The 144179-nt window shown below is 43.1% G+C and overlaps 1 protein-coding gene across 1 annotated transcript; it reads right to left on the bottom strand.

Annotated features, from left to right (window-relative positions):
* Nucleotides 1-25480: 25480 nt before the first annotated feature.
* LOC136953879 (glutamate receptor 3) lies at nucleotides 25481-81741 on the bottom strand. The gene is made up of 14 exons (XM_067247336.1): nucleotides 81553-81741; nucleotides 68735-68922; nucleotides 59285-59338; nucleotides 58489-58650; nucleotides 57232-57399; nucleotides 56705-56809; nucleotides 54216-54323; nucleotides 51867-52073; nucleotides 42271-42644; nucleotides 41400-41598; nucleotides 33965-34212; nucleotides 29350-29464; nucleotides 27657-27904; nucleotides 25481-27241 (listed from the first exon to the last, which is right to left on the bottom strand). The coding sequence occupies exons 1-13, from the start codon at nucleotides 81731-81733 to the stop codon at nucleotides 27659-27661; spliced, it is 2355 nt and encodes a 784-aa protein (XP_067103437.1). The 5' UTR covers nucleotides 81734-81741; the 3' UTR covers nucleotides 25481-27241; nucleotides 27657-27658.
* Nucleotides 81742-144179: the final 62438 nt, after the last annotated feature.

Here is a 144179-nt window from a genome sequence, read left to right as displayed (position 1 = left end):
TGTTCCTTAAGGCCTCCGAATAGGGTATGTAACATTGGTTGGGCTGAAAATGGCCCGGGTGCTGTTCTATGCCCCTGATAAATCCAGTGATATTTTCCTGGGAAAAAACGCTAGGTTTTGTCCTCTTATGGTATGCTCATGAATATATAGATAATCTGTGCGCTGATTGGTTGGTTTACAACGAGTGAAGCTGCGGAGCAAAGACGCAACATGGCCACAGCACTCACTGAAACAACGAAGGTGGAGACTTGAAAAAAAAACGTACAAATAACTCTATTGTGTCTACATAACACTGTTTTCAACAGATTGACTAGATATCATTTGAAATGATTACGTTAGTTGTTTCCACTTCTGTTGTCGAAGCAAACAGGATCGCCTTAGGTGGGTAACGTTAGCACTACCGCTTAGCAAACAAACTATCTTCATTCAACTCAGCTTCAGTTAGCTCTAGCTATATTGGTGAAAAATAGATCTGGACAAACATGCATCTTGAATTGTAGATTTACATGACAACACGGGTTATTTATTTGAAAGAAACACAGTCAGGAACATGAAATAACGTTAGCCCCATTGCCAATAAACTAGGCTAAATCATCACACATTCTACCTATGCTCTTGCGTTAGCAAGCTAAACTAGTTTGCATGCCTACAGTCTAAGGCTGTGTCTACTACCGAGCACTTGTGCACTTCGAGCACTGACTTTCAGTGCTTAGGGCGCTTACACTGACAGAACCAGCAGAATTCAGGGCACTGAAAGTACCCGGATGGCGCACTGCCAGCGGTCAAAAAATGCAGTGTACAACGATGGACACTACTCGCCCTAAACGGGCGCCATCTTGGCTACGTAGCGAAAGAGGAGGAGCCCTTTCGGCAGCTTTTCATTTCATTTCTAAAATAATGGCGAACGAACTGACTCGTGAGCATATTTGAGTCTGTCACTTCCGCCTTAAGGCCGAATTAAACTTCTCCGACTCCGTTACGGACAGACGGATGGACGGAGTCGGACGGATTGGTTGAATTTATAGTACTCCGAAGGCTGTGGGTGCTGAAAACAATTCACCGCCAGAAGAGTAGGTGGCGCAACGGTTTTTTGTAAGTCGTCGTCGAGTGTTTATTTACCTAGGTTATCGAGAAGTCGGAGCAAATGTACAAATTAGCCGTTTCATCAATAAAATATGCACATTTTCAGCAACTACACTACACATTTCTCGTCACATTTTAATTCTGATGCTGATTTACATGTACTGTTTAGCTGAAATATGAATTCTAAAAACTTACAGCAATGGCGGTCAAAGGATTCTGTTCGTCCTGTTTATCACGGCAACCCCGCCCCCGCCCCTGACGCAAGCGGTTCTTAATACTGACCAATCACAGCCAAGGGGGTATCCGTAACTATCGGAAAGTATGACGGATAGTTAGAAAATTCAGGAGGTGCACGTCGAGCTCTCCGGGGTTCTCCGAGGGCTCTCGGAGAGCTCGAAGAGGGCGTTCCCTGTAGAGGAGGGCGTTCCCATGTGTCCGTTTTTTGGAAAACGGAGAAGCATATATGGGCCTTTAGATTCGCGGGTGCCACGAGCAGATTTGCGTCCGTCAGTTCTGCCAAGTGGTTAACGTAAGTGTTCCATTTGAGACCACTAATCAGTAGTGAAGGGCAAATCGAGGCTTTTCGAAACATCGATACAATTGAAACATTAGAGTCGGGGCCTTTGAAATGCTCGAAACCTTTACCCAACAGCGACATCTGCTGGCAGCTACGAGTATACCATAACTAACAGTCTTATAGCTAATTGGGTGTGCTCAAGCCTTCGGCGAGAGCACAACCTTTGTTCTCTCACATATATATTATTATTATTATTCTTTTTGCCCCCCTAAAACTCAGTCAATATTTGGCCTACATAGACAACCTAGGTGCCAAAAGTTTCGTCTTGGTAGCGATTGAGTTGCTTCTATTGGGATTTACGTTCCGTTGCATGGTTCAGGCTCAAGTTACGTTTTTGTGGCGAAAAGTGAAGCTAACGGTGGCTAATTTGCTAGCCACAGTCACTGACGTTACTAACGTCACTACGTCACTAACGTCAAGAAAACACGCGTGACTACCTGTAGCAGAACATTCGTTTCGCATCTGTTAACTTGGGGGATAGCTAGGCTAACTATAGCTTTACTGCAAGGCAGCTGCAGAAACGCCACAAGCAAAGAGGCCAGGGTGATAACTATTTACTTATTTTACTTTGTGATGTGAAACACAATTGTAAAATGTAATGTACAATATTAGCTGATATTATTAAGGAAGTAGGCCCACATCTACTTTCGGAAACGGTAGTCTACTATTTCACTGAGGCATTAGAATGACATTAGCCTCTGTTACCCGGGCAACACATACTACAGTGGTCTATGATGCATCTGTTTTCAATCATTAAAATAAACATTCCTCACAAATACATTTTCGTTGTAGGATTTATTATGACATTACAAGTAAACAATTTGTTGGTGAAATTATCATTACCTGTGGTTTCAAACCAGTGTTGCTCACTGCAACGCTGTAGCCTACGCGAGACACACTACAAAAACATCTACACAGCTGTTTAGGAAGTCAAACAGCGACAGAACATGTTTGGCACTCCCCTTACTTAAATCAAAAGTCTTTCAATAGGTGAAACTATCTGACTACTAACCTGAACTTCATTGCCACAGCCTAAACTTTGTCAATCTGTTCATGAAAATAATTCATTTCAGCCTAAACCGTACAACGGAACGTTAAATCGAATTCAACCAACGCAATCGCTACCAAGACGAACACAGCAGTAGTCTACTGTACTGTAGTAGTAGAATTTACCGGGGCAGCTTCTCCACACAGGGCTATATCGCATTTTGTGTTGTTACTGACAATGATCGCTACCAGTGAGCTTTTTATGAATGAGCGATTTTGCACTAAATAAATGTCAAGCTTATTTACGTTTTTGGGGGCATATTTTCAGTTAGCAGATGGTACTGTTTGAATCGCGATTCTATCTTCTGCCGGTAACGTCGTAGAATAATCTTCAAAGGGGGTTCTTTATTAATTAATTAATGCAATATGAGTAGGCTAAATGCCTGAAAATATCACGAGAAGGGACAACTTAAAAGGACGTTTAAGTCATAGAGATTAGGTCCATTTGTACACCGGTCTGCCAAATGTATTCGTTTTGATTCAGCCTGTCAGCTGCCTCTTGCAGGGGAAATGAGAAGACATCATATTTCATTCTACACTTCACTCGTATTTTGAGTTGTAAATGAGCAGCAAAAAAAAGATGCTTTTAAATCTATGTAATCTTTATAAATAATAAGTAGGCCCTATGCATTTTTATATAAAATATACAGACCCCTGTGCAACCGACGCAAGCAAGCACACCCTACAATTTCCCCAGAAATTGTATCCTCTCTAGTTATTATTATTTTCCCACCCCTAAGGATCAGTCAATATTTGGACTACATAGAAAACGGCGGTGTCAAAATGTTCGTCTTGGTCTCGATTGCGTTGCTTCTATTGGGATTTACGTTCCGTTGCACGGTTTAGGCTGAACGTAAGTTTTTGTGGCGAAAAGTGAAGCTAACGGTGGCTAATTTGCTAGCCACAGTCACTGACGCTACTTACGTCACTAACGTCACGAAAACACGCGTGACTACCTGTAGCAGAACATTCGTTTCGCATCTGTTAACTTGGGGGATAGCTAGGCTAACTATAGCTTTACTGCAAGGCAGCTGCAGAAACGCCACAAGCAAAGAGGCCAGGGTGATAACTATTTACTCATTTTACTTTGTGATGTGAAACACAATTGTGAAATGTAATGTACAACATTAGCTGATATTATTAAGGAAGTAGGCCCACATCTACTTTCGGAAACGGTAGTCTACTATTTCACTGAAGCATTAGCATGACATTAGTCTCTGTTGCCCGGGCAACACATACTACAGTGGTCTATAATGCATCTGTTTTCAATCGTTAAAATAAACATTCCTCACAAATACATTTTCGTTGTAGGATTTATTATGACATTACATTACAAGTAAACGATTTGTTGGTGAAATTATCATTACCTGTGGTTTCAAACCAGTGTTGCTCACTGCAACGCTGTAGCCTACGCGAGACACACTACAAAAACATCTACTGCTGTACACAGCTGTTTAGGAAGTCAAACAGCGACAGAACATGTTCGGCACTCCCCTTACTTAAATCAAAAGTCTTTCAATAGGTGAAACTATCTGACTACTAACCTGAACTTCATTGCCACAGCCTAAACTTTGTCAATCTGTTCATGAAAATAATTAATTTCAGCCTAAACCGTACAACGGAACGTTAAATCGAATTCAACCAAAGCAATCGCTACCAAGACGAACACAGCAGTAGTCTAGTACTGTACTGTAGTAGTAGAATTTACCAGGGCAGCTTCTCCACACAGGGCTATATCGCACCTTGCGTTGTTACTGACAATGATCGCTAGCAGTGATCTTTTTATGAAAGCAATTTTCCATTAAATAAATGTCAAGCTTATTTACGTTTTTGGGGGCATATTTTCAGTTAGCAGATGGTACTGTTTGAATCGCGATTCCATCTTCTACTGCCAGGTAACCTCGTATAATAATCTTCAAAGGGGGTTCTTTATTCATGAATGAATGCAATATGAGTAGGCTAAATGCCTGAAAATATCACGAGAAGGGAAAAACTTAAAAGGACGTTTAAGTCATAGAGATTAGGTCAATTTTTACAACGGTCTGCCAAATGTATTCGTTTTGATTCAACTATGAGGCTGCCTCTTGCAGGGGAAATGAGAAGACATCTATTTCATTCTACACTTCATTCGTATTTTGAGTGGTAAATGAGCAGCAAAAAAAATGTGCTTTTAAATAAATAATAAGTATGCATTTTTATATAAAATATACAGAAATATTAGTTGTAAAAATGTCATTAAAAAAACGGACCCCCCTGTGCAACCGACGCAAGCAAGCACACCCTACAATTTCACCAGAAATTGTACCCTCTCTAGTTCCACATTGTCATCTTAAGGATCCTTGTGGTTGAACGGAATTTTTGCGGCACCCGGGGCACATTCGACTGGCTATCGCGACCAATCAGCTACCTCGGTTCTAGGTTCGAGGGCCAATCGGATTCTCACCCCGTCCAATTACGTCAGGCCGATTGAGCCAATCGGAACACGTACATCTCCAATTACGTCACACCGATAGCAACGGCGTCCACTACCCCAGAGACCCCCTGAGGAACAATCGCCTGTTTGAGGGGGGAAGAAGGGGGAGAAGGGAGGGGGAAGAAAAAGGGAGGAAAAAGGGAGGAAAAGAGGGAGAAAAAATAGGAAAAAGAGAGAAAAAAGAGGAAAAAGAGAGAAAAGGGGAAACTCAAAAGTCCCCATTCATAGTTTAAACATTTTTAACCCGTTACATTTTAAGATAATTCGAAAAAACACCCGAAATGACGAATTTTACATCGTTTGGGGAAGATGTAGAATGGAACCAAAGGTCCGCGGTTCGCGTCCCACCTACGGCACCTTTGACTATTTCTAATAAACAACCACTTGAGTTTCCAAGTGTGTATGTTATCAAAACATTATGTTATCCTAATTTAGTGTAATTTGAAAAACATTTGTATCCACTAGAGAGTGCATTGTTTATATTTTACGTAGTTATCTACACTATTTGCCTTTATTTTTATTCACTCCGCACAGGAGTACTGTTTTTAGTTCGTTTTAGTTAGATCTATCTCTCTATCCATCCATCTATCTATCGCTTGAACTGTGTGGCTTCTGAGCTTGTGTGCTCTTATCTGAAGCTCTGTCTTTTTGGTTTCTGCACTTACCATTTCAACACTTGCATGATCCGTGTATTAAATATTTTAAAACAATTTGCACAAGCAAGCGTAAAGTTAATCACTTTTTGCTGCTCTTACTTCTTGTAGACTTGCCGTATTTGGTTAGAAAGAGTAGTGATTGGGAAATAACGACAGACTGACCAACAAATAGTTGATAAATAGAAACATTTATCCACAAGTGTAAAAATAGAAATATGAACAACAACTTCAATTAAAACTATATATATACAGGCAAATGATATGATATGCTAAATTACAATATTTACACAATGAAAACTATATACACAGGGGAAATCTAAGCATTAACTATATCTAAACAATGAAAACTATATACAAAGGCCCAAATAATTATTTATTTTTTTGCTCCTCCAGCCACTGCTCTCTGGAAAGAGTCTCTGCAGAGGGGCAGTAAACAGTCCCCTTATCCTGGCTGTGGCCAGTCTCTGCCGTTTTGTTCTGGCCACACCTCCAGCATTTGTTGGCCTCCACTCTCCTCTGGTAGGCACGGGGAGCTGGACCATGAGCAGGACGTAGCTGGGGAAGGTGGGTGGTGCAGGAAGAGGGTGGGACAAAACGCAGGGCTTGGGGGACCATCAATGGAGAGGGAGCAGAGGGTGGCCTTATACCAGGGGCTCGGGAGACAAACAGCACAGTAGGGTGGGCAGCAGGGCGAGTGGCGATATGGGTAGGGCGAGGGGCAATGGGGGTAGGGCGGGGCATGATAGGGATGGGAGTGGGGCCTCCAAGGGCGGCTGAAGGACCAGGGAAGAGCTGCCTCTGGGCTGCCAGCCTGGGTCGGACCGCTGGAGGTGGTGCTGGGGCTGCACATGTTGCCCGCCTCTTGGTTTTTGCCTGCCCTGCTGTGCTCTGCGGCAGGTGGTAGGTGTGGGCTGCTCCCTGGGGTTGAGGTGGAGCAACAGCAGGGCGGACGTTGGCAGGCAGGAGAGGCTCGTCAGCCACAGACAGAGGACCTGGCAAGTTTATGCCCTGCTGCAACACAGCCAGATCCTGCTTCTTCACCCTGCGGTTGTACCACTGGGAGAGGGTTGACTGGTTCACCTCCACCAGCTGCAGGGTGGTGCCCTGCATGATGGCCCCATTGCCCAGGATGAGCTGCCGGACCTTGCGGTAGTCCTGCGGGATCAGAGTCCACCTGGACATGCAGTTCTTCCCCTGCTTCCTGGGACTCTTGTGGATGTCCGAGAGCCGGACGAAGATGGCCTCCACAAGGCGGCAGCAGTCTGGCCACTGAGCAGGCGAACCAGTGGACCCCAGGACACACCTCTCCACACTCTCCACACCTGGCGAGAACTGGGGGTGACAGGCAGAGTGGTGGGGGTGACAGGTAGGATAGAGGTGGTTACAGTCAAGGTGGTGGAAGGCAGGGTGGAGGAGGTGAGTGGTAGGGTGTTAGAAGGCAGGGTGGAGGAGGTGAGTGGCAGGGTGGGGACAACAGGCAGGGTGGTAGAAGGCAGGGCGGAAGAGGGGAAGTCTTCCGAAACACTACCGATAGTGAGGTCCTGTCCTTCATCCTCAAACCCTTCATCCGCCTGTTCCTCCTCTGTGGCGGGGTCCTCCAGCAGCTGGTCTGTCTCCTCAGAGTCGGGGTCCATGTCCTACAAGGGCTGCCCTGTCTGCCTAAGCAGGTAGTTCACCCCAAGCAACTCTCCTGAACATGAACAACAATGCAATGCTAATTAGTATTAAAAAACAGATATGGAACTTACCATAATGCATAAATACTGAGCTCTCAACAACATAATTATTTGTATTCATATTTTCCCTGAGACTTACCGGTGTACTTTCTCAGCGGGATGAAGGAGGGGACATACTTCCTTCCAAAAACCTTCAGGCTGTTGCTGTTGACGGACTCCAGCACGTCCCCCGCGTACGTCAACAGCGCCATGCGCTTGGTGGTGATGGAGGCCGCTGCCCGGTTTTGGTTCCACCTGTTCAGGCCTTCCAGGAGGTACAGCTGGAAGTTGAGCAGGTTTGCACTCATTCCTAAAAAAAGAGAGAACGTGAACAATGATGAACAAGGCTATTTGAATAAAATGTCATCGGTAAGAATATTGATATGATGATGACATCTACACCAACCTGGAATAAACCTGTTCAGGTGGCAGTGGAAGGACTCCAAGGAGGTGGAGCCTCTTGCACACCTGTACGTGGTCAGCTGGATCCCCTCCCTGGTGGAGCTGCCTGTCTCCGTGTACAGGAGTACACCTGGCACATCCTGGATGCACTTCACGTGCCTCTTCTGGGTGCGCCAGATATGCTCCATCTTTGCCTGGTCCAGCAGCGGAACTCCCAGCAGGTCTCTCCCCTTCTCCCCCATCAGCTCCTGCAACAGCTGCTCAATGCGGAGGACCATGGCGTCCACTCCACGTGTCCTCCGCCTGCAGAACTGGGACAGCTCAGCCTTGGTGATGGCCTTGTCCACCATGTCGTTGGTGATGAGGGGCACACCCTCCCTTCTGAGCTGATTACATTGTAAACCTGAAATGCTCTTCCATTTTGCCATCATCATATGTAATCAGTGGTTGTCCATATTTGAAAGCTTGTATGACAATAATAATATTGAAATAGTCACCATGGACAAAGTCAGTGTGGGCCGTGCTGGGACATGGGCTGAGGCAGAGGCAGAGGCTGAGGCCATTCCCAGTGGAGGAGGGGCAGAGGCTGAGGTAGAGGCCGTTCCCAGTGGGGGAGGGGCAGCACAGGTAGAGGTCTCTGCCACAGTTTGTCCAGTGGTTGGCTGGATTAGGGACAGAGAGATCCATGTCAGACATCACATTACTGAGCACATCACAAAGTGATTCTTTTAGTGTTTTGGTGTCAAGAAGTCTCATTCACATTACCTTTGGATTATGAAAGCCACAAGTACACTGCTGTGTCCCACCAAACAGCATTCTTTGGCCACGTAACTGCAACGGGCACTTCTCAATCTGTTCCAAATAAAACAAACACATTTTTTAAAGAAAACAACCCAATAGAAATGGAGCGTTTTGACATATCATCTTCTATTGGTGACTAAACATGACATTGACACTGAAGTTGCTGTTCATTATCCTTATCAAGGTCTCATACTGTGACTGGTATTTCTGGCAATTCAGTAATCTTTTATAGGCCATCAGAATACATCAAAAAAAATTTCAGTGATCTTTTGGTCATTTTACATACCTTTTGAAAGAGTTCATACCACCTCTTCTGTCTTGGGGCTGGCCTGTTGCCTGCACCAGCAGGTAGTATTCTACCTGAGGAAATCTACTGTAGCTACTGTACATGACAAACTCTGAAATGACAAACTCTAATATTCGTGATATGACTTGTCATTGACCCGATGAACGATAACATGTATTGAAATGTCAAACGGATGATTTTTTTGATTAGCTATGTATGTATTTACCTTTGCGGTGCGGTACTGCTAACAACTGGAAATAGCGTATCCTGCAATGAATGAACTGACGCGACTTACTGTCACTCATCTCACATCTTCGGCGGGGGTCTCTGGGGTCGTGGACGCCGTTGCTATCGGTGTGACGTAATTGGAGATGTATGTGTTCCGATTGGCTCAATCGGCCTGACGCAATTGGACAGGGTGAGAATCTGATTGGCCCTCGAACCTAGAACCGAGGTAGCTGATTGGTCGCGATAGCCAGTCGAATGTGCCCCGGGCGCCGCAATCCTGCAATGCAGATGGCGTGGTATCGAATACGGGAGCGATGGCTTTCATCTAACAATACAATTAGGCCCAAGTATGATTTTTGAACTGTATGAGACAATAAACTTGTTACATAAAGTTGTTACATATTCATATATATATATATATACATACACATACAACAGCACACAAACAGACAAATAAACAAACAAACAGGATTTCGCCAATGGCACACAAGTAACTAACGTTCTCTAACTGTCTCTGACGTTCTCTAACTGTCTCAAACTCTCACAAATCTCTCAACCAAGGTCTCAAGCATTCAAAACCTTGGCTTTGCCGCCTCATTTTATACCCCGACACGTCAGAGTCTTTTGGCAAGTACGAGACAGGTTTCGTTCAAGATCACGTCACAAAACGTTTTGAAACACTTTGACACGTGACCGGAAGTGTGTTTAAAACCCGTCTCGAAACGTTGGCTATGTCTACTACCGCGCACTTGGGCACTTCGAGCACTGACTTTCAGTGTTTAGGGCGCTTACACTGACAGAACCAGCAGAATTCAGTGCACTGAAAGTACCCGGATGACGCACTGCAAACGGTCAAAAAATGCAGTGTACAACGATGGACACTACTCGCCCTAAACGGGCGCCATATTGGCTATGTAGCGGAAGAGGAGGAGCCCTTTCGGCAGCTTTTCATTTCATTTCTAAAATAATGGGGACTAAATGACCAGATCTTTTTCTATGGCTCTGGAAATGACCAGCGAGCAGATTCGCCTTAGATTCGCGGGTGTCACAATCAGATTTGCGTCCGTCACTTCCCGCCAAGTGGTTAACTTAAGTGTTCCATTTGAGACAGCACTACTCAGCGACGGAGTGCACTACAGATGTATTGCAGTGTACTTAGTAAAGTGCGCGGTAGTAGACACAACCATTGTTCTGATGCAGTGAGTGTTGAATGTGTCGGGACAGTATCGACACCGCAGTACCGAGCGGACCATCACTACTAATCAGCGACGGAGTGCACTGTATTGCAGTGCACTTCGTAAAGTGTTCGGTAATAGACACACCCAATGTGTTTTCGCTATCTAGCTGTTCTTGCATTCCTTGCAAATCAGCGTTAATAAAAAGCAGATGAGCTAGAGTCTAGCTAACATTGACTAGACGGGCATGACTGATGTTTGTCTATACCGTAGCGTAGAAGATCCCTGTGCAGTTCGACCCTCTACACATTTGCGCAAACTAGGGATGGGCGAACGATGCCTTGTGAAGCTTTGGTGGTTTCTTCCGGATTGTGCCGGCCCAAAGAGCCGAACTATCGGCGCATTGAAAATGAACAGCGTCATATAGCTGCCGTTTAAATTGGCTGAATGAGGCGTAGTGGTTGTCTCCGACGGTAGACTACCCTACGTTATTTAACATTTTTATTAAGGCTACATGTGTTTTTTTATCTGATATTAGTGCTCACACATTAAAATGTTGTGATACATCTGTAAGCCGTTAGAATTATGTCATTTTCTCACAGTAAAAGTTAAAGAATATCTTCCGAGATTCGCGGCACTGAGGCGCCAACTCGGGTATACAGACTCTCATAATCAATACGTTGTTGTACAACACTTTAACCAGCTACACCACCGAAAAAGCCGTTACTTATCGATGCGGGTGGACGGACTTTATAGATACGGTTTTTATATAAATTAAACTAGATTATACTGATTTTTTCTTATTCTTAACATTTGTGAAATGTAGGCCGATTGTGAACTGGGGGGACTTTATTTTTACTAATTATTATTACTGTTGACAATGTTGACGAATCATCAACATTTGTTTTCTGTGCACTGTATAGACCTACCTAGTCCTATCATGTTACGTTTCATTTCAATAAAATAACACAACACTCAAGTGCACGGATTTATAATTATACAATACGGATTTGGCTAAATAATAATGACTGATGGAAGAAACTCGAGCGATGCCTGGTGCTGCTTCTCTGGCAATGTGAGATTTGTCTTTAACAAGAAGCAGTGGCTTCGTTCCTTCTATGGCTCTGGTTCAGAAGAGCGGCAAAACTTCGAACCAGTTTGTGACGTTTGAAGCATTGAACGTCATCTATCACGTGGTTTCGTAATTTGATACAAGCTCCAAAACACTTTTTCGAAACTGTGCTATTGGTTTTGCGACACAAGCATCGATGCGTCAGTGCCATACGTCCCATCCATAGCGCAAACCATTTCACACCAAGGACGGTTTTGAAAACCTGGGACAATGTAAAGCAGGATTTGCTATGAAGCTGTTGCTGAAAAGAGGTGCGTTCCGACCTTATGTTCACCACAACCGCAAACTGTAGTATGATTTTGTCGGTAACAGTTATTATCAATGCTAACGTTTTTAATCCTTATCCATCCAGGATTTACATTCGCATGCATTGAAGGGAGGAATCTCCCTTTTTTTAACAAAAAAGATTGAAATCTCTATCTGTCTGCAATACCGCTCTCGGCCTCTACGCAACTCGGCGCTCTCACGCTTGCCAGGCATAGACAGTAGAAGAAAGCACACGCAGCAATTGACTGGTTGGGCAACCCTGGATACAGGACTGTTAACGGTGTGTTTTTCGCCTGGAAGTCTCTAGAAATCTGGCATCTTATTGAACGAAATTAAAAAGAGTGAAAGAGTTCAAAGACACCAGAATGAACGCGTTCACAGTATCGTTCATCAGGCAGTAAAACAGTACGTTCAGTTCACGTTCACCAAAATTATCAAGGAGTTCATGAACTTTCGTTCAATGAACGCGTTCAGGCGCAACACTAGATTTAATCACTACTGGAGAGAGTTGTGGGAGACGACGATGATTGGTCAAAGTTGCGGGAAAATTGCGGTGATTGGTTAAAATAGCAACGTCGCGCTGAATTCGCGGGGAATCGTGAATTGGTGCGATCGCAACATCGCAAATTCCTGGAGGGTCTGTCTAGACAGGCGTTAGCAATAGGCTAGACTGCTATTCGTTTTATGGCTATTTTTTCGGAAGCTTCCCCTCTAATGCCTTAACCCTGCCGTCCTCCAGAACTACCGACCGGTATCACTGTTACCCTTCCTTTCAAAAACAATTGAACGTGCTGTATCTAAACAACTGTCTAACTTTCTCTCTCAGAACAACCTGCTTGACCCCAACCAATCGGGCTTCAAGACTGGCCACTCCACAGAGACTGCCCTCCTTTCAGTCACCACTGCCCTCCAGTCTGCCAGAGCGGCTTCCAGGTCATCCGTCATCATTCTGCTGGACCTTTCTGCAGCGTTTGATACGGTTAACCACCAGATCCTGCTCGCCAGACTTTCTGAGATGGGCATCACTGGCACTGCACTCCAGTGGATCTCATCCTACCTGTCGGGAAGATCCTACCAGGTTTCCTGGGGAGGCAAACTGTCAGGACCTCGCCAGCTCTCCACTGGTGTCCCACAGGGCTCCGTCCTTGGACCCCTCCTCTTCTCTCTGTACACCACCTCACTTGGACCAATCATCACCTCCCATGGCTTCTCCTACCACTGCTACGCTGACGACACGCAGCTGTACCTGTCGTTCCCCCCGACCGATCCGGGGATCTCAGCTAGGATTGAGGCCTGCCTCACAGACACCTCCGCCTGGATGACCGAGCACCACCTCCAGCTGAACCTCGCCAAAACAGAACTTCTCATCATCCCGGCTAAACCCTCCATCTCCCACGATCTCTCAATCACCCTGGGATCTGCGACGGTGACCCCTTCATCCTCTGCCAGGAACCTTGGGGTTACCATGGACGACAAGCTCTCCCTCACGGCCCACATTGCTGCGGTCTCCCGGTCGTGTAGATTCACCCTCTACAACATCCGGAAGATCAGGAGATACTTGTCTGAGCACTCTACCCAGCTGCTAGTCCAAGCACTTGTCCTCTCCAAGTTGGACTATTGCAACTAGCTGCTCGCTGGTCTCCCAGCATGTGCAACCCGCCCTCTTCAGAGGATTCAGAACGCAGCGGCCCGCCTGGTCTACAATCTACCCAGACGCTCCCATGTTACCCCGCTCCTCGTCTCTCTCCACTGGCTACCTATCATGGCCTGTATCATATTCAAGACCCTGGTATTGACCTTCCAAGCAGTGAACGGGACTGCACCCGTCTACATCAAGTCTCTCCTGCAGCCTTACACCCCCACCCGTCACCTACGGTCTTCTTCAGACAACCGCCTGGTGGTCCCACCGCTCAAGACCGCCCGGTCCCAACACAAGCTCTTCTCCTGTCTGGCCCCCCAGTGGTGGAATCAACTCCCCACCTCCATCAGAGATACTGACTGTCTCTCCACCTTCAAGAAAAGGCTCAAGACGCACTTGTTCCGGGAGTACAACGGTACTTAGGAATGGTTCGCATGACCCGATGTTAGTTTCCTCAAGGATCACAATGACTCTTGCTTAGAGACTTGTTGCTCTTGTGGTTAGTGGTAACTGTTTCAAATTTTTGTTCTCGCTGTGATATATTGTTTTTATTACTGTTGCTTGCTTTTTTCCACAGGTACACTTGCACTTATAGCGGTTCATGTTGTTTAATTGTAACTTGTTTAACTACATGCTCTTATGGTTCTTCCCTTTGGCACTTACTTTGGTTGTTCACAATGTGTGCTTCATGTTTTGGCTACTCGCGATGTTTTTTGGCTATCTTGTTGTTATGATCAGTGACCTATGCACTTTGTAAAGCTCTCTCTTGGAAGTCGCTTTGGATAAAAGCGTCTGCTAAATGAATAAATGTAAATGTAATGCCGACTACAGCTAGTATAGCTAGAGTCATTTGCTAAGTAAGGTATGTTGATGTGTTTAGAAACGTATTTAGCGTTCTACCTATGCTAGATACAGGAGATGTACAGACAAATGTACAGAGATGTACAGACAAATGTAGTGAGCACTACATTACAGCCATTCACGCCATAATAAATGGAACTCCAAATACGCGATGAGTAGCGTACATTCGGGTAGTGTCTACGCTAACTAGTTGATTCAGAAGAACCAAAACAACATGTTGCCTGAAGGCCAACGTAGTTAACGAATTCATGACTGAATTCCTGAAATAATCTTGTGCTTCAGTAGCTCGCGGTGTAATGCATCGGATTATAATAATGCATGTGTTTTGGCTCGTGGGATCGAATCCCACTCGAATCTTTTATTTTCTTAGCTTCCATTTATTATGGCGTGAATGGCTGTAATGTAGTGCTCACTACATTTACATTACATTTAGTCATTTAGCAGACGCTCTTATCCAGAGCGACTTACAGTAAGTACAGGGACATTCCCCCGAGGCAAGTAGGGTGAAGTGCCTTGCCCAAGGACACAACGTCAGTTGGCATGACCGGGAATCGAACTGGCAACCTTCGGATTACTAGCCCGACTCCCTCACCGCTCAGCCAACTGACTCCCACATTTGTTCAGAATATACAATTATGAAATGAATTGATTTCAAAAGATATAGCAAAGAAACACTCAGCCATAGGCTACACGAAATCGCATAGGAATTAAATGTTTCCATGTAGTGTTACGCCTACTTTGATCGTATTGTCTGGGTTAGCAGCGACGTTCTTAGTATTAATTTTTTATATGTGGTGTCAGAAGGAGCTGTGATGTTGTGGAAAATACGGCTATTGCCTTGAAACAACCCCAAATACGTGCATAGTAGCCTACATTCGGGTAGTGTTTATGGGAACCAGTTGATTCAGAAAAAGCCAAATCAAAGTTACCTGAAGGCCAACATAGTTATCAAATACGTAACGATTTAGTTCTAATTTGTGAGCTGGTATAGCTCGCGGTGTAAATCAATGGGCAATTGTGCGAACAAGTTTTTGCTCTAGTGCGATCGAATCCCACTTCATGCGAGCCTGCAAATGTTTTATTTTGTCTCCATTTAGTTTGGAACTGAAGCTAGCGACGCACCACACAAGCTTGAGTTTAAATACATTATTTAATGTTACATTACTTACTGTACATGCAAGTCTTGATTTGCTTAAATGTACATGTATGATGCTGCCAGTACATCACGACACGATACATACTCGCTGTGCAACAGCGCGTCTATGCACGTTGTATCCATGCGTCGTTGCTAATGTGTGCCGACGTTGTGACCAGCGCTTGACATTAAAATCGTTGCTCACTAGCCACTGTGGCTAGTGGTTTTCCAAAGTTAGTAGCCACTCAGTAATTTCATTAGCCACAATTTTGTTGATTACATAAAATGTAGGCCTATATGTACAAAATATATGAACTAAACTGAAAAGAACCCACAAGCAAAACTTTGTCAACTTAAATATTTATAAACAACATCATCATTTTTGTCTAATCAATTCCGATTCCCCTACAAAAAAATGTTTATCTTGTATTGTATGTTTGTGTATGTGTGACAGTGAGAATGAATGTTGAAATGCGTGTGTCTCACGGTCAATGCGTGAGGCTTGAGAACCCTGCAAATGAGTATTATTTTAGATGTGTTTTGAGAAGACTAGCCAACAACAGGGTTGCAAACTTTTCAAAAAACCTTGGAGTGAGATTTGGTGGGGCTGTCACAGTTACAGTGAACCCGGCTCCACCCGTGCAGGGTTTAGATCTCGGCACAAGGCAACACAGAAGACTAGTAGAGGACGTACAAAAATATATTTTATTATTTAGTAAAAACAAGTATCTCCAGCCCCGCTCAGCCTGAATAGCAACCGGTGCGTTGAAACCCTCCCTCTCCCGTTCCCCCCCGCGACAGGGCCAACCAAAATTTTGCTGCGCAACCCAACCCAGCCCCGAGACGAGATTTCACGGGTGTTCCGTGTTCGCGCGTCGTGAGCTTGAGTGTTGCTTCACTCAGTGTATCTGCGCCTCGTCCATTACTGGTTATAACGTTAGCAGAACTACTTGGTCGTTTCCTTCTCAGCGTGAGAAATACAATGTGTGGCGTGAGAGCGTGTGAATTGGTTGAAATGCGTGAGTTGGCAGCCCTGCTACAATAAAAAGTACATAGAGATATATAGAATTCCACCGGCCAAAGTGGCTAGTAAGACCGACTGCTTTACCCGCCACAGCTGTAAGTACCCTTTGTTGACACAAGGCACTTTTTGCTACAAAAAGTTAAGTTCAGCCTAAACCGTGCAACGGAACAGACAGTTAGGTCCATAAGTATTTGGACATTGACACAATTTTCAGCATTTTGGCTCTGTATACCACCACAATGGATTTGAAATGAAACAATAAAGATGTGCTTTAAGTGCAGACTTTCAGCTTTAATTTCAGGGTATTTACATCCAAATCAGGTGAACGGTGTAGGAATTACAATACATTTTATATGTGGCCCCCCCCTTTTTAAGGGACCAAAAGTAATTGGACAATTGGCTGCTCAGCTGTTCCATGGCCAGGTGTATGTTATTCTCTCATAAAGGGAGTTCGTTATTTCATTGACAAGGAGCAGATCAAAGGTCTAGAGTTCATTTCAAGTATGGTATTTGTGTTTGGAATCTGTTGCTGTCAACTCTCAATATGAAGTCCAAAGAGCTGTCACCATCAGTGATGCAAGCCATCGTTAGGCTGAAAAATCAAAACAAACCTATCAGAGAGATAGCAAAAACATTAGGTGTGGCCAAATCAACTGTTTGGTACATTCTTAAAAAGAAAGAACGCACTGGTGAGCTCAGCAACACCAAAAGACCCGGAAGACCACGGAAAACAACTGTGGTGGATGACAGAAGAATTCTTTCCCTGGTGAAGAAAAACCCCTTCACAACAGTTGGCCAGATCAAGAACACTCTCCAGGAGGTAGGCGTATCTGTGTCAAAGTCAACAATTAAGAGAAGACTTCACCAGAGTAAATACAGAGGGTTCACCACAAGATGTAAACCATTGGTGAGTCTCAAAAACAGGAAGACCAGATTAGAGTTTGCCAAAAAACATCTAAAAGAGCCTGTACAGTTCTGGAACAACATCCTATGGACAGATGAGACCAAGATCAACCTGTACCAGAATGATGGGAAGAGAAGAGTATGGAGAAGGGAAGGAACTGCTCATGATCCAAAGCATACCACCTCATCAGTGAAGCATGGTGGAGGTAGTGTTATGGCGTGGGCATGTATGGCTGCCCATGGAACTGGTTCCCTTGTATTTATCGATGATGTGACTGCTGACAAAAGCAGTAGGATGAATTCTGAAGTGTTTTGGGCAATATTATCTGCTCAGATTCAGCCAAATGCTTCAGAACTCATAGGACGGCGCTTCACAGTGCAGATGGACAATGACCCGAAGCATACTGCGAAAGCAACCAAAGCGTTTTTTAAGGCAAAGAAGTGGAATGTTCTGCAATGGCCAAGTCAATCACCTGACCTAAATCCAATTGAGCATGCATTTCACCTGCTAAAGACAAAACTGAAGGGAAAATGCCCCAAGAACAAGCAGGAACTGAAGACAGTTGCAGTAGAGGCCTGGCAGAGCATCACCAGGGACGAAACCCAGCGTCTGGTGATGTCTATGGGTTCCAGACTTCAGGCTGTCATTGACTGCAAAGGATTTGCAACCAAGTATTAAAAGTGACAATTAGATTTATGATTATGTTAGTTTGTCCAATTATTTTTGGTCCCTTAAAAATGGGGGGGCCACATATAAAATGTGTTGTCATTCCTACACCGTTCACCTGATTTGGATGTAAATACCCTGAAAGTAAAGCTGAAAGTCTGCACTTAAAGCACATCTTGATTGTTTCATTTCAAATCCATTGTGGTGGTATACAGAGCCAAAATGCAGAAAATTGTGTCAATGTCCAAATACTTATGGACCTAACTGTAAATCCTAATAGAAGCAACGCAACCGTGACCAAGACGAACATTTTGACACCGACGTTGTCTATGTAGTCCAAATATTGAGGGATCCTTAGGGGTGGGAAAATAATAATAATAATAATAATAATAATAAGATATATGTGAAAGAACACAGTTTGTGCCCTTGCCGAAGGCAAAGCACACCCAATAACAGTATGGGTGAGGTCCCCACCAGTCAAGTGTGATTTAGTGCAGTAGTTAAGCAAAGAGTTTTTGCTTAACTAACAGCACCAGCCACCCTAGATAGAAAATTAAGTATGTTCCAGAGAAGAGAAACTGTATACACAAATGCTCAGTAACCCGATGCATTTGTTGGAGTTGGAGGAGGCGGGGGGCGACCCCGGTGGACGAGAGGGTCGCCTCCCTAGGCCTATGGATTGTGGGGGAGGGGGGGGGGGAATTCTGGCTGTTGTCTGTGCATATGGACCGAACAGAAGATCAGAGTATTTTGCCTTTTTAGGGCCCCAGTGGGGGACTCCATAGTGCTGCTGGGAGACTTCAACGAGTATGTGGAAAATGACAGGGACACCCGGAGAGGGATGATTGGGAGGAAAGGCCTCCCTGATCTGAACCCGAAGGGGTGTTTGTTGTTGTATTTCTGTGCTAGTCGTGGATTATCTATAACAAACACCATGGTCGAACATAAGGATGCTCATAAGTGTACGTGGTACCAGAGCACCCTAGGCGGAAGGTCGATGATTGATTTTGTAATAATGTCGTCGGATCTGTAGGGAGTCAGGTGGCTGAGCGGTTAGGGAAGCGGGCTAGTAATCTGAAGGTTGCCAGTTCGATTCCCAAACGTCCTTGGATTCCCACTTCACCCTACTTGCCTCGGGGAGAATGTCCCTGTACTTACGCGAGTGAGGGGAGCATGGAGCAGGAGGTTGGCCGGAGAATCGGTGCAGCTGGGGCGATACTGCATTCAGAATCAGAATCAGAATGGGATTTATTCGCCATGAAAGTTTGCACAGACAAGGAATTTGCTTTGGCAGGAAAGGTGGATACAATAAACATATACCTAAAATTTTAATATGTGGACTATCTATACTAAGGGTACATAAACTAGCAGTACTAAGTGGGATTAGAATATAATTAAATATACAATAAAATAAAATATAAATTACAATATAAAAATACAAATATTACAAAAAATACAAATGTACAAGATACCATTATTGTAATGCAGTCCAAAAAGCAGTGTGTTTTAAGCAAGAAGTCATTAGAGTCAGTGTGGTCCCTTGGCCTTGTTGAAGAGGCCAACAGCGGAAGGGAAGAAACTGTTTTTGTGGCGTGAGGTATTGGTCCTGATGGACCGCAGCCTTCTGCCGGAGGGGAGTGACTGAAACAGGGAGTGTCCAGGGTGGGAGGAGTCGGCCACAATCTTCCTCGCTCGCCTCAGGGTCCTCGAGGTGTGCAGGTCCTCGAGGGTAGGCAGATTGCAGCCAATCACCTTCTCAGCAGTGCGGATGATACGCTGCAGTCTGCTCTTGTCCTTGGCAGTGGCAGCAGCTTACCAGACGGTGATGGAGGAGGTGAGGATGGACTCAATGATGGCTGAGTAGAAGTGCACCATCATTGTCTTTGGCAGGTTGAACTTCTTCAGCTGCCGATGGAAGTACATCCTCTGTTGTGCTTTCTTGAAGAGGGAGCTGATGTTCAGTTCCCACTTGAGGTCCTGGGAGAGGATAGTGCCCAGGAAGCGGAAGGACTCCACAGTGTTGACTGGGGAGTCACACAGGGTGATGGGGGTGAGTGGGGCTGTGTTCCTCCTGAAGTCCACAACCATTTCCACTGTCTTAAGAGCATTAAGCTCTAAGTTGTTCTGGCTGCACCAGGTCACCAGGTTGGCCGCTTCCCACCTATAATCAGACTCGTCTCCACCAGAGATGAGCCCAATAAGAGTGGTGTCGTCCGCAAACTTCAGGAGTTTGACGGACGGATGACTGGAGGTGCAACTGTTGGTGTACAGGGAGAAGAGCAGAGGAGAAAGGACGCAGCCCTGAGGTGATCCGGTGCTGATGGAACGGGAGTCAGAGACTTGTGTTCCCAGCTTAACGCACTGCTTCCTGTCAGAGAGGAAGTCTGTGATCCACCTGCAGGTGGAATCAGGCACATTCAGCTGGGAGAGCTTGTCCTGAAGCAGGGCGGGGATGATGGTATTGAAGGCAGAGCTGAAGTCCACAAACAGGATCCTGGCATAGGATGCTGGGGAGTCCAGGTGCTGTAGGGTGAAGTGGAGGGCCATGTTAACTGCATCGTCCACAGACCTGTTGGCTCTGTAGGCAAACTGCAGGGGGTCCAGTAGAGGGTCAGTGATGGATTTAAGGTGTGCCAGCACCAGGCGCTCGAAAGACTTCATTACCACAGAGGTCAGGGCGACGGGTCTGTAGTCATTATGTCCTGTTGGCCTTGGCTTTTTGGGCACAGGGATGATGGTGGAGGACTTGAGACAGGCTGGCACATGGCATGTCTCAAGGGAGGTGTTAAAGTTGTAGGTAAACACCGGAGGCAGCTGGTCAGCGCAGTGCTTGAGGGTGGCTGGAGAGACAGAGTCCGGCCCAGCTGCTTTGCGGGGATTCTGCCTCTTGAAAAGTCTGTTAACTTCACCCTCCTGAATGGAGAGAGTCGTCACTGTAGAGGGGGGGAGGTGGGAGGCCTCCTGGGTGGGAAGGGGTAGTTCAGGACTGTCCAATTGTCTTTCAAATCTGCAGTAGAACTCATTCAGGTCGTTGACCAGGCGGGAGTCGTTAGTGGAGTGGGGGGCTCTGGGCTTGTAGTTGGTAATCTGCCTGAGCCCTCTCCAGACAGAAGCAGAGTCGTTTGCAGAGAATTGGTGTTTTAGTCTCTCTGAGTACAGTCGTTTAGCCTCCATCACCGCCTTACTAAACCTGTTCTTCGACTCCTTGAAACTGTCTTTGTCCCCACTCCTAAACGCGGCCTCTTTCTCTGACCTCAACCTTCTGAGTTTAGCTGTAAACCAGGGTTTGTCGTTGTTGTAGCTTACCCTGGTGCGTGTTGGTATACAGCAGTCCTCACAGAAGCTGATGTATGATGTCACAGCCTCTGTGAGCTCATCCAGACTATTGGTAGCAGTCGTGAACATGTCCCAGTCAGTGCAGTCCAAGCACGCCCGCAGATCCTCCATAGCTTCACTGGTCCACTGTTTTGATGTCCTCACAGCAGGCTTACAGCGCTTTAGCTTCTGCCTGTATGCAGGAATCAGGTGGACCATGGCGTGGTCAGAGTGGCCCAGTGCTGCTCGCGGGACCGCATGGTATGCTTTGCTGATTGTAGAGTAGCAGTGATCCAAGGTGTTTCCTTCTCTGGTAGGGCATTTGATGAATTGTCTATATTTTGGGAGTTCTTGAGTGAGATTGCCTGTGTTAAAGTCGCCTAGCACAATAACCAAGGAATCCGGATTTTCATGCTCCACACTCAGTATCTGGCTGGCGAGCACACGTTGAGCCTCGTTGACGCTAGCCTGCGGAGGCATGTAGACGCCAACCAGAATGCACTATCGCACCATTGAGCCGGAAGGCAAAGCTCTCAATCTTCCGGTCAAGTTTAGTTCCTACCCTCACCTATGGTCAAGATAGTTGAGTCATAACCAAAAGAACTAGGTTGCGAGTACAAGGGTTGTAATGGGTCTGAAATGGGTTTCCTCAGGAGGGTGGCTGGTGTCTCCCTTAGAGATAGGGTGAGGTGCTCAGTCATCAATGAGGAGTTCGGAGTAGAGCCGCTGCACATTTGCGTCAAAAGGAGCCAGTTGAGGTGGTTTGGGAACCTGGTAAGGATACTGGTAAGTAAAGGGTGTGGAAGTAGGCGAAGCATTATTAGAATAATCTGGTCTACATTTGAGATTTTTCAGTACAATTTTGAAAAGATTATTAAGATTAGCAAGGATTTCATGCTATTTTCAGATTAGCGATTTTTTATCCTTTTTAAAAAATTAAATTGAAAATGTAAAGGGTGTGGAAGTATACCAGACATTATTAGAATAATGTGGTGTATATTTGAGATTTTTTGACACAAGTCTGAAAAAGTAGAAGAAGATTTCATGCTATTTTCAGAGATTAGCGATTTTCTATAATTCTTTTAAAAACATTATTGAAGAAGTAAAGGGTGTGGAAGAAGGTCAGACATGATTAGAATAATCAGGTGTATATTTGAGATTTTTTGACACAAGTTTGAAAAATTTATTGAGATTAGTGAGGATTTCATGCTATTTTCAGATATTAGCGGTTAATTGGAATTTTGTCAAAAACGTTATTGAAAAATTAAAGGGTGTGGAAGTATGCCAGACATGATTAGAATAATCTGGTGACAGTTTGAGGTTTTATAGCCATAGAAATATAATGAAACACTTACATTTTCTAAATTGTACGGTTTAGTTTTCACCCGGTCCCTAAATCGATGCTGCAAAGTAGCGTCTTCCGAATGTGAGACGAATGTCGAATGTCGAATATGAAACTAACTTCACCTCGCTAGAAAAACGTTATTCTTTGTAATTCTGTGGAAGTACACAGAGCAGCATGCAGCAAACTTTTGGGCGTGACCAAGGTACAGACCAGAGCCAAAAAAAGGTGGAGCCTGACGTCAGTTCGGACGCTTTTTCAAAACCTACCGTTTTACAGCTACATTTTTTTATTGTGAGATTTGCATAGGAAAGAGGTGTCAATAGACTTTGAGGTTCACTGTATGTCCATTTTACCCACTGAACTGTCGTTATTCAACTGTGACAAGGTAAATTCGGTTCTGCAATCAATGACCCCTTTAATCTATATTCAGAATCAGTTATACAGTATTTACAAGAAGGAAAATGCTTTTTTTCTGAGATTACTGTACTATACCATTACAAGGCATGTTTGAAAAGACTGTTGTGGTGACCCCAGTCAGCTGGCTAAGCGCTGTGTTGAAAAAGCAGATAACGAATGCTTAGTGAACTTGTCCAAGTAAAGGTCTACACCTCAGTGTCAAGTGCAGGTTTGATTTGCTTAGTTTCTTCTTCTCTCCTGGCCCACTTGTACAGCCAGCCAGGATATGAGTCAGCTGCTAAATCAGTGGAAGAAGCAAAAACGAACAAGTGAGTTGGAATTTTATTCATTCATCCTCAGAGAGAGAGCGATGGGGAAGAGGACAAGATGGAAGAAGTGGAGGTGAGAAGGAGGGGAGAGAGAAGAGAGGAGGGGGGTAGTGAACCAGAAATCTCCTCCAGCAATCAAAGTACCCTCAATGTGGCACCTCCTGCTCACATTCCGTGAGTTATCTCTCTCTCTATCATGCACACATACACACACACACGCACATGCATACACAGTTTGAAGCAGACAAAGAGATAGACACACACATACACACACAGGTGCATAAAAGTGTCTCCTGATAACCCTCCTGTGGCCAGGCCTACCTTGTATCGGCACTGCTGTCGGAAGCACAAGCAGCCCTGAGAGACGTGAGAACAGGATCTCTACATCGTCACTCAGTTCAGCACATGCCTGCAGTGCGTGTGTGTGTGCGCATGCGTGTGAACTGTGTTTCTTTTACAGTAATCAGTAAGTAATGTTAAGTTTGACCTGATACTATATTTTGTGTCTGACCATGGGCTTCTCTCTATGTTCTTTTTCTCTCTTCTTCTTTCTTGCCTTCTGCATCTGCTGATCTCAGTGATTCCTTTTGCAGCTCTTCTCCCCTCACTCTCTTTCTCTCTATCCCCCCCCCCCCCCACACACACACACACAGGCTATTATTGTAAACTTGGCAGATTCGGGTAGATAAACAAGGCCATTTCCTTTCCTTCGCTGAACTGAACTAATTCAATGCATAAATGTAAATGTAATTCCATTTAAGGCTCCCAGAGTCCCACATGCATGTCTAGAATGCTGTGCTGATCCGGCCCCTCAGCCACAGGCCTCCAGCCCCTTGACCCCTGTCCAGGTGTGACAAAGAAAGAAAAGGAAGAGAAGAGGAAGGGACACACTAGATTGACAAAAAAGACAACAAAACAATACAAAACAACATCCTTTTTACGCTTTGACAAATATGGTATGTTCGGTGTAGCCATAGCAGGGAATGCTCAGTTAGAACAGAACAAAGGATAAAACCATAATCACACACATTCTTTGTGTAAACACACCAAATAAAAACTGTTGGTTTGCTGCCATGTTTTGTGATCCAGGAAGTGTTTATCTAAGCAATAACAAGCTGTGTGACTGGGGCGGGGAGTTTAACCGCACAATGAAGATGCAGCTCAATGCACTCACACTACAAATACAGAAGGGACGGACTTTAGGAGAGAACCAAGGTGTGTATGAAAATATGTGGATAAACATAGTTTATGAACATAACCTGATACTCTGTTCTCATGCCTCTGTGTCCATATGTGAAAATAATGTTGATTAACCTTTGAGATATTGATAATAAACTGATACTATTTTAATATTTGTTTTAATGAATTCTTGGATGTTCCCACGATGCTTTGGCACAGTGTCATGGCTGGTTATCATGGTTAGATACAGGCCACACTGGCCTGTTTGTTGTGCTAGATTTTTGTACCCAGTTAGTGGTTGAAATAATACATTAATGATATATCAAAGAAAAAAGAGAAATAGGTAGAGAGAGAGAGAGAACTTGTGTGTGTGATTGAGAAAAAGATCAGTATCAGATGGCTGAAAATAAAGACATCGATGAAACCCCCAATCAATGGATAGAGAAAGAGAGAGAGAGCGAGAGAGAGAGAGAGAGAGAGAGAGAGAGAGAGAGAAAGGGAAAGAGAAGGGGGGGACAGATGGTGCCATCCATCGATCCAAAGCTGACTCTTCCCCTATCCAACAGTTCAATATCAGACCATTAGATGAAAAACTCCTTCTCAGTCTGTTAGCAGTGGAGGTGTTTCTTGGCATACGTGATACTACTCAGGGAAAAACGTTTCCATGGATATGTTTGTTTGATGGAATGCTGCCGAATCTTTCAAGTAGCAGAATTAGGAGCATGTGCATGAACTTCCATTATTTGTATTTTTTTTTTTATGTGCGCCAATTGTCAGATGTAGGCCAGGATACAACAGGTACATATAATAGTATACAATTAAAAACAGACACATCTTGTCTTCTATACACGTTTATTTACAAAATGTATTAAAATTCTCTGTACAGCCCCTCACCAACGAGGGTCAGTTAATTAGTCGCACACATGCATTTCTTTTACTCTACTAAGATGCTGGGCAAATTTCTCTCAGCTGAGGTGAGGTTTTACAAAAAAAGGTAATTTGGCTGACCAAAGATCCTAACCAAGGGTTGCCTTCCTACTGCATACCTAATCTGACATGAGAAGTAGAGATTCTTAAGCAATAACCAATTACACATGCAATTTCTTTATAAAAACTTGGGGAAAAAAGATCACTCAGTTGTGTGAAGCCTTCACATAAATAAATAGCCTTTCGGTAAATGTACAACGTTTCTTTACAATTCAGTTTTCTCTCCTCCCCTTTTTCTTCTGTTTTTTTTTGTATAAAACTATCTTTCGTTTTACGTGATTTTTATGGTCTTCCTAAAACCTATGGAATCACAGTCTTTTTAGAGAAAAGGAATTGTTACAGCAATATGGAAATGTGCTAAGCTTTCAATACACTCCCTGTAATAACCTTGTAAAAATCTATTTTCCATAATTATATTTATTCATGTTATTAATTTTCATTTACCAAGTAAATTCACCAAACACTATAATGCTTATGAAAGCAAAATCTAAGCAAAAACAGCTCATTGTAAAATGTGCAATTGTTTAACAAAATGCCAAGGTAATTCAAAATACTACCATTTAAAAGCCATTACTGTTATCCTGTTATTGGATTGCAGTTAATCTACATTTAAATTCTGCTTTTTGTTTGGTTTAATTTCATGTACAGAAGTCTTGAAAAACTTTCCATATGTTACACATCTTAAATCACAAACTTATTGTTTACCTAGAGGGAAAACCTGCTTGCTTTGCAGAGAGTATCAACCCTTTAAAACAAACAAACAAACCACGTAAAACTGACGGCAGTATTGGAAGTGCAAAAATGTGGCTTGTTCCAGTTTATGTGAAGCCAATTGTTGCATCTTATGATCTCTTTCACAAGACTTTGTACCATATTATGTTTTCAGATTCTCAGCAGCACCAGAGCTTAAAAGAACAACTCAACAACAATCCCTCTGTCTAACAGCAGTCCTATCAACAGATGATCAATTACAATAAGATTCACCTGTCCTTTATAACAATAACAATATTACTGCCAGTATTTTACAACAATACAAAAACAGTCTCCTAACAGACTTTAATACATTGCTTTGAAGAGGACATAATTAACCTATTGTCAATCACATCTAACCAGTGAAAATATGTCATCAGAAGGAAAATGAAGGCTTATCTGATCACATTTTCTGGGCAGAAAACCAATTTATCGCTTGTCGTTTCAGATTCTTCTTCTGGTTCGGCACTTCCAAATGTGCTTAGGTTGCAAGTGATGGCTTTACTTCTCTATCTCTCTTTAATCGTTTTTTCATCATCCATACATTTATGATAAATACTGTTATAAACAGATTACAGTGTATGATCACTCTTTTCCATGTGAGTTTCAGGCAAAAACAAACAACAAAATAAAAAGGGCTTCTGATGAGTTGCATTGTTCAGACTCTGGTGTTCGTATAAGGCACTGAAGGGAACCAATGCAAATCTTCACAAGACTAGTCCTGCCGTGTCATCGCTGCAGATTATCATGCCATGTCCGCCAGTTAGGATTGGACGGGAAGAGGATAACACCCTTCCCCTTTTAGCGATTCTGTTGTATCATGGGTTTGTCAAAGCCGGGCAAGGATAAGTGAGTATCACTCCTCAGACCTGCGTAATTAGAGAAAAAGCACACAAATGTAATGCTTATTATTGGGTGTTATGATGTCATGTGTAAACTTTAGCTCAATGTACTGTAACTAATAATTTTGCAAAACATGACAAAAGGAAATATTATTAAATATATATCACCATAATCATAGGCAAATCCTTATAATTATGGGGCCTTTAACGATAGTCGTCTGAGATATCTCACCATTCCAGTTTAATCCTTTGTCACTATTTTATTTCACAGATTCACTGAGCCCACTGTGTAGTTGTGTGCAACAAAAGTGTACTATTTCAGTGGTTAAATGTTAGAAAAGTACACAAGAAGGTTGCTAAGTCATTTCAGCTCTACCCTCAATTGCGTACCATTCGGTAAAAGCTTATTTCCCTTAGCAGGCCACTTTAAAGGGTTTCCTACCCTTATATTTTCACACTCTCTGTTCCATAGACGTTGTAGCCTTCTCTGTATGTGGCAAAGTTCTGGGTGTTGGTTGGAGGAGTAGGCTTAAAGTTCTGGGCATTCTTTGCCAGTTTCAGCCGTTTGGTTTCGGCCCTTGATTTGTAACAAAACTCTATTAGGGCCACCATCATGGCCAGCCCCAGCCCTCCAACCAGGATATAGAAGACTCCAGCCACATTGCTGAGGCTCAGAGCACTAGTCTTGTCCTGAGAAGACCAAAGATCACAGTTAGAGGATTGCAGTGGAGAGAGGGAAGTATAGCACAACCTAACCTCTAAAAACCTGAATAAATCCAATCAAGTAATTTCTATCTATAACACATGCTATACTTGCACTTAGAAATAATAAGATAAGACAAACCCTCCTTGATATCTTAATGGGAAACCTTCTCTGTCAGTATAACTAGCAGATCTTATGTATTCTAAAGGCAAAATGTTTTGGGGTGAATACTAAAGGTTAGGGAAATACTACAGGTTGACTCCAGAAGTCCTGGATGTGGAGGTCTTTCTACGGTGGTCACAAAGTTGTGAGGAACCTCAGACAACCCGTAGTCACACCACTCTCCAGAGGGAGAGGCAAAGGGTCAAAAGTGTCGAATGTAGAGCCCTTTCTACCCTAAGTGAAAGCTACTTCCTGTGACCAGTAACGCAGAGGTCAATCCTTCTGAAACAAGCCTGTCTTAAAAATCCCCTACAAATATTGACATGTACATATAACTTCCCTGTCATAATTGACATATTGTAAAGCCAAATTCATAATATATTGATGATCTACTGCATATCAAAAATGAAAAAGCAGGGGGGGTTTTTAAACACGAGAACCCAAACCATTTTGCTGCTGCTTACTTACCAAACATAATAATTAAAAAATCTGTTCATGAGTGTATTACCATTTTCAATTTAACCCTATGAGTTTTGAAGAGGATTCATATGGCATCAGTAGTTTTTATGTGGTTCCTCGAGGAGACAAACACTGGTCTGTAGCAAGAAACATTCCTTAACTTCATGTGGTGTGGAAAACAAGAAGTCCTTATTGCAACTCGTGACAAAGACAGACTTCAACACCCCGGAGTGTTTTAACAGCTCTCTGAAGATGAATCAAGACAACTCATCACAATAAGAAGCTTTGTTTGTTTACTACACCACAGGAGGTTAAATAATCTAATAGACACATCTACATGCAAACTAGTAACGACGCAAATAAATCTAATTTTAATTAGAAAGTTCGGTAAATATCAACAGCAGCATAATGGTTAGGATGTCATGAATGTCAAATGTGAAAATGAGCACTTCATATAGCATAACAACTATTGTAGTTATAACTAATCAACAGAAAATACTGTTTTTGCACTTTTACAATTTCCCCAAACTACATCTTTATCATTACAGATTCAGTTAAAAAAATTCATACTTTATGGCAAAATAATATAGAAATATATAATAATATTAAAAAGAGCTTTTGGATTTGGGGAAACAGTGCTTAATCAATACAAGCCACTTGTTTTATTGAGTTACAGTTATGTGGCTGAACTTTGACTCCTAAATACACAGGAAAACGGGAGTATTAGATGATCTAGTAGTCCTGTCTTTGCATATGAACAGTACGTCAAAATGCAAGTTGGAATCAGTACAAAAGACCTGCAGCGACTGACCTTACTTCCAGAGTCCTTGGTTCCACATTCACCCTTATCGTACCACCATTTGTTTTTCAGCTTGTCTAAGATGCCTTGTTCACTGAGTTTCAATACTGCAAGGTTTACCGGAGTTCTTCACGTGGGAAATAACATAAATAACATTATATTATGTTATTTTATGTTATTCAACTTTTAAGCTAGTTCATACTTCACAAAGCGATACAGCAGGGCTCCTGGCTATGTCAACATCACAGAGAAAAAGCATTCTATCTATTACCTTTGTCCCCCTACTCTAGAAGCCAGGACCTACCCATATCGCTTTGAGTAATCGGCAGGCACTGTTAACACGGCGACCAGCAGGTGCACTCTGCTGGTCTTCTCAAACAAGCCAAATAAATAATTGTTAAGAGGGGACTTACTTAGGTGACAGTGACTCATCTGACTAGGACTGGACCCAACAAGAACTCCGTTCTTGATAAAGACACAAAACCTCAGTATTTGCTTTTAGCTAAAAGAAGTCCTAAATGTACAGCAACTAAATTGTCGTACTGCTTAGTAAAAGTTGACACATCCATGCACACTCTTACCCTGGGCAAGGATATTACACCACTACAGCATCCTTGTAAACCACCTCATCTCCATTCAAGTAATCTATCACCTGGCCAAGAGGACATGCTGGTCCAACTTAGCAATGAGAGCATTTTCATTTAACTTTGAATAGTTGACACATACCTAGCCTGATTTCACAAACACAACCCGAGTAGAGAAGACCCAATGTGTTCCCTTTTCAACACCTGCAAGCACATTCTCATTTGGGTCATTGTCTTGGTGCTTCTGGATAGAAAAGAAGAGTTTTCTGATAAGAGAGCACTGTATCGATGAGAGGCCTTCCTGCTGCTAGTGAACAATGTCCCTCCAAGGGGGGATACATTAATTATGCACTGAGAGAAGATAACAGTGCTGTACTCTAAACCCCTCATAGCCTGCCACCGATAAGCAAACTGTTAAGACCAGAGCATTGTGTTGGTGCAGGGAGACATTGATTAACAATGCAATTATCTGTTAACATGCTCTGTGCTTGAAACTCAATCCAGGCAGCAGTTTGTTGGTGCCTGAGGGGGAAAGAGAGGATGAAGAACAAGTGTGTGTGTGTGCATGCGTGACTCCTGACACCCATTTGGAAGAGAGCGTGGGAGTGAGGGGGGTAATAGTATGATGGGGGCCAACTAGGTAAGAGGTTGAAACAAGTTTGCCCCCGGCAGGTTTTAAAGAAGGTAATCAAATTTCCTCTCCAGGGAAAAACATAGCCCTACCAACCACAACTGATAGAATTACTGTGTCAGTGGCCATGGGATTTACATATTTTTTGGTTCCAAGATGATTTCAATTTGATTGGCTTTCCACATAGTGTTTATTCAACCATGCAAGAGTCTTAGCTACACCCCTTAAGGGAAGCATGGTGAGAAATCCAACAACAATATCTCAGGAAACATACAGTACGTACCTGTGTGTCGACATTAATAGACGGCAGCACACAGTAAGACAGAGAGACAATCGTACCATCCTCATGCTGCACTAGGCTTTGTGACTATAGAACACACACCAATGTTAGCATTGCACAGTAACGGCATAGATGATATACGGTTTCCTACCAATATGAAAACAGGAGTGCCGAGTGAGTGCCTATTGCGGGAGTCAATAAAAGTGGTTGGGTCAATAGAAACAACAGTTCTTTGGTAAGGCATCACTTTATCCACACCTCATGACACTTCTAGTTTCAACACCAGTGTGACCTGACCATTTGAGGCTATACTTGATAACTCATTACCTATGATGTCATGATGCTACGACATCCAGTAGATCTTCAGTCTTCTGCCGCTCATATACGGGCAAGCCAATTAGCAGACCTAAATTGGTGCGTGCGTCATGAGAGTCATTTGTCATTAAATTGACCTGAACTGTAAAAGTATTTTATGTGCTTGTATTCCTCTTGTAAAATAGCACACAAAATGCTCCACCAAGCACAGTCTAAGTGATGCTCCACCAAAGCCTTCATGGTTCAAAGGAAGTTGCACACTTCGCACCATTTGCTCCAGTAATGGGTGGGCTATTTGTCTTCAGGAACAGTGGAGAAGCACAAGAACACGATCTAACCTGACGGTCGTAATGTTGGTTGCAGGGTCACTGATGGGGCATCATGGTTGTTAAACTTGCAATCAACGCTTAGATTGGAGAGAATAATCCAATATTGCACACAATGAGAAGGACATATCTTTCTGTTACAAATGATCAAGTAAAAACACCAATTGAACGCTTTGTTGTGTTTTACTCTCATTTTTTATATTAGAGTTCTCACGTTTTCCTGCAATGCTTAGTCCCCTCAAGACTCCGCTGTTTGCCTCGCCTCCATGAGTATTGTAGCAGAGCAGCCATTTTGAGGTTTTTCTAATATTTCTTCCATTTTGGCCTTAAAGCTTGTAGTTTGTCTAAGAAGCAACAACCAAGTATTTATTATTATTGTTAAGGTCTGTTCTAATGTCCTATGACAAAGATGACCTGCACCACAATTTCCATATCCATCCCGTCGTAATTGATCTTTAAATAAAATGTTGTTTGTTCTCACCAAAACTCTCACATAACCTAATATTTATGCAATAATTCTCCTCAAGAATGATTAATACCACAATAAGACCATTTTACTAGTTGCACCATATTGCTACTGACACTTTAAGGATGTCGATATAGCATCTAAAAAGACGTCTAGGATCTGAATCATCCAAATCTGATGATAATATAACATTAGAAAATACACAAAATACAGCACAATTCCTAATTTGAAAACAAGACATTTCTTTCAGGAGAAAGATGTGTTCTCTGACATCTCAATGTCTTGTTTTCATAAACAATCGAGTTACAGACAAAAATGAAGGCTGCAAATAGCCATATTTATTTGCTATGACTCCAGCTCTAACTCACTTCAAACTGCTCCTACGCAATAACAATAAAAGCCAGTACACCTGCTAGGATAGGTGCCCCACAGAAGTCAAAGCCAGAGTTAATTTCGTCTCTGTCTTCTACTACTACTGGGCAGCCAAATGTCACATGTCTGGCTCAGATAAGCATCCAGTTCCTCTTCAGTAAAATAACTAGGTCTGCACCTCTTTGTCACACAGCAAGAAACACTGATCTTTATCCTCCAGTGCATCCTCATGTCCTTCTGTGAGTGGAAAATGTGAAGGTTCTGCACTTGGCATAGTTCTGAGATACCAAGTGTCAACATTTTCCCATTGCACTAATAGAATGTCCGTTTTCAGAACCTTCTAAATATAACATCACATAATCTCTAAAGCTAATTATAACAATTCAATCAAATTATCTGCCTGTTCTTCTAATCAAGTCAAGGTTCTGTGGATCGAGTTGAGTTGTAAATAGCCTGGTCAGATGTATTGTTTTATTGTCGACATCTGTCTCACTGCTTGAGTCCAGCAGTGGCAGGTTTTACTTGGGAGACGTTTAAATATGGTTGTGGTAAGAGTAGTAGTAGTAACAGCCTTGCCGATTACTCTGCACTATGGTACCCGATCGTGGTGACATCACAGCTGACCTTGGAGTCACCTCCCCCGCTGCCGCACTCGCCCTTGTCGTACCACCATTTGTTTTTCAATTTGTCCAACAGGCCTTGCTCATTCAGTTTTAAAACTGCCAGGTTAACAGCATTTCTTGAAACGATAAAACATAACTTGTAAGAAAATGCACAGGTCCGTGAGAAATCTAATGCATGGTAATAATAACGTTAATCATAATAGTAGTAGTTCTAGTAGAATTAATAGAGATGATATAATAATAGTGATCACTTTAGATAATGGTACTTGATATGAGGCAGGGAGACTACTACCACTAGTTCTTGTGGGTTATAATAATATTAATAAGAGAATCTGTTATCAGAAAGCTCTAGGGAAGGACAAATGTTCAGGAATTGAATGTATATATAAGGGTAAGGAAGTCTTATAATAACAAAGAAAGTGTTAGAGATTTCGGACAAGTGGCATGAAGGGTTACGTCGCTGAGAACTGAAGTGTGTAGGATGCGGACACTTGTCATTGAGAAGGAAAGTAACAACAACAACAAACACCATGCAATTAAGATCCGTCACAAGTGACAGCGCAGCTTTTAAAGGCTAAATTGAAAAACCATTGAACTGTTAAATTAAAAGTGACAACACGACAGTCAGGACGGACGGCACAGGCAGGACAGAGGGGAAGATCAAAGGAGAAAGAGGGAAAGAAAAGGTAAAGAGTGAGAGACAAAAAAAAATAATTGCTTGTTATTTTAACCCTTGGATTAGAATAATCTACTGTCATAGAACAAAAGTCTCTCTCACACAATACATATATATAGCTATATAGTATATGTATTGGGGACTTGGGGACCTTGTGAAGTAAATATATAACATTACAACAACTGATTACGATTAATCAACCTTGGTTTCCTAAAACAGAAAAAAATAAATGTTACCTCCAGGCTTCCACAAACAACACAAAAGATAAGAGGAAAGGATGTGATAACAGGGAGACATCAGGGTAGGTGGAATACTATAACAACATGGAGGATATTGTTATATTATCCCACCCACCTTAATGCTGAGCCTTTGGGCGTCGCCACACCGTAGCCCTTGGAGTCCAGGTTCCCTCCCACCTTCATGGTGTCGCAGGGCTTGCGCTGCTCGATGTACTCGTTCATGGTGGATTCAAGGAGAAAGGCGAACTTGCCCTTCGACTTCCTGACCCGGGCAACGCCGTCTGGCGTGGTCTTAGCGAACACGGACGGCTCGGCTGATTTCATGTACGACCACATTTTCTCATACACTGCTATTTTGGATCGCTGTGCAGTCAGGGGAAGAGAGGGGGAAGAGGCAGAAAGTAGTTTAGACATAAAAAATGGATGTCGGTACAATGGATCTAGTTAATGTTTTTATACTTCATGATGATCCCGGCCTCAAAGATTTAATTCAGGATGCCAGGGGACATTGTGAAGTATTTATAGATATCATGTAAAGCGGTGTGATATCTTTAAATACTTCAAGAGAATATTGCTGGAAGGCTCCTGAAAACTTTCTGGGCCTGCGCGGAATCATGAAATATAAGAACTCACGCAATCCATTTTCACGTCAGGGAATTACATTTACGGTCTATAGTGTATTTGGTGCCATGATGTAGTATATACTTTAAGATAATAATGACAACAGATAATGCTGAATGAGAATTGTGTTTCTTTAGTTAAGTTCATTTTGACTGAGAGAGAGACCATGAGAGAGTGAGTGTGTTTGATAGTTAGCGTGTGTGAGAAAGACAAAGAGAGAGTGAGACAGAAAAGAGAAAGTGAGACAGTGAACAGGAGTGAGAGAAAGAGTCACAGAGAGTGAAAGAGAAATAGAGAGAAAGAGTGAAAGAGAGCGAGAGGGAGTGTGTGTTCCCCTGTGCCTGAGGGGCAGACTAAGCCGGTCTGTGGAATCCAGGAGGAGGGGACCGGAGCGGAACACTATCTATGATTAGCATCAATTAAATTATTCAACGCAGCTAGATTTATTTTGGCGTCCTTGTTTCCCAGTTTGGACAGATGGATCCTGATCCTGGTTCGGGTTAGTTAGGTGTGTACAGATGAGAGCAGAAGCCCGGTACACATGAGTCAGGATGTGTTCAGCCTCGGAGCAAAGGGAGGCGGGCCTTCTGCCAACAGCCAATTGGATCAAAAAGGATTTATAGTGCACTGCCAGCAGCCAATGGGGTCAGAGCATGCACAAGCTGTTGATATGGCAACATCAATAAGAGGCTTTGTTTCAGGTGTGTAACAGAGACTATCACCTGGGGTTCTACCTGTAGGGTCAGAAACACGTTCACTTAAAACCACTTAGGACCTCCGATTTGCCTGAAGGGATATCTGCTGAATCAACATATTGTCAATGTCATACATTCAAGATGAACACTACAAAGTTAAATTAAAGGCTCATATGAAACAGACATTTTGCAGGTTGAAAACACTTTTGGGGTTCATTATGGTGAGTCATCACAACATAGCATATGTTACATTACACAAACACACACACACAGGCCAGCTGACAGTCTTGCCTGGGCCCGGGATGAGAATCTTAGATCCCCCCCCCCCCCCCCCCCCCCCCCGTGCCCAGATCTCTCCTTTTACCTTACTCTTCCTCTCCTCTGCTCCAGTTCTACGCCCCCCCCTACCCTGGGCCCGGGACAACAGACCTGTTTGTCCCCCCCTATCGGCGGGCCTGCACACACACACACACACACACACACAAGGCTTTCTAACCCCATCTCCTTTTAGTAGCAGAGAAACCCATCAATTAAAACACTTTCCCCCTGCAGCTGTACTGCATGTAACCTCCCCCGGCACATCGCCTTTTATAAACAAAAACATTACCCTTGGCTTGACAGAACCGCTCTGCTGGCTTTCTACCCATGATCCAGAACAATCTGTTGAGAACCATCCATCTGGGCCCATCAGTGGAGGACTGGACATGGGAGGAGACGGCTACATAACACAAATTAAAAAGTCTACGTGATGAATGTCCTTTGTGTTGATGAGGAAAGGCTTTACCTCCGGGATGAGCGTGTGTGTGTGTTGGGGGGAAGTAGGGGTGATGACCACTCTGGTTTAACGCTAATGCACCTGGGATGGGGTGTGGGCTGCTTTCAGAAGCTCCATCTTTTTTTTACGATCTTGTTAAATGCGTTTCATTTGCATGTGCCAAACAGCTCTGGAAGGACGTCATTTGTGCTTGAGGACAATTTCCCCAAAGGCTTAGGACTCATCTGCTAGGCAGTGAAAAAGAGAGAGTGTATGTTGGGGGGAGGGAAATAGGATGAAGAGAGATTGGAGAGAGTGAGCGTTGGAGAGAGTGAGCGAGAAGAGAGTGGAGAGGGGGAGACGATGAGAAAAAGAGAAAGACCCCTACTTCAATGAACAGAAAAAGGAATGGATTCCGTCATTGATTACAGTGAGAGTGCCATCTCAATGCTTTATGAAGTCTATTCATCAATATCAAAGCTGAGATGAAACGCCACCAAACCCCAGATAAGCTCATTCCACGTCTGTTCCAGTCTCCGCTGAAACATTCACACTGAAAAAGGAAAGCGATGAAGGAGGAGAGAGAAATGGGTGGGTCACAAAAAAAGAGAGAAACCAAAAAAAGTTTAAAACAACAAAAAGTTAAAAAAGAGAAAGAATTGTGGACAATGCATTACTATAGTGAACGCAAACTGAGGCCCGTTGAAAGTCACCTCCGGTGCTTCAATCCCCTTCAGACTGTAATCATTCACATCCGGCCATGAAGAAGTCATTTAAAATTCAATTATAGAATAATAAATGGAAAGGTCCATCATTGGTAATGAAACGAACGTTTGTTGAGCAATTATGTTGCTCCTTAAAGGCAGCTCTATACATGAGGCTATTTAAACAATGGCAATTTTATTGCAGAAACATAATGCAATCTAAGTGGTCTCTTGAAGTCAATTAAAATAAAGGGAGAGCAAGTCACAACCGTTGTCCACGATGACTGGATAACCAGCGCTGTTTGTAGCTGTGCTGAGGTCCCCGATCATGGGTGGGGTGTCTGGACCTCAGGTCTTACAAACAAGAACAGACCTATGAAGCACACTTATTTTAATTTGTCATTAGGTTTAATCAACTTCTCTTAAGTAAGATTAGGATTTGAGTTAGAATTCTATTAAATTCACCTTCCCCTGACAAAGATAATGACATGGGTTCACACATCACTCTTAAGTCTGGTGACTGGCTGTTGTCTGGCAGTTAGATCCAGTGTGAGAGCTCTGAAAGTGCCCCCTCCCCCACCACATACACAGTTAATTTTAAGTTCCGTGTGTTCCTATTAGTTAAAAGCCACAGTGTTGACCCCAGGGTGACTGCTGGTGTCATTGTACGGATGATTACGTTGGAGGAGGAGGGACAGTATGGAGGGATGTAGGGGTTTTAAAGTTGACCCTGGAACAGTCAGTCTAACTGTGACAGAAACACACACACACACTGAAAATACATACACATACACACACAAACACACATAACCAGAAAGATACACACACACACTATTCATACACACACCTGAGAGTTCTCTTAGTGGTGTCTCATACCAAACTCTGTTCTTCCCAGTGTCCCCAGACATGTGTAGTGTGAAGATGAGAGGCTAGTTGTGAGGCTGACAGCAATACCAGTATTCTTCTGAGAGGGACATGATGCAATTAGCAGTGTGGACAGACAGTTTGTGTGTATGTATGAAATGTGTGTGTGTGTGGTTGTCTGTCTGTGTATTTTCCAAAGGTCATTAATAAAGTATCCTTTGAAGCTTTAACATTGGAGTGAAGGCCCCTTTTTAGCTGTTGTTGTTGTTTTTATAAAACCCACTGAAGTGGCCATTAAAATGTCTGGGGAAGGACGCATGATTAAAGCTCAAAGTCAAAAGGAATTGCCCTCTTCAGTCTAAATGGCCACTTAATCTGTATCGATTAAGAGCTAGGCAGCTTTTCCTGGGAAGCCCTGCAGTCCACCAACCGGACGAAAATGCACTCCATGTGTCCTCATCCACTGGCATTATAGGGTACTTTCATCTTCCTCTTTCACTTTTTCTCTTACTCTGTTGCTCTCTCTCTCTCTCTCTCTCTCTCTCTCTCTCTCTCTCTCTCTCTCCAGCCTCTGTCTCAGATCAGTGATGGAGGTCTATTGAAAGCCCATCCTCAAACAGCCAGCAGCACTTCTTCTCCCTACTTCAACTTATCTTTCACTTAGATTCAGGACGGTACATGTAATTTTTTCCTTCTTCTTCTTCAGGTTCAATTCCTACTTCCTGCTAGGACTACCTGTATCTCATGTATGCAGAAATGAAAGTTAGGGCCTCCGGGGGGGACGTGTAACTCTGTCAGTGAAAAGCTGCACTCGTCACGGCTCAGAATACCAATGGAGGAAGTGTTTGAGGTTGGATGCGGGAATCCAATCGAGCTCTGCCTCCCCGTCTCTCATTGGTGCTGATCAGCTGTTGGACGTCGCTCCTCTGAGAGGAGCTGTTTCTCCTTTAGTGGGTACTTCTATCTCCCTTCCACCTGTCATCTCTTCTCTCAGTCCCTGCCCTTATGCAAACATTCTCTAATCTTTGTGAGAGCCCCTCTGTACCCTGGAACACACCTTGAACTCAACACTGGTTCTCAACGTTCTGATACAGTCTATACATCTCCACTGTAACCTTCCAGAACATCTCCTTTGGTTAAAAACTGCATGTGTAGATTCACAGGCTTTTCTTTACACAAGGTACTCACTCAGCCTTCTCAAAAGTCTCGTTATTATGCAAGAGAAACAAATCCACTTTACGTGTCATACGATCCCCCTACTTATATATCGCCATGCATCAGCTATAGTGTCTGGAGCACAGTAGCTGGGACGTGAAATTGATGTTCACGCTGGGTTAAGAGCAGTGGTGACTGAGCTCAAGCTGTTGTTTCTACTCATGCATGCACAACCTGCCATAGGAGGCGCCCTGCTCACGCTTCTATGCCTTCAGGTTTCCATGCTCCTGTGGCCCTAGATAAAAAGTATTTAAGCCAAAAGAAAAACCTTTCCAAAAAATACAAATAAAACATGGAATGCATTTCCATTTGTGGTTCACTGACTGATACTTTGTTGTTTCATGGGGCATATGGTAGGGGCTGGACTGTGGTGGCCAATGTTAGTCTCCAGGCAACCCCAGGGGGGATTACACATCATCTTGCTGTATCTACTATCTACTACCAGAAATATTACCGTTGCAAGGGATTCAGCTTCCATGTCAATGCAAAGGTCATGCTTAATTTATCGAGAGATTGCAGCTAATTATTCTCGATTCATCAATGCAAACGTTCTACAGACTGCATGGATGAAATTAAGAAGGAGATGGAGAGGGCTAAAATGATGGATTTTTATGTTGAGGCTTTGTTACGTTGAGGAAGAACATACAAGAAACGACACAAAGCTTGCAGCTCTTCCTTTCTCCCTCTCTCCATCCTTCTTTCTCTCTTTCTATGTCTGTCTTTCTGTCTGCCTGTCTGCCTGCTTGTCTTCCTGTCTGCCTGTCTGTATGTCTGTCTGTTTCTGTCCCTGTGAAGAGTCCCTGCAGGTAGGGGAGGTAGACAGGCTGCAGTCTGGAGAGGGAGGGCCCAGAGTCATTCCAGGGAAGAGCAGCCAACAATGGGTACCGACATGATGCCAAGAGCCTGGAGCCCCCAGCTCTCCACTGGGCACACCAGCGCAGGATCCCACGCCAGCTGTCCTATTTGGTGTGGGAGAGAGATGTTGGAGCTTTTCAACTGTAAAATTAGCTTGTTTTTTATATAATTTTCTTTGAAAGAATATCTTTTACGGGACAGTAGTTTTTGAATTGTTAAGAACGATATGTGTTGAAAGACTACACTTCATGTCCCATTTTATATACAGCACAGTGCAAAAGTTTTAGGCTGCTGCAAAAATACAGAAAACCAAAAATATATGTGTACGACAATATTAATGTAAAAAATCGTGTGAGCATAAGACTTCTGCACAGTACTGTAGATTACTCTGAAAACTGTTTTTAGATATAGAAGTCTGGAAATTCTGGAAATTCTCTATTCTTCTGCACCACCCTCACTGTGTTGACCAAGAGCAAACAGCGATGCACAGCATTATGAGGTTCTGCTTCAGTTGCAAGGCACCTTTTTTGAACCCCAGGTGAAATTATCCGATATCAAAGGCAGGGTTTCAGGCATAATGACATATGTCTGATTTAGCGTTTCCAGCTGCTACCTGGCTCTAATTAAAGCAGAATGTATTTCCTGAAAAACAGATTTGAAATAGAGCTTGAACCTCCATTAATCAGTGAGTGTGTGTGTTTCTTTTCTTGCTTGTCAGCCCCTCTGCAAGTTTTAATTAAAAGTCCCTTGGTATAGCGGTTCACACATGTCATTTCCAGTTTGAAGGCTTAGGCGGTAACTAGGACACTCATTACAGGGAATGTGGGATCTGGAAGGAGGCTCCCTCCCCTCCTGATGCTCCCAGGCAGACCTTTAGACACAGCGTGGCTGAGTTGACAAACCAACTACCTGGAAATTGATGTCCCTCAGCTTGGTGACAAACACACACAAAAGGCAGCAGTATATCATGTGAGAGTATGCTTGTTATATACTGCCTCAACTCTCCATTGTAGATCCAGGATTTCTTGTGATACCAGTGGGCAGGGGAATCTCTAACATGGGGAAAAGAGATTCATGGGTCCTTTGGGTTAGCCGGGGTCCACCATTGTGGATGTCTATTAGTCAGTTGTGTTTGAATGTGTCTGTGTCTGAATTCTTTTCACAGGGTCCAGGACTCCTTACAACTCCTCTGCAGCCAGCAGGGACCTGATTCCGAGCTATCACCAATGCTATTCTCTCCCGTTAACTCCCCCATTGAGAACGTTGAGAGGGGATGATGATAGACTCCCTTTCAAGCCCCTGGTTAATTTATGACTTAATTGCACAGCCAGTCCCTCATGCCAATGGACATATTGCTTATTCCTTCTCAAACGTTTGGTTTGACCCCGAGGGCTTTCCCTCATCAGGTCCAATTTCCCTCTCCACAGCCAGCCAGCTAATTATATTTTAAAGGCTGACCCATCTGAGTGCTGGGCTGATGTGGGAGCTTAGATTAGGCCTCTGTTTTTACCACCTCTCAGACATGGGCATGTCTTTAATGCTATTCCTACTGACAGGCGCACCCGCCTCAAGGTCGCACAGACTCCAGCACGTTCATTCCATATTCATGTCATCGAGTTTCAAGTTGCACTTCACAAAGGCGATGGGCCTTTATACCTCAATTCAACCCCTTGAAATGACGGATGCGTTGGTCGGAACGAAGACGAATAGCAATTTAGGGAAGTTCCTGAGAATGGAGTCACTATACTATGTACATTTTTTATTAGTATGACTAACAAAACATGTACGATACCCACCATCAGAGAAGAACACTGAGCCTCAGGGAGGAGCTCGAAAACTCACCCTAAAGAACTCTTTAGTGGAGCCTGAGTCCAGAGTCCCATAAGCGATTTCAGTCTGCTTGGCCAAGTCCTCAGCACTCTCTATGGGAGACACCATCCTCTCCACCGTCAAGAAGGCAGCCAGGTTAGCCGTGTAGGACGAGATGATGATGAGGGTGAAGAACCACCACACACCCCCCACAATACGCCCCGACAACGACCTGGGGACGAACGTGAGAAAGACAGAGAAAGAGGGTTTGTGAGACAAGGACATCCCTGTTAAAGGGACAACAACACAACAAAAGCATGTATTTACTGCGGCCGTAATCTGTCATTTTTCACAGGTTATTATTTTGACTGGCTAACACTGTTGGCCTCTGACATGCCCTCTTCAATCTGTCAAACTGGATTTTACGAGAATTGGCAGATTCAAGCTGCATTTACTTTAAAAGAGACACAGGTCACTGAACATGACTATTAAAAGTCCAAGAGAACTTCATCCCTGCTGACTCATCAGCGGTTAAGATGAGCCCAGAGGTTGAAGGTCATCCTCAGCCTTGTTATGTTCCCTGACATCGACCGCCTCGACCAATTATTGATCAAGCTATTCGGGCCATGGCAATCTCATTCCGTACAAAAGGGCAAACGTAATGAACCTTAAATACAGCTATAAAGCTAAAGCTAGCCTAGTCTCACATGCAGAGCGGGCAGGAGAGGACACTTTGCTGCAGAGAAATAGATAGCTCGACCAACGCTTTATGTCATAAAGATTTTATTGTTATCTAATTGCATCTAATTGTGCTGTGAACCTTTTACTGATTGGAGAGAGATAAATAATTTAATTCTACTGTACTGTACTCTGATATTCTAAACTCCATTCTGAGTGGACCCACCTTGGAGAAATATCACAGCCCTGCTGCATGAAGGCTCCCAAAGAGAACCAAAGGCTGTTGAAGATGCCAAAGTCGTTGGGGGGGTCCGGGGGGGTCTGGGGGTCTTTTGCCTCATCCTGCTCGTCAAGATTCCACTCATATGGGCTGAACCGGCTAACCAAGAACAGAACCACGCTCACACCAATGTAGGCAAACACGATGCACATCCAGATCTCGTAGGCCAGGGGGTCCAGGAAGGAGAACACCCCAGGTTTGGACTTCTGGGGCTTCTTGATCATGATGGAGATGCCCAGACTCATGAAGGGCTTGGAGAAGTCTATCACCTCCTCTCTCACCAGGGTGATGGTGAGGGGTGCGACAGCTATATCTGCTCTCTGGAAACAGGGACATGTAAAGCACATGTTTATTTTCCTGCCGTAACAAGCAAGAATGTGTTGTCTTCTTGTACCCTTGTATCATTGCTGCTAGAGATCGGTAAACCTACAGCTGTTGGGAGAATTACATATCTGTGGAAAAACGTTGTTAAGTTAAGCGTCTTACATTTACATGCAGTAAAAAAAAATATAGATATATATATATAAATAATAATCTGTGTACTCAAAGCTTTTGAAGTGTGTCTTCAGAGGATGGTTACTAAAGGGAATAAAAAAATATTTCAAATAGGACAGGAGTGTTTTTTTATGCAATCTTCACAGACACCCAAAAAAAAGAAACTCAAACGAGGAGAGGGAGAGAAGGAAAAGCCCCAGGATGCTTTTAGTCACGTAAGAAGCTAAACAAAAACAACTCCAATTTATACAGTTAGAAATGGGCTGTTCCCGTACTGCGCACAGTGGCTGACAAATCTGTCCACGAACGCAGTAGGGAGGGAGGGAGAATGAGAGCTGGAGAGAGGAAAGAGGAGAAGATATCCAACAACTCAAGGGGAAATGGAAGACAAATAGGTTCAGATGGATAAGAGGCAGCTTGGATGCAATTCACCCAAATGAGATGGATGTTTGAGATGTGTTTGGAAACTGCCATGGGAGGCAGACTAGAATGACCCAGGGAGATGCCAAAAATCGTCCACAAAACATTGCAAGTATTTTGAGTAATAAAAGATGGAGTTTGTGGAAGATGTATGTGTTGTCTTATTAGTTAAAAACTATGGTTTGGTCTGGATAAATCATAAATTAATGTGCATATAAATAACTAATTAAAAGTGATTTATTGTTGATGTGGAAAATTCTTACCACAACACGAGTGATGCTTTCTGAATAGGACAGCAGAACATCTAGCTAACAAAGAGCCAGATCTGTCCAGGGGAACAAATACGTTTGTTCAACGGTAAAAAAAAGCCTGTGATTTAAACAGCAGCTGTAGAATTGTTCTCATGTAGAGAAGCTACAACCTCCGGCTGTATAAACGACCCTCTCCAGCATCCTCCATCACTGCCTGCTCAGAGTCAGCGCCCTGTAGAGACAGAGCTGTGGCATCTGCATAACAATATGTTTAGACTTCCAAGATGCTACCCGTCTCTCTCTCTCCTCAGTTTTTAATCACTCATCTTCTAGCCACATCTCCCATAACACACTCTCAAGAACCAATGGTGTTATTTTACATTTAGGATGATGGTTTGCTTTGTATAAAACAGAAGAAAGAATGAATCACTCGTATATTAATAGTGTCTCTTCAGCTAGAGCGCGTACGTGTTTAATTATGTAACAGCTTTTTCTTGCAAGCAATGTTTTGCGAAAGACACTTTGTGGTATAGTATTGTTCTTTTAATCCATAAATTAGGAGAGTAACATGGGGATAGGGCTACACTGAGAGAAAGGGCTTCTAACAAGCTCACTCAGAGAAAACACACAAATAAAAGCAACAAAGGCATCTGTTTCTTTAACCTCGTCCACAGGGGAGCGAGCAGAGCTCAGAACAACCGCTTAATCCTGTAGCTGTCTCAGGCAGCACTCAATCAATGGTGCTGGGAAACAAAGCCATGAAGAGCACCTTCAAGGCTAACCTTTAAAAGACAACCAAAATTTGATTAATTTACTGGTCAAAAGGTCAAAGCCAATATAATCATTAACTCTTGCCCCACTAGCCTGTCTTCAAACAAACTACCTGATGAAGACCTGATGGGGCTGATTCCCTCTCTATGAGGAGGGAGGAGGGAGGGAAGCAGAGGGTGGACCTTTCCCATTTGGAGGTTGAGGATAATTTGGTGACGTTAGGACATCAAACCTGGCAATCTTCCTGACTGATGGTAAGGAAATTGAACAGATGAGCTAGGCTAACCCTCATGCATTTTTTATGTGGCCCCAGCACAGCTGCAGTTGCCTCGTAGAAAAAATATATAATTTGGGACAGTTGAGGCTTTTGAGAGATTTGGAGAGTTCTGACAGATCTCGCTTCATGGATGCTTCCAGAACATCTTCACGTCTTTTGCATTCTGTGAGAATATCAATAAGGCTGTTTAAGAGATTGGAATCCTAACCCAGTGGTGAGAACGCATAGTTTTAAGTTTAGTAGACCATTATTGCAACAATGCAAATTTGGATGTATTCTGGGCCTTACAATTGGGAAGATAATCCACATTCCCAAACTCACCATTTAAATCATTGCTTCTGTTTTTATTATGGTTTTTAGTATCATTTGTATCAAACAAACAATATAATAGCCCTTTAAAACAGACAAAACACTACACACTTCAGGTCAAGTCAGAAGGAACCATTTAAAGGTCCAAACAGCATCCTACGAAACTGAAAAAGACTCTATTAGGGAACTTTTCAAACCTTGCAGAGTTTTGTTTTCTCTGTAAACATTGTTCAATTGAACTTACACTAACAAAATGCCCCTGACCTTTCCCACCATGCTTCATATATATATGAATATATATATATATGTATATATATGTAGCACCCTGCTAAATTGGTTATATATCGTTCTATTGTAGGTATTTCTGTAGAAGAAAGAAAAACGTGGGCTGGTTCAGTTGTCCCTGGTGTTTAATGACTTTTCTTTTCTTCTGTATTGGCTGCAGTCAGGTGTCAATTTTGTTACGAGCCATCAGTGCCAATCAGAGTTGGTAACATATTGGGCCATATCTTGCACCCAGCGCAATTGACTTTGTCAACGACGCAAGTATCATTCCTTGTTTGCACTCGGTGCAAAGCGGACTTTTCCGGACATGTGAACTTGATTTGTAACAATTGTGGCAATTTCCTCCCAGGCCTGTTTAACCGATGCAAATTTGGGTGGGTTTCTTCTCTCATCCCAATCAGAATTGGGTTTATTCGCCATGTAGGCTATGTTACACAAACACAGAATTAACTGTGGCAGGAAGGTGCAAACAATAAACATATACAGGTCTTAAATTAAGTAAAAAAGTACAATGGTTAAACTAATTCTAAGAACTAAACAATGAAAAAAAAAAAAAAAAAATGTATATAAAAATATGACTAAGAATTTGAAAGAGCAGCATGAGTGGGCAACTTAGTGCAATGAGAAAACTGCTCTGCCTTTCCCATACAATGTCACTTCTCTATCTTTTACGGCCCTGACTAGAACGTCGGTCTCCTCGGCTGTGAAGGCATGCGCCTGGCACAAATTTATTTGTGAATCATGTTACATTTGTGAATCACGAAATACATTTGTGCATCGCATTACATTTATTTGTGAATCATCCAAAACAAATTAACCTTGCGCCATATTTACTATTGAAAGGAAAAGGAAGTCGATCGTGTTATTCGTAGTTGTTGATTTTGAGAATTCTGATTGGTTTGCAGGGCTTTATCCTTCTCGTTACACTGCCGCCTACAGGTTTGGCATAGTTATGATAGCGCTCGGGGGCGTATTGATGCGGGTTAATGTAAACAGAAACATTTTTTTAAACGATCTTGTGTGTATGACGTTATTTTTGAAAACGGAAGGGCAGAAATATTTGTTTCTGTAAATACCCGGCTATGTGTAAACGTGGCCTCAGATCGTTAAAATACGGCCCATTGTTTGTTGGGAGGGGGCGTGAATGAGAAGAACGAAAAGACAGATCGTTATCGAGAGGAGGAGAGAGACGCTGAGAGTTGGGAGCGAGTTCGTTCTTGCTGTTGGATTGTAGTTGGAAACGGGGGATTTTGTGTCGTTGGTGTGGCCCTGCTGAGGTGGGGCAGTGAACTGTGGTCGAGAGTGGTTTTACTGGGTAACGCTGGTTTTGCTGAGGTGGAGCTAGCGGCGTGGCTGCAGGTGGACTGTTGCTAACTTAGCGCTGTACAAAGGGTTGAAGAGACTGCTAGCTAAAGGCTTTCTGGGTTGTCGAGGAACAGTTAACGTTAGTAACGACATTCTCTCAGGAGCTCCAACAAGTGCGCCAACGTTGTGGTACTGTCAGGCCAAATAGTGTCCTAGGGCCAAATACTGTCCTACCTGACATACCACACAGAGTAACAGAAAACCCCGGGTAGATTTTTGTTCATTTCTTTCGGTTATAAAGACCATTTAAAAGGTTGAAGTTGCCTGTGTGTTTAATAAACCTGTTATAATGTGTTCAGTGGTGATGTTAATGTGTTTCATGTATCAAATAACCGTATAGCCATATAATAAGCTAACCAGGCCTCTCTGCACCCTAGGCAGTCATATGCCCGAATTGTGGCTACTGTAAAAAAATATTAATTGTACATCTTAGTAACCCTCACAAATTCCTCTCCCATGCTGATCTATTAGGGTGATTAGAATTCAAATCAAATTTATTTGTATAGCCCTTTTTACACGCAAGCATGTCACAGAAGAATGACTGAAGAATTGAGTGAGAGGGCTACATATATAGCTAAGCTCATCCATAATATTTGTACCAACATAGCCTACCTACCTTGTATGTTTACTAGGGCTGTCCCCACTCAGTCGACTAATCGATTTTCTGGTCATATGCTCTTGGTCGACTAAGATTTTTTTAGTCGAACTGTGTCCCCGCTTGTGTCACCATTGCTGAATTAAAGAAATGTTCTACAGAAATTGTAGATTATATTATTTAAGACAAATAAAGCAACTCAAAAAATGTATAATTTAAAATAAAACGTGTTACTGTTTTCCCTTTCGTTAATCTGCGCTTTGTTTTTTTGCACACGGCACGAGCACAATTGGCTGCCGAATTACAAACTCTGCCATAGCCTACTTTGTCTGTGTTATTTGGCAAAATTGCAAATAAATCTGTGGTATGGCAGCATTTCATTACAGTACATTTACAAAGTACCGGGTGACTCGAAAAACGCTGAATGCAAACTCTGCCAACAACGGCTTATTTTTCTTAGTTCGACGTTGAATATGATGTAGCCTACCACCTGAAAACCTAAGTTTGCCTACTTCGCTCATGCTAATGCGCTGGGTTGAAAAATGAATATGCCTATTATAAGAATCAGATCCAAATCGCATGGCATTATCTTCTCCGGCCAAGACAACAAAATCTTTCTCTGTTGCACCGTTCCCCACTCAGCTTCTACGTAAATTCGCTTGTTGCACTTTTTCAAGCAGTGATCAGCGCGCTCGGATGATTTGCATGTTAAACAAACAATATTTGTAATTTGTAGTACATTGTAAGAGATAATAAATAACCAATCAGGCATTTTGTATTATATCTGCATTCGGTAACAACAGGACTGGTGACACAAGGCTTATTATTAGTAATAGCTTATTTTATAGCGGCTGAATCTGGAATGTCCAGCAGCTAGTCAGATCGGGAAAATGTTTGTACCTTTCTGTTTGTCTAGTTGTCAATTTCCCTTCTTATGTATGTATTTCTTACATATTATCTCCTAAAACAGTGAGGTAAAACATTACACAAAATGGTTTGATGAAAAACATTGTGACATTTATAGGACTTTTTTTTTCAAATTTCGATTAGTCGATTTTCAGAAGTGTTTAGCGAGTCTTGGTCGACCAAAGAAAATCTTAGTCTGGGACAGCCCTAATGTTTAGACTGTGGAAGTAGAGTGAAGATTATGTGAACTGAAGTCCTGGGATTCTGTATAACAGCTCTGGGAATGTTTCCAGATTTAATCTTGAGTGATCACCGACTCCTCCATGATGAAGTTTAAATCTTAAACCTCAGAGTTTAAATATTTATTTTATAAATCACATACTCATACAAATGTTCTCACTACTGAAAGGAATCTTTAGTAACAAGTTTGCATCGATGGGCTCAGCTGATTTAGGCAGACCTTGAGACTATTACCATGATACAAAATGCTAACAGACCTGGGCTGCGTTTACCGAAAGGATCGTTAGTCTAAGTTGATCGTAGAATCCGTCGATCAATGGATCTTAGTTTAACGGGCCGTTTCCCGAAGCCATCGTAGCTAGGGCTGAACGATTAATTGCATTTGCGATAATATCACAATGTGAAAAAACGAGATTTTGTAATCGCAGTTTGCAGACAAAGGATAAACTTTGCACGTTACACTTTACCTTCACCTGTACAATGGCCTCAGGCTTAGAACCTGACACTACAGACCAATTTTGCCTTTAAAAAAGATGCTGCGCAATCAAGCCCCCACCCCTCGGCTTGAAGTAACGGCCCCGGTGGATGTAGGTGGTATTGTATTTCTTGTTAGACTTCCGGCTCTTCCGGTCGTTTTTATTTTATTAACTCCAGTCAACATTTACAAAACTATCTCCCCCAATAATTTTAGTTTGATTCTCGAACCTGGCTCATACTACTAGCTTTTTCCTAAAATAATTTTTCCTGATTTTTGTTAAATTTGAAACCAATCCGAAATGGGTAAACTAGCACCCCATTTATTTGCTTACGTCAATAAAAGTCGCCTGCAAATATGCTTGCGGATACTAACGGCACAAGCACAAAAGTTCACATTGGCCGATAGCCGATTTACCTGGAGCTGAATGAGCTATATTGAATGAGCACAGGGAGAAATGGCTTGAGTTGCCTGCCCTGTTGTAGCAAGTTTAGCAAATGGTTGTCACACATACATGAAATGTTGTTAATATAGTTCATTCCCGTTATTTTAAAACAGATTAGATTTTTCTGTCAAGAAGGTTTTTACCTTCATGACATGATGGCAAATATTACATTATGTTAAGCGTGAGCATAAGAAGATTAATACTTTAACTGATAACCACAATAAGAAATGATATAAATATGATTAGTCTTGCCTTCAGAAGCTTTTGTTAAACACACCCATTATTCTTTTTTTTTATCGTGTCATCAAGCCAGACTGCTTTTGTGGGACAATGAAGGTCCTCAGTGACTGTTTCACCCCCACTTATATCTGATGGAAACGTCTTGTATATAGGCCTAGTTCTGTTAATATGCCCCTTTCAAAGGCAAATGTTAAATAAAGTATATTTTAGACACACTTCTCAAGCTTTTATTTATTACATTATTTCCAAGTCTTGTTAGATCACGTTATATAATAGGCGTTTGGTTTTGTAGAACATATAAAACACAGGCCACATTTCTACACTGATATGTAAATTGAAGGCAGTGTGAATTTCGTGGCATTTAGTTTGAAAATACAGTTGACAGCTATGGTAAGTCTGCATTATGGAAGATTTCTGTTACCAAAATAACTATTGACTATTTAGCTAACGGAGCTAGGTGTTCATGTTAACAGTTTATTTAATCCAATACAATGCGTTGGAAATCATACTCATAAAAGCAACATATGTGATGAGTTCCATCTAGAACAGCCCTATATTTAGCCCTATAGCCTATTTCTAACAACCAAGTGAAAGGAATACTATACAATGACAGCATACATTTATGTAAAGTTTGCATCATGTCTCTGATTCTTATCGGACTTGTACCCCATTCTGCCACTGCAATGCCTTAGCTCACACGCTCGCAACCATATAAATCTATGCTTGCCACTGGCTGTCGCAAAGTATGACGTGTACAGCTAGTTGCAAGCGTGCACGAGGTCTCGGAGCTAGGGAAAAAAGAGCCACTGTTTAAAGCTAGACCTGAAGAGTCGAAAGTGGAAAGTTTCGCGCTCTCGCTTGCCTCACTGCGCCACTGAGCACTTTTCATAGAAATGAATGGGGACGCCATCTTGGAAGACAAAGGTTGCTTCCTCTAGTTATATTAACTCTATGTGCGCAATACTTTGTACAAAACCTGCCTGGCTAACGTTGCTACCTCACAGGGCAACACCACCAACGATGCATAGCTAAAATGCTGAACACCAGTGTGTCAAAAAAGACAAATAACACCCGACAAGATCACTGATAGAAATGTTTCAAAGTCTAACTCCATATTCATGTACGAAATTAGGCTACTCAAGCAGTCACAGCGTTCATGACGAAAGATATGATGCCCCTCGGTGATTCATACAGTAGGATCACTATGGCTGTCAGTGCCATACTGTTTCTGTTAGGCTACTGACTGGATCCAAAATGTTCAGACAGTGTTTATTTTTTTTTTAAGATTTTACCTTTAGATGCGTGAGTTCTACATATTTCTAACGGTCCCCACAGCGCACGTTTTTTCCCAAAACGGTAGTGCTAGCTAGCTATCTTTAGTTAAGAAAGTGCAACGCATGTTATAGCCGACGTTTAGCTTCGATTTACCAAAATATTTTCGAAGAGGTACAGTATGTTTTCTGAACTTTGTGTGTTATGTTGCTGACTGGAGATCAGTAGTATAATCGCAATTATCTTATTTCCCGAAATCGTTCAGCCCTAATCGTAGCTAAAAAGGCTCTTGAAAATGCTCGTAGATTAACGAGAGCTCCAGAGCAGTTGTAGATCGCTAAGTACATCTACGCGAAGAGATTCAGTAGACACCAGTAAGCCGACCCTAAAAACAAGGCTACATGGATGCGATATGAAAAAAAGATATGAAAAAAACCTCTTTATATAGATTTGTATTATTTTCTATTATTTTTACAGAAGTTAAACTGAAACTGGGATATTTTTCAATGAACTAGACTACACATGCCTTTAATGAAATGGTGTGCAAATTACGTAAGCATTTCATAAATGCATCACGCTGATTGTAAATTCATGACACCTGCTAGGTGTGGACATCGTGTGAACTATTTTTAACCACTTACGATATAAATTAAAAACGATCATTATAATTATGATTTAGTAAATGTACGACGTTTTCTGTACTGACAGTAAATAATAATTCTTGCGTACCGTGATTACTCAATTCTTTTGCTTTAAGTTTATTGAACAAAAGTCTTGAAGTTGCGACAGAACAATCACATCTGCATCCAGAAAGCGTCTTAAGTAGTTCTTAAGACACACGTGCGAACATTCTTGTTAAAAGGTTGTTTGGGAAACTAACTTAAGAAATAACGATTGTTCGTTATTTTTCTTGTAGAAAACACTCTTAAAAACTAAGATCTGATATTGTTATCGGGAAACGCAGCCCAGGGCCATGTATTAGCTTAGTAGCTTAGAAATTCCACCTTGTATTAGGTAGCCTAGAGTACACCTGATATATCCCAACCGGGGATATTGCTACAAGCTATCCAACTTTCTAATGACATCAATAATTGTTTTACATCCACTGTAGGCCTAATGTGTTTCTGGTGACTATTTTTTTTAAACCATCGACTTGCAATGAGGTGTCTGACTTTAAGGGGTTGTATGCTACTCACCCCATAGACCAGTTCACCCACCATCCCATTCCAGGTCTTGGTCTCTGGGTCTCTGGCTCCATATTTTCCATCCATGACTATGGACAGTTTGTATTTAATTCCCACATGCTTGGCGATCTCAGAGGCTAAGTCCACACAGTAGCCTTCGTATCTTTCATTGCCCTCCAGGTGCATGTGGTTTTTCTTGTACATCACATATGGAGCTTCCTGTTGGTTCAAACACATGCAAGTTTATTCGCACACGCATGCATACGTACATACTCTGTCTCTTACTCTTTCTTGAAGACAAGCCATCACACCTACCCACACCCACACTCCACACACACACAAGCACACTGTCTTTCTCTCTCTCTCTCTCTCTCTCTCTCTCTCTCTCTCTCTCTCTCTCTCTCTCTCTCTCTCTCTCTCTCTCTCTCTCTCGCTCTCTCGCTCTCTCTCTCAATCTCTCAATCTCTTTCTCATACACATACAGTTCAGAAAAGTCAGCTGCACATGCCGGCATGCATGAACGTGTGGCACATCATAGATGCATGGGAACATACATGGGTTAAAGCAGCAGTACCAGACCCATGGTCGAGGGGTGCTGCTTCTACCCAGCTGTGTCTGCGAGCAGACAACAGGCCTCAGACTCCCAGCTCCCTCACAGGGGCCTGCCCTGGGCCCCTTACACGGAGGAGAGGGGGGGGGGGGCGTACTATTTAGGAAAAGCATGCTGAGCTATTCAGGGGAGGCAATCACAAAGGAGAAGGGGTGCAGAGGGAGGATCATTTGGAGCCGGGTGTCTTTAGCAGGCATGGTGTGGCACAGAGTGGGGTGGGTATGGGGGTGGGCATGTGGGTGGGGTCGAGGGTTCATGAAGTAAACGCCAGTGACGGGAGGGATCAGAGAGTGCCCGGAGATTCTCAACATCATCGTCATTATCATCATCAAAATCAAGCACATTGCACCAATGTAGCAGCAGGACTATGTCATTCCAAAAACAACCAAACAAACAAAAAATAGCTGATCAAAGCTTATTTCAAAGAGTGAAACTAACCCTACAAAACGAACAGAAAATGACAACATGAAAGGTCAAAAGTAAACAAAGAAGGAAATAAAAAAGCTATTCTTCAATACAAAAAAAACTAAACAGGGAGCGTGGGCGTGCCATTTCTCTCGTTCGTTTTCAAAAAACAGCGGTGTTGCTCGTCTGTTTCTTGTCTGTTTCACTCTCTACTCCTCTCTGAGCCTCATCATTACCAGACAAAGGAGCTTTCCCAGAGAGCAACAGAAGCCATGACAGCCACAGAAGCCATGACAGCCACACACAGCCAGGGGTGCATGACGGAGAGCAATGCCTTGTTTGTTCAGTGTTGAACTTACCCACCACACCCCAAACACACATAAATACACACCACCCCCTTCTTGGTGCAATTGAAGTTGTTTCTCCCTGAGTTAATACATGTTTATCTACTGATGCTAGTACTCATTTAGAAAACTGTTAAACCCTTCCTCCACCTCCTCCTCCCTCTCCTCTTCCAGTAGGAAAGAGGCATGAAGAAAGTCTCCTTTATGGAATGCTGATTGACTCAAATTGTGGAGGAATGCCCATTTTCTACGCTTCCAAGACCCCACTGACTCATTCGGGTTTATATTGTTGTATTTGCTATCTAGTGTGTATTTTAGGCCACAGTATTGCCAATTGAAGCTTATCATGCTTTCGGATTCTTTCAACCAGAGGACTAAACTAAATGTGAGTGCTTAACCCATAGACTGGAGGCTAAAGTTCAACACAGAACACTCTGAGAAGCAATACAAAATAGATTGATGGGGATGTCCAAAGCCACATCATTTTGTGCCTCTTTTAATGCTGTTTATTTTGTTTTGCCCCTTGAGAAGCCATTGCATCTTCATCCTCATCATCCTCATCAGCAGCATCCTCATCAGCATCATCCTCGCCTGGTCATTCTCAGCTTAGTTTATCCATCCCAGGACGTCATTGACTATTTACTTGATGAGGACAGACGGACAAGACATACAGACAGGTCTACTTACGTATGCGTTTGAATGTTTTTTTTTTGTATTTGATGGAGTCAACCGGTTACCATATGTATACCAATATTGTGATGTCACTGCTACGACAGGCCACTGAAGTATGGAAAATCAAACTGCTTTGACACCCACACGGGTACAGTTGAAACACTCCCCCCAGGGAGGGTGGACTGTTCCAGCATGTAGTGAGTGGATGGAAAGCAACAGAAAACAGATGCTTCTACCCACCCAGGACAGAATGTATCAATCATAAGAATCAACACCATGACCTTGAGTGGCAGAATACGTGACACACTTAAAACGGCATTGAAAGTGTACCATAATAGTAGTGACCACAATCGTTCGGTTTTCCACAGAGGACGACTCGTTGGTGACCACCTGATCCATGATATTAACAAATCTGGTGAACTCGTTCCAGTAGCCAATCTGCAAAGAGAAAGCACACCATTATCAACCATCCCTCTGCTTTCCCCCCTGAGACCTATGTAAAATACCTAGCATCATTCATCAACACATTTGGGAGTGTCTGAGATGTGTATGATTTGATCTCAGTGCATGAACTGTTAAATTGGTTTTATTTCTGTTTTTGTTTTGTGTGCCTAGTACACTAAACCAACTGCACACCAAGTATTTGCAAAACTGTATTTAAGTCTGGTCTGCATCTCAGCCTCCTCCTCCACCACCTCCACCGCCTCTTCTTCCTCCTCCTCTTTACGTATTCCCTTGATAGCACAAATGGCTAGGTAGTTGGTCACAGACTATGACAGGGCTGTCTCTAAACATTAGCTGTAGCAATAGCGATAGCTAGCTGCAGGGGCTGCATCGAGGCTGTATCAACGAGAGCCAAGCACGGCTAGTCGAGCTGCAGTAGAATGAGAAGCGCTTGTTTGCTGTGACAGGGTTGTTAAGATGAGCTGTACAGAGCAGATAGATAGTGCTGGCTTTGTGTCGTCCTGGCTTGTAACATGGAAGCAGTGGCTTTGGCGAGCTCATTAAAACAGCAACAGATCTTCTGGCTCTCTCTCACCCCGTCAGAATGGTGGTGGACAAACAGAACACTGGAACAGCTGCACAGTTTCTACTGCTGCTGGACATCTCTGGTGTGATATCAGAGCATATTTTTGAGAGCAGTGTGAAGCTGTGTTTATAGTGCTGCTGTAATCACAGTGGAAACACGTAGCCTATTAGCGACAACGTGTTGTCTGTGTGTGGACTGTGTGTGAGGGTGTGTTTGTATGCTCAGCTCCTCCTGCTAGTGTGCGGTGCCACACAGAGGACTACATCAAACTGTCCTCCACATATAACTTCCCAGGTTTTACATTAAATAATTGATACCGGGGCCTGTGAACTGCATACATACTCCATAATTCATCATCATCAGCCTGTATCTCTTTGGTTTCCCTTTCTGCACACTCCCACCTGCTCTCCCCAGCTACTGTCTGGCATTGTCCTCAGCTTCAAAAGTAAGACCAGCCACGCCCAGGAGTTTGTTTGCTTATCTGAAATAAAGACTGGTTTGCTGCACAATAACTACCTGCTGCTCTGAAGTGTTTAGCGGTCCACATTGAACTTAGGTAAACCATTAGCCCTGCTCTAGATGGTGGTGGTCTTTGAAGATAAATAGTTGGGCGGGAAAACGATGTACTAGTGTGTGAAGGTTAGGATAGGGGCTGACTGATGGGATTGTAAGAGGTGGGAGTGTTGGGTAGGACAGAGAGTGAGGGCATGGGTTGTGTAGGGTAACAGGGCACCAGACTCTCCCAGTCTGCTAATCTTCTCCAGCCTCCTCCAGTCTCTCCAGTTTCCTAAACCAGATCTTTGGGTTGCGGTAGGGTCTTGAATAAAAGTTCAGCGGTTATGCATTAGTTGTGCTTAATCTCAGGAACTGAAATAATCCCTTTTCTCCAAAACCCATAGCCTCTCTAAGTGTTCTTGATGCTATCCTTTAAACACAGGGAACTTCATTTCATGAGTGAGCTATCTGCATGAGTGCAGTTAGTGGCGGTGGAGTTGTATCGGTAGCTCATCACTCTGGATGGTGCTACATACACCTGGAGCGCAGGCTATTTGCTCTCATCTCGCTCTCTCTCCCTCTTTTCTCTCTCTTCTCTCCGAATCTTTCATTCTCACTTGTTCTGTCCCTCTCTTTGCTGCTCTCATTCCCCATCTCTGTCCCTTTCAGTCTCTCTCTCCACCTCCCTGCGCCCCCCCCCCCCCCCCCCCCCCCCCAGTTATACGTCAGCATGCCTACCTAGTGAGGAAGGCTTCATCCGCTAGTCTACAGACTCAAAACATATATCCTGTTTCTCTTTTCTGATATGTCTCTCTTTCTCTCTTTCACTCTGTCTCTCTCACTGTGTTTCTTTATCTCTTTCTGACTGTGTCTCTCTCTCTTTCTCTCTCTCTCCCTGTCTCTCTCTCTTTCACACACACACAGAGACCGATATATCCTTCCAAGCCCTATATATCTTCCTAGGAGAGGGAAAAGGAGTCTCGTCAGCTTGCATCGCCAGATCTGTTCTCTAGATTTTCCAGATGATCTGAACACCTTCCAAGTGACAGCTTGACATGTCTCATCAAATACAGCAGTCTGATATAAGGGAGCTAGTTTTCAGTATCTCAACTCACTGACAGGAGAACATAACGAGTGGAGGCTCTTATGTTGATGACCGGAACATTCCGGATGACTAAAGGCTCAGAGCCTTGAGTAAGTGGGAGTAATGCCCTGACCTACCACCACAATCAGCACGGCTCCATCTGTAAGTGGATGGATGACGGTCGTTTGTAGCTCGCCGGACGCCGCTTACCTTCCTGGGCCCACCTGCTTTCATCTCGTACACATCGATGGTGTAGTTGGACCTGCGTCCATAGTTGTCAAACTGTATGTTCCCTGTCATGCCCTGGACTGTGACCTGCAGAGGGAGAGAGGCCAGCACACATGGGTTAAACAGTATTTCAAATGTTTTTTTCGCTCAGATTGTCAGATCTCACATAACTGACTGATCCATTGGTTTCATTTGCAATCAGTGAAATAAAACGTACACCCAAGAGTTGGTCAAACAAATCAAGTGCACTCAAGTACAATCGCATCACCCTAATCCATACGATTGCTGTAGGCAGGAGAGTGAGGGAATCAAGTGATTGTTCGGATACGCTTCACAAAGAGAGATATGGGTTTATGGTAATGAGGGGAATCTGGACTAAAGAGAGAGAAAGAGACAGAGAGGGAGAGACAGAGTACAAGATAGACAAAGTGTGAACAGGAGATGGATATCCTGCCGCCCCAACCTCTTCCTCTATCTTTCCTCTCTTCCACCCTTTCTCAGACCCTCACCATCTTGAGAGCCCTCTCAATGTCGATCCCCTGGCTCCAGGGCACAGCAGGGTTGGCCAGGCAGTCCCCTGCACTGCCACGCCGCGACACATCCACGCGCTGCCGCCGCAAATACCTGAACGCCTCCGCTATGACCAAGATGGCATCATGGCTCAAGGCCGACGTGTACTGTAGATGACAGGGAGAGAGGAAGAGAACGAGATGGTAGAGAGGGGGAGAGAGAGAATGAGAGACAGAGAAAGAAAGAGAGAGAAGAGAGTGAGTCTTTTCTGGAACATTCTATTACATTGTACTCAGTATATGTCAGTCAAAGACTACCTTTGACTCAAAGAAATAGCATTGCCAAAAATTAGTTTAATCAAGAAATGCAGGTCTGAACTAATACTGAACACATCGGACAGAGAGTGTTTGTGTGTGAAAGAAAGAAAGTAAGAGAGAGAGAGAACATCAATACACAGACGTATTTCTTGCACTTTTCCCCGTCTCTCCATCTTACCTTGACCATGCCATTGAGGGAAGGACAGGGTATTCGTTAACCAGCACACCGTGACTACATCTAATTACCTGCCATTACACATCCATCTCATTCTTGATCATTGTTTAATTAGATGTAAATGAAGGCTACAACATAACCTTGCCTTGGACTAACTGTCAATATATTGATCGTAAGGAGGAAGGGAGGGTGGCGTGGGGGCGAGGAATAATTAAGGGAGTTCAACTGAGGGAAGGGGGAGAAAAGGAGATGAATGGATACAATCTTCAAAGGAAAAAGATGAGGTGTGTTTCCTTGCCCGTCTCTTCTCTCTGTCCCTCCCTCTCGCTCTGCTGCCCATCCAATCTGTTCTCTCTCTTTTACAAACCCCGATTTCACGTCATCTCTCTCTCTCTCTCTCTCTCTCTCTCTCTCTCTCTCTCTCTCTCTCTCTCTCTCTCATACATACACACACACAAATCAATCTCTCTCTCTTTTACAAACCCCCAGCTCTCTCTCTCTCTCTCTCTCTCTCTCTCTCTCTCTCTCTCTCTCTCTCTCTCTCTCTCTCTCTCTCTTCTTCTTGCAATAGGTATGTTCCTGTCTCTCTCTTTATACCTTCAAAAGTGTATTTGTGTGTCTCTCTCTCTCTCCCGTCAAAGGTGTTCTGTCTCTCTCTCTTCAAAGGTGTGTTCCTGTCACTCTCTCTCAACCAAAGGTGTGTTCCTGTCTCTCTCCCTGTACATTTTCTGTAAAGGTGTATTCCTGTCTCTCTCTCTTTGTACCTTCAGCGGGGTGTTCCTGGCCTCTGGGAACTCCCTCTCGTCCAGACGCTCCCAGCGCTGCATGAACTGCTGGACCACCGGGTTCTCAGGGTTGATAATCTGGAACCCGGAGATGTTGGCTCCGCCCATGAACACTTTGTCCAGGCTCACGTTGGAGAATCCCTGGGATGAGATAGGGTGAGGGCAATTACAGACAATGTTAGCAAATGTTCAAATCTGAGGTGAAGTTCTTTCTTGTTTGTTTACGCTTGTGCTTGAATAGGTTGTCCTTTCCAGATAAATAAAAACAATGTAATGTCTTTATGCAGCTGGACAGATCTATCTGTGCTTTGATCCTATGTTTCTACCAAACCAAGCTTCTATTCATGATGTAGGAATATATTATAAGGTTTGTTCTCCCTCATCCTCTCTCTCTCTCCCTCAACCCCTTGCTCTCTCATGTACACACCCACCTACACATTATGCTTGCCAAGGCCAGCACATCTGCAAAAGTATTAAAGTCCAAAAAGCATCTATTCTCTGCCGAGAATGAATGTGATGTAAGGTCTGATAGGGAGATGTCTATTCGCTCAACAGACTCAAAAGACTGTACCACAGTACCCCTCCAATCCCTATGGAGTATTTAAACACGTTCACATGAGAAATGCCCCCCTCATGTTCAGAGCACACATTTCCCAGCCTTGACTCCATACCCTCCTGGTGGCGCAGATTCAGGTTTGATTCCCCCGTCGTCTGTTGTCTTCCCCTCTGTCTCCCCCTCCCTCCACCCATCCTCCCCTAGACGATCTTTACTCACCAGGTTAGCCAGAACATAATGGTATCCACGGGCATTCTTCCCCAGGGTCACCACCTGTGGGGGAGACGATCAATATGGTCAGCCAGCCGGGAGATGAGGGCCAGAACCCCAGATCATAGGCTTAGGCATCAATTCTGCCTAAATCTCCCAAGAGCTAACCATTAGCAATTAGCACAGGGGTGTGCAATGGTTAGCAAGGGGTTCTAGTGAGAGTGGCAAGGGTTTCCAGAGAGGTTGTTAGCAGTGGTTAGAAATATTAATAAGTAAATTGCATGGGTTTATTCAATTCGAACAAAGTGAGTCACTGGTATAACAACATAAGGGAAGAAAACTTAGAGAAGTTAATGAAAGAGAATAAGATAATGAGAGAGAAGTTCACACTTATCAAAAATATTTTAAGCAGAGCTTTGAAGTCTATTAGAATATAGTGCTTTTGTGTCCTTGCTAAATGAGAAATAAAACGGAAAGAATGATTCAAAGGCCATAGTACAGTACAGTAGATGTGTCGCTGAATTTCTTTCAAATAAACTCACACCTTCCAATCTTAACAGCAGGTTCCAACCCACACACTGGCTTGAAATAGCAGGCAGTTTTCAGAATCACTCCATCACTCTTTTCAGCAACCATATGCTGTGCTTTTAATCTCTTCTTCTACTGTACTCCACTTTTCCTCTTCAAAATTCCATGCATCTCTTCCTCTCCTTTACCATTCTCTTCTACCTCTCTCTTTTGCTTTGTTTACATTACAGTCCATCAGAGGATTCTAACATGAGAGTCTTCATAAATCATACTGTGTAAATCTATGTGTCAGACAAGCTGTAGCTGGTCCCACGACCAGTGTTTCCTGTTTCTGCTGAGTTTTATTTCCTGTTACAGACCCAGGCCTGTTTGATGCTCTCAGGTCGGTTATTTACTAGCACTCTGCTCTCCCCGAGGTTGCCAGATTTGGGCAGTTGCCATGATGAGATTGACAAACATGTCTCAGCTTTCATCTGTGTACTGCAAACATGACAGTCCAGGTCCATGTCAACAAACAGCATGGCTGACAGTGCTTCTGGCCACTGGCCCAGTAACGTAGCTGACAGTCCACATAGCAGCTGCTGTACATTTCGGAATACTGGAGAGAACTTTCTCTCATCTTCTTTCAACCATTTACTGGTTTGAAGTTTTTGATGTTCATCGCGCAGTAAGCAATCTTTTTCCGGTAATTATGTGAAGGAAAATGCTTCCAATCATCACCAGCTCACTGGAGATGGACGTGCCAGGACATAAGCTCTGCATGAGACACAACAAGAGGGATCTGGTCATCCGTCTCCTCCCCTCCTCTTGTCTCACACTGTTCCCTCCTCACACAGTCAGCTCCATCACCCCCCTCCTCCTTCATGATTATGACACGCTGCACTCACATTCATCTAATGGAGCCATTCCTCGCCTCTGTGTTGAGGTGAAGGAAGGAGGGAGAGTTGTCAAGCTGCTCAGAAGGACACAGTACAGGGCGAATCGAGGCGACATGTCCAGCCCCTCAGAACCTATTGAGCTGCTCTCAGATAGCCTCCGCAACGTCATGGTTATCAACTCACAGCTGTGTCAGAAGGCATGCGATCTACTGTCCACAATCCCAACATGGATAGACAGAAGAGTGAGAGAGTCAGCCTGACCTAATCTGAGACACAGACCTCAACATATCTCTATCCACCAAATAACTCAACACCATCCACCCACAGTACTACTCTTACTACCCCAAGCCTGTAGTTCTACAGCATGTCTGGACAAGAAATACTGGATAGAGAAGAGAGACACAGAGAGAGAAAGACAGAGGGAGGATTACTGTGAGTGAGAGAGAGAGGGGGAGAGAGAGAGGGGGAGAGAGAGAGAGAGAGAGAGAGAGAGAGAGAGAGAGAGAGAGAGAGAGAGAGAGAGAGAGAGAGAGAGGATGGAGGGGTGTATTTATATTATGGATATCTTGGATCTATCTATGTAATGGTATCCAGCACGGAAAAATAGATCAGATAAATTATTATATTACATTCATCTCATTAGTTTTAGTGTTTTGACAATCATGTTCAAAACAGAACTACCGTATTTTTCGGAAATAAAGCCACGGTTTATTAGCCTGGCTCTGCCCTCCTACGTACTTCCGCTCAATTTTAATTTTGCTTCGGTACTAGATCTGGGATTTTGGTGTATTAGTCAGTTTTTGGAAACAACATTTTTTTTGGTCCAATCAGCGAACAGAGGGAGTGGCTGAGAACAATGACGTTGATGTTGTGCGCTATTTTGAGTTGTAGTTCAGTAGCTAATGGCGGCGGAGAAAAATGCGAGCCAAGCTATTCAGTCCGTTGTGGCAACGATGCCGAATACCCAGAGCAAGAATAATCCTTGTTAAGGTTTGTTGGTGCCCATGATTTTGTGGCCCTCCTCCCCACGGGGTTCGGGAAAAGTGAGATTTTCCAGCTACAGCAGCTAGCTCCGTTACAGTACTGGTGAAGGAGTTGTCTAAGGCGAACGCTAGCGATTGGTTATGGCAGATCAGAGTGGCTCTGGGCAGATCCAATAGTTTTAAACTTCAACAGAGTACCCATCTTCAAGGAAGTTAACGCTTGTCAATGGAGCGACCCCAGACTCTCTGTACAAATGAAATGTATGAGAGTCTGGTTAGGACCAGGCTAGAGGTTTATACCACGATTTTAAATGTTTCTATTGGTGGTGCGGCTTATATTTCGATGTGGCTTATAGCACGTTTTTTATAACAAAACAACAGTAGAAACGCTTTTTTCATGAATGCTATTTAACCTGTTAAGGCGTAGCGTTGCACACATCGTTCGAATGCGGGTCTCACAGCGTAGAGTAGCATATGCGATTTCGAACAATCCAACTGAATATTTTCCGATGGACAAAAACTATGCCACTAATGCTTTAGTATGACTTCAAAATGTACTAATGAGAAGGCTAACAAGTAACACTAGCATGGTAGTAGCATTGCTACGAGTATTATGCTAGCTAACTTAGCCTGGAAGCTAATTAAAGCTAGCTAGCTATCGTTTCGTAAAAATAACTTACGCTTTGGGGACCGTCGGAAATATTTAGAACTCACGTGTCTAAAGGTAAATATTAGTTAATTCCCGGGCAATAGAAAACATTCATTACGCACTTAATTTCGTTTTCGAAGTGTGTTACACAACGGCATGCTGTAAGATCACCTATAGCCTACTCGTGCATTGCTTGGTATCATTGTTCCCGTATCAAGTGCGGCATATATTCCAGTGCGGTTTATACTCAGATTTACAAACACAAAGCTCCCATTCTGGTGGGGTGTGGCTTATAGAAAATGCAGCTTATTTTCAGAAAAATACGGTACACAAACGGTACAAATGCTGGTCTAGCTCCATCACCTCCCATTGTCCATTAGAAAGTCCTTGACTATTAGCTTTCACACACTGTTGGACACCACACACATTCACCCCACACTCATCTCCACCCGATGGTCTTCTCTGTTTCAGCCCCAGGTATCCTAACACCTGAACCAAGCCTGGACAGAGCCAGTCAACCTGTCCTCTACCCCCCTACAGTCCACAGCCCTGGCTGAAACTGCAACTTTGGAACCCGGGGCCCTAATGACAGAGTAACACACCAAAACTGAGGCCAAAACACCCAGCACATTTCCCCATTATGGTGTTAATTAGGCAGAGCAGACGGCTCTTAGGACAACTCTTGTCGTGGACAGACACACAGACCCTGCTGGCATAGCAAGCCTGGCTGGAGCTCCTAGGAAGCTGGAATGCTGCTCTTCCAAAGCCCCTTACTGGGACTGCAGTCCTACTGCCATATCAGCAGTTGTTGGAGAACTTCTGTTACTGTTATCTGGCAGTGGTAAGAGACAGGAAAAATCTATCACATACAAGATAGATAGTCAGTTCATTTCTGTGGTATCTTGTAGCATAGATGGTGTGGAGGCCATTATGGAGCCTTGATTTCAAGCCAACAACAAGCACTTCTTCATTTAATCAACCAGCTTTAGAAAGTGATTTATTTGGGAGACCCAGGCTTGATTTTTGCGCCAGTTGTACACAAGTATTGTATCGTACAACACGAGTTTGGAGGTTTTATTCAATTCTGCCCTGTCAGTCATTGTGTGCATGTATGTGTGTGTGTGTGTTATAAGGAGAGTTATGAAGCTTAGCATTGAATGAGACTGAGCAGAGGTTCACAGCCCTACGTCAGCCCCTTGACAATGCTAATATGATCTGGCTAATCTGCTGTGCCCTGAAATGGAGACAGGATATTTATACCAAAAGCAGAGTCCCACATGATTAAGTATTAACTTTATACTCTTATGCACAGAGTGCCTGGGATTTATTTATCTGCCCATAGTACTTGCCCGCTTCTCCTCTGTGGAGAACACACACATGCGCATGCACCCACACATACGTACTGACAAGCACCCACACGCACGCGCACACACAAACAAATGTACCGTCCACTTACGGAAGGAAATTGTAGGAAACACACCCGCCCTTCCCTGTAATCTGCCTCCCTTTTATTTTCAATTACCCTGGCGTTCACATTGATCCTGAAGCTTGCCACGTCACCCCCCTTTTGTGCCCTGAAGAAAAGGAGCTTGCTCTCCTGGCCGGGAAGTTTCTCAGCCCTGATGAGGATAGACAGTCTCCTCGACCTTGGCTTCACCCTATTTTAGACTACCAGGCAGCTCACGGAAGCTTCATGCCCCTCATGTAAAAACTACGGTGGCACATTTTCTCCTAATGTCCAAAAAGCGCTGGGCTATTTCCCCTCCAGAGCTGACCTTTCCACTGCAGGCAGGCAGGCAGCCCACCCCCAACCCCCCACCCCAGAGGCGAATGGGAAAATCATGGAAAATGACGTTCCTTAGAGTTTACTTCTTGATCTCTTATTTGTTAATAATGGTATACATGCTTGACTAGTGGGCTACTAATGTTGCAGTATACAGTTTGATGTTACATAGAAGATATGCAGAGAAATTAGAAAAACAACTAGTTACTTGCTGATTAAGCTTTGGGCTTTGCAGCGAGTTTTTAGCAATGCAGAAAGACGTCACCAAATTCCTTTGCAGAAGGAGATGGGACAGAAGGCTGAGAGAGAGCTGTGTGCCTGGTACATAGGGACCAGCTATCTCCATCTCTGCTTCAGTCCATGTTTCTGCTCCAGGGCTCTCCGTCTAAGTATTCCTGCTGGAATTTACTAATTAACTGACAACAGCGACGCTCTCTGCCTGCTCCTCTCCCCTCCTCCCACCCCTCTTACCCGCGCTCTATGCTCTTGCTCTTGCTCTCTTTTTCTCCTCATTCCTCTCCTTAGGCCTCTCCTCTTCTCTCCTCCTCTAATCTCCTCTCCTTATACCTCTCCTGTACGCGTGTTCTTTCCTCTCCTTACACCTCTCCTCTACCCTTGTTCTTTCCTCTCCTTACACCTCTCCTCTTCCCTCTCCCCTTACACCTCTCCTCTTCGCTCTCCCTCTCTCCTCTACCTTCACGGACTCCTCTCTCAGCCTCCTTACTTGACAGGCTGGATTTATCCCCTCGTGGATAAGAGAAGAAGAAGTTGTGGCTCTCTTCCAAAAACGGAGCATTGTCGAAACACCCAACTCATATTCAACCATTATATCTGTCCTCCCTGTAAAGTATGGAGCAGTTTGTCACTGGATCTCTCTGGGGGAAGGAAAGCCAGCTCTCGACCCCATACAGTATAAATACAGAAAATTGGTTCGAAACGATTATGGAGGGACTACCGTACCTACGGCTTGCAAGAAAAGATGACAAAAAAGAAACATTCAATGTAACTGTCAAGAAAAGGCTCAAGACGCACTTGTTCCGGGAGTACAACGGCACTTAGGAATGCTTGGCTGGACCTGATGTTCCCTCCAGGATCACAATGACTCGTATTGAGAGACTTGTTGCTCTTGTTGGTTTGTTGTAACGGTTTCAAATTCTTGTACTCGCTGTGAAATATTTTACTGTTGATTGTTTTTTCTACAGGTACACTCTTGCACTCTTGTGGGGAGTTTCATGTTGTTCAATTGTAACTTGTTTAACTGCATGCTCTTATGGTTCTTCCCTTTGGCACTTATTTGGTTTTCCACAATGTATGCTTCATGTTTTGGCTGCTCGCAATGTTTGGGGCTATCTCATTGTTATGATCAGTGACTCTTTTGTAAAGCTCTCTCTTGGAAGTCGCTTTGGATAAAAGCGTCTGCTAAATGCATAAATGTAAATGTAACTGCTGCTTCTCAAGGAGGGGAGGGGAAAAGGGGGAAGATGGTGGAGCAGATGAGAGGGGAGGAGGAATGGAAGGGTATGGAGGAGAGGAGGATGGGAGGAGGCAAGGAGAGGGGAGTGAAAGAGTGTAGGAGAGGGGGGAAGAGAGCAGGGGAGGCGAGGAATAGTGTACTGCATGGCAGAGTCAATGCAATAGACTGTATCTTAATAACAGAGTGTGAGATCGCTGTTCTTAGCCCCTCCATAAGTACAGGAAGAGCATAGGTGACTTCTTCTTTAATGATAAAGCCTTAAGCCCTATTTAATTCTGTCACGCGGATAGTAACTGTTCTTTGGGAGCACGCCAGGGATTCCACAAGCCTGTCCTCAGAGTTGCACTTTAATAACTGGAACTTGCCCCTTCTTTCTCTTTTTATCTCTTTCTCTTTCTATATTAATCTCTCTCTCAATGACAATCATCTGACTTAAAGAGAGGACAAAGTACCAGTGTTGATATAAAAGGTACCATCTTCTTAATCCTCATTTAGCCGTCTTTAAATCATGCTCTCTCTCTTCTCTACGTAGTTTGGTCAAGATGGCCGCTCACCCTCACAGTTCCTTCTTCTTTCTCCTCTCTATTTCTCCTTTGCCATATCCAGTGTTTCCTCTACCATTATATTAGGGGGGCGCCCCGCCCCCCCAACGGCACCCCCCGCCCCCCCTTTTTTTTTTTTTTTTTTTTTTTTTATATATATAGCGCCCGATCCCAAAATAAGTCATTTAAGGTTACCTTTCCTATAAAACAGGTCTATAGCGTGCTCTTTTATTAAACAAACTAAATGGCCTTATGTTATTTACCCCCCCCCCCAAAGCTGTAAACATGGGGAAACACTGATATCCTTCTCTTTCTCTCCTTCTCGACATCTTTGTACAGGGAGATCAGAGAGACTGGAAGTCAGCTTTATTAAAAGGATCAGAGTAATCTGAGATCTTTGACTGGGAAGTAAAGGTTTTCTATAACTGAGTATACGGTAATTTAGACTTGTTGAGACAAATGTTGTACAGGTGTCTTTAAACTAAAAAACATCAATCAGAATCTGTGTTTGTTGGGTTTTGCCAGATCTGTCTTGTACAGTACCTTCTTAGGGACTTTTGCAGATGGCATCAAGGTTGTCAACACTTGATTTGCTAAATAGAGTGTTGGGTAAGTCAGTACCACAAACTCAAGTAAACGAGGTTGGGTTTTAGTTATCATAGAGAGGAGACAGAATCAAATTGAATACATACATTCAGAGATGGTCTGCAAGTATTTCACTCATTCAGCAAAGATTTGGTGCACAAACAAACATCCTTTGGTCTTTAAAGGCAATGCTCTCTCCTTCCGCTCCTGCCTGGTCTCTCCCAGAGGCTTTTACCTCTTCCATTCACATCCATTCTCTATTCTCCCCTTATGTATTTATTTTTCTTTCCCTGTCTCCCACTCTTTCTCAATGAAAACACACCCATCTGTGTGGTTTACAGTACATACATGAAGTGCTCGGTCCTAGACACAGACAGGCCTCTCCAACATGGCCGCCCTCCCAGCCACCAGAGGCAGCACAGTGTTGTTCAAACAATATCCCCAGAGTCTTCTCCCATTTTTCTCTTTCTCCTCATACTTTTTCTTTCCGTCTTAAAAACAATGTTTTTTATTGTTTATACTCCTATGTCTGGGGGAAAGTATAGCTGGGAGGACATCAGGTTTGTGTTTCCTCTGCCTGCCTGCCTGCCTGTCTGCCAAGTGGCAGCATACTCATAGCAAAATTCATTGGGTTCATTGAATAGCAGGAGTGTTCATGAACTCTTAGAAATTTGCTGTGCTGGCATGAAAGGGGATAAAAAACTAACAGAAGCACACCAACTATGTTGAATTGTATTTTGTAAGAAATTATAGCAATAGGTTCTGTAATTCTATAAACTGGATGGAGGGTGACAGAGAAATGAGGCTGGAGGAATGGTGAGGGAGAGAAGTGAGGCTGGATGTGAGAGAGAGGTGAGGCTGGCAGGCTGACAGGGGGAGGATGATTTTCTCCTCCAGGATGTAAGGTAAGGATCACTAAAGCCTTCATTAGTCTGCATTGCAGCATATTGATGGACACACCCTGACGATCAATCATAATGGCAGTTAGTGCCATCATATTCAAGACTTTTGTATGTGTGTGTGTGTCAGTGAGCATGTATGTGTCTGTGTGTGTGAGACACAGTCCAGTCAGCATTATGCTGAAAATAGGCATTGTTGCTGTGCTACTACTTTTACAACTTTTTTTTTTTTTACTGCTGTGGTATAGTATCTATTTGGCTCACAAATCAGTTTCTGTTTGCGTATGCACGTCATTGCATGCGTGAGTGTGTGTGTGTTTGTGTGTGTGCATACTGTATATCCATGGATGCCCGTGTGTGCGAGCGTGTGTCTACACAGTGGTGCTCTTAAGGACAAGGGCCTGTGCCTTCTTCCCAGGGTGACACATTTGAAAAGAAAAAGATTAAGAGGACAAAGACAAATTATTCTATAATAAAAACACTTCATTAACAGAACAGCAGATCTATTGGGAGAATACACTCCATCACGCAGTTTTTAACACCCAGATTAAAACCTAGGCAACCACATTATTGGTAGTAAATCTGAAGAAAAAAAATCCATTAAAGTTACAGCCATTAACACGTCTCACAAGTGATTTGTAATGCATATTCTCAACCCTATTTAAAACCACTAACGCTTAACCGTAACAGAATAAATACTAGGATTTTCTTAATTGTATTGACAAAAGGACATTGGACAGTAAATAACTAAAGAAAACCTGCTTTAAATATGACTGTAATAAAATGTATACAATTTATAAATTAAAACATTGGTGCCTAAGAATGGTTGAGGTGGGATATTGTGAGAAGGGGACCGAGAGATTTGAATGCCAATGAGCAGAACCCAACTGAGAGTCTGATTGGCTTTCAAGGAAGCACCCAGAAAACAAACTAACACACAACAGAGCTGTGCGTTTGTGAGGGCAGGGTGGAAACATGCTACAACACAACTCTTCCCGTTAATTATCTTTCCTCTGTGGTGACGAGCGTACTTTTTAATATCCCCTCCAGAGAGAAATGACTGCCACTCCAACAAGTCCTCCCCCCTCCTCTCTCACGCCGCTCATTGGGCCTCCTCCTGCTCCTCTCCTTCCCTCACCTGTTCCAGAATGGTGTTGATCCGGTCCACCTCGCAGTCGATGACGTAGCGTTTCTCTTGGCGGCGGTCCATCTCCTCGATGATGCGCTTGAATTCGGCTACGTCAGTGATACTGCCCACTGACCTGGCCGTCACCTGCCAGTTGTTGGCCACCGCCGCCTCCATGATGGCCTGTAGGATGGAGAACCCTGGAGAGAGCAGAGCCAGAGAAAGAGAGATGTCAGACTGGAGGGTCTTCCATCAGCTCTGAGAGAGACTCTGTCTAGATGGTGTGTGTGTGTGTGTCTGTGGATGTCCCTATGAACCGAGCAGACGGTTTAACCACAGAACAGAGAGAGACAAGTTAGAGTCCTTCTGTTTCCAGGTAATGAAACAGCATTGGCAGCATTAAACAGCACTGGGATGTAATCGTGCCTGGCTTCATTAATCCAGTGTGTTTAAGTTAACCACGTGTTCGTTCTGACACAGGGCTGAAACACATCTCCAGCCCCACTCGTCCTTGGAGAGTTGAGCCAACTCAATTAGAAACAATGAGAGGAAAAGAGAGGGAGGAGAGAGTGAGACAATGAAAGAGAGAGACAGAGAGAGAAAGAGAGGCAGTGAGAGTCATCAATATGCAAAGTCCTCTAGACAGTGAGAGTCATTTTCATGATTAATTCACGTGAAATATTTTCATTAAACAGACCTATCCATGACAATATGGTCAAACTGTCCCGCAGAATGACTAACACAGTCACAGCAATGATAGGAAGAACTGTGCATTTCTGAAATGAAAATAATTAACTCTGCCCTAATGTATAGCCCGAGCAAGAGAACAAGAGCTGGGTTAATGAAGATATGCCCCAGAACTCATGTCTCATCAAGCCCCAGACAACATCATAGTTTTTTCTTCAGAAACATCGGCACAGAGCTTCGACGTTCCATTATGAGTCAGCTGACATTGTTCATATTGTCACTTTTCCTCTACCCCTCCTATAGAGAAAGAAACGTGCAATTACTGCAGATTCCCACTGTTACAGTAAGCTCCCTAGTGAAGACACAGGGCAGCAGGGAAAAAATGCAGATTTCCTTACGTGATTAATACCGTGGCAAAGAAAACAAAGATAGCGTCATTAGGAATTATGCAGATTGGGCCGTGCTGCAGTGCTGAGCAGCAGTTGGCAGCAGGTCTCTCTTATTGTCTCCCAGAGAGTCGCTGCTCTTCCATGCAGCCTTATCTCCGCAGACACGCCACTGGCAGCACACGAAGCAGCGGCAGAGACCGACACCAAAAACCACAGACAGCGTGTACATATCTGACTGCGGTTTCCCCCTCCCCTCTCTGCCTCACGTCTCCTCGAGCCCCCAGCCAAATTACCCGACAGCCTGCTACCAACGCAGCACGTACGGCCAGTATCGACTGTGCAGTGTCCCCCCTCCCTGCCACCACTAAGTTAGGGGCAGAGTGGGGGGCTGGCGTCATTGTGAGAAGGCCAGTGTGCTGTAGATCCCGATTTACAGCACACTAGTCAGGTATACCGTGAAAATATTGACAGTTACTTGAGCATGGCTGCTTTCTCTCACCCCAGTAGTACAATACAAATAATAGATCAATAACGATCCAAAACACATCTCAATTATAAAAAAAAAATTCTAGACCTGGTTTGGATACAGTATTTGCTACCTCCAGATAACAGGAGACAGAGAAGGCATGTCGAATAAAAGGACGTAACCATCCATTTTTATGCAACTGGCCCCATGTTGAAGACACACACACCTGCACTCACAGAGACACGCAGACACACACTCAAACACACAGACACACACTAGGGTCAACGCATCGTTGAAGCTGGTGTGTGTTTAGTGTGTACACTCTGAGGTCAGGAATGCTTCTGCCAATTTGTCCATCTTCCATATGGAGGAACATTACTTTTACATGAAGCCATTACAGGTAGACTACATACTGTAGTACCACTCTTGTACTGGGCCCATGAACACTACTTTACCTGCGTAAGCTAAGACATCTCTCATAGATAAACATGAACCTCCTCTACATCATAGCTGCAGAAAGCAGGATGTTTGAATTGTTTATAGTTCTCTGTCAGAACACCCAATGAAAGCTTACAAAACTGCTGCATGGCCAGTAACTGCCCATGATACTGAAGAGTATATATACTTCACTATTCTCCATTAGTTAAGACTGAGATGAGAAGGAGTAAAGCCAATCACACTCAAGAGATTTGTCAACATAATTCTTGAGGTGTAAAACTTTATCAAAGGCATCAATAAACTTCAGAATTTCACAATGGATATTTCTGTTGAGAACAGAGATCTTTTCCCAGTACATTTATAGTTGCCAAAGTATATATTTTAGTGCTGTCAAACGATTAAAATATTTAATTGCGATTAATCGCATTAATGTCATAGTTTCGCAATTAATCGCACATTTTTATCTATTCTAAGTGTCCCTTGATGTCTTTTACTCACATTATTTTTCTCATTTTAATGCTCTTATCAACATGGAAAAGTGGATCGGATTGTCTGGTGCAAATGTTTTTTTTTAAAGTGCTGAATTGTACAGCTTTCTATCTCTGAGCCAGGCCTAGATCTGTATGTGGGAACAATTGGATTCATTTAAGATTCGGATATGTCTATGCCTGCCTAGTTTTACATTTGTATGGAAATTAAGAGATGATAATCAGCTCCCTGGTAAATATTCTCTGCTGAATTGGATCAGCACTTTCACTTTCTTCCCTTTTCTCTCTTTTTTAGTGGAAAGTCAAAGTGAACATTTCTTTGTCGGTGTCGGAGAAGACGGAGGGTTTTAGGCTGAGTGAAGGCAGGAGGGAATCTGCCAGCTACTTCCTCATCCAGAACGGAGTTGAGCAAATCAAACAAACAAGCGATCAGAGGAATCAGGGTGTGTCCGCCCCCGCAGCCATCCCACGCTACTGTCACAGCCACTTGGCCCTAATTGACATTGAAAGTTAAATATGGGCCGTTCAACGCTTCACCGGCGGAATTTGCATTGCCATCCATGGTAAATCATTAGTGATAAGACCTTGTCCTTGCCAGGCCCGATTTATGGCACACTCTCTGTCTCTTTTTCTCTTTGCTATCTCTCTGCACTCTCTCTCTCTTTCTCTCTCTCACACACACACACACACACTCCCTCTCTTCATCTCATTCTCTCGCTCTCTCGCTGTCTCTTGGGCCGCTGGCCATCTACACCATTAGCTGATCAGGGATCTCACCCTGCCAGTCCAACGAGGGAAAAATACACACACACACACACACACTCCCTCACTCACACATCTGACGGAGCAACTCAGCTTTATTTCCTTAGAGAGAGACAGACTATATACATGTATCCTGCTTACCTCCTCACGAGGAGAGAGCCATGCAGCTGCGTAGCATCTGAAAATTTAATACAGTCAAATACAGAAATTCTAGAAGAAAACAACAAGATTTCCTTATCAGCATCTATAAATCCCTGCTGAACCTGGACCCAAGACACATTTGCGGATGAGCATGTGCACATTAACACATGCGCACACACACACACAAGGCTGCTCTTTCTGATCACTCACCTCAGTGTTCCTCAGTCAGATTTTAAAACAATGTCAAGTATCGGAAGTGCATTGCGCACGAACACACAAACCCAAATGCCCTCCATCCTTCTCTCTCTCTTTCCTGTCCTCTCTCTGTTTGTCTCTCGCTTTCTCTGTCAATCGTATTATTGACATAATTGACAAAGCTACATCATTGAGTGATCATCCATTTGAAAACAAAACCAAGAAAGAGTACCTAATATTATTATGCACCATAAGCAAAGTATACAGTAAATGACGAGAGTGGTCATAAGAGAGTAGAACATGAACTAGGCCAGAACTCATCCGTCTGTTCTGCCTCTCTCATTCTCTCTTCCTCTGCTTCTCTTCTCATCTCATACCTGTTCCAGGTTAAATAGCTAAATGAGAAAAACTAATTGGCTCCACAAACAGGCTGGGTGAGGACATGTCAGGCACACCACTAACAGTACAACCCACAATCATGACATCCTCATAGAAATACACATACGAGTTGATACAAAACACGTCTTATAAGAATGACTTGTGCACTATTAATATATTTTATCACGCATCCATTGTTTTCAAAATAAAAGCCTTCACACGGAACTGAGTGTGTTCTCTGTGAGGAATTCTTCATGCGGAGGTTGCTGAGTTAGAGGTGGCTGAGCGTTTGAGCAGGCTGTTAAATGCAGCAGCTCTGTCACTAATTGGACAACCCCATTGGTGAATGAGAGGCTGTGGTTGGCTGTAACACCTGACCGGCTCGCTCTGGTCCCTGATTTGCTGTTATGCCTGACAGGGCCCGGCCCAGAGCCATATTGGGGCTCTGGACCAGGCCAATTTGGGAATGGTAAATCTGACTACTGGTTGAAGGAGTAGGAAGAGGAGTTTGGAAAGTACAGATCAGGATTATTAGCGGTGGGGGTCTTGAAGAACAACTTGCTTATGGTATTTTTATTTTTATATTGTGTTGTTGTGGGCTTGTGCAGATGGATCAAATTTGGAAAAGGATGTAAATCACAGTTTTTCCAGACGGTTCTTGATTATTGTTACCGTTGAGGGCCATCAGTGTCTCCAGTGTTTCCAGTTATCAGAATGTAATACTGACAGTGGATTCCTATAGATGATTTATCTCCATTACTCTTTGATGAACCTAAAACAAACACCCTTCACATTTAATTCATTCAGCAGATGTTTTCATCCAAAGCAACCTCCAAAGATTAAGAAGAAGATTAAGGCTCAGATGTGCATAGTTCTACAGCATTTCAGTGGTCAAGGAACGGTAATCTTTACTAGCCACATTGTAAAGGAACCACATCTCAGCAACCAGGCACAGTAAACACAAATAATACTACAGTGCTAATGAGTGTTTACTTCTGGGCTGTATGCGTGTGTGTGTGCGTGTATCTGCACTGCAGATCGAACAGTAGAGCTGGTAAAGCGGAGTGGCTCAGTTGCATAGTTCTGGTGATTTGGCTGTCAGTTCTTCAGAGACTTCCAGACTGTGTCTGAACCTCAAGAGGAACAATCAATCGATCAAACATTGAGATGACAAATTTACATGGCATATGTTCTACAAATAATGTAATCCAAATGCACTTCCAACGCAACAAGATACAGTCTGGAAGATTATGACAAAATTCTTAAACCCCTAACTAGATCTAGGATGAAAAACACTGAAATAGAAACGAACAGCAGCAGCAAATAGCAACAAAGATCTGAACCAGTTAGTAGGTACAGGGTAGCTGAGTGGGTCCAGGCAGCTACATCATCTCTCTGTAAAGCTCCAGTTCTTCCTTCAGAACTCTCTTCCCACTGGCAGTACAAAATTCAGTGCTTTTTACCTAAAGGCAGTAGGACATGTGTTTGTTTGTGTGTGTCTAAGCCTTTGATGTTGGGTTTACGGTTTAAACAAAACAATCCTGAAGTGAGCGTGGTTCTAATCACAGAGACAGCAAATGTTCAATCATACACAAGCAGAGTCCAGCAAAGCGTATCTTTAAAAGAGCACACATGCAGATGAGAGGAGGTTAAAGAAGGGAGAGAAGAACAAGAGAAGAGAGGGGAGAAACTAGTAGGAGTGGAGGAAAAGAGAGGAGGAGGGAGGAGAGCCTGACACGAGACCCACTTATTGCTAAAAGTGCCTACAGGGACAGAACCTGGACAAGAAACAAAAGCCCACTACAGATTATAAAAGTATATATTTTGTCCCATGTTTACCACTAAAATCAAAGAAAACAAAACTAACAGCAGCAAAAAAAACATGGCCCTTTTCCCATTTGTAGTTTGGCGCTGAACAAATTGACTGAGTGGCCTTGCAACATACAGTAACATCAAAGCAATCAACCCCCATGCCTGCTGCTAGCAGCAAAGGGCAGGACATTCTGTCTTGTATAACGCAATAATGCAAGAAAGCCAGAATGCTAGGAGCTGCAATTTCATGGTTGCTAGAGCCAGTGAGGGAGAGGTGGTATTATGGCTGTAACCCAGCTCCAGTTAACAGAGGCCACTACGAGGCCAGAGGGGTCTATTGTCTATCTACATTGGGTCTATTGTGAGTCTATTGGTAGTCTACTGCTACAGAGTTTTTGTGTGTCCAGTGGGTCTGTGAAGATGTGAGAGCATGTATGCACCTCAGTGTGTGTGTTTTTGTGTGTCCATGCAGAAGGAGCTAGGGGCAGCTGATGTGCCATTCTTTCGTGTATGATGTCACCCGAGCTGCAAGGCAACAAGCTGAACACTCTGATACAGAGGTGGTGCAGCACACAGGGGTGGGGCAGCTTCTGATGTGCTCATGCTGAGACAAATCAAACATATGAACATCCAACAGCTGGCTAATGACACAGATCAATGTGGGCTGGTGGAGCCCAGTACCTTCTAAAATGGACTGACTATCATATGTCGCAAATCACTTGACCTGTCAAGCAATTGTATTGTCACTTAAACCAGTTTGACAATCATGTCCATCATTGTTTTCTTCCTTTGATTGATTAGTTTGGATGAACTTTTTACAACAGTGAGGATTACAGAGAAACAAATACCATGCAATTGGGAGAAACCCAATTTCAGCTCCTCATCAGAGACACCATGGGAACTGCCGGGCAGGGTGGGGTGCAGGGAGAGAGAGAGGGAGGGAGAGCACTCAGCAGGAAGCAGGTCTTGTTAGAGTATTGCAGGAACAAAGTAAACCAACCGTCTCAGGACAGCCAATTAGAGGGATTGTTCGGGAGAGAGAAAAAGAGAGAGGGTGAGGAGGAGAGAGAGAAAGAAAGGGGGGGGGGGTGAGAGAGAGATAATGAGAATGGATGTTTACTTGAGCTAGCTGCCTTTCTCTGGGTCATCCTTCACCCTCCATCTCTCTTTCTCTTTTACTGTTACTCTTCACCCCAAAATCCCCCCACCCTCTTTCACTCTCCCTCTCCCTCTCTCCCTCTCTCTCTCTCTCTCTCTCTCTCTCTCCAGATTGTTGGCAACTAAGAGGAGAGCTGCCTCTGGACATGTGTGGTCATTGTATAAACCCATTCACAAAGCTGTTGGCCCTTACTGCCCTCCTCAGCTGCCAACTCATCCAGCCTAAATCCAGCTAGTTAAAAGGCGATACAGCTAAACATGGCCCTGACTGCAGATAACAGTTCATGTTGGATGGTAAACCAATGGATCTTCATTTAGACATGTCAGGTGATGAAGGGGGCAAGACGAAATGACTTAGATTCAGGTAGCTCCTCAGACTACATCGGATATTTACCTGGCAACTATTATGTTTTGCTCTTTTCATAAACAACTCATCTACCCAATTACTTCTACCACTTCTTCCAATTTTAAAACTAAAGTTGGTAGCTTTACAGTGTGCTGGAGGGTATTATGAGTCTATACCAGATTCTGTTATGAGGTGCTAGCACAGTCCCGTACTCTGCACACATATAAATGCTATCTCTCCCCCAGAGACAGGAGACTTAGCCACAGGTTGGTAGGGTGTTTGAAGGACATGGGAAGATGTTAACAGCAACAACCTCTGCTCCCCCTCATTAGAATGAGGGGAGCAGAGGTTTCCTGGGAGTTTTTGCTTGTCATCTTTGAGCGTTTAGGTTGGTTTAGGTGCAGTTCTATGGGCGTATGTGAAGCCATCTGTGACATTGCTTGTAAAAAGGGCTACGTAAATATAATGTGATTTGACTTGATCAGAAAGCTGGACTGCAGGTGGCTGAGAGGGTACAGGATGACACCAATAACCTGCAGGCTATCAGATATTATTCCTACTGTTCAGTTAGACTTCTGCAACCAAAGAAAATTCTGAGTAGCTCTAAACCAATGCGGTAACACTTTACAATAATGGTGCATTAATGAGCATTCATTAATGCTTAAACTAATGCATGAATCATCATTAGTTAATACATAACTCAGAAAGTGCTTAATTATGCACTAATCATGAACACACCATTTGTTAATAGGGAGTCACATATGATTTACTATGAATTAAAACCGGAATCATGTATCTATTCCTGTCGATATTAACACATTAACTGATAGGTGAGTTAACTACTTTAGTTAAACGTGCGAACTAATACTGTTAGTTAACTGTGTGAACTAAAACCCTGAGTTAACAGGGTAAATTAATGGTAATACCTTAATTAATGTGTTAATTACCACAATGGCGGCATCCATGGATTGAGACGGTACTTAATCATTTGTTAATAGTCATGTGCCTCCCCAAGTAAAGTCATAACATAATGATACATTCACTAATCATTAACTAATTATTCACTAAAACAAATACAGTTTTTTCAGAGACAACATTGAAATAAACTTTATTATGAGTTGGAATCTTGGATTACATTCAAAATTACTATTTTGACGAATGGATGACTACCATGCCGTTTGTAAAACTTTTTCATGACGGTGAACTTCTATCTTCGAATGTTAACTTTCCACTATTCCCTAAACTCAGCATAATGCATCAACTTGAAAAGGGTGAAAGCTAACAGAGAAGAATGTAGCCTTTGAAGGGTAACGGCAAACTACGTAGAGCTGACTGCCAACCTCAACTCATACAAACTTAACAATGCTTTTTTACCCATTATAGTTAGAGCTAGACTAGCTACCTAGTCAGCCAGGCTAGCGGACAGGCTCTAACCTATCTAGAGATGCTGAGGTGATTATCGAAATGATCAAAAACAGTATATACTAGAATTAACAAATGATGTGTTCATGATCAGTGCATAATTAAATAGCCTACTTTCTGAGTTATGTATTTACTGATGATGATTCATGCATTAGTTAAAGTATTAATGAACGCTCATTAATGCACCCTTATTGTAAAGTGTTACCAAAGCAGGTGTTTGGACAGAGCAGCGTCATAGAGCACTCGAGACCTGCAGCCGCGATCGGCATAATCAGGACTGTCGCTGCTGAAGGTCGACCCTGGCAGACAGAGGACTTTGCTTCCAGTCTTTTATTTACTTGAATAAAAAGCTTTTAGTCGATAAAGGCCAGCGATGGCTGGATTAATCTTGACACACATCACCCATAATCAGAGCCTACAGCCCAGGCCATGCAATATTGAGGGATGTTGTTTCAGCTGGCGCACGCTCCAGGGATCACAGAGAGGTCTAAAAAGTACTTTGCATTTACCACACACTTACATTTATTCATTTTCATTTACACTTACTGTAAGAAGCTCCTTATTTCAAATGGAGCATTCAAACATATGGGTTGATGCAAAGTATCCGAGTTGCGATGATTGATAGCATTTAAACATTTCATAACCATTTTGACTTCACAAGGCCTGATGAGACTAAAACGTATTTCTCGAATTACTAAACAGACTGACTTGAATAAATACTACATGTGCATGTGTGTGCGTGGGCATTGGTGTGGGTGTGTGCAACAGTAAACCTCTTATTCAGTCATGGATTGTGAACATAACCAACATTTAGACAGAAAGATTGCAAACTGACTGGCTCTGTGGTGGTGCTGTACACTGATGGAAAGAAGTGAAGGAAAAATAACCTCAGTTAGGAAAAGTCTACTATATTTTTGTAGTAGACTTTGTATAGGAAAGTAATATTATATTTGTATGGTAGAGTAATATTGTTTTTATTGTAATGTAATATTTACTGTCTGAGAGAGGCCTTTAGAGATGATCGATGGGAGAGAGGATGCCATTGTTCTTACTCTGTCCTCACCGCCAGAGTGAAAGAGAATACAGACACAGGCACAAACACACACACACATCTTGTGTTTCTTTGCAGCAATCACACAACTAAATGGAGTCCTGCTCCAGGTCTCACCCACAAATGTCACTACCACCGTTCTCTTCAGACTGCCATTCACAAAATGTCAAAGGAAAACCAATGAGAGCTTTCACACCATTGGAGGAGGCTAGCAGATCAGTCTCTATCACTTTCCCTCCCTCCTTCCTTTTCTCTCACTGTTTATTACGTATTTCTGTGATTTTTTCTTTTTCACAGTTGAAGCCAAATTGGCTTTGTTTCGGTCAGAAAAGCTCACACACAAAAAACTGAGAGAGAAAGATAGAGGCAGGGGGGAAGAAAAGAGGGACAGGCGGGGTCGGTGGATAGCGAGAAACATTTTACAGAGATGGAAAAGTTATAGAAAAAACAGAAGGAAGGAGAGAGAAAGAATGAAAGAGAGAGAGAGAGAGATGAGAGTGAAAGAACGATAACACATGTCAGGGTAAATATAGGAAAAGAGAGAAAGAGAGAGAGGGTGGGCAGCATCTGAGAGAAAAGGAAGGTGGAAGGAGGAAAGTGTTTGAGATAGAGAGCCTCATAAATCAAGTGAAGGTGAGAGTGCTGAATCAGGGTTGATTGTGCCTGGGAGAGACAATAAGCCCTGTAATCATCTCTCTCTGTAGACCCGGTCCCGCAATTATCTGCCCATACCTGACTGACGCAACACAAAGGCCAGGATCCATCTAACTCTGCCACACACACACACACACACACACAGGGACACAAAGACTCACACATGAACATACAACACACTAGGTGTGGGAATCTTTTGGTACCTCACGATTCGAATCGATCCTTGGGGTCACGATTCGATTAAAAATCAATTCACGATTTTTTCGATTCACAATTTTTTCGATTTGTTATGAAATTCAATATATATAAATGTAAGCAATGTATTCTTACATTTGATTCCAGTTTGCTGTTTAGTGTTACTTGTTTCTATTTGACTGTGATAGGCAGTTAAGTGTTGAAGAAAAAAATCCCAATGCATCAAAACCTTGAAGTGTATTGTTTTTCTTGCAGTTTTCTTGTTTTTCTTGCAGTAAACTCATTGTTATATATATATAAAAATAAAAATAAAAGATTTTTTACATTTCTGAATCAATATGAATCGCTAGAAGACTGAATCACGATTCAAATGCGAATTGCAGCTCTCTTCATTAAGATTCATAACCTGAGTCATAACCTTTGCTTTCAAGACACTTTGACACACCTTCCCCCCCACCACCACACACACACACACACACTCAACCTAGGCTGCAAATGTACCTTAAATTCAGGCTGGAACATCAGGAGGTTGAACTGCTGGCCCTCTTTAGATGAAAGCACTAAAGCCTGAAAGCTATCTCTGCACAGCCAATATAGCAGTCTAATGCATGTAGGGGACTGGTAATTAATCTAGTCTACTGACTGAATAAAAAGGTTGGATGGAAGTGAACTGCTGATTTCTTTCTTTTTAGTTGAAACACAGCCCTCCTCTTGGAACGAAAGGATTGCAAATCTGCCCCCAGTGTTGGTATGTGTGCGTGTGTGAGACACAGATTTGATTTACCGTTTATAGGTTCGCAAAAGCACTTGACATGAACATTCGGAGGAACAGGTTTGTGTGTTTGTTCCTTGTTTGGGGACATGTCACTTTATTGGTTTCACTGACAAAGCAGAGAACACAAAGACAAATATCTGTCTGGGGTAATTGGTTTTAGAGAGCATTCCAAATGATGAATTTGTATTTCCTTTGCTTTCATTGTCTGTTACTCTTGATGTTTCGAGAATTTTTTTTGTATTTTTTCCACCCCCCCAGGTAAGTCAGGGTTGGCTTATAAAGTATTTGCTATACGCTCAAATGCTATAATTGCTTTTCTTTTATCAACCAAGTTTCTCTGTTATTGGGGTGTTAAGTAGGGAATGCAAGGACAAATGGGGGGAATAGTCTTCCTTTCATTTTCAAGGACACCGAAATCAACACAAAATGAAATCGGAAACCAGCAAGTCAACGTCAACACACGGCATCAAGCCAAATCTACATGAAACGTTCCTCAAACATCACAAGACAAAATGAATGAAAGACACCGTCCAAATCCACCACTGTCTATTTCACTTGGATGTCAGTCTATTCTAGTGAGAGATCTTGATACCCCAGCCTTTAGTGGGGAGACAATTCTGAGTCGATGGCATTGATCTTTTTTTGTTTCAAAGCATTTTAAAGTGTTTTTTTTGCCTTGCAGTTGGCTCTTAAGAGCATGTTATGTTCTGAAACAAGTGCACCCCAAGTATGTGACTGTATTGGTGAATGTTATTAGACCGTGGTGTGAAATAGTGAGCCAGGAGCTGGTCTTCCTGATAGGCCGTAGATCTTTGACACACCTGTCTCTGTGATGAGCCAGGTATCAGACTCCCCCCAGAACACGATGGAGAGCATCAATAAACTTCTTTAACACTCCCCACGGAGCCTGTGTCCTCCTCTAATCACATCTTCTGTTCCCCTTTCAGCAGTCAGGAGGGGTAGAGGTGTGAGGTGAGGAAAGGGAAGGGGAGGAGAGGAGATCAGAGGAGAGGAGAAGAGAGAAGAAAAGATGAGAGGAGGTGAGAAGAAAGTAGAGAAGAGAAGTGAGGTAAAGCGGAAAGGCGAAGAAAAGAATGGATAGGAAAGGAGAAGACGAGGAGAAGAGAGAGGAGAAGAGAGGCGAAGAAAGGAGTAGAGAGAAAGGATAGAAGAAAGTATCACAGAGGAAACACACTACTGAGAGTGTACTAAAGGGTTACGACCTTTCCTTAATGAGCAACTAAATCCACTGACCTTCAGGGCAACACAGGCCCTTACAACAACAATACAGCGTAGGAGGGGCTGTCAGCCACCATACATCATTTAAAACTCATAGTACTGTATGTTTAAATCAGTCAGTCAGTCTGTCAATCCTACATCCATCCAAGTTCTTAATATGTGTGTGTGTTTCCATGTGTGCGTCCATTGGCATGTGTAACGTCTGTGCGTGTGTGTTTTGTTCTGTATCCTCACCTCTGTCTGTGTCATACAGGTAGACAAACTTCTGCCACTTGTAGTGAGACAGCATGCTAAGCACCGCCCCCCGGAGGGCAGGCCTCATCTGGATGACAAACTGGACCTCGTTGTCGGTGGGGTAGGACGGCGTGACGAAGGAGGTGTGCAGGGCGCCGCAGAAGGACGTCAGCGTGTTCATTGACTTCTTGTCGTAGAAGCCGAATATGGCATACACGCCCCTGGAGAACTGGGAGCAGACTGGAGGTGGGGGAGGGGTGGAGTAAGGTGAGGAGGAAGAGAAGAGAGAGAGGAGATGGGAGGGGAGAGATTGAGAGTGGTCAAACACATTCTGCATAACTGAGGCTCATGCTGTGTATTTGTGTGTGTGTGTGTGTGCGTGCAAGTGTGTGTGGTGAAACCCACACACACACAATACACATGTATTAGCAACACTGGAGACTGCTTGCTTCTTGTGGTGGAAGGATTCTATAACCACCATTTGGAGAATGAGACTTTCAGTTATACAAGAATTAATCTTGATTAGACTTCCATTTGCATGAAGTGACATTTCTCCATCTGGGAAAATTCCACTCATATTTCCTTGCCTGTCTGTCATGGTCTCTGGGAAAAGATCATTGACTGTTAGCTAGGAGCAACTCACATGCACACTGGCATTTATTTTCCACAATTCAGGTGTGCACACTTATAACTTCCTCCAGTGTGTTTTTTTTTCTTTCTCACTGTTGCTCTCTCTTCTCTTGCTCTGCCTGGTTGTTATTATAAGATAAAGCTAGTTAGGAAAGTGAAAAAGGTCACTGCTGTGTGTGTGTGTGTATGTGTGTGTGTGTGTGTGTGTGTGTGTGTGTGTGTGTGTGTGTGTGTGTGTGTGTGTGTGTGTGTGTGTGTGTGTGTGTGGGGAGGGGGGTTCGTAGCCACCATTTTTTGAAGTAGAAATGCAGTCTTCATATTAGTCTCATTTCTTGTTTAGAGATATGTGTGCGATCAACTTATTTCTCCAATGTCCATGGTCCAACGGTTGATATCTAGCAGTTTTTACTGCCCAATGCAATGAAAGCTTTTATAAATGTAAATCTCTCTGCCTGGTCTATCTGAATAGAAGCCAGGTTGAGCCAGGTCCACTTTCTCTTAGAGGCCTCTTCATTTAGGCCAGAGCAGAACTGACACGCACAGCTGCTCTGGGTGACTAGGCCTGACAAACACACACTATTTATTTCCCCCCCTTCTCTCTCTCTCTCTCTCTCTCTCTCTCTCTCTCTCTCTCTCTCTCTCTCTCTCTCTCTCTCTCTCTCTCTCTCTCTCTCTCTTCAGCTGTCCTTTGCTTCTTAGGTTCAGCTTTCAATTAGCTCCAGCTTCTTTAAAAGATATGTCTTCCCTTCCCTTCTCCATGCTTTCTTCATTTCTTTCTCTCCTATTAGTGACAGCATATCTGCTATGCTGAACCTTTCTCTTTCAGCCCACTGGTCTCTCTGTCTCTCTCTTGCTATCTGTTCCTGTCCCTCCTTTATGCTATCTGCTCCCAGGGATATCTCACTGTTGTGTGGATCCAGCCCCCTTCCTCTCATCCCCCCCCCCCCCCCTCTCTCTCTCTCTCTCTCTCTCTCTCTCTCTCTCTCTCTCTCTCAGGCACACAGACACACACACACACACACACACACACACACACTAACTAACTCCCTGCCTCACATCTATATCTGCTCTCCTTTTGCAGTCCGTCTTCCTCCTTGCCATCTGCTAGTTCCACATACCCTCTCTTCAAGTGGAGCAGTCTCTGCCTCCTTCTCTCTCTCTCTGTTTTTTTTCTTTCTCTATCTACCCAGCCGCCACTCTAAATGTTCTGCCCCCATCCGACTGTTTCCCCATTATATCACCCTGCTCCGTGCCTGTGCCCGTTCAGAGTGTAGTAGACCAGACCAGACCGGCGAAGAGTTTCTGCCCCAGGCCAGAGTGAGGCTGGCTCAGGATAGGAGACATGCTTAGTGGAGCAGCAGCACTCTCCTTTTACCCAGCAACCAGCCTCTGCCACTGCTTTAGTCTCCAACACTACACGGCCACAACCCCAGCCTCCACCCCAGTTTTATTCAGTGCTTCCAATCTTAACCCCAGCCCCAGCTCCACACTAACACCAGCTCCAACCCTAGCCCCAGCCCAGACCCAAGTCTCAGTTCTCATTCTCAACCCAAGTCCTCAGTCATGTTTCAGCTCCAGCTTGAAGCCTCCAAGTAAAAAGTAAATAGATCTGTGTGAGAAGAATCAGGCCGTCTCCTTGTCTGAGGGCAAGCCTGATAACAGTGGATCACTTACTGATTCCTTGTGTATAACCTCACATTTCAATAATGTTTATTTTACTCACCAGCCATGTTTTCTTGGAGTAGATGAGCACCAGCAGACACACACACACTCACTCACATACACACACACATATATGAATATATAGAGCACACGTGGCATGCCTAAGGACACAGACCTCTCCTTCTCCCTCTCCTTTTCCATCACTCTCTCCCCCCCACCACTCTCTCTCTATTTCCCTCTCTCCTCCTACTCCTGCTGGAGGGGTTCTGCAGTTAACTGGTCAAACACACAGCGCTGTTAGGCTTTTTGACTCACTCTTGTGCTTTTGTGTGTGTCTCTGAATTTATGAAAATGTGTATGTGGTTTGTGTGTTTGGTTGAGTGTGTGCATGTTTTTGTTAGTGTGTGTGTGCTGTGTAAGTGTTTGTATGTGAGTGTGCTGTGTGAGTGTGTCTGTGAGTGAGTGCGTCTGTGTGTGCTGTGTGAGTGTGTGTCAGTGTGGGAGTCGCCCACATTTTTCCCTCCATAACCATGACAGAGAGCTGCAGGGACATCTGAGCTGCCTGGCTAGAGAAACCTGAGAAGCAACTGAAGTAGACATGTAGAGAGAGACCTACCCTCAGAGAGGGTACCCTTATAGAGACCTAGTCTTAGAGACAGCTACAGAGAGACCTTGCCTTAGAGACAGCTAGACAGAGACCTAGCCTTACAAACAGCTAGAGAGAGACCTAACCTCAGAGATCATTAGAGAGGGACCTTGCCTTAGAGACAGCTAGAGAGACCTACCATTAGAGACCGTTAGAAAGACCTAGCCTTAGAGACCACTACAGAGAGACCTATCCTTAGGGACCGTTAGAGAGACATACCTTAAGAGACTGTTAGAGGGACCTAGTCTTAGAGACAGCTAGAAAGAGACCTAGCCTTAAAGACCACTATAGAGAGACCTAGCCGAAGACACCGTTAGAGAGAAACCTAGCATTAGAGACGGCAGCAGAGAGGCCATAGCCTTGGAGACAGCTACAGAGACCTCGCCTCAGACACAGATACAGAGAGACCTACCATTAGAGATTGTGAGAGGCAGAGAGAGCCAGAGCACCCTGGTCTCCTGTCCTGCAGGCTAACAGCAGCCTGACATCCAGTGGGTGCTATTAGCGCACCCATGCGCCACCAAGCTATCCAAACGTTCCAAAGCTCATTTTCAACTCCAGGCGCTTCACAACAACAAAGCCAGCAAGTGCCTGGGAGCATGCCTCCATGTGAGGCTTTTAGTTTAAGGCTCGTCCAAGCACTGTATACTGTGCCATGTAAAACAATGGAACAGCATTGCCTTTGTTTGAACAAAAATTGCCAGTGAATCCAGGGCTTGGCCTGGCTGTTTCCTAAACAGCTCCCTCCTCCTCCTTGCCGCTCTCTAGTATCTGGGTCTGCATGTTCTCAGAGTTACTGGAGACAACTGGACTGTTCCAGGGCCCAGGGAACTGGGGATGAACGCTGTAAATGTCACTGGTGATTACATCTCTTTAGCTGTTGTCCTCCCCTCAACCCATCCAGGCTGCCTCCTCCTTCTCTTGCTTACTCGTTTTCTCTCTTTCTTTCTGTCCTTCCCTCTTTTTCGTCCTCTTTCCCTACCCCTTTCTCTGTCCCTCACCCTCTCCTTGTGTGTTATTTGATGTAGGCCTACCCCCGTTTCTTTCCTTCTCTCTTTTCACCCCCCCCTCTGTCCTCTTCTGAAGCCGGCGATGCTGTCACGAGGAGATAGCTCATAAGTGCTTTGGGGGGACGGAGGGGACGAGAGATGTTGCATCAGCCCCTTGTCATTTGTAGATGCGAAGCGCCGCAAAGCGTTTTACTCAAATACCCCGCCCCCCCCCCCCCCCCCCAATTTTTTTGTTGTTGTTAAAGTCTCACCCCCGCCGATGTCCATGACACTTAAAGGAGACGAGTGCTTCTGCTCCTCTCATCCTCGCATCACTTGTCATTGGAGCGTGTGTCCTCCCACGCACTCTCATCCTCCCCCCGTCCCATATTAGGAACCATCATCCTAAATATAATTAGAGGGAACAACTAGCCCCCATTTAAGTTTAACAGCTGGAAGAACACAAAGAGCCCTGAGGATAGATGGACAAAAACTGTGCTGTGTGAACCTGGTTTGGGGAGGAGGTCATAAATCAGGGTGCATCGTGAAAGCATGGATTCCTGTCTACGGGAGATCCCCATAAAACACTCTTGTATCAGGCACACTCAGGTCTGGTAAAGGCAATCTTCCGGTTTGTTACTGCTGGAGCGAGCTGCTGTGTGTGTGTATGTGTGAGAGTGTATGAGTTTGTGTGTGTGTGTGTAGTAGTGTGTAGTGTTATGATGGATGACTAAGACAGCGGGAGGGTTGGCCGGGAGACCGTCCCCCACTATCCCCGCCAAGCCTAGTTAATCCAGACCCCCTTTTACCAGCTGGGAGAGGAAGGAACCTCCAGCCCAGCCCAGCACAGCATCACTGGAGCTGGGGACAATCTTATGCTGCTACCCCCTCACTGCAGCCTTGCACAGTACAACCTTCCAGCACAGCCTCCCTGGAGCTGGGGCCAAGACTCCAGGACCCCCCCCCCCTCCTCTATCAATAGATCAAACCCCTCCTCCTCCATCCAATCTCCATCCAATCTCTCTCACCCCTCCCTCTTCACCGCTCTCCACCGCTCACAAGGAGCATAGCCTTCCTCTTTCCCTTCATCTCTCTCTCTCCCTACCCCCATCTTCTCCACCACCATTACCTTGGCAGTCATGTCTATCAGCCCAACAGAGTGCATCAGAGTTCTGACCCACCCCCAAAAAAATAAGAAGAAAAGAAAGGAGGATAGCAATGAGGAAACGGCGTATCCCTAAAGCCCGGATAGTGACGCTTCACCGGTAGCAGATAGGGCGCTTTGCTTTGCGACTCTCAAATGATTCCGTTTGATGGGACTTAATTGATACATGAGATGGGGAGTGCACGCGGCAGCAACCATCCCAGCCTTCCTACGTGACTACGACCACCCTGGCTGTTCCTAGACAGCGAGACCAACCGCCATCCAAGCAATTACCCGCTATCTGCTCCTTGATAGATAACGCACACAGGCATACACGCACACCCACACACACGCGCACACATACACACGTACACACGTACACAGACAAATACAGAGAGCAGCAGAGAGAGATTTCAGCCCATAAGACAGAACAAACAACAAACAGAAGACCCAGGTCACCATTTGCTGCAATGCAGAGGGAGATATAGTTAGCAAGACTGGCTGAACACACACACAACACACACACACAATAGCATTGCTGGAGGATCCTTCCTCTCACCTCCTCCTAGATGTTTAGTGAGGAGCATCCAACACTGTGTGTGTGTGTGTGTGTGTGTGTGTGTGGGGGGGGGGGGGGGGGGGGTCTTTGGTGCATGTGTAGAGATGTGATGTTTTCTTGTGTAGGTTTCAAAAGGCTATGAAACATGTAAGGCTTATGATCTTGTGTAATTGGATTTCCAGAAAGCTGTTGACAAAGTCCCTCACAGGCACTAATCCCTGCGATCAGCCTGCCAGGTCACATGTGTGCTCTCTTCAGATACTTTAGGCGGAGGAGAGAAGAGGTGTAGAGAAACACCAGGAAGAAGGTGGTAGTAGAAAGAGAAGGAAAGAGTTAGCCAGGGTTGGGCAATTGGTGAGGAGAGAGGAAAAAAGGTAGACGCAGGATTAAGAGGGATGGCTGAAAGGACATGTAGAGGGAGAGAGGGATGGATGGAGGTGGGTGGGAGGGATAGAGGAAAGAGGAAGGAGGAGGAAGAATGGACGGAAAAAAGAAGCTTGTGGGGAGCACAGATCAAGGGTGTGTGTATTGTGTTCTTGCATGAGCAGGGACCTCGATTGATGGCCTGCCAATGTACTTCAGCTGACATACACACACACACACACACAGGCAGGGACATACACAAACAGACACACACACACTCACACAATTACTACTTATTCACCATTCCAACGGCAAACCCCAGGAAGAAAGAGAGAGGCAGAGTGAAGGCTCATAGGAAATTGAGTCCATCATGATGCAACAACAAGCACCAGTCAATGTCAGCAGATGTCTGGAGAAAGCTACACCACACCAGCATTTCCCTACCATTGTTTTGGAGGGGAGGCATGCTCTCGCCCCCTAAAAGTATGACAAGATATATATTGGGCTAGGACTATATATATATATATATGAAAAAACGGCAGTCACACATACAGGCAATTCGCTTCCTGTTCACCTCAAAAAGTTACATTCATTTGTGACTTAAGTTCGCGCAAAGTTGCATTTGTTATTTACTCCTCATAGCCTGTCGATGAGTACCCTAGATCCACTGGCAGCAATTAAATTTGCGTGAATTCGCCTTTTTGCTCCTTGCGAGCAGCTCCGTGTGGTGCTAGGAATTGCAATTACTTCCTTGCATATACTGTGCTAGCTGTGTTATGCTAGCCCATTTAGTTTTGACTGGCTACATAATGACGTTGCTCATCCACAAATGCCCTAATAAACGCAAATAATAGAGTTCGCTTCTCTTGTTAGGCTACCTGTTCGCGATGCCAAGTATCTCACACTGCCTTGCGGGATCTATCACGTGACATCCATTGAAACTGAATTGGAGGCAATATTTTGGTCCCTGAAAAAAGTCCTAGGGGAAACACAGCACACAGCGAAGGAAGCTGATGTCAGCAGCAGTGCTGGCAAAGGCACGCCCCAGTGCTTGGGGATGGAGGCCAATGAAGGGGAGAGCGAAAGCAGTCTGACTGCACCAGGCAGAATGACTGACTGGTTTTGTTGTGGTTGTGAAGCCACCACACAGCAGCCAGGAGAATAGCTGTGACAGTTGAACGTCTCCCTATGTGTTTTCTTTCAGTTCTCATCCCTGACTTAAAAACCGATGATCAAACTTCGTGGATTTGATTTGATTTAGTCATTTAGCAGACATTCTTATCCAGAGCGACTTACAGGGGGACTGTACCTACTTGCCTCGGGGGACTGAATGTCCCCCGAGGCAAGTAGGGTGAAGTGCCTTGCCCAAGGCACTTCAATTTAGGCATGGCTGGGAATCGAACCTGTAACCTTCTGATTACTAGCCCAATTCCCTAACCGCTCAGCCACCTGACTCCTTGTGGATGGACAAACCTCCATTTATTATCCCTGTCACTGTCACACTGCGTCTGTCCATCTCTATGCATACTCTTCCAGGAGAACACACACGTGCAAACTTGTGCACACACATGCACGTGCACACACACACAGCCAGGAGACAGTCTGTGTCCCAGCGAACTGAGGTTAATACTTTACGACTGGTGCAGTCCTGTAGGGCTGCAGCAGAACAGTCCTGTTTACCAGGCGTGCTCTGATGCATAGACATGGCGACACACACACACACATATGTACCCCACCCCACGCTCACACACACAAACAGCCCATAGTCTCAGGAATATATAAGAACCATCCTGAAGTCATGACAGAATTTCCCTCGCTGATCCCCTTCTAGGTGCAGATGGTGGACTGTTGTGACCCCTGGTCAGTCCTGCTCCCTCTAATCTAATTAGAGTCCTGGTCCTGTGGCTCTCACTAATGCTAACATCCAGAACTCTTGATAACCAAAGAGAATCTCTTTCTCTCTCTCCTGTTTTCTCTCCCACTTTGTCTCACTTTCACTCTCTTCTCCTATTGCTTTCTCACGCTTTTGTCTCTATCCTTCGGCTCTTCGACTGATTCTACCTTTCCCCTGCTCTCTCTATCTCGGTCATGGATTTCAGTACAGGACGATAAAATGAGCCATGCAGAAGGAGAGAGGAGGTGAGCCTCTAACCTTGTAACCCTCCCTCAAAGAGATCCCTTCTCTCAGCCTCCATCCCTCCAGCCTGGTTTAGTATGTAGAGTCTGTGTTCTTAGTGTCCTTGTGTGGATGGCTATCTGAGTAAAAAGTTAAGATAAGATCCACTTTATCTGAAGGAAATTTGTCTTGGACATATCTGCTGTAAAAAATTTAATAATATAGTGCATAGGGTACATGCCTCAGTGTGAACTCATTGCACACTGTCCATCATACAACACACCTGTAGTCATCATAATGGTGTACATAACGTGTGGTTAGAGTAAAGTAGAGAGAGAAGAGACCCTTTATTCGGTGGTGTAAGTCGTCATCTGTGCGTGTTTTGACTGGAGATGGAGCATGCGTGTCTGAGATCTGCCCTGTAAGCAGCATAGAGAGCAGGCTGTAACCAGCTGCAGTACTGCCTACAGGGTTTGAGCACATGTAACAGAGGTGGTTCAGAGAGCAGGCTTGTGTGATGAGTAACCATGTGTTAGACTTCTGCATACTCTGGCTTTACTACTCCCTACCACACCCCTCCTCTCCTCTTCTCTCTTGCCCTCCCTCTGCTCTCCTGTCCTCTCCCACCTATAACGAGTATCAAAAGTCCCCTCTCCCCTCTCCAGGCTTGTCCTGTGCTGTAAAGGACATCAGGGGAGGGGGAGAGAGCCTCTCCATTGAAGTCAGTGGATTCACTCCAAGAGGCCCTTTTCATTCTGCAGCTGTGCTGGATTACAGCACTCTCTCTATCCTTATTATTTGCTGTCCCTCTGACTCTCTTCCATATCTAACTATTTCTCTCTATCACCTCTCTCTCTACCACCTCTCTCTCTCTTTCTCTCTACCACCTCTTTCTGTCTCGTTCTTCTCTCAGATAAGCTCCTTCTCGATCTGCGCCCCACACCAGGACGAAAACAACACCGCCTCACCGCGGAGAGATGAAGGGGTAAGAAGAGGAGAGGAAGAGCAGGAACATGAAAAACAGAAACATGAACTGCCCCCCCTCCGTCCACCCGGCGATGGAACGCTTCAATATTTCATTTCACAGTCACACACGCGGACACGCAAACACGCACAGATCAAGGGCCTGGGAGAAAACCGCCGCCAGGTTCGGCTTAGCCATGTGTACAATGGTGAGAGACACACACACACACACACACAGACACAGCATACGTGGAGCTCACCGTTTGAGGGGGAGGCAGGACAGAGGAATGTTTGAGAGAGCACACATCACACTGTGTTACTTCTATACTGCCACCATCCATATGCAACAGGGAACACAACATGTGGAGGACCTAATCACTGACAGGCTTCGGGGGGCGTGAAGGTGTTCTTCTCCTCTCCATCCCTCTCAGAACATTAATGGGACGGCAAACCAAGGTTCTTTAGAAACCATTTTGGATTCCTGGTCGAACCATAAAACTAGGGTTCTCTTACAGATTTGTAGAAGCATAAAGTGTTCTTTAATTGTCTCTGTAGGTGTTCCTTTTGAGGTTTTTTGGTTCCCAGTTCTAGAACAAATGTTCCCACCTTACACAAAGGTTCTTTTTAACTAATGCTAAATGACTAAATGTAAATGTAATCTCTGACAGCCAATCCATTGACCCTTGTAAACTGTACACTATACAGTACATCTGCATGTGCAAGGATTTAAAAGAAACTTAAAATAAAAGCTAAAATATTTTGGCCCAGTTTCCCAAACATGGATTAAGCCAAGTCTTAGACTCAAAACTTTTTTCAAAGGACATCTTCATATTTATTTTAGGTTATGACTAAGCTCAATCCATGTCTGGGAAAGTGGCTGGTTGTGTTTCAGATGGAGACTGAATTACAATATTATCCAGTAAGAAGCACTGTAATAGAGACGCAGATATTGATTAGGACCGCACATGCATGTGAGAAGCAAAGGAAGAGTGATGCAATGGAGCGTGTTCAGTAAAGCTATACTGCAACAAACCTCTTTCTTTACAAAACGACATACTAACATTCTGCCCAGAGCTGCCAATAAGAGGGCTGGCCAACCCTTTTCCTGGAGAGCCACCCTTCTCTATGTTTTCTTTCCAACCCTAAGCACTCACAATTAACTGGTTGACAAGATAAACTGTGTTTGGTACAACAAAAATACTGGGGAGTAGTGTATCAAGTATCAAGTGTTGAACAGTCCTTGACTATAAATTGTGAGAGCTGGAATACAAAACAGATTTTGTGGCTGGGCATGGCCTTCCAGTCATTCAAGAATTCTCTAACTGGCCTCAACAAGCTGTTCATCTGCGGGCAGTTGGTGATCAGAGTTAGGGTTAGGAAGATACTAGGGAGCCCTGGAGACACTTTCAGTGAGAAAGGTAACACCTTTCCTACCCAACCCTCCATGTCTGCCTGTGTATTCCTTATCAAAACAAACGGATGTTAGGCCCTTCTACACTCTAGACCAGGGGTGTCAAACTAATTTTCACAGAAGGCCACATCAGCATTATGGTTGCCCCTCAAAGGGACAATGTAACGATGTTTGCTGATGTAAAAAAAAATTTAGCTGTAGCTTTTGTGAACATATTCTGCTGCAATTGCACCCTTACAAAAAAGAAGTTTATTAAAGTATACTCATTTATAAGTATACAAAAAAATGGATAGTACACTTTTAGTTCACTTTTGATATACTTTGAAGAAGTATGCTTAGAAAATAGTTCACTTTTTATATAGTTTTAAGTATGCTTTGAAAATAGTTCACTTTTTATATACTTTTAAGAAGTATGCTTTGAAAATATTTAACTTTTTATATACTTTTAAGAAGTATGCTTTGAAAATATTTAACTTTTTATATACTTTTAAGAAGTATGCTTAGAAACAGAAAATGGTAGGCTATACATGTCTTCTGGAGTAGGATGTACATTTTATTTTATTATACAGCAAAAACAGTCCAAGTACATTACAAGTTACATTTTTTAGATCCATCTTGTATATTCTAATTATTCATGTCTAGGAAAATCTATTATGCATTGCACATTGAATCTTTTTTGGTACTGAAGCTGTAACCTTAATTACTGCCAAAACATTTTGAATCCCTATACTCTTATACTATACTAATAATTATCAATTGGAGTATTAATGGAAAAAAAGAAAAAGCTACTTGAGAAAGAAGCAGACAGAAGGGTTGCATTATGCATTTGAAGGTTATACTGTCAAACTGACTGAAGAACGAAATAACGACGTGAAACAATGAAGATAGCGTGGCTCATTGGCTGGTCAATTCCCATGATGCAAGGCGATATATAGTGTTAAAAGTTGCTGCTAAATTTGCCTGTTTGAAAATTTAACTTCATGAATTTCGTTTTTTTTACGTGTCTGCTTAGAATGTAGTGTTTTGTTGCGTGGTAATTGTCATTGTTGTGCTGGTTTACCATTGTAACTATGAGTTAAATGAGTTAAATGTGTTACGTTTGATAAGAATAGCTGTATTATCACAACGTGAGTGCATGCGCTGTAATTAGGTTCTTTCATTTGATCATCTGCAGTGTTAAAGCCAAATTATACTACTCTGACTCCGTTACGGACAGACGGACAGACAGACATACGGACGGAGTCGGACGGATTCGTTGAATTTATAGTACTCCGAAGGCTGTGGGTGCTGAAAACAATTCACCGCCAGAAGAGTAGGTGGCGCTGCACTGCGATGCTAGCTAGGTTATCGAAAAGTCTGAGCAAATTTACAAATTAGCCGTTTCATCAATAAAATAAGCACATTTTCAGCAACTACACTGCCCATTTCTCGTCACATTTTAATTCAGATGCTGATTTACATGTACTGTTTAGCTAAAATATGATTTGTAAAAACTTAAAGCAATGGCGGTCAAAGGATTCTGTTCGTCTTGTTGGTCGGCAACCCCGCCCCTGCCCCTGACGCAAGCGGTTCTTAATACGGACCAATCACAGCCAAGGGGTATCCGTAAAATGACGGACGGACAGTCAGGAAAATCAGGAAGTGCACGTAGAGCTCTCCGAGGGGCTCGAAGAGGGCGTTCCACGTCAGAGAGGGCGTTCCCTGTGTCCGTGAAAACGGAGTAGTATAAATCGGCCTTAAATCGGCCTTTACTTGTCGAAGGCCCCCATTCTCGTCAAGTGACGCAAGATCGGCGGCGTTTGAGCGACCGCTAAACATTTAAATATTAGTGATGGGCATTCCGGCTCTTTTTCGTGAGCCGGCTCGTTTGGCTCAGCTCACTGAAAAGAGCCGGCTCTTTTGGCTCCCGAACAGCTCTTTAAAAAATAAATGTTTTAACTATGAATTTGACTATGATAGGTGTGAAAACAATTAAATTATTAAATGAAATAATACTCTACCTTAACCACAATGTCACAAAAATGCATTGATTTGTTATGGCTCTCCGAGTTTCGACTACTCATCTAACTAAGTTGGCTTGGCCCTCCCTCATGCAGTATAATTGGTTGACACCGTGTGTATGATTGACAGGAACAGAATGTGAGGATGATTGTGTGCGCCTTTAGGCCTACAAGTATTTTTGTGCTGTTCTTTGAATTAGTCAATTATTTTAAATACAATTAAAATTCATGATTACATAATCATTTAATTTTTATAGGCTATATTAATCTATTAAAAATAGAGTCGGCTCTTAAGATTTGCGATTCAGCTCCCGACGTTCACCTACAAGAGACGGCTCTTAGAGCCGGCTCATTTGCGAACAACCCATCACTATTAAATATATTAGTAACTGCTGACAGTATTAGTAACTACTTTCAGTATTAACTGAAAGTATTAGTAACTACTTTCAGTATTAACTGAAAGTATTAGTAACTACTTTCAAGTGCACTTGAAAGTATTCCAAAGTATACTTTGCGGTACTTTAGGAGGTATACTTCATGAACTGAAAGTGCACTACACAGGTTACTTTAGAATATTCAAAGGTATACTTTGAACTACTTTAGGAAGTATACTTCATGAACTGAAAGTACACTACACAGGTTACTTTACAGTATTCAAAAGTAAACTTCAAATACACTATAAGCAGGGCAGTCGTTTAGGGGTGAAAGGTGATGCCAATTCTAGGGGCCCACAGCCCAGGGGGGCCCCACAAAAATCCCAATAGCCTATTATGTAGGCTTCCCTTTCTATGACTAAAGATTATGCATAGGCCTAACTAATACTCATACTAATGCATCAGAGTTAAAACAAAGCCACAAAATCAAGCAAAATTGGAAAAAAAACTTTTATAAGCGCAGCTAGTTCAGTCAGGGCAATCGGGCAGCGCGCGTCAGTCATCGGGGACGCAAGGCGTCTTACTCCACCTTCCTTTCCTCCGCCCACTACCACACCCAGGTTAGCAGCGCATATCCATTGGGCCACGGCCGATAAGGCGTCTTTAAAATTACTCCTACTAAACTACTAATACAAAATCGAGCAAAATTGGAAAAAAAACGTTTATATTTTCCGAGCAATAACACCCTTCTTTAAAAATAAAATTGGTTCGCTTGAAAATGTGCATGTAACGTTATTGCTCACGAACTGCAGCAGCAACATGCTGGTTAACTGTCGCTGGGGCAGTCGCTGTCTTGGTGCGTGGGGTTGCATCAAATTCCCCTTTTTTGCTCTGTTAAATTGCTGCACCAGTCCACACTTGACCGGTGGGGATCTCATTCTATTATGACTGTAACTGTTAGCTGCTCCTGGCATTCTCTAATCCCTGCTCTCCTCTCTCTGTCCCCCCCCACACACATCCCTTGTGGTGTGGGGGGTTTGAGTTGTCAGCACCTGCCTGGTCGTCGGTCAGCCAACGCTGGACCTGGTCGCGAGTCTCCCGGTCCTGTCCTACATCTATAAAGTTGAACAATGGATTTTGGTGTTTCAAAACCCATCGACACTGTCTGACTATGTTTAGCCTGTGTTCTGCTCCTCTCTCTCACCAACCGTCTCTGGAGAAGGGGATCCCTCTCTGAATTGCTCCTCCCAAGGTTTCTTCCAAAAAAAGTTCTCCTGTTGAGAGTTTTTTGGGAGTTTTTCCTTGTCTTCCTTGAGGGTTTAGGTTGGTTGAGGGACAGTTCTATAGGCGTATGTGAAGCCCTCTGTGACATGCTTGCGTGTAAAAAGGGCTATACAAATACATTTGATTTGATTTAACGCCTGGGACACACTGCCTGCGATCGGCTGCGACGCGCCTGGAAGCGCCTCCTTTTTTCTTTCCAATTTATGTTTCTGTTTTGGCATTGTCAGTTCTCCACGCCTGGGACACACTGGCTGCGAAGCGCCTGGACGCGGCAGTGTAAAATAATTGCCTGACAAGGCTGATATTACAAAATGATCCTAAATATCATCCACAGAAAAGATCAGTAAGGTTATAATTCGCCAAACGTTATAATACACTGTCAAAAAATTCCAGTTGCAGTAGGACACAATTTTCCATTCTTACATGAGTCTTTACTGAAACTAAACTGCTATGGTAGCCTGTTGACATGAGTCTTGTTAATGTTAAGCAGGGGCTAATCTTACAGCTTGCCGTCCTCATACAATAATAAAGTGAAGCTGTTTCTCTAGAGCTATTGCAATGATAAGTCAATTTAGATTTGTTGGATGTTTGCCAAGATTAGGTAGCCTATGTTAGTTCTTCATCAGTTGTTCCATAAAACATAACCCTAAATGTCTACAAAAGCAATATGAAATTAAATGAGATATGAAATATTTATAAGTCTACTTAAGTCACTGACTGTCCTTGCTGTCTACAGAGCCAGACCCCACCCAAGAACACATACCAGAAAGTAGGGCTACTACAGATACTAGTGAAGGAGATAGTGAAGATGCTGATGAGTGAGTGAGTGAGGTAGACACTTGTTGACTGTTTTGACTTATTAGTAAACTGCAACGGCAATTACTTACTCATTGATTTTTACATAATAATACCCAGTGACTCTTTTTTGAGTGGTTAATTGAAAAAAATAAACAAATTGTGTGCATTTTGTCAGGCACTGTCAAGAACATAGAGAAACAGAAAAATAAAGACAAAATTATAATACATATAGTCTAAGAAAAAAAGTGGTGTAAAATGTATCTTTGGCGATGAAAAGTCGGGGGCCCACACCAATATTCTTTGAGGGGGCCCAGAATTCCTAGCAACGGCCCTGACTATAAGTGTACTTTAAAGTGTACTAAATGACCTAAAAAGTGGGCCAATTCAGTTTACTTACAAAAAACAGTACACTGCTAATATACTGTACGTACCATGATAATAGTATACTTTTTTATACTTAAGTATACTTACAAATTAAACTTGAAGTAGACTTCTTTTTCGTAAGGTCAGTCCGCCTTTTGATTCTTGGACAATCTGCTGTTTTTCTTGGAGGCTAAATTTGGCATATTTATCTCTGTGTTTGGTGTCAAAATGCCGACGGAGATTGTACTCTTTAACGACCGACATCGCCTCTTAACACAAAATACACACCGTTTTTTTCTCCTTGAAGCACAAACATGTATTTGCTTTCCCTTACAAAAAAGAAGTATACTTCAAGTTTAATTTGTAAGTATACTTAAGTATAAAAAGTATACTATTATCATGGTACCTTAAGTCTACTAGCAGTGTACTTATTTATATACTATTTTTGTACTAAGTAAACTGAATTGGCCCACTTTTTAGGTCATTTAGTACACTTTAAAGTACACTTTGAAGTTTACTTTTGAATACTGTAAAGTAGCCTGTGTAGTGCACTTTTAGTTTATGAAGTATACTTCCTAAAGTACTTCAAAGTATACATTTGAATACTCTAAAGTAACCTGTGTAGTGCACTTTCAGTTCATGAAGCATACTTCCTAAAGCACTTCAAAATATACTTTGGAATACTTTCAAGTCCACTTTCAATTAATGTAAGTACTTCAAGAAGTAAACTTAATAAATGTCCATTTACAATGATTTACTATAATATTTATATGTTTAGGGGCCCCACCAACACCACCGATCTTGCATCACTTGACGAGAAGGGGGGCCCTCGCCAAGTGACACTTATTATTAGCTGAAAGAAGTTAATTCCTGTGTATGGCCTCATGTTGCTTTAATCTAGCTCTTCTTATCAAACGTAACAGTCATTTAACTCATGGTTACAATGGTAAACCAGCACAACAATAACAATTACCATGCAAGAAAGAAAACTACATTCTAAGCAGACACAATAAAAAAACGAAATTCATGAAGTTACATTTGTATTTCGAACAAGCGGCAAATTTATCAACAAATTTTAACACTATTTACCGCCTTGCATCATGGGAATTGACCAGCCAATGAGCCACGCCATCTTTTTCACGTTGTTATTTCGTTCTTCAATCAGTTTGACAGTATAACCTTCAAATGCATAATGCAACCCTTCTGTCTGCTTCTTTCTCAATTAGTTTTTTTGTTTTTTCCATTAATACTCCAATTGATAATTATTAGTATCGTATAAGAGTATAGGGATTCAAAATGTTTTGGCCGTAATTAAGGTTACAGCTTCAGTAACAAAAAAGATTCAATGTGCAATGCATAATATATTTTCCTAGACATGAATAATTAGAATATACAAGATGGATCTAAAAAATGTAACTTGTAATGTACTTTAAAAGTATTTTGACTGTTTTTGCTGTATAATAAAAGAAAACATTTGGCCCGCGGGCCTTGAGTTTGACACATATGCTCTAGACAAAGCCAAATATTGAGGATAACAGTACAATAAGTGTAGTCAACGTACTGTATTGAACATGAGTGAACAACCATTATCTCCTCCCTAGATGTAAATGATGATGTTCATCGTCACACAGATGATGTGTTCACATGACCCACATACATCCCTGTGGTTGTGATCATGGTGATATTCCCCTCTCAATCAGAACAGGATCAAACAGGCGCCTGTTTTTCAGGGTGACAACTCAACTGCGGCAGTTTGAAGAGCTGGGGTATTTGGACCTGAGGGCCTGTCAGAGATGTCACAGAACATTTCCACTGAAACGTCATCAGCCAAGAACTGCTCATTCCGATCATATCCATCATTGTCAAGTCTATGTTGTCCTCTTATGTTCTGCAGAGGCATCCTCTTAAAGGGGCTGCATATAATATTTATTTTACTTATCTATTTTAATGAATAAACCTATCTTATTACATTTACAGAGTTTGCATATTGAGAGCAAGTCCTTACCACAGTGCAGTGATGGATAATTTCTGCTGGCAAAGCAGCTCTCTCAAAGAGATTTTAATGAGAGATCAGCTCTGAATCTGTTTAACAGTCTTCACAACACTTTGTATTGCTTTAAAGCATGTAAAAATTGCAAATAGGACCAGCCCGATGACAGAAAAGGGGTTATATTCTGAAGATTAACATAGTTTATACTAACCTCCGTTCTCTTTGGCATAACTGGTGCCAGTACTGTTCTTGTTTCCCCAGGATTGTCTACAATCATTCATTAAATCATACACTTTCATCACTGATTCATTCACCTACTGGTTCATCATTCAAGCCACTTGTTGGTTCATTCGTTAATTCATCCTTTCATAAGGTATGTCAGTAACAGACAATGTAGACCAGCATGACATTATATAAGGGATAACAATTTAGCAGTTGCTACAGTCTATTGCAGCTGTCATATTAGTCACGCTCCGAGCAAGATATTTTTCGTGCCGCCTGAGGTGTGTTTGCGTAAAGTAGGCTACATAGGTATCGGAAGTTATAGGTTTCAAAACGTGCCTCTGCATCAGAAATTGTATTTTATTTCCAAAAACAAAATTCGAATAAAGACCATAAATCATCTAAGGAGCAATTTATTTATAGAGCAATCAGCCATGTACATCATAAGGGTTTCTACTGCGTCAAATGTTCCGACTGTTTGCAACACGAGAGGTTCTTCTATATTACGAAATTCGTAACTGACAAGTTCGCTGATAGCAGACTGATTATTCATTTAAGACCTGGCTCACCCAGCCATACTGTCCTCTGAGACCATGCGTATTCAATCAATGTTGTCAACGTCCCAAAGTGTAATTTAAATAATATTTATCTGCAAGAAAATGCCTTTCCGATCAGGGATCTCTACTTTGAACTTTCCTCAATCCTCGTTAATTTAGGTTGTCTTAAATCTCTACAAACCTAGCCTACTCACATCGTTTCACTCAACTTTGCACCTTGTACCATATATCAACTGATTGGTTATAAGCACTAGCCACTTGCAATAATTCCACCCATATCGTGGAGCCAATCTAGACATCCGTATTAATTGCATGAGCAAGATACCAAATTTTTGTAATTTCACGAGCTAACCAGTATTCTATCTGGTACTGGTACTTTGTGCCCAAAGTGTTCAATATTAACCATGGTTGTGTTTCACAGAACATGATCATAAAAGCATGTTTCTGTAGGGCTGGAAGACATAATGATCATGCATTTTCCTGTGTTTCTCTACTGCAATGGCGCCTTAATGCACGGGCTTAAGACCGGGGCCTCGACCAATGAGGGGCCTCTTAATAATAATAAAAAATAATAATGATGATTAACGTCTGTATTCGCGAAGTCATTACTCTGCTCTACAGTGGCATCTGGTGTTGTATGTGGAGGCAGGGGAGGCCCCCCCCTCCCCCTTATCTAAACAAAATGTAACAAAATGTAACAAAAACTAGAGAGGGTACAATTTCTAGGGTGTGCTTGCTTGCGTCGGTTGCAGATGGGTCCATTTAATATGAAACAAGCTGAACCCCCTTTGAGACAAGCTATTCTAACAACGTTGTCACTGGAAGTATTTTTCAGATGGAATCGCGATTCAAACGGTACCATCTGCTAACTGAAAATATGCCCTCAAACGCCACTTTTTGGTCTCAGTCTAGAGCCCTGCGTGGAGAAGCTGAATTGTGCTACGAGCAAGCTAGCCTAGCTGCTGTTGCTAGCCAAACTTCACTGAGGGGATTGTTTGAATGCGCCAGAAATTAACGTTTCTTTTGACATAAAGTTTAGGCTGTGGCATTGAATACAGCAACGCACCACACAAGCTTGAGTTTAAATACATAATTTATTGTGACATTACTTACTGTACATGCAAGTCTTGAATTGCTTAAATGTATAATGCTGCTAGTACACCACGGCACGATACGATACTTGCTGTGCAACAGCAATGCACGTTGTATCCATGCGTCGTTGCTAACGTGTGCTGACGTTGTGACGTAAGCTAGCACTGAGTTCCCTTCGTTGACGCCAAGGCACTTTTTACCACAAAAACTGAATTTCAGCCTAAACCATGCAACAGAATGTAAATAACAATACAAGCAACTCGTGCGATTGTGCGATTAGCATGTGGGGGGGCCTCAAAAAATGAAAAAAAAAAAAGTCCATAGCCCTGGGGCCTCAAATGCTATTAAGACGCCCCTGCTCACCTGTAACAATGTTTTATCCTAATTACTGAGTCACTACATGTTGTTCTAGTGTTAAGAAGTAACTTTCAACAACATTCAGACAGAACACATTCAGTTTGAAAGGGCACTGCTTCTCACACAACACAGAGTTCCCAGATTCTATCTGACCTATAAACAGGTTCTCACCAAAACTACAAGGACAAATGGTTTTAGGTAGTAATTAATTTTTTGGAGGCAGACAGACAGGCAGGGAAAGTCAAGCAGGCAGGAAAGGCTGACAGGACTCAAGCTTTGTCAAAGCAGAGATAATGCACTGTAGTGAGGCCCTTGAAAGAGCCCGCTTCTGCAGCATCGCCAATCCAATGTGAATCTTGCGAGCATTATGGTTCGGTCGTGCTTGTGCATTCATCGTGTCCCTTACATCACTTTCTATGTTCTTTCTCTCTCCCCCATAGCTCAGAAATCAACCTCCCAATGCATGCTCACACACACAATCCCACACATACACTTAAACACACTGAGTGACACAGGGAATCTAAACAATGAAGTGCCGACGATTCACTCCTGGTGCACTGTGGGGAGGTTGTTGGAGACTAGAACCCCAGTTATTGTCTTTATTATCTGTTTCTTCTCGAAATGAAAGCGCGGGTTCCTCTCTTAAACCTTAATCTTGCTCAGGACAATAGAGCCAGAGGCTGTTACTACCATTTTCCTCTCTCTCTTTATTGCTCTTTCACTGTCTTCTCTCTCCATGTCTCTCACTCTTTCCCTCTCACTCTTCCTCTTTCTGTCTCTTCTCTCTCTCTCTTTCTGTCTCTTCTCTCTCTCTCTCTCTCTCTCTCTCTCTCTCTCTCTCTCTCTCTCTCTCTCTCTCTCTCTTCTCTCTCCTAATCTCACCCTCCTTCTCCTGCGCACTCCTTTGCCCTCCACCCCGATCTAGACCAGAGCAGTCGGCCTTGATGAGGCAGGATCAGGATGTGCTTCACCAACTCAAGTAGAGGATTACTGATTCCCTGATTACAGGTATTATTGCTCTGTCGTCTGAATGGCCACTAGCTGATTGGGTCTGCTCTGCCTGCTGGAGGCAACTGTGCCTGGCTTTGTCAGGAGAGATGGAATGAAAGAGGGAGAGAGAGGAGAGAAAATGCTGACTGACTCCAAGGCCAGAGATCTTTCTATCCGACAAGTTTTCGGGATTGTTCGTTCTTTTTCCTCCCTATTCTTTCTCGTTCTCTTTTCTCCCTCGGAGGCGAAGGCTAAATGAGTTCCTGAAATTCCCCACAAACAGGCCGGCCTCAGTCTCCTTCAGAGCTGCCCTTTAGTCAGATAAAGAATGCAAGAGCGACAATCACTAGCTCGCTGGCATGCACGGACACGCGCACGAAGACACGCACGTGCACACACACACTTAAATAAACACACACACCCGGCCTCCCAGACCTCCACCCCACAGTACATGCCAACGATGCCCATTGGTTTGATTTGGAAAGTATCTGCGACGCAGGATTATTTCTCTTATAGTAAACAGTATGGAGTGTGACGGAGAGTGTGTTTAATGTTCCTTAGACTTCAGAGTCTTCCAACACACACACACATACACACACATACAGAGACCTTTAATTTAGGTCTCCCTGCATGCAAGGCCTTCTCCACTGTGTTTGTTTTTGCTGTTTTAGTGGTCAGCTTGGCCCCCTGCTCCCTCTCCACGTCTCCAGGCTGATATCATCTTCAATAAAGCACCACAGACTAACCCTGTCGATGTGTGTGAGTTACAGCTGCACAAAGACACACAGATCACCACGGTGACAGAAGATATGGCTCGTACAGGAGGAGTGGTGCCAGGGGTCAGTCTCCGAGAAAAAGCCAATCACACACAAGCTTGGTAAAGTATTCAGTCCCTATATCGGAAAAGGTATGCCCAAGTGCATGTGTGAATGATCAATTGTGCCTGATGTGTATTTTACGGTGTCCAAACTGTAAAGCGTCATGGATGAAAGCTATGGTCCACTCTCCACCAATATGCCAAACCGTCTGACCAGTTCTCAACGTTGATTGGCTGAACAAACCTACGTCGTATCTCTGACTTGTACTGGTGAGTGTTAAATAATCCATCACTCAGCACCGGATCTATGGCCAGCAATGCAGCCTGTTTAGAGTCCAACTTAGAGTCCCCCTCCCAGAGCACAATCCAAACACATGGACAACATTTAATGAAAATCAATAGGGAATTTTGAAACTTTCAACAACAGGAAAGTCACGTCACAATAGATAGACAAGTTCATCAACATTAGGATCTCAGGCGAAGAAAAAGACACACTCAAGCTCAGTTCATTCATTGTGGACCAGAAAATACTGCTTGTATTTAGAAGGTGTCGTTCTGCTCACGTTTTCTGATAGTTAAGGTTACACTCACAACAATGAGCCAAAAAGCATGAGGAAGAGGTGTAGAAAAGAGGGAAGAGGAAGAAAAAGCCAACTGTGTTTTCTCCGAACCACATTTGCCGTGTCACCTTCCAAGACAAACACAGCCGACAGCAGCAACTTCTCCCCGCGTCAACTTCTTAAAAGAGGATATCTTTGATATTTAGATAAACAATTCATGATGTAGAAACTACCTTGGCGTAGTGGTGGCCCATGATTCCCCCCTTAGAATCCCATCATGGCCTCTTTCTGTGCACCAAGCGGGTCTTGAAACCACTGCAGCGCTTCTTGTCAAATCTCTCACTCTGGTTATTTCCAAATCTCTCACTCTGAGTTTTTGCCTTTGAATATGAGAAAATAAGACACAAAAACAAAAGCAGCTAACTCATTAGTGTTTGCCATAAAACCTTTTCACCAACTTTATCCACCTGGTCTATTTAGGTGGGACTTGAACCTCTGACCCTCCACGCAGACACTCCTTAACATCTAACATTAGCCAAATGTGAGTATTGTTTCTAACCCCTTCCTGCTTCACACCTACACTTCTGTGTTGTTCTTCTCCTATCTCAGTCCAGAACTCTCCCTCCCTCCGGTTCCTTAGGAATCCCAGGAACGTAACCTCATCCCTGTCCTCACCGCTCCTCTGACTCGAGCCTCAACCATGTCCTCCCCCAACTGGGCTCCAAACCCAGCCCAGCCAGCCAGTCAGCCCACTGCTGCATTTCCCAGTAAAATGACATCACCCTCGGCCCCCACGTTTCATATTTCTCTCCCTTTTTTTGCATAGTCATGATCTTCCACCCAGATCTGCACGTCATTCTACTTGGATCAGCTGATCTTAGCTTTTATGTAATGTTCAGTTCTGCATCCTTGGTGTTCCATATTGTCTTTAAAAGTTAACACATCTTGAACAGATGGTGTCTCTCTGTAAAAAAAGACAAGGCTAGGACTACATAGTAAGTCAAATTGTGTCACGTAAAATGTTATTGTTTTAGTGAATGTAGGTAGACAGCCCCTGGAACAATGCTTTTCTGCGCAATGGTACAGTGTGCGTGTGTGCTCATAAAAGGGTCTCCTTTTGGACCTCAAACCCAGCTGGGACATCGTTGAATGACCCAGTGATAACGCTCTCTGCAGCCTGAAGAGCTTGCTCCCTCACACATAGTCACACTCTGTCATGCACTACACGCACACACACATTGACAGGGTTTCTGTTGAACCATCGCTCTTTCTATCTGTCAGATTCCACTCTCCCCTTTTTCTTTCACCATCTCCCATAACAGTTAACCTCAAGCTCCTTAAACCACCGCCTCCTTCTTCCCTTCATCTTTCTTCCTTCCTCTACTACCATCTTCCTCATTCTCACTCTGTCTTTGTTCAGGTCACACCTATCCGTAAGGGTCCTAGCCTGTGATCCCAAAGGAGAAGAGGAGGAAGAGAGTGGAGAGGGGACAGGTGAGAGGGGAGATGAAAGGAGAGAAGAGTAGGGGAGATCAGAGGAGAGAAGGAGGGGAGATGAGAAAGGACAGTGGGGGCATAAGGCAGGAAATTAGTTCTCAGTCCTCTGAGAAGTCATTATTGTTCTATGTGGGGAGACCAAAGTATAGACTATGTTTCTGATCAGATACTTCCTTCACCAACAATTCCACATCCTTCCAACACCTTCTGTCTTCCATATCTCCAATCTATCATATCAAACTAACACTAAGACACACAATTTTTCATATACTGAATCAGTGAGTCATTTCAGTATCAGACCAGTAGTCTCATATTATGTCACCCACCTCTCTTTCACATGCATATCATCCCTGATCTCTGGTCGGGTCCCATACATCTCACCCACTCTGAGTGTATCCAGTCACGGTGATGCACTCAGACACTGTATCATGCAAGCTGTGTTCACATCGCAGCAGGCTCACGCAGGCCTGTCCATCTCCCATCTTCTCATCCTCTCATCCTCTCTCACAGCCAGCCAACTGTCCTGTTCAGTCAGAGGAGTGTTAATATGCTGCCCCTCCCCCTCGCGCGCCCACGGTGACCCACTCCACCACAGCAGCCAGCCAGCTCCTCTCTGCCCTGTCCTCCCGCCTGGCAATGGATGAAAGGTGAACACAATTGCGGCGCATCTCGTTATTTTTTATTTTTTTAATAATTTCCTGACTGAGGAGAGTTCTAGCCACAATCTAGCCACGGCTAATGACACAGACCAGTTTCAGCTTGGGAATGTTGCTGAGTGGCTTAGCTTTCCAGTACGGCCGTCTGCCAGGTTATTGTTCGGTAAGAATCTGCAGCACCATGGAGCAGCCTATGCAGGAGGGCTGGGTCTGTGTGAAAGCCTGGCAGAGGGGACACACACCATTAGCTTAATGACAGCATGAGGTATGTGCAAGCGTGTTGTAGGGAGATGAGAAGGTGAGATGAAAGAACCAAGTATCGCAAATTCCCTCCTTTAACTTCTGAATCAAGGTGAGTAAGCTTCAGAATGGATAGAAAAGGAAAGAGAGATAAAGGAGAACGGTAGAAGGATAAAGACAGGGAGACAGAGAGCAAAAGAGAGATGAGAAAGAGGGAGAGAGATAAAAGTATAAAGGAGAATGAAAAATCTAAAGACAAAGGAGTGGCGTGTTTTCTCCCCTCAGGTGGAGAGAGAAAAGGAACAACACATTAAAAGAGCGAGCAGAGGGCCAGAAGGGCCATTAGTGTGGCCAGCCACCGTCATCGTCACAACATTGAGGTCTGTCTTTGTGGCTTTCTTCTCACTGGCAGACACCCTGAGCTTTGAACCCGTTTGTGTGCCTGTGTTCAAGCGTGTGTGGTTGTTTCCGTGCATGCGTGTGTGTCTGTGAGTGAGTACCAGGGTACCTGACTTCCAGCCCCCTCGTCCATTACAGAGCCAGCCAAGGTAATTACGGATTTCTCAATTTCTGATGTCACTTCAAAGTAGCAGCAGTATTGCGGCCCCCACGGTTCGGCAAGCTGAGGCGGTACAAAGAGGAGCCTCCAGGATTAAGCCAAGACGCATTGTTTTGCTGCCAGTCACTAATTCAATTAATACTGCGTACAAAGACTTTAAACAGACTTAAAAGAATGTCTTCTAAATTCACTGTCGACTGTGTGTGTTTTGAAGGGGGGTTTGCAAGTTCATGCAAAAAAAGTTCATTTTTAAAAAGGGGCATTCTAAGATTTAGAACTTTGCTATTTTTTTTTTACGACACAACTAAAACACAGAACCAAAGAAATCTTTAGCAAACCTTTATGGTCCTGTAGATAAAAGACACAGCAGTTTTACGTATCAAGGATCTACTGCTTCTGTCTGATGCTGCGCCGCTTCAATCACCAGAGCAGGGTTCAAATTATTCCTTTTTAGAATCATATTTCTCTCTAAGGCCAGGGAGAGCAAAACATTTTGCAAGAGGACACTAAATTGTGCTGTTACTCAAATTCTTCGCAGCTAAACTGCAAGCCGTCACGTTGTGTGACATTTTTATCAAAGAAATGAAAGCTCGAGTCAACTTAGACTTACTCCACACATTGTATGTAAAATGCCAGTTGGCTGAATTCTTGACTGTATTTGCTGAGACTAGTGGTGTTATCCACTGCTGACACAGGTCTTCAAAGTCATCTGTTTGTGTGTGTGTGTGGGGGGGGGGGGGGGTCCAGTGTGTGTCCTCTAGACACTCTAATATGGCCTTAACATGCCTACAGTAGCATGCAGAAAACTGGCCAATGTTGGCAGGCAGCCCGTTGGTCTAGTCACCCTATCAGGCCGAGTAGGCAGCACATTAGCCCATTCATACTAACATGCCTTGTAGGAAGCCTATTGGCCCATTCACCCTAACATGCCTAGCAAGTAGCTCACTGACTAACACAGCCCTCTCAAACAACAGCTAGCCTTGCATGTAGACCCACCATGCATGTGGATCTACAGCACACAAAGGAAGAAATAAAGTTTTGCCATACAAAACTGAACCAATTCCACATGAGAGCTGTTGGGAGGTGGAGGCTTGGAAGAGAACACTAGCACATCCCTTTGCTTTGTCGGAGAATCCTCCCTGTGTTCGAACTCTAGTGTCACTCAGCCTTTTGAAGATGCCAAATCTCAAAGACAATACCCAGTCGTGTGTGTGTGTGTGTGTGTGTGTCCAGCACTCAGACAGAGCTGACTGCTGGATGCTAGCGTGACAAGATTTCCAGGATTCTATCTGTAGACAGTATCCTCAGCTTTAAGAGGCCTCAGACTAGAAATAATGTCATTGTCACTATTATCAAACAATAGACCACAGAAACTAGAAACTCCAGGAGAGCTTGACAACCATCATGCCATATTACTGTAAGAACATACTACTTTAGCAGATCATTTCATCCAAAGCGACATACAGGTGGGGATTTGGACTTGCAACCTCTTGATCTGCAGTCAAACGCTCCGCCACTGACCTAAACCTCCCCCTTGAAGTTTGGACCAGCATTCGCTATGTTGAATCCACTAGGCGAGGCTATGTTTAGCGCAAGCTGTTTATCATCAGTGTTGAGTATTAGCACACACCGGAGAGCTGTACAGTGGAAAGGAGCTCATTCACAGATGATCACAAAACACAAACAGATCAAAGGAAGCAAGGTGTTCCAGTCCGACGGCGTAATGGCAGTTGACAACTTCATAGTGGATCCCCCAGCTCTGCAGCAGCACCTTTTCCTCCGGTCGGAATCTCATCCATGCTTCATCAAAGGCAGCCAGGTTTCTCAGACAGAGTACCTGAGACAGGCCTGAGACTCAGATAGCTGTGGAGTTGTGAGAGAGAAGGGGGAGGGGGTGTGGATGGAGAGAGAGAGAGAGAGAGAGAGAGAGAGAGAGAGAGAGAGAGAGAGAGAGAGAGAGAGAGAGAGAGAGAGAGAGAGAGAGAGAGAGAGAGGAGAGAGAGAGAGAGAGAGGAGAGACGAGGCAGAAATGGGGCCGAGGCTCCCACCGGAGATCCTTCCATAACCCTTCTTTACTCCCTCTATTTCTCTTCCCACAGTCTTGCCTATTTCTCTCTCTCACACTCACTCTTTTTGCACACTCTCTCCCTCTGGTTCCCCCCCCCCTCTCTCTCTCTCTCTCTCTCTCTTACTCTTTCTCCCTTGTCTTTGCATCCGCAATTATTTTTATTCCAATATCTAACCTCTCTCTTTCCCCCCTGCTTGCCTGCTCCCTCAACATGCATGAAATTGCACGCCGTTATCTTTTATTTATTTACTCATTTGCTTATTGTTTCCATAGGTATCGAGGCGAGACGCGAAGGGGGAAGGGTTTTGTTGAGGAACAGTCAAAGCTGCTGCATGCGATACCGGGAAGGGGGCGCTTACGAAGAACCGCTAGTGCCGTGTGTGAAACGGGGAGGGAGGGCTTAGCGTCTTCTCTCACCTCCCAGAGCCCCTTCCCCCAACCCCTACTTGACACTGCCCAGCTGATTGGCCGGTGATGGTCAAGGGGATATGGATTTTTTCCTCCCTTTGTCCTATGACAGCACGAGCCAGGCCCTATGAGGTGTGGGTGCTAATGAGCTGACTCTGCAGGGCTTCTAGACATGAGGAGAGTCGAAGTAGACACACACAAGAAGCATCACACACAAACCAGGTTCACTTTGGACCATGACACACAAACACACACAGCCAAACATACTGTACACACACACGTTCCATCTGCTAGTGTTCCCTGCACCTCACCTCCCCTCTCCTTCCTTAGAACCATCCTACACAAACACATACCTGGACCAGCACACACACACGCACACACACAACACCATCAGCCTGTATTGCCTTCACCTCGGCTCCCCTCTCCCTCCCACCCGCGCTTGTCCAGACTGCTGATGTTCAGCAACAAGGCCAGTGGGACCGAGGGTCTGAGCACAGGGTCATTTACCACATCAACCCCCCCACACACACACACACATACACACTGCAAACCACAGCACTGTGGATGGACACTGAAGACCCCCAGTCACCATAGCAGCAGTAAAAACCTGGAGAATCAAACCTTATTGATGGTGCAGAACCTGCATTGATCGCTATCCAGTGCCGCAGTGATTTAGGGGCCAAAAGCTTAGGGGTGGATGAATGATGCGTCTGATCAAAGCTGAGACTGGGAGATTAAAACCGCTATTGTACCTCAGTGCCTGGCTGTGTGCTGTTAGCACCGCCTCGCAGAAGAGAGCAGGCACAAACCTCCCACTCGGAGTCCTTGACACCAACGCTGTTGTGTAACTGCTGATGTTCTGCGCTCCACAGAAGGTTCCACGGAAGGGCCGGAAGAGCCCACCGGCTTTAAGCACGTTACCAAGGAAACTTGATGTTCGAACGCACAAAAAATTATGCTTTATGCACACAAAAAAAGCACAAATACTCAAAGCGGGCAATTCGACCATTAAGATATTCGTACTTCAAACAAATGGTGTCCTTATATTTGTGTGGTTTGTCAATTATACCCCTGTGGTAAAGCACAGCAGAGTGCCAGGATTACAGTAGGTATCGTGCAGTGTCCTAACCAAGAACTATGATGGCCTAAACACACATGTACATTCACATCGAGAGGCTGGCCCATTGAGCTGGTTATCTCCCAAAGGTTTGGGCTGACTGGGAATTTGTCATGTAAGTGTTGGAAGAATGGTTGAATTCTGTGTTGTTGCACCAGAAATCTAGGAGGAGGATGTGAATGTGTGCTTTCCACTGATTTATTGAGACCGTGAACTTGTCCTGTTGAAACATTGTTTAAACTCTTGGGACTTACACGCATGTGTAACGGAGAAGCTGTTAGAAGACTCGAGGTTGTCTACGTTGTAGTTGAGATGGAACGGTTTCTCCGTCGTGTTCTGGTTGGTGTTGTAAAGCTGAACGGCGAACCGGAACGCGCTGTGCTCCTGCACCGTAGACCGCATAAAGAGTCCGCCTTTGAAAAAAAGGCAGATGATTAAACACGAGCTTAAGCACCACCCGACATTAATCAGAGGTTTCTTAATCAATTGCAAGTATGGAGGAAAAACACGTTTTTGGCGTCCCTGCGAAACTTGTGGGAGAGGTTGTGTTCAGTTGCACGTCTTCAGACATCATTAAAATAATCCATAATGCTGTTTTGATATGCTCTTGTATTAAAAAAGTACCACACATTGTTTTCCCTCTGACATCATCTTCCCCAATTACTTAAAAACAGTTTACAGAATCATAAATTGCAAATACCTTCGACTAAATGTCTGATTTTAATCATCCATAGCACGGAATGCATAGGCTACTTTTGTGTAGCCCTCTTGTGAGTTTCGTCTCTTTTCAATTCTCGTTGTTACAATTACTCAAAATTCATAACTACAGTCCCAGGCCAAATTCCAGTTCGCCGCGTTCACCCATGGAAGCTAGGCTGCCCCACACACCGGATAACCCGCTAAAACAATGTCCCGAAGACGCTAAAACGTTTCCAACTGTAAGAAAAATAACTGATTGCGTGACAAATAACAACAGCGATTCACTCACCTATATTAATCTGGTTGGGAAATCCCCCGAATGATCTACCAAAAAGCCACAGTAAAAACAAAACCATGCTATGTGCCATTTTCTCCAACCTGTGTATTCAACTCCTCAGAAACAGGCTCCGTCTAAGCAACAAATTCATATGCAACCCGAGATTGACGAAAATCCCTACAATGTACGATGGTGGCTCACAGTGCAGCAATTAGGCTCATTCAGGTGCAGACCGGGTTACAGAGCAATTTTCTGGAACTGCGAAGAGTAAGGGGGAGAAAAAGAAAGATGAGGACGAGAGAGAGAGAGAGAGAGAGAGAGAGAGAGAGAGAGAGAGAGAGAGAGAGAGAGAGAGAGAGAGAGAGAGAGAAGGCGAGAGAGAGAGAGTGCGGGAGCGAAAGAGAGAGAGGGAAAAAACAGGGACTTATCCCAAAGATGGTGGAGGAGAAACGGGAAGAGCTTATTGAGAAAACGGACTACTCCGATTGGACCAGAGGCGACGGGGCGATATTGATCAAACTTGATCTGACGTTGAATTAAAAAGCTTCCCCATGCACAAGAAGGCTTGCCCGATAGAGTACGACTACTGCAGCCAAGTGCTGCGCTCGTCAACATTACTGTTGGCGCAATCGATAAGAAGCACGTCAATCTCAGACTGCCAGTGAATCAGATTCGCCCATAACACTTCCAGCTGCGGCATCTCCTTAGACAGTGTGCGCGGAGGGTGATAGAACGCGTCCAATAAAGGAAAACAACACAAGTGGTGTGGTCCGTTGATTTTATATGAAATGTTGTTCAAAACTGTTGTCAGTGTGATGGAAATCAACTAAATGTGACCTTTCATCTTTGTAAAATGTACATATCTAAGAGACAGTAAAACACTGGTATAGCCGCACAAAGATGTTTTGAGTTGTTTAGATACATAACTGGGAAGTACTAAAGTAAAAATAAATATTTGTCGCTAATGGTCATCAACTCACCTAAAAAAAAAGTAATTTCTCTCTCTCTCTCTCTCTCTCTCTCTCTCTCTCTCTCTCCCTCCATCACTACAGAAGTAGCAGCGCACGGAACTGTCCATGGTGCTGATGTCGCAGTCGACCGAGAGAAGGGTGGTTTGTGTAGCAAAATGTAACGACCCAGTAAACTCACAATTCAGCATTTCACCTGACTCTTAGTGGTTAGTTTAATAAATTTATAATTGATCCAAAATTAATTAATGCATTGTAACTGTACATTTAGCAGACGCTAATAGCGACTTACAGTAAGTGCAGGGACATTCCCCGAGGCAAGTATAGGGTGAAATGCTGTGCCCAACTCAGCCACCTGACTCTTGTTCACTGTAGCAAGCATCTATATTTTGCACCTTAAGTTTTCTTTTAGAAAAACGTACTTTAGTTTTTTTCTAAGCATTTTTTCCAGTTAGTGTTTACTAGAAGTCTTCACAAGTTATTTTTTTCCTTCACCGATGCAGTGTCGCGGCAGTTCAGCCAAACTGAGAACAATTAAAGGATTACTGCCTCGTTTATCACTGGCGGCAAAGCTTTTCCAAAATTGACTTTTTAATTGCATTGCAAATGGGCAAGTCTTCGGCTATTGATACTGTAATAGGCTGGGTTCCCTATACACCAGTGGCAAATTATTTTTGAAACTACCATAATGTAAAACATTACAGGGCCAACATCATCTTAATTTTTAGTTCATATATTCCCTCTCTTTATCTCACTCTTTCTCTCACTCTATCTCTTTTACTCTCCCTCTCTCTCCCTTTATATCCCCCCCCTCTCTCTCTATCGTGGTATTTCTCTCCCCCACTCTCTTTCTTTGTCAAACATCTCTTCTCCTGTTTCAAGTTTCAGAAGTGGGTGACCTCATACTTATGATTTAACCAGAGCAGATTGTACTGCTGAACCAGACACCTCCTGTGGCGAGGTCTCAGATCACGTTTCTCCTCGCAGACGACTTTCTGTCTGGCTAGAACAGTGGTCTTCACTATTTTTTTCATGAGAGTGACAATGATAGGACAAAGTCAGTAGAAGAGCCACTTTTACTGCAAGGTTGCAAAAGTTACATCCAGTCATAAATAGAATCGATCCATTTTCAGTCCGTATATAACACTATATATATAAGCTGGAAATAACCATAGCTAAGCAAGCGTTGTTGTTATAATGTGTGTATGAAGTGCTAGGTCTCGGTGCCCTCCCTAGCTCGACAGTGCCTCACAACCTTCCCATGTAAAAATGGAACTGCAGCGCGCTCTCGTATGGGCCATTGGGACAGATTTTACGTTAGGTCAAATGAGCGTGTTATTTACTGCCATGCGAGCCACAAATTAAAGCTTGGCGTGCTGCAGGAGACTCGCGAGCCGCGCAATGAGTAACGCTGGTCTAGAAGCAAAGGGTGAAGCAACAAGAAGGCTTCCTTCTTTGGAGGCTCCTTGGGGTCTATTAGAGTCTGTGGTCAGCAGAAACAAACCAAACCTCCATGCACAGCCAGATACACACTCCCACAGTGTGTTGTGCTGTCACTCTTGATCCTTTACAGAACCTCTGGCTTCTCGAAGTTGCTATGGACCATTCACCACAAGGTCAGCTAATTTCAGATGGAACGCTTCTCTGATCTATGCTGTGTGTACATTGGTCATTAAACATTTGAATGTGCTGGAGATGTAGAATAGCTCAATCAATTGCTTTGTCAATCAAAACATGATGTGAGCTGCCCTTGCTGTCTGCAGAAAGGGGATCCCCTTCCATTGAGGTCAGAGGTGGCGCCAATACTCACAAATTACCCTGCTGTCACCCACACCCAGGGGAAAACTCTGGAACCACAGCAATAATTCAATTTCCAGTTTCTCAAATCACGTGCACACACACACAATTGCATACATAGACACACATGCACACATTTCAGGAGACAGGGGATGAGGGTTGGGGGTCAAAGGATGTAATGACAGAAGTCATGAAAACCAAAGCTCAGACTGCAGGTCCTGGAAAAACATAGAATGAAAATGCGCAAACTTTTATCTCAAATGTGTGTCTTTTTTTAACCCTTGTGACTCTTTATGTCATTTCTGCAGTAGAGAACATGTTCCTGTCACATAGTAGGCAATTACTCTCATTGTGAATTCATTGTTCACACATCTTGATAATTACAGCAAAGGATCAAGTACATGCAGTATGTAAATAAATACATTAACAACATGGATGTTTGAAAATTAGAAGGTACAGTGGATGTGGAATGTTCAGCAGAAGATCAAGGATCAGAAGTGCAACCAGGAATTCTACAGTATTTCGGTGGTCAGTCAAAAAGTAAAAAAACTGTTGTATGCACAGTATCAATTAGAAAACATAATTAAGCCTGAGTACAATAACATCAAAACCTTGTAGTCTTTTGAACTTTACGGTTTATGCTAAACAGCCAGTATTTTGAAATTAAACCTTACAGTTGTCCCTTATCAGCTTCCTTACAGCTGGAGCCCAAGCATAGTCCTTTTGAAGCTCCTGTTATCAGTGATGCTAATAGTGATGAACTTCTTCCATTATAACAAAGAAGGTACTTTCATTCACACTGTGGCACCAATCTAACTTAACCTCAGCAGGATTTTAATTTTGTGGCAAAAAAAATAAAAAAAATAAAGACAAAAACATCAGATAAAGATCTTTCTGATAGATAATTATATAATATAATTTACAAAAAAGAAAATACTCTAAGAGATCAAATTAAATAAAGAGAGGAATTAAATTATACTGGTAATCCAATAACACTTATTATATAAGGATATTTCTATTTACAATTGTATTGTTGTAAATGGTTCTGTATGGCATTCCTTTTGTCTTTAAAGCACAAAAAGAGAAACAGCAGCTGAGATAATTGATCTTAGCCGTGGCGGGTGACTCCCACAGCTGATCCAATGTGCAGACATACACACTGGCAGGAAGACTTAATTGAACACTGATGACTGCAATCTAGCAAGAATCATGAGCTGTTTAATAGCTCAGAGAGGTGAACTAATTGAGGGCAGATGGAATTTACATTTCAAGAGTTATCCGCACCAAACAAACCAAAATCGGCAATCAGTCTTCACAATCTGTTCTTCACCGCTGGAAACGCCTATCGCTGGGATATTTGAGAGCAGGACTCCATCAACGCTCGTCTTCTGCTGGAATGGCTCACATGTGATTGGTGTATCTTGCCACCCGGTGCTCTTCCAACACAAGTCTCCTTCACTTTCATACCCCCTGGTCACACAGCGACTGCTGTGTACATCCTGCCATTCATAGAGACACTCGTGCTTGGGAAAGGAATGTTGGGTGTAATGACAGCATCTCCATTGATGTCGCTGAGGGGCTGTGGTTAGACCCATCTCAGATAGATAGGTCTCAGTGGCGTCTGGAGGCCTCCACTTGAAGCCCATCAGTCTTGGCCAGATGTTGGAGTCTGATAAGAGACTCCGTCAGCCTCTCAACGCTCAATCCTTTATCCTGGGAGAGGGAAAAGAGAGGGGGAGGGAGAGAGAGAAGAAGGAGGGCAGAGGAAGCGAGCAAGAGAACAAGCAGTAGATGGGTTGTTCCTACAGAGGAGACGAACACTGGAACAGTGTACCCCGGAGGAGGCGGTTGAAGTGGCGTTGTCGAAGGATGTCACACAGCCGGAGCAGCCGGAGCAGTGGTTGGTTTGTTTAGGAAAACACATTGTAAGTTTCATGGCACGTGGTTTATTCATGCATGCTGTCAGCAGTGGACATGTGTTGTGGATTTGTGTGCAACAGTGCTTTCCTGTGAAAATAAATTTGAGTAAGGAATTTGAGAGGTGTGAAGTCAAGGGAAAGAGATGGAAAGACAAAGAGAGGAGAGGACGAGAGCAGAGTGTAGAGCTGAGGAGAAGAGTGAAGGAAATAAGGGAAGTAAAGAGAAGTAGGACAGCTGTGTCTCCCATTCCTAGATCACGGTCGCCAGAGATTTCAGTGCTCTCCCTCTCTTACACCTGCACCCCATTCACCTGAGTAACTCCCCTCCCTTTGGTCACAAATGTGTATAAATACTATTCTGGTACTTCACTGTGAAGTCCTGTTGTTGCGCAGCCTGCAATTTGGAGAGTTTATTTTCTCGCTAGAATATTCTGTGTACCAACCCAGTTTTAATCTCGACCTTGTCTCTACTCTTCCCTTTTGACTGCCTAAAATCTGTGATGCTGATCCCTTCCTATCCCACGTAACTGCTCCTTGCTTTGCACAAACCCGCCTGCTCTCATCCAACCCATGCCTGTGACCTGACCACCCCCTTGGAAATTCATTTTGATCATTTACCGACCCTGCCAGCCTGACTACTTCTGTTACAATTAAAAACCCACACTTGAATTGCTGCTTTACTGGCCTGAGTCTGTGTTCATTAAAAGAAGAGAAAAACATGGAAAAGGAAAGAGAGGAGAAAAAAGAAAAGAGAGGAGAAGGGAAGAGGAGAGAAGAAAGGAGAAGAGGAAAAGGGAAGAGTAGAGAAGAGTAGAAGGAAAGAGGAGTGGAGAGGAGAAAGGAAGGGAAGAGGAAAGGAGAAAGGTCCTCTTGAGGTATCAGAGAGATGACGATGTGACACACTTGCAGAATGAAACCATCTCACTATTGAATTACCCAGCGTGCCTGTCTGTACGTGTGCACATGGCATCACAATCCCATCATACGATTTGGCTGGCGAGCAAATGCTCTTTGGCCCTCACTGTGACAGAGTTGCTGTTATCAGCTGCTGAGGCTGACACACTTCACATCCCCCCCCCACCACTCCCCAGCCAGGAACATGTGACTACGGCTGCTGCCACACATACACTCACTCATCCATGAAGAAATGCTACACTTCAAGCTGGACTCCAAAATCCAAGGTCCCCCAATTGCACGCGCCCTAGGAGCAAGCCTTCTACAGCATCCCCCATCAACATCAACATTGGGGAATCGGGCTAGTAATCTGAAGGTTGCCAGTTCGATGTCAAATGACGTTGTGTCCTTGGGCAAGGCACTTCACCCTACTTGCCTCGGGGGGAATGTCCCTGTACTTACTGTAAGTCGCTCTGGATAAGAGCGTCTGCTAAATGACTAAATGTAAACATTGACAGCACCCTTTCCCCCCACTCCTCACCATCATCACACTGGCATCCCCCACAACAATGCCAGCGCCCTCCACCCACCCCCAGCAACAGCACCCAGGCGATAACCCACCCAACCCCCACCACCATCACACAAACATCATTCTCAACAGCACCTATTTCCGCCTCACACCATCACCTTTGACAGCACCCATATCTCCATCAACCCTGCCCCCCACCACCACCATCACACCGGCACCACGATTGACAGCTCTTATGACCCCCACCCTTCCCCACAAACATCCACAACATCCATGACATCCTGAAGCTCTGCCTACCAAGCTGTTGTTGAGCGCTTGCATGTCTAATTGAGAGGAAAAACAAACACGGTTTCTATGGATAATGGGAGAGGTGAGGCGCAATGCCGTTATTAGACAGCCACCCTTTCAGACAATTACCGGTGTTTTTCCATTGTGACATGTCGTTAGCGGACGCCATCCATGGATCCTCGAGGCCCATTACCGGAGCACCCGTTGCCTCCTCAGTGAGAATCAACACGCTAATACAAACCAGCAAATACATAAAACAAACAACTTGTCTATGATACAAAACGAGGGGAAGTAATTCGTTAATTTGATGTAGGAAGCTCAGGTGGTTGTTTGACTATCATGAAAAAAACGACATTGTCAAAACCAGGGTTAATGTATTTGTCAACAAGTTGGGTTGGAGCAGTGTTCTAATAATTGTGTGTTATTTACATGAGTTGGGTAGAGAATAGGAAGTGAATATGTTCTGGCTTAGGGACGTTTCATGAGATTACTATAAATCATCGTTCATAGACAGCCTAGGCCTCAGAATAACAACTGACTTTAGGTAACCTTGATATGTTTAAGCGACGAGGCATCCTTCCTGATAGGCTCCTCTGGTCTGAATAATGTACTGCTCATCAATAAAGCAGAGCTGGAATTAATGATGAAACATTCAATAGGCAGAAGGGTGAATACTGCATGTTATTAATGAGTGTATGGATCGGTCATCTACTGTAGTCTTGGATGCTAGCTTGGGTGTAAGAGAGAGAGGGAGATAGTATGTTTGTGTGCATGTGTGAGAGGTAGAGTGTGTGTGCATTTGTGATCATGTGTACATGTGTGTGCCATTGTGTGTGAGTGATGGCAGAGTGTAAGTCTTGCTATTTGCCAATGCTCACATAGCTGCAGTGCTACTCTGGTTATCCCCTCATTGTAAAGGAGTTCTACTGTACCTGCAATTAATTTTGCAGAGCCTGGAGCATAGCTAATTACTCCCAGTCAAAGCCACATCCTTTCCATGCTAAATAACCAGCCTGTATAATAGGACTACGGAAAGCAATAAATGGGCTTGCTGCATCCTGCTCTGCCAATCAATACAAAATTGGATTTTCAGCATTATGTTAAGTCAGCTGTTTGACAGATAAAGCTATAATTTTGCTAATGCCATGCCCATCGTAGCTAGAGTTGAACAATAGTTGAACAGTGCTAATGCAAATTACAAGTACAGTACAGTACAACTATTCTTTTTCTAATTTCATCATATGTTTTGCCTGTAACTGACGATGACTACAACAACAACAACAATTACAGTGGCAGGAGATTGCCCTGCTTCCTGTTCTATGAGGGACCAAACTCCAGTATGATAATACAAGTGGTTATGGTGTCGGCTCCTCTGCATGGCCTTAGACAAGCATGGCAGAGTCAGCCTGAGAAAATAAACCACTATCATCTTCAAGTACGAATCACCATAGAAACATCACCTTGGAATGCAGAGCGTGATGTAAGACGCTCTATTTCAAATGTGTATTTGCATATGCCCGTGTCAGGGGGCTGTCAATGCAAGCCACGGGTGGTGGGGTGGGGGATGGCAGAGTGGGGAATTTAGAGAGTGTTTGGTTCAGCAGACAGCTATTGTTATAATGACATTAGGACTTGTGCAAGGCCATCACAAGCAGATAAACAACACCTGCAGGGCATCAGCCCCTTCAGATGAATCCTCACCTGCCTCTCTGATCCCCAGAGAACACACTAGCGCCGACATGCAGAGATCTCATGAAAAAAGGCAATGTAAATAACAAATGGAAATGGAATTCTGTAGAGCACTATGCCGATGTAAGCTACAGGTAAGATCAAGAGATGGATTGCAACCTGATGATACCCGCAATCTGTTAAAAGAGGATTTTGTAATATACACAGCAACTCAATGAGTTTGTCCTTGGATGACATCAGTATCAGAATTGTGTGGCTCCTTTCCACACTGGTACTTCTGTTTACTTTTTAAATCCATCTTCACATAGCTTTCATCCTTGGAATGAAACAGAATCTTAGTTGATAGATTTCTCACACCATTGCGAACAGTATTGTACTATTCTATTGTACTATTTCACACAGAGCATCACTGGAAACTAGAGAGGTACCATTTCTGATGGGAAGAAGTGAAGTGTGCTTGCGGTTGGCCAAGCTGTCCCTAGCTTTCTAACTTCAGTTTCTTACTATGAACTGACATCAACTTTCAAACTGTAGTCGCCACTGCTGATGCTAGCTAGCTAGCTCGCTCCTATGTCCCCCAAGTTGTTTTCTGACGTCTTCAAACATCAAGGCTAGAGATGCCAAAAGAGTACCCAAGCTTTTGGTGTCGACATGACCAGGTGCTTGTTTGCAATCATGTGACTATTATGGCGCGCTGCAGCAATGGCCTTTAATATTTCATGAACCGTGCAACAGAATCTTCCACAAAACTGTACCAAAGCAATTGTGAATGAGATGCACATTTAGACACCTGTCGAGTCTATGAACTGAGAAACTGTGGAGTTTTAGTGCAAAAGTGAGGAGTTAGTATGGAGTTAGATGAGTTTCATAATTCACAAACAAACGTAACACGATTCACAAATGTATTTCGTGATTCACAAATGTAACGCGATTCACAAATAAATGACCCCATCACATTTGTTTGCAACCTGACAAACACGAGTTACAAATCGGAGAACACAAGTTACAAATCGGAGAACACGAGTTATAAATCGGAGAACACGAGTTACAAATCCCTGCATTTGTGTGTGTGGATTTTTGGAACTTTCCGGTCGGTTTAGATTCACAAATGCATTTTTTCTAAAAGATATTCTCTGCAGCCTATCAGATGTCTCTCCCAATTTTAGCCAATCACAGCTAGCTTGCTAAACATTAGCCTAGGAAACACTAAAAATGACTAAACATGGATCCTGCCATTCTCAAGAATATTCAATCACATGATAATCGGTTTAATAAGATTAACAAGCAATATTTCACCTACATACTACCAGACGACATTGCTCGTGATCTGAAGGAGACATTTTGTCCGTTATTATGGCAGGTTGTTGAAGTCCACATAGACACGTTAATGTGATTGGCTAAAATGTGAAGAGACGATCTGATAGGCTGCAGAGAATATCTTTTTGAAAAAAATGCATTTGTGAATCTAAGCACGTCAGGAAAGTTCCAAATATCCACACACACTAGTGATGGGAAGTTCGGATCATTTGACTGATTCGGTTCTTTGAATCTCGTTCAGTAAAATGAACGAATCTTTTTTCGAGTCATTCGTTCATTTCAACGGGGGTGGGTGGGGGGGGGGGGGGGTGGGGGGTGGGGGGTGGGGGGGGGGCGATCCGTCCACTGCAAACACGTATCATATTCTCATGTAGGTTAGTGCATGACATGTGCACCAGCAGATACTATTTTAAAAGAAATTCCTGCATTAAAATAATGTATCATGACAGTTTGTATGATTTGGTCATTTATTATCACACTAGCATTTAATTATCATGGCAAACAATTATACTGCACTAAACTGTAAGTGTAAATGTAAAGTGAAAACTAGAGAGGGTACAATTTCTGGGGAAATTGTAGGGTGTGCTTGCTTGCGTCGGTTGCACAGGGGTCTGTATACTTTATATAAAAATGCATAGGGCCTACTTATTATTTATAAAGATTACATAGATTTGAAAGCATCTTTTTTTTGCTGCTCATTTACAACTCAAAATACGAGTGAAGTGTAGAATGAAATATGATGTCTTCTAATTTCCCCTGCAAGAGGCAGCCTCATAGCTGAATCAAAACGAATAAATTTGGCAGACCGGTGTAAAAATGGACCTAATCTCTATGACTTAAACGTCCTTTTAAGTTTTCCCTTCTCGTGATACTTTCAGGCATTTAGCCTACTCATATTGCATTCATTCATTAATAAAGAACCCCCTTTGAAGATTATTCTACGACGTTACCGGCAGAAGATTCAAACAGTACCGTCTGCTAACTGAAAATATGTCCCCAAAAACGTAAATAAGCTTGACATTTATTTAGTGGAAAATCGCTCATTCATAAAAAGCTCACTGGTAGCGATCATTGTCAGTAACAACGCAAAATGCGATATAGCCCTGTGTGGAGAAGCTGCCCCGGTAAATTATACTACTACAGTACAGTACTAGACTACTGCTGTGTTCGTCTTGGTAGCGGTTGCGTTGGTTGAATTCGATTAAACGTTCCGTTGTATGGTTTAGGCTGAAATTAATTATTTTCATGAACAGATTGACAAAGTTTAGGCTGTGGCAATGAAGTTCAGGTTAGTAGTCAGATAGTTTCACCTATTGAAAGACTTTTGATTTAAGTAAGGGGAGTGCCAAACATGTTCTGTCGCCGTTTGACTTCCTAAACAGCTGTGTAGATGTTTTTGTAGTGTGTCTCGCGTAGGCTACAGCGTTGCAGTGAGCAACACTGGTTTGAAACCACAGGTAATGATAATTTCCCCAACAAATCGTTTACTTGTAATGTAATGTCAGAATAAATCCTACAACGAAAATGTATTTGTGAGGAACGTTTATTTTAATGATTGAAAACAGATGCATCATAGACCACTGTAGTATGTGTTGCCCGGGTAACAGAGGCTAATGTCATGCTAATGCCTCAGTGAAATAGTAGACTACCGTTTCCGAAAGTAGATGTGGGCCTACTTCCTTAATAATATCAGCTAATATTGTACATTACATTTTACAATTGTGTTTCACATCACAAAGTAAAATAAGTAAATAGTTATCACCCTGGCCTCTTTGCTTGTGGCGTTTCTGCAGCTGCCTTGCAGTAAAGCTATAGTTAGCCTAGCTATCCCCCAAGTTAACAGATGCGAAACGAATGTTCTGCTACAGGTAGTCACGCGTGTTTTCGTGACGTTAGTGACGTAGTGACGTTAGTAACGTCAGTGACTGTGGCTAGCAAATTAGCCACCGTTAGCTTCACTTTTCGCCACAAAAACGTAACTTGAGCCTAAACCATGCAACGGAACGTAAATCCCAATAGAAGCAACTCAATCGCTACCAAGACGAAACTTTTGACACCTAGGTTGTCAATGTAGGTCAAATATTGACTGAGTTTTAGGGGGGCAAAAATAATAATAATAATAATATATATGTGAGAGAACAAAGGTTGTGCTCTCGCCGAAGGCTTGAGCACACCCAATAACAAAACCAGTCAGTATGATGACTGGAGCGAATATCATTCACTTCTTACTAAAACAGCGGCCACGCGAAAGGGTATGGGAAACTGTTTCCTCTACTAAAAAATACAATGTGGGTCACGTGAAAAAAGGATCCAAAGACTCGTAGAAAGACTGAGTCGGGAAATGAACGAATCGTTCGTTTCCTCTAGCTAACACTACAGAGCCTATGCAGGTCACGTGAAAAATTATCCAAAGACTCGTAGAAAGACCGAGTCGGGAAATGAACGAATCGTTCGTTTCCTCTAGCTACCACTACAGAGCCTATGCAGGTCACGTGAAAAATGATCCAAATACTCGTACTCGAAGACCGAGTCGGGAAATGAACGAATCATTTATGTTTACTTGGATGAGCCTATGCAAAAGTCCCGATGCGCGGCCACGAGAAAATGAACGAATCACTCTTTGAGAGGACTCGTTACTCCCGAGTCCTTGTAAGGATTCGTTCAAAATGAACGAATCGTTCACGAACGACACATCACTAACACACACAAATGCAGGGATTTGTAACTCGTGTTCTCCGATTTGTAACTTGTGTTCTCCAATTTGTAACTCGTGTTCTCCGATTTGTAACTCGTGTTCTCCGATTTGTAACTTGTGTTCGTCAGGTTGCAAACAAATGTAATGGGGTCATTTATTTGTGAATCGCGTTACATTTGTGAATCACAAAATACATTTGTGAATCGTGTTACGTTTGTTTGTTTGAATTATGAAACTAATCTAACTCCATAAGTTAGGTGGGGTATGATAATAAAAAACATAAAAATAAAGGGTTTCATTTGCAATGAAAACATTTATTTGTCTCATTACGTACCCTTGTGTTGTCCATTGTGAAAAACGTTGTCAAATCTAACACAAGAATCCCAGCTGGGGCTGTGAGTGTGGAAGTAGTTGCCTGGGTGTGAGTGGTGTGGAGGTGGAAAGAGATGTTCTCTGTCTGACTGCGCAGTAGAGCTCAGGGCTTTATTCCATAAGTAGCTTGGTCTGAAGGAAACCGACCAAGAGTTGTGTACTGTACACCTCATCTTTAGATAATCCAAAGACTTTAAAACCAAACAGATTGTGATGTTTGGATTGTGATGTGGAAGAGTTGGTCCACACTCTGCTTAGATTGTTATTCTGGATGGTTCAAATCAAGTACAGTATGGTACAGCTTTCAGTGTCCCCTATACTTGGAATATCAAGTTTGCAGTGTCGAGATGTTTACTTTTACAGCTTTGAAGCACCCTAAAGAGGATTCATGTTTTGTAGGTGACTGACTGTAATACTTCCCCCCTCACATTTACCGAACACCATCTTTCTCTTAAGACTCATTAATCTTTTACATACGCTCGCTCTGTCCTCTGAAGGTGAAGCTCTCTGGAAGTGTCATCCATTTGATCCAACTTACACTGACAGAAGCAATTATGCCTTTCTCACATGTACTTTATAAGTGTGTGTCTTCGCTAGGAATGCCATTCATTCCCATTTGCGCCGACCAGCTCTGCTCCTGTTGGAACTCTCGACAACAAAGCAACTAATTTCTCTGAACAGAGAGGTTGTGATTGCTGGCGACAGCTCCAGTGAAGACAACAGGAGCTGGAGGGGAATTACACACCAGATAGAGTCAGATTGATCTTAGGGAGACCAGGCAAATCGCCCAGTCTGTCACGTTGGTGAACGGTTGAGTTTTATTCCCCTTGATTGCCCATCTAATAAAAGGGTGGAATATTCTTCATAGAATGAGAAGAGCAGCAGCATCCAGAGAGAGGCCAACAGACTACGTGCCTGGGTTTTTTAATGTCTACCGTATCAAAAAAACAAGTTGTATCAATAGAAGAAGAAGAAGAAATAGAAGGAGAATAACTTTGAGAAGACAAATCAGAGGAAATTAGACGGATATAAAGCAAGAAGAAAAAGAAGACAAACTATGAGGAGAAGCGAACGGCAACAGCACAAGACAGCAGCGAGTGTTGCGTGAACTTGATCATCCCAGCATTGTGTGAAAGCCTTCGGTTTAAAGAGGGATGAGGAATATCTCAACAATAACAAATAGCTGTGTGACACATGATCCATCACAGTCGGCCCTCCCTTGTCACCGGGTCCTTATAGGTCATGATGAGTCGCTAAAACAGAAGAATGTTCAGAGAATGTGGCGCACTTAGACTTTAGCCCTATTGTCTGGCATTTTTAAAGGTTAAGCTTTCTGTAAAGGTCAGACTCATTTCATATTTTTTCCTTACATAGAAGGAGACCGGCTAATCACTGTGGAGATGTTTCTTACTAAGATTAGATCACAACTTGGAAGTGGTTATGAAGAAACACACATCTCATACGGGGAGTGTGGGTGTGTTTGTGTGTACAGTTTGTGTGCCAGTGTGTGTTTGGGTCTGTGTATCAGTGTGTGTGTGTGTGTGTGTGTGTGTGTGTGTGTGTGTGTGTGTGTGTGTAAGTGAGTGTGTCTGTGTGATCGTGGCTCATGTCCAACAGAGCTAAAACATGCGGAGGATTTTAGTATCCACAGACCATAATTCTGTTTAATCATTCAAATGTCAAAAATCCACAAATTATTAAACAATTTTCAAAGGTCAAACTCGTTGTGCTGTTGTCTTCTATGAGACCTCCATTTCTCCAGAGACAGGAGCATTAAGGTTTCAATGGTCATTATAATTCAACCACGCACATTCTAATTAAAAACTATACAGTGGCTATTTTTAATGATGAAAATAATCCCTTTAATTCCCACAGCTGAGCAGCAAGACTTAGCAGTCTTTTTTGGAGATTGTTATGGAAATGTTACAATACCAGCACAGTGGCCTTGAGTCCTTCCTAGCCTGCTAGGTCTTCCCAGTCTCATCTTAAAAGAAGTTTTATAATATCTTTTCTGGTCCGAAAAGCCTTACTTTTTCAACACAACTATATCCCACAGAAGGAGACCTACTTTTCACTGTTGGATACGTTTCTTACAAAGATTAGATTAGAACAGATCAGGTCAGTCAGGTGGCTGAGCGGTTAGGGAGTCGGACTCGTAATTTGTAGGTTACCGGTTCGATTCCTGGCTTTGGAAAATGACGTTGTGTCCTTGGGCAAGGCACTTCACCCTACTTGCCTCGGGGGGAATGTCCCTGTACTTACTGTAAGTCGCTCTGGATAAGAGCGTCTGCTAAATGACTAAATAAAATAGAACATATGTCTTATTCACTGTTATGGACCAACAAGGTTGCTTTCTCTACATAGATCTCCTGGTGTCTGGGTGCTGACAAATCTAAGCCCTGCAGTGGTTCAGTCACTGACAGCCTCATGCTTAGCTACCTCAAGCCTTTTTATAAATCCAGAATCTGTATGAATTGTACAACATCTCCCTAAGACTCAAGGGTAGGGCTGTGACTCAACACACAGTCAGGCAGGGGAATGAGACAAGATCTGGATGTCTGAGAGACTGGGATAATGCCATGATAATAATGATAACAGTGATGCTGCTCATACTGCAGTATCCATGACAGACAGCATGTGGCAAATATGTAGCCAATCGACCTGCATGTAGAAACTAGAGAGGGTACAATTTCTGGGGAAATTGTAGGGTGTGCTTGCTTGCGTCGGTTGCACAGGGGTCCGTTTTTGAATGACATTTTTAAAACTGATTTCTGTATATTTTATATGAAAATGCATACTTATTATTTATAAAGATAAAATAGATTTAAAAGCATTTTTTTTTTTGCTGCTCATTTACAACTGAAAATACGAGTGAAGTGTAGAATGAAATAGATGTCTTCTCATTTCCCCTGCAAGAGGCAGCCTCATCGTTGAATCAAAACGAATACATTTGGCAGACCGGTGTAAAAATTGACCTAATCTCTATGACTTAAACGTCATTTTAAGTTTTTCCCTTCTCGTGATATTTTCAGGCATGTAGCCTACTCATTGCATTCATTCATTAATAAAGAACCCCCTTTGAAGATTATTCTACAACGTTACCCGCAGTAGATGGAATCGCGATTCAAACAGTACCATCTGCTAACTGAAAATATGCCCCTCAAAACGTAAATAAGCTTGACATTTATTTAGTGGAAAATCGCTCATTCATAAAAAGCTCAGTGGTAGCGATCATTGTCAGTAACAACGCAAAATGCGATATAGCCCTGTGTGGAGAAGCTGCCCCGGTAAATTGTACTACTACGGTACAGTACTAGTAGACTACTGCTGTGTTCGTCTTGGTAGCGATTGCGTTGGTTGAATTGGATTTAACGTTACGTTGTACGGTTTAGGCTGAAATTAATTATTTTCATGAACAGATTGACAACGTTTAGGCTGTGGCAATGAAGTTCAGGTTAGTAGTTAGATAGACTTTTGATTTAAGTAAGGGGAGTGCCGAACATGTTCTGTCGCCGTTTGACTTCCTACAGCTGTGTAGATGTTTTTGTAGTGTCTCGCGTAGGCTACAGCATTGCAGTGAGCAACACTGGTTTGAAACCACAGGTAATGATAATTTCACCCACAAATCGTTTACTTGTAATGTAATGTCATAATAAATCCTACAACGAAAATGTATTTGTGAGGAATGTTTATTTTAAAGATTGAAAACAGATGCATCATAGACCACTGTAGTATGTGTTGCCCGGGCAACAGAGGCTAATGTCATGATGCTAATGCTTCAGTGAAATAGTAGACTACCGTTTCCAAAAGTAGATGTGGGCCTACTTCCTTAATAATATCAGCTAATATTGTACATTACATTTCATAATTGTGTTTCACATCACAAAGTAAAATGAGTAAATAGTTATCACCCTGGCCTCTTTGCTTGTGGCGTTCCTGCAGCTGCCTTGCAGTAAAGCTATAGTTAGCCTAGCTATCCCCCAAGTTAACAGATGTGAAACGAATGTTCTGCTACAGGTAGTCACGCGTGTTTTCGTGACGTTAGTGACGTAGTGACGTTAGCAACGTCAGTGACTGTGGCTAGCAAATTAGCCACCGTTAGCTTCACTTTTCGCCACAAAAACGCAATTTCTACTTAAACCATGCAACGGAACTTAAATAAAAATACAACCAACGCAATCGCTACCAAGACGAACCTTTTGACACCGCCGTTGTGTATGTAGTCCAAATATTGACTGATCCTTAGGGGGGCGAAAATAAATAATAATAATAAATAAATATATATGTGAGAGAACAAAGGTTGTGCTCTCGCCGAAGGCTTGAGCACACCCAATGATGTGGCCTATCAGACAGCATGTTGGAATGCTGTGGCCTATCAGACAGGATGTGGGAGGAATGGACAATACGGACCAGTCAGCAAATAATGACTGATACCTCCACATTCAGCATCTACGCCAATAGACATTGGACATATTTCTTTATCGTTCTTTCGATCACATATTTTACAAACCACAACAAACAACCACAAGACTGACAACAAAAACACATCTGACACACCTAAACCACTAGATTCTGTCGTCCATACTAAAATAATAGATTTTCAACGAGCTCAACACTCTACCCTTTGTGGACACATAATACTCTATATCTGTACTAACAGCACTCAGAGACTTTTGGCCCAGTGACAGAGTTCATTTGTTACTTATCTGTGTGTGTGTTTGTGTGTGTGCACATGTGGCCAACTGTACCTAGAACAGAGGGGAAAGACTTAAGACAAATAGAGCTATAGGGCCCTATCTTGCACCCAGCGCAATTGACTTTGTCAACGACGCAAGTATCATTCCTAGTTTGCACTCAACGCAAAGCGGACTTTTCCCTCCACAGACGCACGTCGGTAAATTAGGGAATGACCTTGCGCTCCCCGGGGGCGGTTCAGCAAAAAAAAGAGTCGTGTTCCGGCGCAAACGTTCCCTGGTGCTATTTTGCAGTTTCAGAAAAACAATTCCGCCACAGACCAGGAAAAACAACATCTAAAGTCAATGTGCATTATTCAGATGCTATTTTAAGGGCGCATGCTTGGCCCGTGCGCACTGCTGGCGAGGCCAGGGTCTTTTTCCTGCGAAGCTACTAACATTGTTTTGATTTATTGCATGGCTGTGTTACATGTCTTTCATGTCAATGATTAAAAAGATTTTCATGAGAAATCTCTATGTATGTGAACTTGATGTGTAACAATTGTGGCAATTTCCTCCCAAGCCTGTTTAACCGAAGATAATTTGGGTGGGTTTCTTCTCCCATCCCAATCAGAATCAGAATTCGGTTTATTCGCCATAGCCTTTATTACACAAACACGGAATTTACTGTGGCAGGAAGGTGCAAACAATAAACATACATTTAGTCATTTAGCAGACGCTCTTATCAGAGCGACTTACAGTAAGTAAAGGGACATACCCCCCGAGGCAAGTAGGGTGAAGTGCCTTGCCCAAGGACACAACGTCATTTTGGCATGGCCGGGAACCGAACTGGCAACCTTCTGAATACTATCCCGCTTCCCTAACCGCTCAGCCACCTGACTCCCTTACACATACACAGGTCTTCAATTAAATTAAAAAGTACAATGGTTAAACTAATTCTAAGAACTAAACAATTAAAAATATAACAATTAAAAATATATATATATATAAAAATAAGAATTTGAATAAGCAGCATGAGTGGGCAACTTAGTGCAATGAGAACTGCTCTGCCTTTCCCATACAATGTCACTTCTCTATCTTTTACGGCCCTGACTAGAACGTCTGTCTCCTCGGCTGTGAACCGCTCCTGGCGTGCGCCTGGCAAATCCGCCGTTATAATAGCAATCCGCCATGGAACAAGCGCGCCTGCTCTTAAAGGGAATGTGAGATGATGCGCTGATAGTTTTTTGCAAGTTACGCCCAAACCACACCCATTAGTAATGTAGCTACTTCAGACCCACCCATTTTAGATTTGCGACCGGCGCAAAGTCATTTATCCCGCCGGTATAATAGCAGCAATAGGAGTCCCGCCCACAAAGTTACTTGCGTTTCGCGTTGGAGACTTGCATTTCAGATCGTTAAAATAGGGCCCTCTATGTAAATGTAAGTACAGACTTTTAGAGACACACACACAAAACACCCTCAAGGTTTAGTACACAGCATGTGGGCAAATTTCCGTGTAATAATTATGGCCATGACCAACAATCATAAATATGCATTATGGGGGCGGCACCAATTGTCTCCCTCTTTCTCTCCACTCTCCGTCTCTTTATACTCCCCGTTCTTTGTCTTTCTCTCCTCCAATACACGGTCCCTCTGTGAGAGGAGTGTGGACCCCCCCACACACACACACGTCCACACACACACACACTCCTAACATTCACACAGTTCTGAGGGGTCATACTGATTTAATTAAGAAGATAATTACGTTTCTCTCACACCAACAACAGAGATAAGTAGAACAGCCCTAGTGTGATGGAACATGGCCAAGCTAAAGAAGAAAACACTCTGAATTCTGCAATGAACCCTTTAATTTTCCATATAAATGCAAGGTCTCTAGTAATTATTGTGTGCCAGTCCTGTACACTGTCTGGTACAGTGGATGGTCAGTATTCTGGCCGTCAGGCTGCTTTGAAGTAGCTATGAAAAGAACAGTTGGACCACGCGTGTGGGCAGCTCAGAAGGGGGCCCAGAGGGACTCAGCTGGATACAGAGGTGATCCATCACAAAATCTCCTGACTCAACTCTCTGACCCCTGAGGCATCCATCAGTAACACTCACATTTCTGCAAGGCTCTGATGGCAGGCGAGACAGCCAAACTAAGAGTCAACTCAATGGCACGACGGCCACGGGAACATAGATTCTAAATGTGCTGAAAGAGGCACAGCTGTTGTCACCACAACGTGGTCTTGATAATGAATGGTTCTGCCCCCCCCCCCCCCCCCCCCCAGACCACGTCTGTTGCTGTCGAAGAAATTTAGGATGTAACGTTATATTCTGAAAATACTGGTGCTTAGCATTCCTTGTCAGTAGAGAACCCTCACCCCACATGACCTATAGATGACACTAGGCTTACGTTAACAAACTGACCTAGGTTGACCATTATCATACTAAAAGTGCAATAAATGAGTTTAACCTTATTTGTGTTGAGTGAATCATATGGTCAAGCCTACGGTCAGAGAACTTTGTAAGTTTCCACGTGCACATGCACTCTACCTCTGGAATCGATCACATTGACAGCTGATATTCAGGGGAGGGGACTTCTCACCAATATGTTAAAATGGTCTTACATGAAAACTTGGGAACCAGACAAACTTTGTATTGCGATCAGATTTTGTCTCCTTGCCGGCAAGCATTAAACTATTGTACTTTCTTTGAATCCGACGACTCTGTGCAGTACTTGATAAAGAAATTATCATAACAGTTACATTGACAAAAAACAGTTTGAAAGAGAAACTGGGCATTTTACAGTAGGAATCATGTTCTTTATCTGTGATTTTTGCGGATTGTTAAGATAATTGGAGATGGGAATTCCATTGAGTTCTTGAAGCAGAATGCTTTGTTGGAATTCTTTGTTGGAATTCTCCATTAAAAAGGGGATTCTGGGTTGCCTCGGTAGTTCACTGGATAAGTGCGTGTACCATGTCGGCAGAAGCATTACTGCAGCGGCCTGGGTCCGATTTTGGCTTTTGCCCTTTGCTGCATGTCTTCCCCTCTCTCTCTCTCTCCCTGCCTTTCCTGTCACAGTCCAAAAAACTGTCCAACAATGCATGATAAATGCCCAAAAATGTATCTTACAAAAAGGGGGTCTTGCCATTCCTGCGTATTTGTTATCCTGATTTTAACATGCAACACAAACATCATCTAAGGCTCTTAAATTATAGGGCACTTACACTATTAACTACCCAATTAAAATATGTTTTCACTAGGTTAAACCTGTAATTGGGTGTGCTTTGCCTTCGGCAAGGGCACAACCTTTGTTCTCTCACATATATATTATTATTATTTTTATTATTCTTTTTGCCCCCCTAAAACTCAGTCAATATTTGGCCTACATAGACAACGTAGGTGTCAAAAGTTTCGTCTTGGTAGCGATTGAGTTGCTTCTATTGGAATTTACGTTCCGTTGCATGGTTTAAGTGGAAATTAAGTGTTTGTGGCGAAAAGTGAAGCTAACGGTGGCTAATTTGCTAGCCACAGTCAATGACGCTACTTACGTCACTAACGTCACGAAAACACGCGTGACTACCTTTGCCAGAACATTCGTTTCACATCTGTTAACTTGGGGGATAGCTAGGCTAACTATAGCTTTACTGCAAGGCAGCTGCAGAAACGCCACAAGAAAAGAGGCCAGGGTGATAACTATTTACTCATTTTACTTTGTGATATGACACACAATTGTGATGTGTAATGTACAATATAAGCTGATATTATTAAGGAAGTACATCTACTTTCGGAAACAGTAGTCTACTATTTCACTTAAGTATTAGCATCATGACATTAGCCTGTGTTTCCCGGGCAACACATACTACAGTGGTCTATGATGTAGCATTATCTGTTTTCAATCGTTAAAATAAACATTCCTCACATATACATTTTCGTTGTAGGATTTATTCTGACATTAGAAAACGATTTGTTGGTGAAATTACCATTACCTGTGGTTTCAAACCAGTGTAGCTCACTGCAACGCTGTAGCTTACGCGAGACACACTACAAAAACATTTAGCTACAGTACACAGCTGTTTAGGAAGTCAAACGGCGACAGAAAATGTTCGGTACTTAAATCAAAAGTCTATCTAACTACTAACCTGAACTTCATTGCCACAGCCTAAACGTTGTCAATCTGTTCATGAAAATAATTAATTTCAGCCCAAACCGTACAACGGAACGTTAAATCCAATTCAACCAACGCAATCGCTACCAAGACGAACACAGCAGTAGTCTAGTACTGTACCGTAGTAGTACAATTTACCGGGGCAGCTTCTCCACACAGGGCTATATCGCATTTTGCGTTTTTACTGACAATGATCGCTACCAGTGAGCTTTTTATGAATGAGCGATTTTCCACTAAATAAATGTCAAGCTTATTTACGTTTTGGGGGGCATATTTTCAGTTAGCAGATGGTACCGTGAATCGCGATTCCATCTTCTACTGCCTGGTAACGTCGTAGAATAATCTTCAAAGGGGTTGTTTATTCATGAATGAATGCAATATGAGTAGGCTAAATGCCTGAAAATATCATGAGAAGGGAAAAACTTAAAATGACGTTTAAATCATAGAGATTAGGTCAATTTTTACACCGGTCTGCACTAATGTCACGAAAACACGCGTGACTACCTTTGGCAGAACATTCGTTTCGCATCTGTTAACTTGGGGGATAGCTAGGCTAACTATAGCTTTACTGTAAGGCAGCTGCAGAAACGCCACAAGAAAAGAGGCCAGGGTGATAACTATTTACTCATTTTACTTTGTGATATGACACACAATTGTGATGTGTAATGTACAATATAAGCTGATATTATTAAGGAAGTACATCTACTTTCGGAAACAGTAGTCTACTATTTCACTGAAGTATTAGCATCATGACATTAGCCTGTGTTGCCCGGGCAACACATACTACAGTGGTCTATGATGTATCTGTTTTCAATCGTTAAAATAAACATTCCTCACATATACATTTTCGTTATATGATTTATTCTGACATTAGATTACAAGTAAACGATTTGTGGGTGAAATTATCATTACCTGTGGTTTCAATCCAGTGTATCACTGCAACGCTGTAGCCTACGCGAGACACTACAAAAACATCTACACAGCTGTAGGAAGTCAAACGGCGACAGAACATGTTCGGCACTCCCCTTATATCGCATTTTGCGTTGTTACTGACAATGATCGCTACCAGTGAGCTTTTTATGAATGAGCGATTTTCCACTAAATAAATGTCAAGCTTATTTACGTTTTGGGGGGCATATTTTCAGTTAGCAGATGGTACTGTTTGAATCGCGATTCTATCTTCTGCCGGTAACGTCGTAGAATAATCTTCAAAGGGGGTTCTTTATTAATGAATGAATGCAATATGAGTAGGCTAAATTCCTGAAAATATCACGAGAAGGGAAAACTTAAAAGGACGTTTAAGTCATAGAGATTAGGTCCATTTTTACACCGGTCTGCCAAATGTATTCGTTTTGATTCAGCCTGTCAGCTGCCTCTTGCAGGGGAAATGAGAAGTCATCATATTTCATTCTACACTTCACTCGTATTTTGAGTTGTAAATGAGCAGCAAAAAAAGATGCTTTTAAATCTATGTAATCTTTATAAATAATAAGTAGGCCCGATGCATTTTTATATAAAATATACAGACCCCTGTGCAACCGACGTAAGCAAGCACACCCTACAATTTCCCCAGAAATTGTATCCTCTCTAGTTAGTATTGTGTTTCAAATGCAAAATGTCGCTTTATAAAAGAGAATTTGTCTCTTTGTGTTATCTTAGTTTTTTTTACTGTTTTTTTATCTTAGTTTTTTAATCAAGATCTAGTTTTTTATTTGAAATTTGCACTGCATCCTTATAGTTATGATCATAGAGTTAACCTTAGAAACACAGTTATTCCATTGTGCTTTTTACACTTGCTGAGAAGAACTGCGTTTAACGGTGCACCCTGAAAGAATAGGACAAAGTTTGAACTTTTTACAGGTCTATTTGTGGAAAGCTATTATGATCGGTGCACATCTGGTCCTGCTCGGTACCTCACTCGCCCTGCATCTATCTCGCTGAGAGCAGTAGAAAACAGTCCTGGTTGTTGTGGAGCTCCAGGCTGCTGAGATGTGCTCCAGCAGGGTCTCGGTCTCTCAGTGCCTGCTCGTCTGCTGGAGATCACGGCTCATTGACATCTGCTTGTCTGGAACACACTTCATGCAGACTCCCGGGACAAGGCTGCTGGCGCTCTCACACCCTGTTTCTCTCCCACCGCTGGTCTCCCGTCCTCCCCCTCCATCCTTCTTTCTTTTCTGTTTTGCTCTGTTTATCTTTTTATTTCACTCCATCCTGCCTCTAATCTCTGTCACTGTCTCTCACACTCTTTTATTTTTTTCTCAATATATTTACTCTTTTCTCTCTCTCTTTATCCCTCTCTTAAATTTGTTCTCTCTCAATGTAATTATTCTTTCTCTCTCTACCTTCCTCCCTCTCTCCCTCTTTTTCACATTTTATTCCTCTCTCCCCCCCTCCCTCCCTCCCTCCTTCCTTTCTGCAGTGAATAGGGTGTATTCGTTCAGACAAGCCAGTGCTGCAACCATCACACCCCTGCATACAGATTAAGTAGAGTCAAGGAAATGTTAAGGTTACCATTCACTCCAGACTTTCTTAATACTGCAGGACAGAGGGGGGTAATTGATTGCTACTTAATTTGTAATTACAGCACTTTGATACAATTTCCTCACCTTGTTCTTTAATGAAGTCGGACCTATGAAATAAAGTTTCACTCTCTGGGTAAAGTGTACCATTTTCATCCTAAAAATCACCAGACAGGCTTTTAAAATACTTATTCCTAAGTCAAGGAGGATTTTTTTTTTGGCAAATAATTTTATGGTGAGAATTTTATTGAAGTAACAGAGGCTGTCACAAAGCTTGCCTAACACTCTCTTTCACTGTCCTACTAACAGCAGATTAGGGTGTTTCAGTGTCAGAATCCACCCATTAAACAGACAGTTAGTTTTATCTTCCAAGTCCACAGCTTTTAAACCACTTAGAGGAATTTAGGCGCTGCCGTGAAAGGGATTCCAACTCAAATTCTCACTACAGTATGCTGCTTGTTTGAAATGGAAAACAGTAGACAAATCAAAAGAGGAAAAGGGGACCATGTCAGAGAACATTTACATTTCCTGGTCTGTGAAGTGTTTGTCGACCTCAAACAGAAAATGACAGTGTGCGCTGACTTGACACGACAATCATCGTTTGATTCATATTCTTGTTTGACAGTACAGTAGCCTTGGAGAGCAGTGTCTCTTTTTTATAGGGAGCATTCAATTTCAGATTTTAACTTTCACATCCATAGACATGACAGTGCAATTTTGTACATTATTTTATTATTATTACATAAAACATTAAATATAAAACAGTTACAGTCCTTTCTGCTAAAACCCTTCCAGGATTTGAACTGCATATTTTTGCATACTGTATGGAATAAAAAAAATAAAACAACAACACCTGAATAACTGGAGATATGCAGAAATTCACTGTGGGCAAGGCAGAGCAGAGCAGGAAGGAGGGAGGGAAGGAGCAGGTCTAAAAGTAGCTATTCTTCCTCCTGCCACCCCAGGACTGGGTTGACAGGAGAGCTGGTGAGGAGAGATGACTGTTCTCAGGAAACAAGAGTCTAATGTGAGGCTCCATGGAGATTGGTCGTAGCATGTGGGTCTCCTGCTGGCTGCTGGCTGTCATACGCGCTGACACCACTCTGCTGGAGACCAAGAGGTATCACACACACACATGCACATGCACACACACACATGCATGCACACATGTATTCACACACACGCATGCACACACGCACACACAGATGCACACACATGTTCACACACACAGAGCTTCGCCTGTGAGGATTTCTGTTTTTCTACCTGTGGAATTAACCCTAAGGATGATAACATTGCTGCCTGTATGGGTGCCTCTGTGGATGCTTTCTAGTTGTCCTGTATAGATGCCTGTAAGGTTACATGTTTGGATGCCAACGGGATCACCTTTAAGGCTTACTGCATGGATGCCTGTCCGGATTCCTGCAAGGCATCCATGTTGGCTGCTTGCTGTGTAGTGTTGTTTTTGGCGGCCTGTTTTCATTTTAGTTTTAGTCTAGTCTTTGTGTCAAGCTGTCATTTTAGTTGTTATTAGTTTAACTCTTGTGTTATCTTCGGGTCATTCTGACCCATCAGTCGTTGTGACCCACCGTCGTATTGCAACAACTTTACCGCATACAAAAACAAAGTGAAGCATTTTCTTTTCACCTTTGGGCTGTCTCAGACCCCCCACATTGCAAAGGTTAAAAGAAAATTATTTTTATTTGTTTTTGTATTGGGTAAAATTGGGTAAACACAACGATGGTTCGTTATGAACCTTTGGGTCATGTGACCCGAAGGCAGCACAAGGGTTAAGTCACTCTTTTTAGTCTAGTCAAGTTTCAGTCGACTAAAAGTCTGAGCATTATAGTCTTATTTTAGTCAGACTTATCCATGACTATTTTCGTTTAGTTTTAGTTGACGAAAACTGATGACATTTAGTTTAGTATACAATGAAAATTGTATTTTAGTCTCTTTTTAATCAAAACAGAAGTAGTCTGCAGTAGTCTCGGGAGGCATGTTAATACCAAAACCATTTGTTTAAATGTATGTATTTGTCTAGAATAAGGTAGGCCTATTCAAAGTCATGTTGTTGATGTCAAATTCAGTTCAGTGTGATTGCTATGTGAATGACAAAACTAGCTACAGTATTTGGCCAACAAGGGATGCTTAGTACACATGCAGTCAGTCAGGTAGGAACTAACCCACTTTACACCCTCTCCTACAAACAAATACACACACACAAACAGTACACACACTAGTCACACGTTATGGCAGCAGATCCAATATCTGTAACATTCTTTGAAGCACTCGGGGAAAGTAATGGACGCGTGCAAAACTTTAAATTTCAAAGGTCAAAAGTTTAAATTTCTTTATCTTCATAAATGTTCAAGTAACCCTGTCTTTACATAAATAAATTATTCTTATTTCACAATTAAGATAGCACGGTCAGAACACTGTGAACCTCCGTGCCTCTCTGTTCCTTCCAAGTAAGCGTGCTCTCTTCACATGGTCAAAACAACGTGTCAAAATAAGAGTCTCTACTTTACAGAGATATTCATTATAATAACAAGGTAATACAAAATAATATTATTCCAGAAATAATACACATCTTGTTTAAAGGTTTGTTGACAACGATATTTAGTCATAATTTTCATTAACGAAAGCAACACTATTGCTGTGTTGTCTCTGACACCTATCGTCCCGCATGGATGCCAGTAAGGTTTCCAAAGAAAGATATCCTGGTGAGATGGGCCCAGATCTAGAGAACAGGAGACAGCTATTCATCTCCATTAGGACAGTGGTAAAGAGGAGGTCATCTCTCTCAGGCTGTCCACAGAAGGATCCATACACAGCAGGAATGGTTGCCTGTGTGACAGGAACATTGAACATGAGGAATGGATGGGTATTGGCAGACACTGTCTCTTAAGGTTGGTATTGACACATCAACATGGGGGCTATGTGGGGTGTGTTCCTCCAAATTCGGCTGATGCTTCAGTTGGAGTTGATGGCACTGCAAAATCTTTATTTATTTATTTATTATGTGTTAGGTTGTGTTAGATTTTAATCTGTATATTTTGGGTTGACTGGAATGTTCTTTTGTGCCCACTGTCCATGTTACTTAATGGTTGATATACTTTCAACTTTCATACTCCCTCAACATTGATTATAGCAGCGGGGAAATGAGAGAGGATATGAAATGACTAACCGTCTCCTTATCGCTCAAGTTTCCTTGTCTTTATCTTTTTCTTTTTTAGAACTTCCAGACAAGGGAGGCATCTGATAATGCGGATGACGTTCATGCCCTGGTTGTCACAGTCCTTTTAACTGTGATGATGAAAGGTTTATGCAGCCTTGCATTTCTTTTTTTGATGGATTATATAATGATAATCAGATATGTCAGCTCCCCTTCTGAAGAATAACCACAGTCTATAATGGAAGACAATGTATTGTCAGCCAAAGCTTGTTACCCAATGTTGCAGCACATTCAGATTGTTCCTGATAAGTACTCTGGGAGACATTTTAGGGGAAAGATAGCTAAACTGACATTGAACAAAGTACAGAATTGAAAATATGATGTACAGTTATGTACATGGAGTATGTTATGTCGTGTAACCTTGCTGCAAAACCAATTACCCTCTGGAGGAAAAATAAAGTAGAGTTGAGAAATGAGTCTACAGGGATATCCGTTTAGTGTGAGAGTGACATCACTCATGAAGTTAAGAAGAGTTGGTGCTGGCCTCACTAACTTCTGAACTGTATTCCACGTGGTTCCCTGTGGGGCGGGGGAACACAAAAAGCCCTCATGAAGAATATTAACATCCACCACAGTTCACTGAGCTCATTGAAATTAATCAAAATAGGCAACCAACTCACTCATTGTCATGTGACTGGGCCTGGGAGATGCCAAGCACATCTACATTCAGTTTGGTAACCATCCCATCCCCAAAACTGTCCCCACAAAATACCACTTTAGTATAGATAGCCTGTCTCAGCATCTCAAAGGTTAAATCAGTCATCTACACATTGTTGATGCATCTGTACTTTAGATGGGTGTTTTATGTCTCATACAGTTTGTGGTGGCAAATTCTCGTGGTACTGTGTAATTCGACTAGTCAAGATGGCGGTTTCAATACAATTTATTTAGTTTACACAAATATAAGATTTAACAAAGTACTTTGTGACCAATCATAACGGAGGACATGTAGGCTATAAGCTACAGGTCATTCGGAAGAGTGGTAGAGAACATCCATAAACACTGCCTTATATAAACTTTAGAAACAATTGTCTCCTAGATGGTCAATCAATCAATGTAACAATCTCTGTGATTGGCTAACTCTACTCAGTGACAGTTTGAAACAATATAACTCCATACCGAATGTCCCACAGTTCTTTGATGTGGCATCTCTCTCCAAACCAGTAAATAATAAAGCCACAGGAGTTGGCCAGCCGAATTGTCACCTGTCCTTTGTGTGGTCATCTTCAAACAAGACTTTTAATTGACACAAACAATGAAACAGGACACAGTCCTTCTAGCCAAAGTTCAGAGCAGCTGGATCAATTGATCTATCTAAACCTACTCCCTCAGGTCACGAGAACTTCTCGTCTCTAGACTTCACGTCTCCTAGTTAGGTGTCATAAAATTACAGGTGGCTTCTCTGCCAAATGGAGTCGAATTAACATTCACTGTATCAAGCTTCTTAACGGTAAACTTCTCTTAAGACACATACATTGTACATATGACCAACATTTCTTTCAGAAGTTTTCATTGATAGTTTGTTTATTTCAGAATCAGAATCAGAATGGGATTTATTCGCCATGAAAGTTTGCACAGACAAGGAATTTGCTTTGGCAGGAAGGTGCATACAATAAACATATAGGGACCTAAAATTTAAATATGTGGACTATCTATACTAAGGGTACATAAACTAGCAGTACTAAGTGGGATTAGAATTGAATTAAATATACAATAAAATAAAACAAAATATACAAAGTTGCCATAAATTACAATATAAAAATACAAAAATACAAAAGAAATACAAAAATTTGCATTGTTTGTGCATTTGGACAATGTCCCATGGAGTCAGCAATCCCCACAAATCAAAAGGGACTTTCACTGTAAGCAAATGCAACGGTGCTTTGACATTTTTGTAAAGATTGTTTTTGGCAGGCAGTTTACAGACAATTTTCTGGGGGAGGGGGGGGTATTTCCCCTTTTCTGATATTACTTGCACCAAACTCAATCCCATGAGAAAGTTATTTTTCCCCTGGTGACTATTTGTGTAGTCGAGGCCTGAGCAGTTTGGAGGGATGGCTTTCATTTCACGGTTCATACACTCAATGTGATTAATACTGTAAGCCCAACGCTTGTAGAGGAGGGAGAAAAGCTGTCATTCAGCCCTATCTTCTTTGGATGGAGGAACGGAGTGAGGGATGGAAGAAGGACAGAGGATCCTCAGGCATGACTTGAGGTTGTCAATCAGCACTCACAGAAAATCAAGCGTATTTGTTTTTTGGAGCCTGACAAGTTGTCATCTTGTGCCAGAAATTCCAAGGCCTGGATGAGATGGACGGATGTGGATGTTTTAAGAGGGATTTAGAACTATGAATACAACACTGGTAGGCTCTGAGACTTGATGTTACTAAATACTCAACAGTTGAAGGATATCTCAGACTCAACGTTGAAGGGTTGACATTTCTTATTTGATGATTGGATGGCAAATAAGTAGATCCTCTGCCTGGGTTTATGGAAAAGAAAAGGAAAAAATATAGTTTTTGCTACTGTACAGCTGTTCCTTATCTTAATGTTTACTTTAATTATTTCTAGTATTTGAAATGATATTTTTGGGCATTTCTGCTTAATTTTTATAGTGACAGTATGTAGAGAAACAGGAAAGGCAGGGGAAAGAGAGCAAGGATGATGCGTATTATGCAGTCCGAGCTGGAATCAAACCCTGTCTTACACACACATTTTTAAGTGGTACACCACATCTATTTAAACATGCAGTCAATGAAAATTTGTTTTGACATCTTCACAGAAAATGAGCCAAGCCCAATAAGTCTCAGAAAAAATTGGTCCGACAGACCCAAACACCAGACAAGGGTTACCGGATCTACTGTAAGAAGAAAAGGTTGTTGTTAATGTTGTGTAAGATTGAGGTTCCTGTTTTCATATCTGCAGAGTTTACACAGCTAAATACAATCACAAGTACATTCATCTACTACTGTATATAATATAAGTACACAGACACATACACACACACATGCTACAATACATGTATAATTGTTTGACTCCATTACCCATAAATTCTGTAGGAAAGTTTGAGCTTCGATATAAAGTATTTATTTAGTTCTGTGTAGTTTAGAGAGTAATTTACAGTAATGTGTAATTGTAACCAGAAACACTTCACTGAATCAGGCATGCTGGTTTTCTTATTTTATTGTACTAGAACTGCAAATCCTACATACTGCATGCTGAAACAACTATAATGTAATTTATTGACACCACTCCTTGGTAATAGCCATGGTTGCAGCTGAAACAAAAAACACCATTAGGAAAAAGCACCATAACCGTACTGCATGTATCCCAGTTATCATTTGTGTCTGTCTTTAGCACTTAAGCTTGTGTGTAATAGCATGTTGTGTGTAGATACTAATTAAAAGGTTTGCCGCTTTGGTTTGCACTTGTTGTTTTGATTCCGGGCTCATTCTGTGTTGCCCAGGGCCTTGTAAAATGGTTATCAATATAGAATGTTCTCATAACACTACAGAACGACACGTCCCCACAGGAAACCCATGATTAATATGGTCTGTAGTTACTCTCTCCATGTAGCCAACCAGTTGTGATGAAAAGCAGCCTGTTTGGCACTGAAAGCAGCATCCAAATCACTCCAGAGGAGCTGTTCTCCACTCCTTTGTCACTCTCAAAGCTGGAAATCCACCTATCACAGTGATTAAGCAAGGTGTGGGAACTCCCCTGAAGTTACTGCAGTAAACATCAATTTCTTCCAGAGACTCTTCATCATGTGACGTGACCAGGACACTTGGCGGTCATTATTTCACACACAAACCAACATTTTACCATGTACTGATTTATTCAGGTAGACTCAGGTAGGGTTGTATTTATTGGCATTGTACAGACACTTTGTTATTCTGTATATACACTATATTTCGGTTTCACAACAGCTTTCTGTGCAGGAAACCCAACTTGAGACTATGTGTAAGCACCAATGGCAGAGAGCTACAGGAGACACAGGAAACCAGAAACCAGGGGAGAGAGACAAAACAAGGCCAGGAACGAACACACAAACACACACACACAAACACAAGGAGACAGAGAACACTAGGTGCATCAAAAACCAGGAGAACTTTAAAAACTAGGACACGGACGAGACCGCGACAATCTGTTTGGTGAAACCCACCATTGGGGAGTTTACATCTTGGATGTTAGTCTTGTAATATTTTGCAACGAGTAAGCGTTGCCACATCTTAAGTAATCACCATCACAAGTGTGTGTGGGTGCATGAGAGTATTTTGCGTGTGGGTGTGTGCACGTGAAGGAACGATTACATGGAACTAATGCGGGAGGCTAAAGGGACGCAGTGTAAATGTCAGCAGACCTCCAGCACCTCCCAGGGAGGGGAGCTGGGAGCACTGTTCAGACTCTGTCTACCATATGGCTGCAGTAATTAATAGCTGCCATTAAATTCTGGCCAGGCCCCAAAGTCTCTGCAGCCACTTATGTAATGACACAACCTAGAATGAACAGGGATTTGCTCTGAACACTGAACACCAGGCTATGGAGAGAGAGGCTCACACAGTCATGCACTCACCTAACACACACGTACATACACATACACACACCAATTTAATTCAGTTTCCCAAGTTAGTGTTTCTCCTGACCCATGATTAAATTGATTCCTGTGACTTGTTTTGGTTTGATGCTATCAGACAGTTTGCTGCAGTGACATCACCAGTCAAGCATAATAGAAAGAGAGAGCAGACTTAATAACAACGTGTCCCCGAGCTTGAATTCATCTCAATACAACGCTTAATAAAAGACTCACTCAATAATCGTCCCACAAATAAAAGAGCAATTTATGCACCTGAATTCACGAGACAACTTCAGAACATTTGTGGCCTTTTTTTTTGTCTTTGTTTTCTCCCCCTCTTGGTCTTGAGTCAAAAGATATCAACATTGATCAATAAAAATGTTCTGTTCAGGAACAAATTGGGGTTTGAGAAATGAAATTCAAATAACCACAGCAACCCCAATTCCCCCGATGCACTAGAAGGTTTGTCCAGTGCAATGATAAGCATGGGTAGGCAGCACCGATGTTGAAAACATGTCCGTACAATACTAATGAGCTCATTCCAAGACGATTGTCTATCGTCTATGTACCAGTACCATATACACAGAACTTCCTATACACATACCGTATACACAAAACTTTCCACAGTGCTGGCATAAACGACACAATGTGTTGTTTATCTCCAGAGGCAGCAAGGGATGATCTTAGAGACAGAAAAATGCCCTGTGACACAGAGGCCAGATGCTGCTCTAACAAAAGGAAGTATATTAATTGTAAATGTTACACATTTGTTGCCGTGCATTGAGTGTTTACAGTTCACATCCATACTTAATTCAATGTTTGAGGAGGAATCTCCCACAGCACTGCGATATTAAGCTGTCTTGTGTCTATGATTATGTGTTAGAACATATTGAAGCCCGCTTTGTGTCTGAGTACTGCACTATGTGTGTGTTTTCCTGAGACGTTCTCAAGTCTTTTTAATTGTATTTTTTCGAATCCAAGTCAAGACCCCTGTCTTTTTGGCAAAAGTTTTTCTGTCTGCTTCAGAGCTTTTGGTGTTGTGTAGGCCTTATGTCTTTGGCGTTTTTGCCATGTTCTGTGTGTGTGTGTATGTCCATGTGCACACGTATATGCAGGTTCTATATGTATGGGTCCTGTGTCTAAAGTGTCAACGTGATTTTTTGTTTTACTGTAATTTACTTCTCCAATTCTTTATAATTTGAGTCAGGAGATGGAGCCGCCTATTTCCAAACATCTCCCCAGAAACTTTAGGCCTACTGTACCATACTGTACTTTACAAATCATTATTTGCAAATATACTGCTTAGCCTAGTCCAGAACCTCTTACCTGCTGTGCCCTGCTGTGCCCTGCTGTGCCCTGCTGTGCCCTGCTGTGCCCTGCTGTGCCCTGCTGTGCCCTGCTGTGCCCTGCTGTGCCCTGCTGTGCCCTGCTGTGCCCTGCTGTGCCCTGCTGTGCCCTGCTGCACAGCCCCGACCGTCCTTGAAACGACTAGACAGACCTGATCTCTCTCTCTCTCTCTCTCTCTCTCTCTCTCTCTCTCTCTCTCTCTCTCAGACCCAGTGATAAGGCTTTTGCCC

Source organism: Osmerus mordax, chromosome 12 (genome assembly GCF_038355195.1).
Source record: "Osmerus mordax isolate fOsmMor3 chromosome 12, fOsmMor3.pri, whole genome shotgun sequence".
Taxonomy (NCBI): domain Eukaryota; kingdom Metazoa; phylum Chordata; class Actinopteri; order Osmeriformes; family Osmeridae; genus Osmerus; species Osmerus mordax.
Note: the sequence above shows the minus strand (reverse complement) of the source record. Positions and strands in the feature narration are given on the sequence as shown.

Excerpts from the sequence above, each read along its gene's own strand:
- LOC136953879 (XM_067247336.1), bottom strand. The coding sequence starts at position 81,733 with ATGAACACGCTGACGTCCTTCTGCGGCGCCCTGCACACCTCCTTCGTC. Across the intron at positions 52,074-54,215 it reads TTGTGGTCACTACTATTATG|GAAGCTCCATATGTGATGTA; the intron begins GTACACTTTCAA and ends TTGAACCAACAG. Across the intron at positions 42,645-51,866 it reads TGGGTGAACTGGTCTATGGG|AGAGCAGATATAGCTGTCGC; the intron begins GTGAGTAGCATA and ends CCCTGTTTCCAG.